At 37.6% G+C, this 144,179-nt stretch overlaps 3 protein-coding genes across 7 annotated transcripts; 1 reads left to right on the top strand and 2 right to left on the bottom strand.

Annotated features, from left to right (window-relative positions):
* Nucleotides 1-82,748: 82,748 nt before the first annotated feature.
* Nucleotides 82,749-134,514, bottom strand: LOC129237228 (endoplasmic reticulum membrane-associated RNA degradation protein-like). Of its 4 annotated transcripts, none has more exons than XM_054871808.1 (5): nucleotides 134,311-134,514; nucleotides 133,930-134,258; nucleotides 132,704-133,872; nucleotides 132,378-132,538; nucleotides 82,749-82,776 (listed from the first exon to the last, which is right to left on the bottom strand). In XM_054871808.1, the coding sequence occupies exons 1-4, from the start codon at nucleotides 134,480-134,482 to the stop codon at nucleotides 132,397-132,399; spliced, it is 1,812 nt and encodes a 603-aa protein (XP_054727783.1). In that variant the 5' UTR covers nucleotides 134,483-134,514; the 3' UTR covers nucleotides 82,749-82,776; nucleotides 132,378-132,396. The 4 variants fall into 4 exon arrangements, with proteins under 4 accessions (XP_054727783.1, XP_054727780.1, XP_054727782.1 ...); XM_054871805.1 differs by lacking the exon at nucleotides 82,749-82,776 and adding an exon at nucleotides 117,933-119,001; XM_054871807.1 differs by lacking the exon at nucleotides 82,749-82,776 and adding an exon at nucleotides 131,460-131,802.
* Nucleotides 128,063-130,456, bottom strand: LOC129237229 (uncharacterized). 2 transcript variants are annotated; one of them, XM_054871809.1, is made up of 2 exons: nucleotides 128,701-130,456; nucleotides 128,063-128,635 (listed from the first exon to the last, which is right to left on the bottom strand). In XM_054871809.1, exons 1-2 carry the CDS (start codon nucleotides 129,441-129,443, stop codon nucleotides 128,089-128,091), a joined length of 1,290 nt encoding a protein of 429 aa, XP_054727784.1. In that variant the 5' UTR covers nucleotides 129,444-130,456; the 3' UTR covers nucleotides 128,063-128,088. The 2 variants fall into 2 exon arrangements, with proteins under 2 accessions (XP_054727784.1, XP_054727785.1); XM_054871810.1 differs by having other exon boundaries at nucleotides 128,063-128,632.
* Nucleotides 134,515-138,787: 4,273 nt separating the features above from the next.
* Nucleotides 138,788-141,698, top strand: LOC129239178 (myrosinase 1-like). Its single transcript, XM_054874514.1, has 7 exons — nucleotides 138,788-138,904; nucleotides 138,972-139,251; nucleotides 139,302-139,832; nucleotides 139,900-140,234; nucleotides 140,295-140,397; nucleotides 141,301-141,404; nucleotides 141,504-141,698. Exons 1-7 carry the CDS (start codon nucleotides 138,876-138,878, stop codon nucleotides 141,631-141,633), a joined length of 1,512 nt encoding a protein of 503 aa, XP_054730489.1. The 5' UTR covers nucleotides 138,788-138,875; the 3' UTR covers nucleotides 141,634-141,698.
* The last annotated feature ends 2,481 nt before the right edge of the window (nucleotides 141,699-144,179 follow it).

Raw genomic sequence — 144,179 nt, 5'->3', positions numbered from 1 at the left:
ACAAGCGAAATAAACGCCTTTCGTCGAACGACTCTGCCATAGTATCCAACTTTACGTAAAACGTTTCTAGCCGTTCCCACCCAAAAAATATTATTAAATGTTTGGTTTACGTTTTCAATAATTTTTTATGATGCAATTCGAGGATTAACCTTAACCTTGCTACGCTCTCGGACTGATAGTGTTCGTGGGCGCCCAAACTTGGGCTTAGATTTTAAAATCCAGCTTTGTTTGTAATTGTTTAGTGCCTTGAAAAGAGGAAATCGTAATTATATTTAATTATTTTATTATTATTAATTTTTTTTTTCTGAGTTCGCTAACCGTTCAATTATAACAAAAAAGAATGAAGGTGAGCAAAAACGAGAAAAAGTCATAAAAAAATAACGGTATTATTAAAAGAAACAAAGTATGTAATATAGTATATAATTTGTTGAAACATTTTGTGGAAAAGATGGTAATCGGTAGGTGCAAGGTCCGGAGAATACGGCGGATGCTGAAGGGCCTCGCAATCGAGCTTTTGGTGTTGTCGTAAAGGTGTATGGTTTGACCATGTCGTTCAGGTCTTTTCAGTCGAATAGCCTCATTCACGCGGTGTAGCTGGGCAATGTAGAGCTCCTTGTTGACCGTTGCATTCTTTTCGAGCATTTCCCAGTGCACAATGCCCTCCCAGTCCCAGTGGCTTGACTCTCGGCTTTGGTGTATCTGCTGGAGCCATCCACTCCTTCCTTTCCTTCATATTAATGTATAGGCATCATTTCTCATCTCTCGTGACGATTCGGTACAGAAAAAGTTTATGACCGCATGTTGCTCGATGACAGGCGAGATGCTGAGAAGCAAATTGAGGGCGACTTTCTTTTTTTTTCGTTGAGCTCGTGAAGCACCCAGGCTCCCAAGTTTTCGTTAAATTCCATTGAATGAAGGTAATTGAAAATCGTTTTATGATCTTAGTTCAGTTTTTTTGCCAATTCACGACTGGTTTGGTGACCGTTCTCCTTCAAAAGTGATTTGAGACGTCCTTCATCGAATTCAGAAGGCCTTCCGCTGCAAGACGTGTCATCGACATCAAATTCGCCATTTTTAAACTTTGCAAACCATGTGCGTGCTGTAGACTCGTCTATGACAGCTTCTCCATACACGCAATGTCGCAAATGTCCCGGGCTGCTTCGGCAGCTTTTTGGCCTCGATGAAAAGTAAAGAAGAGGAGGTGTCGGAATTGTTCATCTTTTTCTGTTGGGTTTTCCATTTCTAAGTCTCAAAACTAATAAAAAATTAAATAACTCAAATATACAATTAACACAGTTTTGTAGAGTAGCAAGAGTTCTTTCCAATGAATATTTATTCTTTGCCAAATAGCAAAAAAATTGTTGTAAAATAAAAGAAAATATGAAAACGCTATAAACTTATTCGCCAACCCATGTGGGACAAACCAACCAACCAACCAACCATAATTTTTCTTCAAAAATAGCTGCATAATATTTTCTTGTATTCAAATGTGTGTACGAACTAACCTTACTTTTAAATTATTTTTCCTTTTAGGCGTTGCTGCGCGATATTTTTACACACATTTTGCAATTTAAAAGATTCCTTAAGTTAAATTAAGTAGTTTTCATTAACAAAACAATAATTTTCATGCGTGGAAAATAACTTTTTAGGACACTATGCCAAGAGGAATGCAGCTACCGAGGAGAGTAGCGCCCTTTTCTAGCTTAGGGACTGAATCGGCAGTCTCAAAATAAAAATACTATGAACAACTTTTTGAAAAATGCTGATGTATTATTTATGGAAAAAATTAAAACAACTGGTCGAAAGCCTAAGATTGACGACAGGTGTAAGAGGGAGATATTATAAGACGGTTAACTGTCAACCGAATTTGATGTGAACTTTCTCCCAATGTTTCGAAGAGAAGAATACATCAAATTTTGAGCGAATACCCAAATTTAAAATAACAATATAAGGCAGCTAAACTGAAGCGTACACCACGCCACAAAGAGCTAGACTCGAATTCGCCTATTATAATTTTAAGTTCTGGGATGACGAATGGCAATGGCAAAAATCGAACCAATGCCCGATCGGGCATACAAGCTATTAAATATTATTTTATATTGTTTTCTTAAGGTTTATAAGTTTCCTAGGCTCAATATTAGTTGTGTCCCATATATCAACTTCCTTTTACGCCCTTGAAAATGATTAAATTTTGACAATAAAAGGCCGAAATAAATCTATTCACATGTTTTATTCTTACTTTTGTTTCTTCTATTACGCCGAAGAATAAAAAGGTTCAACCTTTAATTATTTTATTATAAAAACAAAAATAGTTTGTTCCGTGTCCCATGTAAAGAAGCTATTTCGCTTAGTGTAGTTGAGGAAGTTCGTTACGAATCAAATTAAAGAAAGGCAAAACTTAAAGCGCTAAAATCAAGGCTTAGTAGTTGGCGAAACGCAAAATCCTTACTTTGAGTTAAGCAACTTAGCGACACTGATACAATTTTCAAAATTTAAATTTAAAATAATTAATTAATTATTTTAGTTAATAAATAAATATTTGAATTAATTAAAATTAATAAATAATTACTTAATTAATTAAAACATATAAAAACCTAAAATTTTCAGTGGAAGTTTTTTACAACTTGGCCGAAAAGTGTTGGCGTTCCCCAAAACTGAAAGTATTCGCTACTGCCATCATTCACAGCGCTAATATACTCACACATACATGCATGCAGTGTAGTAGTAATATTATGTTAGCTACTGCTGGACGCAACAGCACCGACGCACACATACATAATATACATACTTGTGTATAAGAACTGGGATAATCGTCAGGTTGAATCACATGAATGCAACTGAATAAATTACGGGGGCTGATCATTGTGTGCTTTTGAGCACCATTAATAGTATAAAAACAACAACAAAAATACATCTCAACAAACAATGCATTTCCTTGATGACTGTTGGTTGTAATTTTTTTTTTTATTATTTTACTGTTGATGTCGAGTGTGGATTTTTATTAATAATGTCCTCAGTGCCATTTTCTCATGGCCGTACAACATTGGCCGGCTAGCCATGCCCCTCTCCACTCTTCATGTGTTGTTGCTGTTGTTGTTGATTGTTTGCATATAATATCGCGTATGCGAGCGTAAACAAAAATACACGTGTTTGTATGAGTTTTTGTGTGCGCGCAACTTATTATAATTTGCGCATAATGAATGTTGAATGTTGTCATTGAGAAGATGACGAACCACCACCATACCGGGCTCACACGTACGGAACATCAGCGGTGGCATATTCATTATAGCTTTCGACAGTAGCACAACAACAACCCTATCCAACAGGAGCAGTGGGTGCACGTCACATCGAAAGGCGAAACGCGAAAGGGTGATTTCCGCTACTCGATCCCTTTCACACACACGCTCGTACATATGGAGCAATTATTAAATCCTTGTCGGCTTCATATTTCAAAGCTTGTTCAAGCTGCCAAGCAACAATGAGCGTAACGACAGCAACAACAATGTGCGCGGCATCGTAAAGGATTACCAGTTATGAGTTATGAAAATGAAAAACGCCGCTCAATGCGTACTTAACATCAGAATTAATAATGCCAGCGCATCACATAACGATAAACACGGACAACAACAGTAGCAACAGCAACAAAAACAAAAACAAGAACAAGAACAATATTAACGCTTAGACACAATAATACGCACGACATTTCATAGGTCTCGGCAGGGCCACATTCGCATTTATGTACATTCACATCCTCATCCACATCTCCGCCCATAACGCATGCACCGCGACGTGTCCGTTTTGTGTTCACTCTCAGGGCAAATGCAGAGAAAAGGGTGCAGTCACTGCAATCAACCCCTTTTTTGTGACAAATCCCCTGGCGTTGCACGTTGTTGTTGTTATCATTAGGTACACTTTTTTGATTTCTTGCTTTTTGTTTGGTTTTGTTTTTGCGCTCTTAACGAATATTGAAATGGGCAGAAGTATGTCATTAGCTCAGGACTTTTTGTGTTGGCTTCCTTTTTGCATTGCTAATTACCCACCATTGATTTATATGCATATAAATATGTATGTGTGTGTATGTAAGTTTATTATATAATAATATATTGTATATGTATATGCATATAAGTGCTTACATAAGTAAATGAGTATGAGTGATATACCTATGCATACGTATGTACGTATTTGCGCAGACAATTTAATCATAAAACAATTCTCAAAATTTTACATCTATTGTACATTTTATATTTTTGGAACAGAATTTGAAAAAAAGTTAACTCAAAGTGGATTTCGTGGCAATTGAAACCAAAAGTGTCGATAAGAGATTTTATGGTTAAATTCGCAAAACATATTTCAATAAAATAACCCATGCCTTGAAGTGCGAAGAAAAACTATCTAACAAAAATATTTCAATAATTTCATTTCTTATTTATCAAATAATGCAAATAATTACATAATTGACTTTAACTAAAATCAATTAACTTAAACTAGTAACAGTAACAGCAATAATTGATCACAAGTAATCATCATCATCAAGGCATCACAGTTCCATTACTTCCGTTCCAATTCGCCTCCATGTCACTCGATTTTCAGCTTTTCTTTTGACATCAGATATACCCATAGTTCTTAAGTCGTCTTCCATATCATCTCTCCATCTTTTTCTCTGCCGACCTCTTTTTTCCGTCGGCTGTTTCGAAGATCTTTTTTACACTCCTATCGTTGCTCATTCGCGCAATGTGACCGTGCTATCGAATTCCTTGGCTTTACCAGATTATTTTGCGCTCATAATGTTTGCACCTCTGATAAGTGCGTATAACTCGTCATTGTACCGAATGCAGTAGGTATCATCTTCAAATCGTACAGGGCCATGTATTTTTATGAGAATCTTCTTTCGAAACAAATTAATAGATCGGCTTCATTTGATTCCAACATCCAGACTTCGCAACCGTCTTATCAGGCCGAGGTGTCGGCTATTGGTCTCAATGCAGTAGGGTAAGGTTAAAGCTACCTATTCTTAATTTTGATTGCATAAGACTCGATAAATTGTTTTCGTCGTCTTTCCTCTACCTTCTGTGTAAGAGAGGATAAATTACCTTTTTCGTAGGCCACAAAGTGGCCTATGTTCATATAAATGAGAAGGTCGCCTCTTTCTTGGCAGATTTTTCTGTTCTGTTTTGTTCCCAATAATTCCCATAGGATATAGTATATCCCTGGTTGTTCTGGCTTAAGATATTCAGCTTATCAAGACATTCTAGCACCAGTTTTGATGTAACCAGCGTTATTATAAGGGGTTTTCCAATAAGAGGTGTTATTCCCGTAAAAGATCAATGGTTTCGTTGCTTGTGTGGCACGTAGCGCCGTCTTGTTGAAAATAAAAGTTGTCCAGATAAATACCACCCAATTCCGGCCATACAAAATCGTTAATAATCTCTTGATAGCGCAATCCATTCACCGCAACTGTTGCTCCAGCTTAATTTTCGAAAAAGTAAGGTCCAATGACTCCACCGGACCATAAACCGCACCAAACAGTCACACACAGTGAGGATAGTCAACAATAACTCTTGTAGTTTCTGAGCCCCAGATTTGACAATTTTGCTTGTTGACGAAGCCATCGAGGTGAAAATGGGCCTCATCACTCAAGATGATTTTCCGATGGAATTCCGGATCAGTTTCTTGCATTTCAATGACCCAATCAGCAAAGACACGACGTTGTTAATGATCGGCCGGCTTTAGTTCTTGTGTTAACTGGACTTTATAAGCCTTAAGACCCAGTTCGTTTGTGGAGTTCCTAATTCCAAAGAACGACGAGGAATGGACAAACCTGGGTTTTCTTCTTCAACACTTTCGGCTGCAACAGCAATATTTTCGGCTATTCTGAAGCGACGAGCACGGGTTTTATTCTTCACATCACTAACTTGTCCCAACAGCTTTTTTCACCAATTTCTGTATTGCCATTCGACAAGGTGCTTCTCGAAGACCCAAAAATGTTCGAGTTTTACGAATGTCTCTGCCAAATTTTCACGATTTTTATAGTGAATTTTAATAAATTCAATGCGTTTTTTGAGCGCTTATCGTTCCATTTTTATTAATGGCGTAATTTCTACTTGTCAAATATCAAAAAATGACAGCTTTAAAAGTGACATCTATCGAAATGGCGGGCTATTCAAAATAACACCTGTTATTGGAAAACCCTTTACTTGATGATTTGAAAATTTACAAGTTAGGAGTCATGTAGTATGATTATAAGTCGGATATACCTTAACATTAATATTCATAAACATTTTGTTTTTGGTTTTTAATTTATTGTCCACTTATGCATTCACTGTGCTGTGCCGTTTAAATAGAGTATCATATTTCTTAAAAGGTTCATTACACTTGAAAGTAAACGCAAACATAGCTAACGTAATTATTTTATGTGCGGCGCGTGAATGCTAGAATCATATTACACAAGTAAACACCGAAAAATTGTTATTGGATTGCATTGACAAAAATTACTATAAAAACGCTTGTACGTAGTATGTAAGACATAAGAAAGAAAATAATCGTGTCACAAGCTGGATGCCTAGCTTGAAATGATACTATTTCAATAAATATATTTAAAATTTAAACAATACATTTTTTTAATCATTTAAAACTTTACAGTCACTCAGACTCATTAAATCTGCAATCACATATTGATAATATTTTACTTGATGTCATAGAAATAAAGAAGTGTTTTCAAATCTTAGTAAAACTTACTTACTGGCTAATACCCGGGCATACAAATTGTTTTCGTCGTAAGCGTTAATAATTTACATGTTTTTTTTTACCTAAGGTTTTATCTCCCCATCGTATTATGTATTATATCACCGCTATATCTGAACACAAATCATTGCACAAACCAAATTAAATGTATGCATAAAAACATCACACTTTAACAGGGTAAGCCTCATTTTTCGTGTTGTTATATAACTACTGGGTTGCCCATATTCGACGGACCCATCTGACAACCAACTACAGGGTTGCCCATATATATCATATTCAAAAAGTGATGTCAACAAATCTACTTGAACCAAATAAAATTATTGTTATCGTCAACATCAAAAAAATTGTGTTTTTCTTTGATTTAAAAAAAAAACACATGTGGGTAAGACTCCGTCAGAAAATATGAGATTTGCAAGTGGTCTTTCGATTTCTTTGAAACTTTGGGAAATATTAGTTCTAGGTAAGATACATTCGAGCCTAAAAGGATTTTGAAAAATTTTCAAAATTGAGTCATCTACGCCATGTTGAAAATCGGGACCCTGTTTTTTTCAAAAATCAATATTTCTTGAACCGTTGGATGGATTTCAATGCAATTTACAGAGAATATAGAAACAAATAAGTAGTTTAAATTAGTATTATGTTAAAAAACAAATTTCGAAATTTTCACCAAAAAAAAGTCAAAAAAATTTTTTGAATCAATTTTTAGTTGGTTTGGCCTGTTTTTTAGATTTTCTGTTATACACGTAACGATTCCTTATGATTTAACCTTTATTTTGAAAAAAAAAAAATTATGGTGTCTATAATAGTTCTCGAGATATTGCGATTTTAGTGGAAGCGCGCATGCACGGTTCGCGTACGCACGCACGGTTCGCGCTGCGTTATGTGTTCCTGTATGAAGTGACTGGAGCAGACTGCTGCAGGTCTGTGCGCGTTTTTCTACTCCCGCGCTGCGTAACCGCGAACTTCACGGTGCGCGCTTCCACTAAAATCGCAATATCTCGAGAACTATTATAGACACCATAAATTTTTTTTTTCAAAATAAAGGTTAAATCATAAGGAATCGTTACGTGTATAACAGAAAATCTAAAAAACAGGCCAAAGCAACTAAAAATTGATTCAAAAAATTTTTTTGACATTTTTTTGGTCAAAATTTCGAAATTTTTTTTTTAACATAATACTAATTTAAACTACTTATTTGTTTCTATATTCTCTGTAAATTGCATTGAAATCCATCCAACGGTTCAAGAAATATTGATTTTTGAAAAAAACAGGGTCCCGATTTTCAACATGGCGTAGATGACTCAATTTTGAAATTTTTTCAAAATCCTTTTAGGCTCGAATGTATCTTACCTAGAACTAATATTTCCCAAAGTTTCAAAGAAATCGAAAGACCACTTGCAAATCTCATATTTTCTGACGGAGTCTTACCCATGTGTCTGTCGAATATGGGCAACCCACTATATGTCCGCCTATAAGAAGTTGACTCAACAGAGGTTTTCGTTTGGTTTGTTATGAACAGAAATCTTGATGTTTTTTGATAAGAGGCTCGCGTCAATTTTATGAAAAATAACTGTCGACGTTCGGCCAAAAAAGTGTCCGCTTAAGAGAGAGTTATTTGTTCCGAAATGTATACTTAAAACTTGGTATAGGAAAAAATGTCCACCCAAAGGAGAAATCCGTCGAATTGCGTGGTCCGTTAGGAAAGCTTTCACTGTACACATATTGTACCTCTAGCAGGACGATTAAAATCTATTCAGAGGTTCCAGAGGATATACATCAGGACGCAAAACACAATGTTCTTCAGGAAAATCTAGTCGATTAAAACTCAAAATCATTTAACATCATTACTGTGGGAATCAGAACAAAAACTACTCAAACCAAAATCCACAAAATAGAAAATCGTTACAGATTCAGTCCGCGTTCTCGTGTAATTACTTTTTTGAAAATCCATTTTTAAAACATTAATCGACTTTTAATTCCATTTGACCTACAAAAGGATATTTTCTGTTTTTATGCGCTTCATATGCACATTGCAATGCACATTTCTACAGGTACGTATGTACATGTGCACGTAATAATCGTTTTGATTAATGTCATCTCGTAAAGCGTAAAATGCCAGAGAAAAACATTGGCGTCAGCGGTCCTAACCTCTTTGTCTGCAGCATTGTTCGTCATTACGACAAAACTATTGTCAAGAAATAATGACAGTCATTAGAAAATTTCAATGGGCCCTTAGGCTAAAACAACAAAGATGCAACTGCTCAGAACGCATTTATGCATGTAAGTGTGAGTGTTAAATAAGAAGAAATTACAAACATCAAACATATTCGAAATCCATCAGGAAAAATCAAATTCTCCCAAAGATGTGCATAAGTGTGCATGTAGTACATACACAAGTACATATTTATGTATGTAACACCTTTGAAAATTTGACGAATGGCTTAGCAGAAAATTACAGCCTGTGATGGCTTGGGCACTTGGTAAGTAAGGAAAGCAGGGAAAACTGAGAAACGGAGCAATAGAATCGCCTACTTTCGATGCACTTGCACGGGCCTCTATCATTAGTGTGACAAACAGTCAGTAACAAAATCACAAAACGATAATTGTCTATCTCCGGTCCCCAGGCTTAAACGGCCTCTACAGTTTGCCGTGTAACCAGAAGTGCGACGTACGGCGCAAAGTCGTAATTGGTACGCGGCGCATGGGCGTGCAGCGTCCAACTTAAGAGCAATTTATCTATAATATCCTCTCTTAAGTCTATGTTTTCTTGTAATATGCTTTTTTATTAGAAGTAAACACATGAATGGTTATTCAACCGACGAAGTAATAAAAATTACCTTTCACTCTGGCAGAGTTGCTAGAATAGTTAATAAATTATATATCCAGCAGTTTAATGGCTCTTGCCCTTTCCTCGGATATCAAAATTATTTTATAGGTATCAAAGATTTAAATTCATCTGAACTTCCTCTCCTTTTAAGTCCTTACTAGGGCAAGGCAAAAATGCAAATGAATGTATTTTTATATAATATTAAACTTTCCAAGGCGTTATTAACACTACCTATATATTGGCATTTTAAGTCAAGATGAAGGAAGAAGCGTATTTCGGCATCTTTCATAAATTTATTTCTGTAGACTTCTGGCTTTATTTATGAATATTACAAACATTAAAGAATAAAAATTTCATGGATTTTAGTTTGCAAAAACGCCGATGCGTTATACGCCAATGCGCTATGCGCCGAAGCGTTATACGTCGAAGCGTTGTGCATCGCTTTAGAATTCCAATTGCAGCAAAAAACATCAGAACATTGAAAACAAGAAAATCAAAAGGCAAAAAAATGGTTTTGTTTCGACCAACTTGGAGGTCGAAGAAGAGGGGAACATTCAAAACGCTATTAGTTGTTGTATATCTAAGGGAAAATTGTGTCATTTACCGATTCGACATATGCAGCATCGATCGCTGCAGTATTGTGTCTTTCAGGCGTTTGTTGTTTTTGGCCAGTCGCACTCAAGTGTGGCTGATTGCACTTTTCGTTGGCACTGCATGATATCCTTTCAGATGCACCGCCTACGCAATCAGCAACAGCAGCTCGAAATGTGGCCAAAAGCAAAGATTAATGCACTGCATTGGGTTTGACAAACCTTTTGTTGTCATCGTTGTTGTTATTTCACTTTTTGTTTTCTTCAAGATTTGGCAGCAGGTATCACTGTTACTACTACTACTACAACGACTCCGTGCACTCTCATTTTTGTTTTCCTTATCTAGTGCTAACTTCTTGATCCTTTGCCCGCGTGCATCCACACACACGTACACTTGAGTGTGCACTCTGCCACAATCCACTAGAACCTGCTGATTGTCATTTCAATTTTGTCCTTTTATTGTTTTTTCAATTTCGTCAAGTGTTGCACGCTTGTCACATTCTGTCAATTTCATCTGCTCTTCTGTCATGTCTGTCCGTCAACCTGATTCGAGATTCCTTTGTCCCCTTAATTGGTTTTGCTGCTTTCTGTGCTCTTAAGTCGTCGCTTTGAGGCTCAAGGCGGTGCCTGACTTGTGTGACAACAAGTGTCCTATTCATCTCCACCATGCGCCTGGGCGTAGGATGTTCACATACATACATATATATATGCGAGTGTGCGCGGGTGTGTGTGTTCGACAATCTTAAGTGTCCCATTGTCAGGTCATCTAATTGTTTTCATGTTGTTTGGGTGCTCTCATCCAACACTTGCTGTGTCGACCCTTTTTCCAGAGCTGGTGCTCATTTCGTTCCTGTCGAGTTACCTTTTCTAGCAGTTTTGCACTCTTGGTGGGGTTTTGTTTTCTTATCGCAATATTCGGTTTACGCACGTACTTTTGTGGTCTCATAAATGTTGCTTAGAATATTTATTTTCTGCTTATGAATTTGTTTTGATTACTTTTGTGGCTCTTTTGTTGTGGGTGTTCGACTGGTACTGAGACTGGGACTTCTCAATTTATTCTTTCAACAACAAATACTTTTAAGTATCACACAATGAATTTTAATATCTTGCTGTTTCCAATGAAAAGGTGCTAAGTTTTAAATATTTTTATTTATTTATTGTTTACAAAGCAATTAACATTTACCGAATCAATAGAATTTCGAGAAAGAGGTAATAAATGTTTTGAATCACTTTTTATTCTCGATAAAGAAAAAGGAAATCATACTATAGGGTATAAGACCATTGCTATCACATATTTTGAAATATGAAAAAATACGCATTGTTTATTTGAAAAATTTATTTGTGTTTAATTTTAGGCAAAATGATGGGCATGAAGGTTATGAATATATTTATACATATTAACACCTTATCCGTAAATGGATGACTCGTGCCGTTTGCTCTTCTGCCGATATTTTCTATGACATTTTAGCATCGAGTCAGTCAGTTTGGGATTCGCCCATGTGTTGTTGGTATACACATTTTCTTTCAATAAATCCCAAAAGAAGACGACATTAACCCGGCGCTCGTCGCTACTGGGTAAAAAATACCACAAAGGTAATAAAACCACCTCTAACTGTTTTTCTACAAAATATCGTGACCTGCAGCTTGAACTACTTCTTTGCATAGAAACAAAAGACGCGCTCCCTACCCAAAATAAATATTTAATTAATTATAAACCTATACATTATGTGGTAATTTTTACCCGGTTGCGACCGTTTGTGTTTGTATTTGGCTAGCGACAAACCCCGGGTTAAGTGACATAAGCTTAGTGCCCAATTCACAAGGACATTTTTTCTGAGAAATCACGGGGAAAGTTTTGTTTAGTAGACTTTCATAAGTCTCTGCCAAATCGGAGTGCCGCACGACCGATGCACAAAAGGAGCGAAATAAGAAACAGCTAGATTAAATACACACATACATACACCGAAATATCAAATTATGGTATATGCTTCTAATGCCAAGTAACGTGGGAAGGACTTATGGTGTTCGCACTCGCCGACGTAATGTACGTTCCATGTCAGCTGACACGATCAAACTTGTGAGAGGGCCATGTAAATGAAAACTCACTTTCGTTCTCTTACCGTGTGTAAATGTTGAATATCCCGTAAAAACGTGTTAGCTGATTGCTCTCCAACTACACAGTGTTGCCAAACATAACATTTTGAAATTATTAACAAAATAAACTTAAACAAATTTAAATTTTTTATAATAATAATGTTTAATAATGTTAATTATAGATAAATGAACTATTTGCTTTTGTTGGTTTTTGGCTTTGGTTTATTAAACAATGAAAAATTGTAACTGATAACGTGGATGTGTGTAAAAGTAGGTATGCAAAAATATGAATGGCAACATTGTGTCGATACAACCAAACACAAACCTACACAAACCGATGTATTGAGTAAATGTAACCAAACGAAAGCAGCTGTTTTCTACAGGTGAGTGTGGGCACCATTAGAAAATGCAGTGTATAAAACATATACATACGTATTTTCTTGCCAATTTTTTATGAGCTTTTATATTAAAACCTCTTCTTGGACAAAGGGAGACTTTCGAGTACATGTTTGTCATGAAAAGCCTTTCCTCTGATCGGAGAAGACATACAACCGTAGGAACCTTTTATATAAAATAATTAGAGCCTCAATACGTATTCGAAATGATAAGTCTCCATAATACAGAGTCTGTCCAACAGAAACGTGACCACCATAACGGAGAAACTATAATACATGACCAATTCAATTCTAATAAACTGCATTGTATGGGCTTATAATATTTATTATACGCAATATTTTCTATAAAATGTATAGTCAGCACCATTACCTATAATGGTCCCACATCTTCGAGTCAAATTTTGTGTTAACTTCTGCGCAAGTTGTGGAGGTGATCGGCTCCTAATCAAACGAATTTGCCTTGACAACTGTTTGAACGTCCACATTTATTTTCCTTCAAATTTTTGCTTTACCATTTCTCAAACATTTTCAATAGGACTGGCAACAGGCGAGTGTGAAAGTTAATCAGACATTTCAATCCCATTTCGCTGTTCACTTTACACACCTTCGGCTTCGATGCTCGGGATCATTGTCTTCTCGTAAAATCCAAGGTTGGCTAGTTCTTCCACACATCCACATAGTACATTTTATTCACCAAAACTACATTCTAATTGGCGGTAAACACAAATAAACGGTCAATTCCTTTCTCCGATAAGCAACCACAAACATAAACCTTAACTGGATGCTTAACAGTTCGTTGAAGTTGTTGTGAAGTTATCAGCAGTACACCAGGGCTCATACTTTTTACCGTAGGTTTTCACGCGAGCAACTTATTTTATTTTATCTTGATTAAATTCCACTTTATTGTAATAAATTAAAAAGGCCATACATTCGGTTTGGGAAATTACTTTTATTCAATTCAAAGTAAAAATTGTGTGAAAAAATTAAAAAAAAAGAATCAATTTACTTTTGCTCGATACGACCACCTTTTGCCTTGACTATAGTCTTAAGACGGTCCAGAAACGAATCGCAAGCTGCTCGAATGTGACTTGCAGGTATTTTGGCCCACTCGCCGACAAGGACTTTTTTCAATGACTCAAATTATCGTATGAACGATCGGTCAAATAAACCCTATCGTTTTGGGAGTTTAAGAATTAATCAATTTGAAAAATGTATGCAAGAAGTGCAAATAATAAAAGTTGCTAAATGAATTCAATATATGAGTGTTATAAAAACAATTCTTTATAATTACTTTATTTTAGACTAGCAAACCCGGCCCCCTTCGCTGGGCACACTAAAATAGAATAGATATGGTTTAGAACAGAAAATATATGATTTTCATATTATTTATTTCTTTATTCTTTATTCAAGCGCTTTGGCATAAACAATATTTTTTGTTTTTCTATTTGTTTTTGAGTAAATATAAAATATAAATTGAAAATCAGGAAAAAAGAAGATTGTTTTTAAATTTCAAATCAACGCATATGAATAAACAATCGTCTTTTTTCCTGATCATCCATGAATTTTTCGTTTCAATTTATATGTTTTATTAAGCATTGGAGCTTTTTTAACCATTATCCATTTATATTTTTCAAAAAAAAAAAACGAAAAAAATTGTTTTTTCCACGAACACATAATTTCATTCGGATTCCACATTAAATTCTCAAATTTCGTAAGAAATTATTCACTGTTCCAAAATCCACTCCAAAAAAATTCACAAACAATTTTTACATGTTGCACTTACGTTTTTTCCTTATGGCATTCAAATCAGAAAGAAATATTGACACATTGTAACTCACACTGTCAATTTGACAGTTCAGTTCCGCCCCAAGTGTCAAAAAAGTAAGCGACATTATGGCTAGTTCAAAAGAACGCTGTACCCGTTGCCAGTGCTCCGAATTACAACCAAACTTTGCGAAACCCATTTTCAATACTTACTTAACGAAGTGCGTAAGTTTGGTTTAATTCGGTGCAAAGACTCGGCGGGTCCACGTTTTGGCATATATTTCGAGACCCTAGTCATCAATAGGTATGAAAATTACCCCGTATTAAAGCACTTATCAACAGCTTTCATTTGATACCCATATTGTACATACACAACCAAAGGTTACCCGGGTCCACGTTTTGACCTATATCTCGAGACCCCAGTCACGTAGCGGCATGAAAAATACTCTGTACTAAGGCATTCACCAACAGCTTCAATTTGATATCCATATTGTACAAACACCTAGAATCTCCACGTTTTGGTCTCTATCTCGAGACCCTAGTCACGGAGCGGCATGAAAAGTACTCTGTAATAAAGCATTCACCAACAGCTTTCATTTGATACCCATATTGTACATACACGTCCGAAGGTTACCCGGGTCAACGTTTTGACCTATATCTCGAGACCCCAGTCACGGAGCGGCATGAAAAGTACTTTGTAATAAAGCATTCACCAACAGCTTTCATTTGATACCCATATTGTACATACACGTCCGAAGGTTACCCGGGTCCACGTTTTCACCTATATCTCGAGACCCCAGTCACGGAGCGGCATGAAAAATACTCTGTACTAAGGCATTCACCAACAGCTTCAATTTGATATCCATATTATACAAACACCTAGAATCTCCACGTTTTAGTCTCTATCTCGAGACCCTAGTCACGTAGCGGCATGAAAAATACTCTGTAATAAAGCATTCACCAACAGCTTTCATTTGATACCCATATTGTACATACACGTCCGAAGGTTACCCGGGTCCACGTTTTGACCTATATCTCGAGACCCTATCAACCAATAGGTATTCAAACTATACGGAAATCATCTTCAATACCTACTTAACAATGTGTGTACGTTTGGTTTAATTCGGTTCAAAGACACGGCGGGTCCACGTTTTGGCATATATTTCGAGACCCTAGTCATCAATATGAAAATTACCCCGTATAAAGCACTTATCAACAGCTTTCATATGATATCCATATTGTACAAACACATTCTGGGGTCCACGTTTTGGTCTCTATCTCGAGACCCTAGTCACGGAGCGTATGGAAATACTCTGAACTAAAGCATTCACTAACAGCTTCCAGTTGATACCCATATTGTACATACACATCCGAGGGTTACCCGGGTCCACGTTTTGACCTATATCTCGAGACCCTATCTACCAATAGGTATCCAAACTATACGGAAACCATCAGAATACCTCCTTAACTATGTGTGTAAGTTTGGTTTAATTCGGTGCAAAGACACGGCGGGTCCACGTTTTGGCATATATTTCCAGACCCTAGTCATCAATAGGTATGAAAATTACCCCGTATTAAAGCACTTATTAACAGCTTTCATTTTATACCCTTATTGTACATACACAACCAAAGGTTACCCGGGTCCACGTTTTGACCTATATCTCGAGACCCCAGTCACGGAGCGGCATGAAAAATACTCTGTACTAAAGCATTCACCAACAGCTTCAATTTGATATCCATATTGTACAAACACATTCTAGGGTCCACTTTTTGGTCTCTATCTCGAGACCCTAGTCACGGAGCGGCATGAAAGATACTCAGGACTAAAGCATTCACCAACAGCTTCCATTTGATACCCATATTGTACATACACACCCGAAGGTTACCCGGGTCCACGTTTTGACCTATATCGCGAGCCCTATTTCCAAAATAAAATATGATCCATGTTACTCGTGGATGATGTAGCTTTCGAATGGTGAAGGAATTTTTAAAATCGGTCCAGTAGTTTTTGAGCCTATTCATTACAAACAAACAAACAAAGTTTTCCTCTTTATAATATTAGTATAGATGACACATGCCAGAAATGCAAACTCAATTAACTTATGAATACTAAGTGAATTATGGCCCCTATTATGAGCAACATTCGATCTTCGACTGCAGTCGAAAGTGCTGATCGAACGAATTTTCATTTGGTATTATGGTGCTCATTCGTTGAAGAATAGGACTATTGTGAATTTCGATCGCTCGACGCATTTACAATAGATAATTTTTTCTCAGCTGATACAGCAAATCAAAATAAAAGAAAAACCGATTGTGTTGGAACTCTTTGCTAACATTATTTTTAAAAGTTGAAAAAAGTATTTTTTGTGAAAATGAGTACAACGGAGTTGTGGTTCGACGATTCATCGGACGATGAAAGATTAGTGGAACTAGCTAGAAGTAGAAAACAGTTGAGGGACGCATCCAACCCCCTAGAAATGGCTTCCACTGAGTAAATTTAGAATTTTCAAAATGTGTTGACGTACTTAATATTACAGAAATTTCCTTACAGATTTTTAAAGAACTTTAGATTATCTAAAGAGGCGTTTGTGAACCTACTGTCCAGTACAGAAAACCAGTTGCAGCAGTGCACCCGAGCCAAATTGATTCCAAATATTTTAAAGCTAGACACAGTTCTGCGATTTTGTGCTCAGGGATCGTACCAATTGAGTATTGGTAATGAAGGTATGCTAGGACTTGCTCAACCCACTGTGTACGATGATGCTGAAGATATTGAAGTGGAGTCAAATAACGGAGAAGTAGAAAACATAAGAAATGAAATTTTGAGAATATTATAGAAAAATCTAAAAAGTATTAAATAGAAACCTTTACGCCACAGTCTCTGTTTTATTTTTGTAATAAATTTTCTTTATTCAATTATTCGTCATTCGAAAAAATATGTATTTCAGTTCCTCTACGTATTTCAGCCCATACCTGCCAAGGGAAAATAAAAATGTATTTCTATAAACATCACAATAAAATCCATTTTGCTGCCGTTCTCACTGGTGGTCCCAAGCAATTCAGCTCCGTTGTAAATTCCTCCCATTTTTTTGCTGCTTGAACTTTGGTGCAAATCCCTTTTGCGAATTGTGGATTCGCCTTTCTAATTGTTGTTTGGTACTCACGACTTTCGACCTGCATAAAATTAACAAAATTAGTATATATTTATTATTTGGTTACTATAAAACCATAAATAATCGCAAACAACTTACACTTTAACAAGTTTTCCCTCAATACGCTACACAATCGAAAGCAAAATTGCATTCGACTCTAAGTTCGGTAAACAACGAAAATTTCGATAGGGTTGCACCGCTCATAATACCAAATTGACATTCGATTTTCGATCTTCGACAACCAGCGAATATCGAAGATCGAATGTAACTCATAATAGGGGCCTATATTATGCTTAAGGGCTTCACTATAACATCCCCACCGTTAGTTTGAGGCTCCGATGAAATAGACAATATAGACAGTTTTTTATTTGTGTTATATATTAAATATCGTTAACATAATGATGGTAAGAACAATTTTTATGTCTATGCTTACGTTTACGAAACTAGATTTCTTTGTTTGATGTTGTATTTGTCTGACATATTTTATATGTATAATTTGTTCTAAATATAATGATTTTAGCTCTAAATTGGACAAAGTTGTACTTGAATTTTCTTTGATTTTTGTTTTAACGTGGGGTCCAATAGAATAAATTGATCGTACAATTTTAGTTTGACATTAATTTCACAAATTTCAAATTTTACTAAAAAGTTTCCTTTTATTCTCATATCGATTTGTTACAATTATGCTCGACTTTGAAATAGAAGTTTTTAATATTAGTATACCAGGTAGAATTTCGATTACGAGTTATTCGCATATCGCAGAATGCTTCCTCGTAGTTCAACATATTGTAAATACATTCGTTAGAAATTTAAATTAAATTTTTCTTAAGATTATCTTTAACGTTTACATCAAAAGTATTGGGTTTCAGAAAGCTGTGTGCCCAATGGTTGCCGCATTCGCTAACATTGGAACAAAAACACATTCGAATGCAACTTTCTCAGCAACATTTAGAGCATTTTCAGAAGGATAGAGTGGATTTTGTGCATCGATTTACCACTATAAAAGAGACTCGTGTCTATTACCATGATCATAAATCAAAACAAGAGACTAACAAATGGGGAAAATCGGTTCTTCGGTTCCAAACGAGTTCGTGTCCGCAAATCGGCCAAGAAGGTGTTAGCATCAGCTTTCCGGGATTCGAAAGGAATTTTATTGGTAGATTACTTGCAAACTGATGAAACAATAACTTCTGAATATTATTGTAAGCTTTTAGATCAGTTAAAAGAAAAAAATTCGTCAAAAACTGACCACTTTGCAAAAGAAAAAAATTCTTTTTCATCAAGACAATGCACCGTGTCACAAGAGCATTTGGATAATGACTAAAATCCATGAATTCAAGTTCGAATTGTTGGAGCGTCCTTCGTATCCTACACATTTAACCCCTTCAAACCATTCAAACCTCCCCACTGACTTACATCTATTTCCATGCCTAAGAAAATACATGCGCCGAAAGAGTTTCGCATCAAATGGTGAGGTCATAACAGTTGTTGAAGCGTATTTTGCAGCCCTTCCAGAATCTTACTTCAGAGATGGAATTCATAAAATGGAATCTCGTTAGAACAAGTGGATTGATGTTGGGGGAGACTATACTGAATAACAAAGTGTATTTGAAACCATAAACTTGTTTTTTTCTTATCGAACCGCAACACTTATTGAATAACCTAGTATTTTTTTAAAAAAGTCGGGCGCAATGACCTCTTTTTCAGATCTCACAAACTCAATTTAAGTAAATTAAGGTTTGTATACAATCCTTCCAATGTTCTAAAAAAATTAATCAGGTTCAAAAAACCAAAATTAAAAAAACAAACAACATTTCGTTGCATGAAATTAAAAAAAAACTGTTTTCTAAAATTCTTTCCACTGTGAGAATTTGGGCCTCCATAGATACATACAAAGATGTGATGCCTATTCCACTGCTTTTGGTACACCGTACTTCTTAAATTTACTCCCGCTCACTTGATTAAAGCGCAATATTTTCCATTTGTTTTTGTGTGAAACCTCGTTTCAGTGCCAATCATTTAATTATGATCACCATTCTTTAAGTTATTCAAGGTTATTAAAAGATATCGTGGACTAATCTGCTCTAATCGCATGAATTACTGAAATGTTATCTTCGAGTCGCCGTCCATTCTCATACCACGTTTTCTTGCATTCTCATTGGTTGTGATTAGGAACAGTTGCTAGAATAGCTAATAAATAATATATTCGACAGTTCAATGGCTTTGAAAATTGTTGTTGACCTTGATTGAAAGCTGGGCATTGTGTTTTAAAAATCTACATAGCAAAGGATCTTAGAAATCATAGGTATCTTCTTCTATAGTTAGCTTTAAGTTTGTCAACTTTTCTAACTACTATAAATAAATAACTATTAAATAAAATAATAAATAAAAAAATCTATGTTTTAGTTGAACCCCAAATTCCCCGCCCCCCCTTGGTTGCGGGCATAACCTCAACTGTACGATAACAATTTGGTTTAGTTTACTTTTTATAATTTTTAACTCATTTTTACATATTTTCCGAAGCAAACCCCAAATATAGATTCATCACAAACTACGGGAGTGAAATTGCGTGTTCAGAATTTTACATAGGAATAAACAACGTTTTCGTATACTTTACAAATTATGAGTTCACTTCGAAAACTACACAAAGCAAGCTAATTTCCATAAATTTTGTCCCACAATGTGTCATTGAAATCCACCCCGACAATGCTTAACATTTCCCACCGCATTTTAAATGAGTTATTTTAGTTTCATATTCCTAGTAACATTAATTTCTTTAATTTTCATAATTATCCGTCGGCGACAATCCGTTGACCGCTGCAGGTTGGCATTTAATGTGCGCGTCAACGACGCCAATCACTTTGTCTTATGCTAATTTGAATATTTCAACTTCTCTCAAGTGGAACTGGTCGTCAACGCAAACGGAACTCCACTCACCAACGCCACTTGTGGTACCATGAAGATAAGGATCGCGATACGATCAGTTGAACTCTCGCATGTAAATGCACACACATACACGCTCAGACATGTATTGGTATATGTTAGTCAGTCTGTATTGAAAGCGCAAATTGACAATGACGATCGGTGACATTCACACACGCCACACAACGAAGGATATGGGAGTGGTAATGGTGGACAACTGTTAAGAAACTATTGCTTGGCATAGGCAAATACATGCATATGTATGTGTAAGTACATAGTAACTCTAAAAATTTCTCTTCTGATGAACGAGACCATTAAATGAGCAGTGTACATATGTATATCTCTATATATCTATGTATGCATGCATAGGCAAGTAATTTTCAATTAAACAGATATTTGTGATGCAATAACTTCAAAGCGGTTACCGCTACTTCTCGCTGCCCTCGCCAAATCATTAGTCACTGCGCGGGATACGCTTTCTTAGCCCACAAGTGCTCGTAAGCATGCAAGCATATGTAAGTGTGTGTCAAACATGTACTTGTAGAGTAGGTAACAAGAGGATGATCTACCATAAAAATGAAATATGGTCCATGTGCAAGGCGTGCGTAATCGCGTATTTGTGACCCACTATAAACACCGAAGACCCTTCGCACTCGATATACATCAACATTTGAACAAACACACGCACGCATATAATCTGTGCTATGCACGCAGTTGTTGACCCACAGTTGTTGTGCACGTCCTGTATGCCGCCTGTTTGATTGTGAGACACCAAACTGACACAATTAATTTTAATTCAGTTTTGATGAATTCGTTCCAGTGTAAACGTGTGATCGAGTGTAGATCTCGAATGGCCTCACGATCATCGGCGAGCGCTGCTACGGAAATGGGCGAGCACCAAAGCAGAAGAAATGAAAGAAAGCATATCAAAAGGACTAAACGATGTGAGCAATCGAGGAGCTGATGTTTCTATACATAGGAGTTAAATGAATGTCAGCATACCTATATACATATGTGCATATGTATGTATGTGTGTGCAATGTTTCAAAGTAGTTGCCAAAAGTAGATCTTGCAATGGCACATAAGAAATGTTTCGTATTCTGCATGCGCCATCAGTGTGGCTGCCAGTGAAAGGACACTGACAGCGACAACTCAGCACTACAGTGTAAATTGCATAATAAAGCCAATGGGCAATCCTTCCGAGAATCATTCCATCCTGCGAAAAGATCATGAACTTGTTAACTGCCCAAATCATGCGCAAGCAACATGCAAACAACAGTCGGCAGCAACAAATTTTCTAAACTGTCATTGGTCCTGTGCAAACACTGGGCGGCAGACAACAACAAAGCGGATGCGAAATGTGCTCGTGCTGCAATGAGCTCTCCGGCCGCGAAATTTCGAACAACTAAAGTTGTGAATAACAATTGGAAAGCGATGGCGTCGATGGTGATGGCTCCTTTGGTGGCAGCGGAAAATGGCATGCCTCTGCCGTGGTGGTGTGTCATCCTTGCAAGTTGCCGAGAGAGTAGCCGAAATGAGAATATCCTTATCGCTCTGCTGTTCTATGCACGTATGTATGTACGCGGCGGCCTCTTTGATCTCGACTTTTTGTTGTGAAAACTACGATTTATTTACTCAACGAACACGAATACTAGACACGGTGCACATTAGTGTGTAATTGTATGTATGTATGTATGTAGATAAGAAAACAAAAATTAGAGCGATTAGGTTGTTTGGCTAACCTTGTCGCCCATTGTTTGTTACATTTCCTAGTTCGTATGCCAAATAGTGACACAGAAAAGGACATTCGCCAAACTAAACACCAAACAAATGATTTTCCAAGGAATCCACAAGATTTTCTGAGTTATGTGAACAAGAGACACTATTCACACAAACTTTGGATAAGACCTTCAATCGGCATAAAACAGAAAAATCTGAGATAACTGTGAGATATAAGCTGTAAAGTGTTATTGAGTCCAACGACCAATTGTTATCGTCTATTAAATATATCTTACAATAAAATTGATAATTCCATATGGAGGAATTCCTCCCAATAAACTTAAATTTTTTACGTCAGTAGCCTTTAGACTCTTAAGTCTTTCATTTTCATGAAGATTTGTAAATTTGTTGGGACCTATTAGGTGGCGGTGGGGTTAAAAAATGTATGAATATAGTCCAATTTTGTTCATTAACCACTTAAAAACTATTGGAGTATACTCGCTAGGGTTCGCCATGGTCGAGATATTCCAAAAAGTCGTATTTGTAGCCTAATTTGGCTCCTACTCGGACTATTTATTTTATATATTCATTTAATATATATTATATTAACTATCCAAAGGAAAACGTTTTCTTGGGGGAAATATACCTACTGCGTGGCGCTGTAGTCGAGATATTCTGAAAAATCGTATTTATTATACGATTTGAGTCATATTTGGAATATATTGTGCTTTAATTTACACAGCAAAGGCAACCAGTTTGTACACATTTGAGGTACTTGGAGCAATAATTGTCAATGGTCCGATTTATCGACACGCAGGTGGTTTGTTTATTTGTTCCCTAAAGACATCCATGAAACTATAATCTTTTGTCAATTTCTTTCTCACTAGCAGAATCAATTTGATTTGAGAAAGGATGGCTTATGAAATGTGAATAAGGGGGCATGGCAACCTCCAGCTATATTAATAACGTTTAACATACCCCAAAATTGTACAATTACGATTGCTGGACTTTCAAGATCAATGTATTATATAAAACATACACTGTCGTAGTCACAGGAATCCCAGGGCGATACCCAGTTGAGTTAAAAATATTTAATTAATCTACTTCCAAAGACTTGACAAGGTCAACTAACTAAAATGGTTCGCAAATTTGCTCCCATAATAAATGAAGTCCGTTATTCCAGAAGAAGGGTGCAGCGCAAAAAATAAATTTTATACATAGCTCTGGAATTCAAACAAATGCGTATTCAAAGAAGCACAACTCCAAATTCTTATTCTATTTATAAGTTTAGTTCCAAAAATAATAAGAAGCCTTAGGTTCAGCAAAAAAACAGGATTTCATAGGTCTGCTCCGTTTTCTTCAATCATCTTCCTCTTCGTTTCCACTCTGTCTACAACCTTAGATATTGGGGTTATTGAAGAAAACGCAGCTGACCTATGAAATCCTGATTTGAGGAAGATGAACCTCTTCGCTTCCACTCTGTCTACAACCTTAGATATTGGGGGTCGTTGCATGACTGCGAAATAAACGCAAGTTACTTTCAAAAATTTATTAAGACATTTAATTAATTAAAATAAACTGTCTTGGATAAAAAAAACAACTACCTCAAAAGCAGTGGGCAAATAACATTTCTCATTTGAATAAAGTCACAAACAGTCTAAATATAAAATATTTAGTAGTAATGTAAGTAGTCGCAAAAAAAGAATGAATCGAACAGGTTTAGGCCGAGCTTGTCCTCCAACATTTGGAGTGCGGCTCAAAATTGTGAAATCAATTAGAGAGCTCTAAGTTGTAAGCTTCGAACGGTAGATGGTTTTTGTTGCAATTGTCTGCACTTCAAAGCTCCTTCTATGGATCGTACAAACGCAAGAAGTTCAACTGTCACTGTAGGCAAATATCTTTGGTCAAAGTAATAAATACGCGACATTTCGACCAGTTTCGACTACTTTTTTAATTTAATTTTTTTCAATAATTTTGTATAGAGATATTTTACAACAAATATCATATAAAACAAAGTTGTACGAGACTTATAAAAATTTGACAAGTTTTCGTCACAGTTGCTAACTTTTTAATCAGAATTAAAAAGACGGTACACAGTTTTTGGCCATTAAATTTTAGTTCAATAAAATGAAAGTTTGAATTGGCCCACAATTCTCTATGATTTTTGATCATTTTTCCCTTGACCGTGCATTTTCTCGTGCACTCGTATTTATTATTTTTGCCATGGGTGTACATATGTACGTATGTAGGTATGTATGTGCATATTTATTATACGATTATGGTGTCGCAGCAGATACTTGGACAAAGTTCAACAAAAGATGCGTTAATATTCGTTTGCCAAAAATCCTCAAATGTCTAGCATTTTCTATTATATTTCCATTTTAATTTACAGCAAACACAGAGCGACACCAACAACAAGGCAGCAGCAGTCCGACATCAACAACAAAAAGTAGTCGTCAGAAGCAGCAAAGGCATCCAATGGAATTGAATTAACAATTTCAGCAACCGGTTATTGTTGGACATGTGGAGGTGGGCACACACACACAAACATATGTAAACATATTTTGAAAAGCTATTGTAAGTTATAAAGGGATATGAGACTTTGGCATGGTTTAGTGGGCGAAAGGGGTGCTGGGTGCTTATGTGCCAGTAAAGCAAGCAACAAAACAGTTCAGAGTTTGCGTTGTTTTTGCGCATGCAGACTTGGCTCTGGTGCGTTATTGCAACGTCTGTTGCATATGTTTTTTATCCACCGGTTACCGGGAATCGGAATCATGACTACAATGTGAACTAGTCATGGTCTGCTGGGGGCTAAGTGATTTTCCTACAGGGATTTGGCGAAGTTGCGATTGAGTCCGTGCGTGTGTGTATGTGTACATGCGAGTAGCTCATTCATCAGGTTGAACTTGGACTTTTTTGGACACTCCAGATTTACATACTTGCGCACATATGCACGTACGTGTGTAAGTCAGCAGCGCATACACCCCCAGGCAAAGAGCAAAAAATATATTTCTGTGCAAAGAATCATCCTGGCCCTAGTATAAATATACACCTACCTAAATACAATGAAGCATTCCGAAATACACATCTGAGTGGATACAAATTTTTCTGTTTTAATTCGGAAGTTAATTAAGTGTGTAAAGATTGTGTTGTTTTTGGTTTCCTCATTTCTGTTGTGCTGAATTGAGTTTCGGGATTGAAACACTCGAATGTGACTAGGAAGAAAAATTCTGAAAAATTAAGAAAATTAAATTTCACTTGAATCGAAATATTAATTTACATAAATATTCTCTATTTGAAAGCTAATTAGTTACAATAAGTTTCGGGTACTTAGCAGTTTGCGCTATTACTCCTACGGCGAAACTTCATTGACAAACTGAAAAGTCTGCGCCTTCGACAAACAATTTAAAAAGTATTGCATAATACGCTCAGTCGCCGATTGTTTCATAAGGAAAATGTTTATTCAAAAATATTAATATATTATTATATTTTTATAATAAAATAGTAAAAAATAAAACTCATTATAATTATTCCGAATTTGGAGGCCCCTAAAAACCAAGGTCCTGAATTGTAATAGCATTCCTCTTAGTTATCAATTTTAAATATGTTACTTACTTAAGGCACACGATGGCGCAAAATTAATCATCGAACTATTCGAATTCGCTCTACCCATTTTTTACTGAATTCCGAGGGAAAATCTGAGATTATTCCAAACCATTTGAAATTTAAAGATACACTTAAAAATTAGTAGTTCGTTGGAAGGCCTTTTTGTTTTAATACGGCTTTCAATCTATTCGGCATTGAGTGCATTAATTTTTTCGTAAATTCTTCGCCAATATTAAGCCATTTTTCTTTTAATGCTGCTTTCAATTCAGATTTCGTGGAAATCGCACATTTTCTGACTCTTCGTTCCAATTCCTCCCATAAGTGCTCAATAAGATTGATATCCGGAGACTGTGAGGGGTGCGACAGAACATGTGTCGTGTGGTTAGGGTCATTGTCATGCTGAAATGTGAAGGAGCTGCACTTTTTTGAGATTTTCTTTCAATATGTTTAAATGAACTGATTTGTCCATTAGACCTTCAATAAATACAAGCTCCACCACACCTGCAGCAGACATGCAACCCCAATCCATTAATTCTTCACCACCGTACTTCACACTTGGTGCTTTAATCTGAAAATAATACATTGTCCCAGTAGCTAAGAGGCTGGTTTTCAAATAGTTTTGCATATGCCACCCTTTTCTTTTGGGTGTTGGCAGATATGGAGGGCTTGCGCCTAGCCACACATGCTTTGTACCCAGCCTGATGCAGTACTCATCTAAATGTTTTGGCATAGACTTCTTTGCCAAAATCTGGCTTTAGCTCCGCCGCGATCTGGGTTGATGTAATTTGCGAATCATTTTTCACTTTTCGCACAATTTGCGATCGCTCTCGGTCTGTTAATTTACGCGGACGACCACTTCGCTGCGAACTTGTGAAATTCGTTGCCCATTGAAGCGGGTAAGAATGGTGCGAATGGGGAAACGACTTCGATCCATCATTTCTGCGATCTCCGCAAGCGACTTTCTTTTTTTGTGTAAATACATTATTTTTTTACTCAGTTTGATTAAACCTTTTGGCTTATAGAACTAATATTCTTCAAAATAGGACCCTTAAGCGTCAATACACTGCTGGTAGCGGTCCTTCCACTGCAGGAAACATTTTTTAAACTCATCCGCCGGAATCGCGTTCAGTTCGGCTGTCACAGTTTTTTGGATCGCCTCGATGGAGTCGAAACGCCTCTCCTTCAGCTTTCTTTTCAGGCGCGGGAACAAGAAGAAGTCCGGGGGGGACAGGTCTACAAGTAGACTAGCACGACAGTCAATGTTCAAAAATTCACGAACCCGGTTCACATCTTCGTTTGTTTGCGTCGGCGAAGGCCTTCCAGATCGCTGTTCGTCTTCGACGTCCTCCCGGCCTTTCTTAAACGACTTGTGCCACCGTTTTACCTGGACACTGGTCAGAGATTGGTCCCCGTAAGCCTCCTTGAGTAGCCCAATGGTTTCGGTACTCGTTTTGTTTAGCTTTGCGCAAAATTTTATCGAGTAACGTTGCTCCAACGATCGCTGCATTTTCGCCCCCGGAAAAATCCTTACACACTTTTAAAACAGCTTTCACGCGCGAAGCGATGTTGACTGCACCGGTGTTGCCAGCGAACTGGGACCAGTTTCTAGTATAAGGAGAAGGTGCAACGATAATTTTCCCCTACTAGCCGATTCGGTTGATCGCTTGGCAGACGCTCCGCGCGGGAAGGCTCACTTCTTCTCAATCAAACCCTGTACATATAATTTGAATGGAGGAAGCAATGTAATTTATTTTCGCAAGATCGCCACAGGAAGTGTCTAAAATCGGTAAGTGTAGTGTAAGTACTGGTTACTGAGCACCTGAGCCGCCAGTTGGGGCCGATCTATAAGTGAGATGATACCTTCTCAAGGTTGAGCCTAGCTTCCACTATGTTCTCAAGTGGCTCGCTTGCCCGGTATCATCTGCATGATTTCCGATCTCAAGATGACTCGGTCCTCTTGCTCTTGAAGTCGAGCTTTTATATGTCCAATTGTTGAAGCAGTGGCTGCCACACAGATTTTAACGGTGATTTAAAAATCACTCACGAATTGTTTGGCAAGCATATGCCCTTCCATATACCAAATGCCATTCCAACACAAAAGATTTCGTAATTGTCAACTATCAGAGATAAAAAGAAAACCTGTTATGTCACCCACCAAATGAAAAAGTTGTGGCATCTTCAAATAGGAATGATATTTTTTGCTCCACTTTACATGTACTTACATACATGTTTGTGTGTGACACACACAGACTAGACCATCAAAATATCAGCAAAATAGCGGTAACTCCTCGGTAGGCAATGGCAAATCATCGATTACAATTCCGCAATGGAAAATATTCTGGCAAAAAGTCGTTTGCTAACGACAAGTGTAGGTTACATTATTTGCAAAACTTCACTCAGCCGCTTACCATAAATTGGAGAAAAAAATTGAGCTAAACTATTTTCAAAGATGTTTACGGCAGCCTGTTATTATTTTAGGATAATTAATTAAAGTTACGTATTCAACTACAAGGTGGCCAAAATTAATTATTAAATTAGTCAAGTTTGTTTTTGAATAACTTTTTAAATTAATGATTAAATTGAATCTTTATTTTCTCTGTCTAGTTCAAAACTGTCGAATATGATTGCCAAAATTATAAATCTTTCGATAGGGGGATTAATTTTGCACCTCGTTGAATTTCTCAGCCTCTAAAACGACCTTTAAATGGTAGAAAAATTTACGTAGAATCATTCTGAAACGCCCGCCTTGTTGGAGAATTTTTGTTGCCTTCTCATATTGACTGAAATTTTCCTGTACTTTAATGAACTGCGGCAAATTAAAAAATCCGTCAACCACTCCGAACGGCAAATGTATGTAGGTGTGCAAAAGACTTAGAACTTCAAGTAGTTAGTTTCAATATGTATTATGAGAAATTAATAATTTTAAATTAATAATTTGTTTAAGTTCTGTGTAGAGCATTAATAAGAATTGGAAAGACATTTTCACAGATGAACAACAAATGTCGCAATGAAACGCTTATTTCGCATCATAAATCATTAAAGCTCAATTCCCGTACTTGGCCCCTTTTGATTGCGTTTTAGTTAGTAATCGCCCCTGACAGTTGGACAATCATTGTTTTTCGTTTTTCGTCACTTTCCATAATCGTACATGCATACACATATACTTCCGTTTCCTGTTGTTCCCAATATCTCCACATTCGCCCACATTGTTTCCGTAATGACGCGTCGACTGTGATTCCGTTCTAAGGCCATTGTGCTCTGTTTGTCCTCATTGCACCGGTTGTGCTTTTGTTTTTGTGTCGCTTCGTCTATTCCTTTGCGGACGTTTTCTCGTCCAGTTCAGGAGGTTTAGCTACCGCCAAACCTATTTCTTGCATGTTAATCACCAATCAATACTGGAAACCATCTCCTTGATTAAAAATGTATCCCTGCTCTGCCGTTGGGAATGCGTGACGCGTTGCCACCCCCTTCCACAACGACTGCAATGCGGGTCAATATTTGCAGTACTCGTGAAGGCAAATATATGTATGTATGTATGTACACATGTATATCGCTCCTTGCACGCAAAATCATAGCATACGGGAACGGGGTGTATACACATACATGCATATGAACACCCATACAAATGTACATGCATGTGCAGATATATAAATGAGTAGTATTTAGAAAAAATTATCATTTATTCACCACCGGATGTTGAACTACGGAATTGTGGAAGATGTTTGGAGTGGCGTAAGGAGAAATATGTCCATTAAAATATTCACTTCAAAAACATCGCAGGATACACTATCCAGCCATGCGCACATACATACATACAAAGGCACGTAAGTACATGCATATGTTAATCTCAAAAATATTTTCGCTTATCATTTACTCAAATGTAAAATATTTCAATTTTTGAGTTTTTCCATTTTTTATTGGTCTTTGCTTTTCGTATTTAGGTTGCTTGCATTTCAAGGAGTCTCTTGTAAGTAGGTTTGTCGTATGCAAGAGTAAGCCCTCTCCATGAGCATCGTACAAGTAGGTGCACAAACACACATAAATGCAAGTGCTTGTACATGCGACAACGGTATCCATTAGTGGATGACGCCGAAAAACGGCTACGACAATGACTGTGCCACAGCCACGATGGCGATGGCGTAGACGACGTAAACTGCGACATCGCATGTGATTGACAGGCAATGACAAGTGATTTTGTTATTCTTTGCACGCCGACTGCCCCAGATCCCCTCAGTGCCCGGGCGCTATGTTCACCTCACTGCTCGAGACTAATTGTGTCGTCAAAATACAATTTTGACATTATTCGCTTTTAAAAATACGTTTGTACGTATGTGCGTATATACACCAACACATCCCGCTCTCAACCAGCGGTACGGGTATGTTCGTAAGTACCTTCGCGCCTGCTGGCAATGGTGTGAAATGCGGGGAATGTTGGCGACGCTGCTGTTTGTTTTTTGTCAACGAGACTGGCGTGGCGCATTTAATTAAATAATTTAACATTTAACGCATTCGTGTTTTGTTTGTCTTTTAAGTGAATTTACTTAAAACCTTTGACAATTATGACAATTTGACACTCTGCCTTTCAAATTCATTTGCTCTTGCTTTATAAATATTTATGGAGTTTTGTCACTTGACAGCCTTCTTCTTCGAATTTTTGACACTTTTCTTTTGTTTCTTTTTTTACTTCACACTTTTTCCTTAGTCATGGTTTTACCTTCGAATGTTTTACTGTTAAAATGTAATCGTTAACATGAGCTACATAAATAGGAATTTAAATATAAGTTCAATACTGGGTTTGAGGCAAATTGAGTTCGTAGAGAAAAACTGTTATCTTGGACGAAACTTTGAGCAAATGGGTTATGATTACTTTTCGAATAGAGGAGTGCAAAACGAAGCAATCAACCTAAAATAATTTATTTAATTAAATAAAATTAATTTTATGGGAAGCAAACCACAAGGTTTATAATTTCGCGGGGTAGTCTTATAAGGTTCTCATTCAAATTTGATATTTTCAAACAAACAGGCATAAAACTGCAAACGTAAAAAATCTTTCTGGACAGCTCAGCTGTATTTGAAGTTTATATTGCTTTTTCTTGTAACTATTGGTTTATGAATTGAAAGAAAACTATGAAAACACAGGTACATATTTTTTTAAGCAACATGTCCGAATTTCGTTAAATTATCAGATGTCAAAACACTTTTTTGACAAACTGAAACTAAAATTTGCTGCAAAAAGTGATTTGACGATTTTATATTTTACAAAATGGAAGCAAAATGATATCGAATCGTTACATTCATTAGTACTATAGGGTGTTTTTTTAGAGGTTAGGTTTTCAAGATGTATTAAAACGTATATAATTTAATGTTATGGCCAAGAATTTAGCTTTATTATAAAGATAAGGGTTTGCCATTATGTTTTAAAAATGATTTCGGGCAAGTGGCCGCCGCGGCTGGCTCGAATAAATTCCAGCCGAGAGGCCCAATTTTCGACCACTTTTTGCAGCAATTGGGGCCGTATGTCAGCAATAACGCGCCGAATATTCTCTTCCAAGACGTCAAAAGACAAGCGACTTCACATAGCCTCACAAGAAATAGTCCAGCGGTGTTATATCGCACGATCTTGGAGGCCACGCCACAGGTCCACGGCGCGAGATAATGCGCTCACCAAAAGTTTCCTTCAATAAATCGATTGTTGCGTTGGCTGTATGGCATGTAGCGCCGTCTTGTTGGAACCAAAGGTCGTCCACATCAACATCGTCCAATTCAGGCACGAAAAAGTCATTAATCATGGCTCTATAGCGCTCTCCATTGACTGTAACAATATGACCGGCTTCATTTTTAAAGAAATATGGACCAATGATTCCCTCTGCCCATAGAGCACACCAAACAGTGACTTTTTGAGGATGTAACGGCGTCTCAGCAATGGCTTGTGGATTATGTTCACTCCAAATGCGACAATTTTGCTTATTGACATACCCATTCAACCAAAAGTGAGCTTCATCGCTGAACAAAATTTTCTTCGATGCGTCGCGCGAACCGAACCATTATTTTCGTAATAAATTTGCACGATTTGCATACGTTGTTCAGGTGTAAGTCTATTTATTATGAAATGGCAAACCAAACTGAGCATAAATCACGTGACAGCTGTCAAAAAGACCATCTACGAAAAAAGTAGTGCCAACTTGAAAACCTAACCTCTAAAAAAAACACCCTTTATTAGGATCAAGGTGGGTGAATAGTTGGAAAATGAGCCACAAGTGCATGCCAATTTGTGGTTTGCGTCTTCATGTTGTGCCACAAATGAGGGGATCTACAGTTTTATTTGAATACCTAATTGTTGAAAACGTCGAGGTTTCGATGTAGAAGGTTGTTCAGCAATACTTTGCGCTACAGCAGCAACATTCTCAAAAGAACGTTCAGTTTTTAGTCTGCCAATCCTTTTATTATCCTCGACAGAAGTATTTTCAACTTATTTCACCTACTTTTAAAGTGTCGTCTCATTCGGCCAATTATTTCAACCAAAAAATCACGAATTTTGCGATATGCTTTTCTTAAAGATCGACCGTTTTTATAACAAGTTGCATCCATTTTAAGGCTTTTTTTTATCGTGTAAAACTGCACATCTGTCTATGTGGCAAATGCCAAAGATGACATAGAAAAGAGTGCTGTCTAGGAACTACTCACTACTGACTTCTGGGCGTCTGCTTCGATGCTTATTTGTTTTTTTTTTTTTTTTTGTCGGGACAACTAGCAAGTGCAGCACTCAGACATTTATTCAGTCCATTGTACTACACTTGGATTCCCTTTTAATTTTCTTTAAATCTACCCGATCTGCGAAGAAATCTGAGTAGATCTTGTGGTGCCAAGGAGTCAACATGGTCGTTTTTTAACACATCAGTGCCAAAGACCTCAAACCTGATTCGAGCGAATGCGGGGCAGACGCACAGGAAGTGGTCCGCCGTCTCATCCTCCTCTTCACAAGCTGGGCAGAGTACACTGTCTGAGATGCCCAACCTTTCCATGTGCTTCGCCCACAGAAAGTGGCCCGTCATCAGTCCAACCAGCCGTCTGCACTCCCCTCTGCTTAATGACAGAAGGGATTGCGACAGTCGATCGGACATGACAAGTAACATCAGTTTAGTCCATCTGCAGCCTCTCTCAGCCAGCCAAACTCGCTTGTGAGTGGTAGTTACCCATTTGCTAACCGTGGCTGTGATGGGAGTGGCAAAACGTGCTCTGGGCTATAGACATTGGCCTCAGAGCCCATCTTACCTAAGGAGTAAGAGGTCTCGTTACCCGCGATACCTACGTGTTCCGGGACCCATGTTAGCATCAGGCCATTATGTCTACTGACATAGTTCAGCCTGGATTTACAGGACTTGACTACCCCTGATGTGGTTGGGGGGTTGTCTAAGGACATAAGCGCAGCTTGGCTGTCGCTGCAGACACATATAGATCTGCCTCTCCATCGGTTTTCCACAACAAAGTTCATCGCTTCTTGAACAGCATACACCTTCGCTTGAAACACAGTTGCATGCATTCCAAGAGCAAAGTGCAGTTTTGTCCTGCTGGATTCTACGTAGACCCCAGAGCCGGAGCCAAGCTCGGTCCTGGAGCCATCCGTAAATATGCGAAAACATTGTTTGCCGGGCTCATTTTCAGAGTTTGACCACAACTAAGCCTCTGGCAGCACTACACTCTGTCTCTTTTCAAGTACGATTCTTGATGGCATGGAGTCAAGGGAAATGGAGAGAATCGTTGGATCGACGTCCATGCCTTCTCTGTTTTCCAATGCCGGGTAGGGGCCGTACCAGTTCCCCTTGTGTTTCAACCTGCAGATGACCTTCAAGGCCTCTCCTTGGATGAAAGCATCAAGTGGTAGTAAACCAATCGGAGCATCTAATGCCGGGCCTGAAGTAGTCGGGAAAGCTCCGGTGCAGCAGATGGTCACAGTGCGTTGTAGTCTCGATGAGGTCCTCCTGACTCCCACGAGAGAGAGTCTACTCATCCAGACCACGGATGCATAGGTGATAATAGGTCTTATCATTATATAGATCCATAGGACCTTGCTAGGAGAAAGATCCCATGTCTTCCCAAAGACACATTTTCACTGCCAGAAAGCTGTCAGTGTTTGGGATGTCTTTGTTTCAAAGTGTGATTTTGCGTGTGTGAGCTTACTATCGAGGATTACTCCAAGATATTTAATTTTCTTGGATAGCTGGCTTGTGACTTTTAGCTTAGGCAGAACGAGTCCATCAAGCTTCCTCCTTCTGGTGAAGAGGACAATACCAATATTGGCGGGATTTGCCGATTCAAAAGAGGCGAAATAAGTTCTTTGTTAAGCTCGTTTGTTTTTATTTTATATTTTTGTTTATGGTATATCCGTAGTACAGAGTAAGACTTTGGTCTTGTAATAGTACTTCAACATTATTACATGCAACTAGAATGATTTTGATATGAAAATTTCTTAATTTAATTTTACAACTATACAACCATATACATAACACGGAGCATTATTAGGTGCCACTTTAAGTTTGTGGTAAGATATTGAATCCAGTTTGATGTACACCACCTCAGCGTAGGGAATGAGTGGCATAATTAGTTGGAGAACAATTCACTTGTTGCAGAGACCCTCAGCGTACGCAATGTATGATAGTATATACGTTTATATATATATGTATGTATATATAACTATATATATTTTTTTTTTTTGCAGAACTAATTTTTTTATATCTTTTGAAATTCATTATTCGATCAAATAATACATTTAGGAAAAAAATATATATGAAGTAGATTTCCCTGGAAGACATGTAGACATGTGAACGTGCGGATTCCTAATAATAAAATCGAAATTCGCTGTGAGTCATCCTTGTTTTCAAAAATCTTCTAATACGTTTTTTATAATGGCTGTTTACACAAGAGTGTACAACTTTCAGCTTTTCTCATTCCGCTTAGTAACATAAACACTACACAGTCGACACACAGGCGCGCATATGTACGTACATACTTATGGAAGAGCATTGCAACATTTTAAGAAGTCGTATTTTACTTTTACGACATTCTTTCCTGCTGCTAGTCATAGACCAAACAAAAAATAAACAAAATATGGCCAAAAAGTATCCAGAATGCGCCACCTGCACTGTGTCAATTGGCGCCTACTGCCAATGCGTGTTGGCCTTAATAACCAAACACTCATGGACACACACACACACACACACGCGCGCACAGATCGGTCATTGAGCACTCATGAGCGCCTAGTTGCTTCCAGAAACCCGCTCACTGGTGAAGATGAGTGAGAGAAAGCACAAAAACGCTTGACTTTATTTTTCAAAAATATAAAAAATATGTAAACTTTTATTTCGAATGAGTTGAACCAAAATCCCTACTAATATTATAAATGTGAATGTAAGCTTGTATTATATAAGACACTGGAAAAAAGGAGGCAAAAAGCCGTTGCGGGTGTAGCGCACTTTTTATTTTTATTTTTTCACAAAGAATGGAAAATCTATTAGTAGAAATTTTACGTTAGGGCCATTACCGCAAGATGTTAGGCGTTGCTGAGCCACACTTTATAGGACAGGTAGTTTATGGTGCACAACAACCAGCCATGTAACTGGGCTTTGTAGGAAGGCTGTGTAGTCACTCGTAGCATGCAACGTATTGCAGCCGCCGATGGCCGTGCCACCAAGCAAAAACCAACGGACTAACTGACTGACCATAGCAAAAAACAACAGCAACAACAAAAGCAACGTCGATTTGAAGCAACAATCCTATTGGTAATTATGCAAATGGGGCTCACCGCTGCCACCAAAATCCATGTTTAGCATCGTTGTAATTGGATGTGTTGTTGTGGGTTGCATGTGCCGCCGTCACATCCAGCAGTTGAGACTCAAGCACACAAACAACTACACACACATATATACACGCACAGAGCACTCATATTTAATACACAAACAGATCTGTGTGTATATATTTACATATGTGTGCGTGTTTAAGTGCACACTGTTTGGACTCCTTCGGACGAGCACTTCCATATTTAGTGGGAAATTTAATATCTTCTTAAATGGAGCCATAAAAGCATAAAGCACTTTTCGCGTATTGTTTTTGTGCAAAGCGTCGCCCGTTGAGGGCGTACAGAATTGCCCCGAACAACTCCTCCCACTTGTATGTCCTCGCCCCCACTTCGCACACCGCCGGTCATCACATTTGCTAACTCATTGCATTTTATTTTTTTCCAAACTTCAAAATTGGTTTTGTGAAAAGTTCGTGGTTCTTTTTAACTTTTTTGGCCGTTTCAAATTTTACCCAGCATTGAGCAACATGAAAGGAGTAGCACTCAACCGCTGCCATTCACAATGCACGAATTGGCCAAATAAGCGAAAAAGAAGCGGAGTAAAATGTGCGCGGAAATTATGAGATTTTTCGATCGGTAGTAGCCTCTTGGAAAATAATAAATTTCATTTTCATTAAGTATGTCGGAAATAGAACAGCAAAACACGAGTGCTTGCATACAAATGAAAACAGCATCAGATATTGTTTTGAATAGTTTTACCGGCCACTTTTGTGTGGCCTAAAACGTCGCTGAGTAACCAACTTCTTAATTAGGGGCATTCAAAAGTGGAAGAAAGTTTGTTGTGAGGACACTAGCGACTGGCACTAGGAGCGACTACTGACTACGCCAGTCAACGAACTCAAATACAGTACCCCTTCGATTTGTTCAACTAATAATAGGGGAACGTAAAGCAACAGTCTAATATATTAATTGCGAGTTGAAAAATAACAGATGGGATTACAATAAAAATATTTAATTTCATAGAAGAACCATGAAAACATATGTACAGTCAGCGACAAAAAAATGTTTTCACTATTTATTTTTTTATTTTATAATTTCAGTTATTTTTTTTTAAATTGTATGTATGAAAACTCTTATTCCTACTCCATATATAGAAACTTATGCTAAAATTAATAAATGACGCCTAGAAGCCAATAGTGAATAGTTCCTAGACGGCACCCTTTTCTATGTCATCTTTAGCATTTGTCAAGTAGACAGATGTGCAATTTTACCCGATAAAACAACTCCTTAAAAAGTATGCAACTTGTTATGAAAATAGTCGATCTTTAAGAAAAGCATATCGCAAAATTCGTGAGTTTTTGGTTGAAATAATTGGCCGAATGAGTCGACACTTCAAAAGTAGATGAAATAATTTCAAGAAAATACTTCTGTCGAGGTTAAAAAACGGACTGGTAGACCAAAAACTGTACCTTCTCTTGAGAATATTCTTCCTTCCGCATCGATATATCGACCTGCTCAACCATCAAGCATTCATGAATCGATTTTTTGGCGGATTTTACCTGTAGACGTGCTCATGGTGGGCATTTAATTTTTTTATTATGCCATTTTAAGAAGAAGAACTCGAATTTGGGTTGGCAAATTCGTCATACGATTACGCCGATATTAATACGTATTTGATGTCCGTTTAGTACGTTAGTTAATATGCCGAGCCTTTTTAGCACTGAAGCTTTTTTTAACGGACTTGCATTATAATCTATTCGACCACTTCTTAAACTCAAGGAAAGGAAATAATTAAAGTGAGTATAAAAATTTGGGGAAGTACGTTTTGTATAAATTTTTGCGACATTTTTAGTAATAGCACCAAGAGGAAAAGAGCTTTCTGATGATTTAAAAAAACTGATTATAAAATATCACAAGGAACATAAATCATTGCGAGAAATCGGTCGTTTGATAGATAGGAGTTTTGCTACAGTTCAAAAGATTGTGAATAAATATAAAAGTGCGAGAAGCACCACCAATAAAGAGCGTTGTGGGCGGCCGCCGCTCTTAAGTCCCAGAGAAAAAACCTTAGTCGTACGGAAAATCAGAACAAACCCCAAAATAAGTGCCCCCAAATTGAAATCTGAAGTTGAAAATGAGACTGGAAAACAATTTAGCACCCAAACAATTCGCCGGTTTTGCATAGTGCTGGTTATCATGGGCGCAATGTTAGGAAAAAGCCCTTCGTGAGTAGTGTCAATCGGTGTAAACGGATTTCATTCGCAAAAGATCATGAAAAATGTGACCAAACGTTTTGGAACCAAGTCATGTTTTCTGATGAGTGTAAGTTCAGTATCTGTGGATCTGATGGTCGTGAAAAAGTTTGGGGAAAAATTAACGCACAATTGGGTCTAAACAATATGACCGGCACTGTGAAGCATGGAGGGGGCTATCTGATAATTTGGGGATGTATGACTGTGAAGGGGGTTGGAAACTTGGTATTTATCGAAAATATTATGGACCGATATGGTTATTTAAATATTTTGAAAAATAATAAAAAAAGCGCTACGAAATTGGGCCTTGGAGGAACGTTTATCTTCCAGCAGGATAATGACCCCAAGTACACATCCAACATTGTACGAGAGTGGCTGTTATGCAATGTGCGAAAACAGCTGATAACTCCGCCACAGTCCCCGAATGCCAACCCAATCGAATATATATGGGAACATTTAAAGCGGCAAATACGTAAACATCTGATTAGTAATAAGGAACAACTGAAAAGCGTCCTTCAAGAGGAATAGAATAAAATACCACCAGCTGTAACTGAAAACTTGATGAAATCAATGCCATCACGACTTAAAGCGATTGTAAAGTCTAATGGACATCCTACCAAATACTAGGATTTGATTTTAATTATGTTTTTGATGTCACAAATTAATAATATGATGAACTGTATATTTACTTTTGAGACATGAATTTTTATAAAATTTAATATAAAAAGCTATAATTTTATTCCTTTTTAAAATTTTGTCATTAGTTGGATTAAATATGATTTTTGTATTTCATTCATGTAAATAAAACACAATTTTGTTATAACTTAGGTTGTTTGAAGGAATCGATTGGGGGGAAATTGAAAACGTGACCGGTGTTTACTTACTTCTGTTACTAACTGTAAGTATCCTTAATATCGATTTTTTCAATATATCCCATATATTTAAATATGTCTGTTTTTATATTGACGCTTCTTACACATTGTTTAGAAGCGTTGTAAAATTAAAAAAAAAAATAATAATTGGCGCGTACACTTCTGTTATGTGTTTGGCCGAGCTCCTCCTCCTATTTGTGGTGTGCGTCTTGATGTTGTTCCCCAAATGGAGTTTTAAGGCGACTCCGAACGGCAAATTGCTTTTATGAGGAGATTTTCATGGCAGAAATACACTCGGAGGTTTGCCATTGCCTGCCGAGGAGCGACTGCTACTCGCTCTCCATAGGGTCTGCCACCGTTGTGCGCTTTAAACGTCTTCGAGAAGAATTCAGCCGAAATAAGCTGGATGCTGCATCGTTGACATGATTTTTTAGCCGTTGTTTGTGAGCTATGGCAAATTTACTATGCTCCGCAGAATTTTGCTTTGCAAACGTTAGATAGAAACGATTTTGGCTAGCGCACCCTCAGAACTGTATATCGTAAATCCAAACCGGTCTTCGTTTTTGTTTATAAATAGGTAATTAGCTTATTTAAGTTCAAGTAAAGTTCCTCTCGTTTTTTCTTGGCATGAGCTTTCCAGCGCAGTTTGACGTATTTTGACGTATTATCGACGCATCGATGAAGATTAACTTCTAAGTAGTCTTTTTTAGAGAAAATTCTAAGTATATGTGCTGACTTCCTTTTTTTTAACTTTATTCTCCATTTGTTAGCCCTTATAGCAATAAGGTTAACAGTTTCTTGTAGCTCATTCGTTGTGTTTTCGATAATGATATCAACTGCCAATGTCAGTGGTAGTCGCAAATACTGCATTTACTTACTGATTTGCCGATGGTAGGTCATGGGTAAACAGGAGATATAGCAGACGAAATGCTTTCCTGTGGAATGCCTGCGTTTATATATTTTAGAGGGGAATATCATTGTCATGGGTTCCGAAAAAGTACCTATCATTAAGATATAAAGACCTCGCAGCGCAGTATTGTGTACTGAACACACTTTTTTTCCACAGCGCTTTCCAAAAGTATGACTTACCTCAGCATGACATCACAAAAAAATGAAAATTAAATGTCATAACCGATTTTTGAAAGTTAAGTTAAATTATGAAACTTAACACTAGTCAGACTGGGAGTTTTCACATTCATTCAATTCAAATAAGATAACAGTAAAAAAATGTTTCGTCCTTCCAACTAAATTCATATGTATGTATAAAACTGACGCTTTCTAGTACAGAAAGAGTTGCGAAATCGAGTCTCCAGTACCAAATTTTTATATGTTGCACAAATTGAGGTCGCGCTCGTAATGCGAGGTTACACTGTATTAGTTTTTGCACTACAAAAAACAACAAACAGCATAAAAGGGTGATAAAATGAAAATCTGCAAGGCAATACGCCCCGTTAGGACCAAGGGGTATTCATTAAAAGTGCTGGCACTAGACTAACAACACCATTTTGTACATTAGAATATCACGACAAATGAAAATGAAAAGGGCGAATTGTGTTGGACAGCCGACATTCAGTTGGAGTTAGAAGCATAGGACGATGGTGTGAATGCAAAGCGAATTGGATACTGAAGGTGGTGTCTTCCAAAACAGTTACTTTATTTTTCGCGATTTTGACAAGTCCGAGGTCAGATCCCTTTCCGATACAAAACAAACAAAAAATAAGAAATAACATGTTTTTAAAAACTCAGTGAATGCCTTGGTAATATTATGATTTGTGAATTTCCTGAGTGACACGGCAGTCCCCTCACAGCTTTTTTTGGCCACAGCTAAATAGCAAACCTGATAATGTAACATCCTTGTGATTGTTTATTCATGGAGCCTGACGACACGTCGAATTCGGAAAGCGCAATCTTGTGGAATGAAACGGCGTTTGCTCATGCCGGCGTGAGCTAACACCCTAATGTACACGGCGAAAGAAAACAGATCAGCTTGATTAAAAGCAAGGCGAATTTATTATTATTATTATCATTTAATCCACCCTGATTAAAATTGTTTATTTTGAAGTTAAAAAAGAAAAAAACGAAATAAAGGCTGCAGATATGGAGATTATGCCTAAAACATACCATTCGATAAAAACCTTTGGATTCAATTTGGTTGGCGCCCTGAGTCTCGTATTTCAGCTCAGGAATGGTAGAAACCGAAAGGGAATAAAATTAAAATAAGAGTTATATAAAAGTAGTTTGTTTCAAATATATAGGGCATTTTTTATGAGGTTGAGAACTTAACATTATTTATGCTACATTGCGTAAGCTGAGAGTCTCTGCAACATTCACGCCAGAGAAAACGAGGCGCAAAGTAGTTCTCCAGCTAATTGTGCCTCTCATTACCTACTCTGAGGTGGTATACAGCAAACTTGACTCCACATCTTGCCATAAACTTAATGTGGCATTTAATAACGCCACGCGGTATGTATATGGAATTGGTAGATGACCATATCTCAAGGTCACTGGGCTGTTGCCTTAACAGTTATTTGTCTGCTAGAAATTGCATATTTATGTGCAAACTTACATTATTCAAGTCGCCTCCCTAGACAACCTAACAGAGAGATTGAGGTCTCTTAGACACAACAAGTTCATCGTTCCAACATTTAATTACCTAGCATCATCTAGATTATTTTTCATTAACGCTGTTAAAGTGTGGAACTCATTACCCGACACTGTGAAGGCTGGACTTAACAGAATTAACTTCAAGACACAAGTTTATAATTACTTTAAGTATTTGCATTAAATTAGGGCAATAAATTTCTCTCAACATTCTCTAATTACTACTTTTGTTTTTTTCTTTTCTAAATCCTTCTTTTCTTTTTCTACTACTTCTTTTCTGATTATTATAGTTAAGTTAAATATACTGGATTGATTTGTTAATGAACTGGTGTAAAATTTAGATTAAGAAACTTTTATGTGAAAAATATTCCAGTTGTATATAATATTGTTGAAGTACTATTAAAAGACCTTAGTCTTACTATGTACTATTTATATAAACAAATAAATAAAATAACACACAACAGAAATATTATTGAAATTTCTATTTTGGTACATAAGAAACAGCTAAAAACCCTCTATGTATGTATAATAATCTTCTTTTTTGAATTAAAAAATAATAATATTTTATACTTGGTTTCATAAAACATTCTTTAGCTTATACTCATGAATGCTCAAAAAGATTGAAAGCAAAAAACAAATCATTATTTATGAGCGAAAAAATAATACAATAATAAAAACTAAATAAAAAAGTCAATATTAATAACCGGAACGTGTTTTTTTTTACGAAGTAAAATATTTTTTTATTTATATAAATAATCTAACCTATTCGCATTATAATTTTAAATATTTGTGTATTATGCGCTCGAACTGGTGTTAAACCAATATCTTTTGGGTAAGAAATGAAAATTTAAGCAGACTCAATACATTAACCGAATCTTCCCGAAAGCAGACAATTTTATGATAGACATAAAATTTTATAAGCCATAAATGTTCTTGTCAAAGATTCCCCGTCGCTTCGCAGGACGTTAAAGCTTGCAAAAAATGAAAAACTCTCCCTTCTGTGCACCCCACTTTGCGTATTTTCAATTTCAATGAACTGCCACGAAATAAATGCTGTAGTTGCCCAGCAGTTTCCAAAAGGCGGCTCAGTCACAAAGCAACACGGCGACAAAATATTAAAAATACAAATAAACGAGTATTTTGTTGTGCTACAAAGTAGAATAATCAGGGTTGCCATTTTAGCCGAAATGTGGCCGTCGTAGTTCGCATTTTCCGGTTTCGTTCATTGATTCATTTCTTATTGCTTAATACTACACTGAGATGGTAGGGGCCGTTGTATGTTTTTGACAGCCTGTTTGTTGGTTTATTTTGGATAGTCTGGCAAAGTATGTCGCGCAACTGCTGATTAGGAAACACGAGTGTCTTCGGTACCTCCATGTTTTCATTTCCAAATTAAATCAAATGAACAGTAAACAGCTGTGCTCATTAGGTGCTAAGACAGTCTGTGCAGAAAGGACTTGAGGCAATCTCTACTCTCACCTGATGGATACATAACAGACAATGGCCGGTAAGGACGCCTACCAAATTCGAGAACTACGGCTTTATTAGCCGCAGGAGTTCCCTCGAGCGCCCCCGATCTATACGTGACCGTTGAATTGATGCAAGGCATATCTTTCCAGCAGCAAACCACAGGTTCCTGGATGATATTTACCTCCCTTACAGTAATTGCAAAGGTAAGCAATCAATCCACAGTTTCTTTATTTGCAGCTTCCTCCGCTTGGAAAACACTACAGAGGTGCGGCGGCCTAAATTTAATAAAAGCTTTTATTTTTTGCAGCAAATAATCAATCGCATTATTGCCGAATTGCCGATATACATAGATACCACTCTCTCCTCACCCCGCTCAGAGCATGTTCAGAGCGCAGCGGCCTACTATGTTTACTTCCTTTTTTATTGATTGGGTGTTTGTGCGACCTGAATACATCCATTGTGCAGCTGCTGGACAGTCGCGTAGAATATGTTCTGCTGTTTTCTGTGCAGAGTACAAGAATCGTTTTCTATCGCACCTATCTTTTTCATATGATAATTAAGTTTACAATGTCCTGTTTGTAGTTCAGTGTAAAGTTTTATGTCCTTCCCGCTTAGGTTAAAGATTGCTTCTGCCTTTATCCGTTCTGGATTTTTGAGTCTTTCTATTGTCGCATGCCCGATTCGGCTCCCCAGTAATCGATAAGGCCTCGTTGTTCCTGCTCACGCAGAAATACACTATTGAAGCTATTATTTACCCCGCAGAAAGGTTCAGGGCCTATGAAGGGAGTGTTTGCCCCCTTTTTCTTGAAAGTGTCCGCAATTTCATTCACTTCGTGCCCCCCTCATGTACGGAACCCACATCAAGGTAACAAAATTTCTTGATGCTAGGGTGTTGAGGGTTTTAAAACATTCCCAGACCAACCTTGATTGGAATGAGAAGCTATCCAGCGATTTTAGAGCTGCTTGACTGTCAGAGAGACATTCTCTGGAATACAGCTCTAAGGCGTGGACCTTCTCCGCCTGAAAAATGGAAATGGTTTTTCCCATTGCAATTGCTTTTTTGAAAAGTGGTCCGGCAATTCCAGCCCGGCACTACCGTCTTACATTATGGGCCCATCAGTAAACCACACCTGTGCGCCCTGTTTTAAGAATATTTCATTGTTTCGTGGACTGTCAGAAACGGAGAGTTCAGGATTGAACCCAGAATCCTTGCATGTCCTGTAAGATTGCCTACTTTGAGATGGAATAGATTAGGAAGCCTTAGAGCTGTACTGATTGCCGTCGCTTAGGCTACAAAATATAGTGGAATGAGTCCAGTGACCCTTCCTAAAGCCGCTGTGGGGCAGGTTCGCAGTGCTCCCGTTACGCTCAGACAGGCTATTCTGTATACCTTACTAAGTGTTATCTAAGTCTTAGTTTGGCCTACTTTTGGCCACCGTACCAGGGAGGCAAAGGTGATAATTGGCACTATTATTGTCTTATAAGACTATGCCATCATCTTTGGCCGCAGACGCCATGTTTTACCGTAGAGCCTTAGGCATGCGTATATTGTTCTCAAGGCTTAGTTTCCTTCTTCGGGTAAATGGTACCACTCATGTTTTATTCGAATTTAACGAAAGTTCTTTTTTACTCGCTTTACTTACTTACTTACTTTACTCTCTTCGTGGAACATAGACCTGTTAGGCTCGATCTGACAAGTTTCAAAACGGAAGCTAGGAAGTAAATGATTACTATCTTTTATCGCAATTTGTAAAAATATTTAAACCATTATCTCGTTTTCTATAATTTTGTTTTTTATTCAGAAGGAACATTTTTGTAATTCTTTTTGCTTTGGCCCATAGAGCAGAGTCAAATGGCAACCGTCATCATATACAAAGGAGGAAAAAAGCGAAAAAGGATGCACGCAAACATTGCAGTGACAAGGCGTTGTTGCTGGAGTACGGCTGGGGAGGAGTATCTGACTGCTTTATGTGCAAAGTTCAGCAATTAGCCATTAGAAACGCAAGGACAGAAAAAGTAATGTACTCGCCTCTTCGAAGGGTTGGGTGAAAAAAAGAAGGAGGAATTCGGTGGATTATCCAAAAAATATGCATACTTTCGGAGCTCATCAAATGCAAACGCGCTTTATGACCGCTTAGGGATACAGGTGGTGACTAAAAGGGTTTAAACGACTTGGAGAGTTCAGAAAATTTAATTAAGTCATTAGCTGAAAAAATTCAGTCCATAAGATATGCAAAGCCACCGTTTGTTCTTATTGTTCGGAAAATGTTGTCGCACATAATTTTTATGCTTATGAGAAGCCGTTGGACAAAATACTCATAATAATGTTTTTCTTTACGTGAAAGGTGGTGAGTTTTGGAAAGCAAATGAAAGACATAGTAGGAAGTGAAACCTGTCAGAAAAAAATGTCTTTCATACTTGCAATACGAATCGAATTTACGAGCTTGTCATTGCTAGCCGAAGTTCTAACAGTACCTATTTCTCCTTCTAGTCGCAGTGCATAGGGCATTCATTTTTCTGTAGCAGCTTTTATTCCCTATCGTACCAACTTTTTCAGGCTGACCAAAATGCAACAACCTCTTGAGTGTAGAGAAATGCATATACAACATAATATCGAACGCCAGGCTAGGCAAGATTAAGAAAATGAGTTCAAGCATGACTTTTGTATCGCGCGTGGACACCAATCGTACTTTACATACTTACGTATGTGGCGCTACAACCGTGCCTGTTTTAACCGAACCCAAAATAGCGCGCCAGCTGTTTCTGTCCTGCATTCGCTGGTGCCACTTGGAAATCTCGAGTGCTGACAGGACCTGCAGCACTTCTTCTTTCGGACGGAGAGGTGGTCTTCCTCTTCCATATCTATGTACCTTTTTGGGGTACCGTGTCGTAAATTCGCCTTGCTGGCGCGTGTTCTTTGATACGGATGACATGGACAAGCCAGCATATTTTACAGTAGTCAGCTTTATTTGTACACGCTTAGCTATGTTTTTGCCCATATATAAGAACATAGCTCATGTAGCTCGCTGTTCCATCATGCACGGGTCTCTTCACTTACGAGAAGGGGGCCAAAGATCTTACGTAGAATTTTTCCCTCGAAGACTCCCCCAACTTTCTCATCTGCTGTTGACATCGTCATGTTGCAGTGTCAGTTTGGTCCTTCGAGAGTGGAGCTCTACTCAATGCTACTGGAGCTACTCTCAATTGCCTACTGAGCACAGAGTAACAACTGTTGCCAAGAGTTACTCTCCGTTTTATCTATAAGCTGACGTCATTTCTGTTGTTAATGCTGGTCCCAAGATAGACAAAGTCCTTCACAACTTTGAAGTGTTGGTTGTCAACACTGGCATATTGTCCAAGAAGACTCTTCGTGTGTTGGCAGCAGGTACTTTGTTTTGCGCACCACTGTAGCTCTGAGCACTTCTAAAAGTGAACTTTGGTCGCTTTATCTTTAACTTCTTCAGAGTGTAATTTACAAAGAAGTAGTGAAAAAATTTCATTCTTCAAATAAAGGTAATCAAATGCCCTATGGGGTATACTGCAGTCGTCAAATGAGAACAAGTCTAATCCAGAAGCATTATTTGACCTTCATCAAAAATTGCATTTTACGTAAATGTAAGCAACGTCCAAACAATCCTGTGGCTTATTTTCCCACTTAAAATGCTAATTGGTTCAAATTGAAACCGTTTTCAACCAACTGAGAGAGAGCATCTAAACGTCCGATGTGTAGCTGATTAATTTTAGGAAATAAAAATTCAATCAGCATGGCTCGATAGCGCTAGCTATTCACCGTAACAGCAGCCACTTCCTCATTTCGAAAGAAATAAGGACTGATGATGTCGCCATTACTCTAAGAACTTCGCGAAGAGATTTTTTTTTTCAAAGGAAAGTTCTACAAAGAATTTCTGAAGAATTGTTCAGGTGCTAACCGAACAAGTCGTGGTGTCTTGCCATACCTCCTTCTTCTTCTTAATTGGCGCGATAACAGCTTTCTCATGCTAACCGCTTTAGTTGGACACAACAAGTTAACTCAAGTCCTTCTCCACCTGATCCTTCCAACGCAGAGGAGACCTTTCTCCTCCTCTGCTACGACCAGCTGGTACCGCATCAAATATTTTTTAGAGCCGGAGCATTTGTATCCATTCGGACGACCTGACCCAACCAACGCTGCCCTATGTCTGTGTCGTCGTAAAGCTCATACAGCTCATCGTTCCATCTCCTGCGAAACTCGCCGTTGCTAACGTGCAAAGGTCCAAAAATCTTGTGCAGTATCTTTCTGTCAAACACTACACTTCATCGCATGCTATCATCGTCCACGCTTCTGCGTCATATGATAGGACAGGCATGAACAGAGCCTTGTAGAGTGTTAGTTTTGTTCGTCGAGAGAGGACTTTACTACTCACTTGTCTACTTAGTCCAAAGTAGCACTGTTTGTTTGATGAAAGGAGGTACTTCGTTTTGTCCTCGTTCACTACCAGACCCATTCGCTTTGCTTCTTTATCCAGTTTGGAGACGTCAGAACTAACAGTGCGGTTGTTAAGGCAGATGATGTCAATATCAGCAGGATACGACAACAATTGTACGCTCTTATAAAAAATTGTGCCTGAACGATTAAATTTTGCGGCTCGTACGATGCTCTCCAATATCAGGTTAAAGAAGTCACATGACAGCGAGTCCCCTGTCTGAAACCTCGTTTGGTATCAAACGGCTCGGAGAGTTCCTTTCCAATTCTGACGGCGCTGCTGGTGTTGAGCAACGTCATCTTGCACAGCCGTATTAGTTTTGCAAATTCAGACATCGCGGCATACAGGTAACTCCTTTTCGTTCTGTCGAATGCAGCTTTGAAATCGACGAAAAGATGGTGTGTATCGACTCTCCTTTCAAGGGTATTTTCCAAGATTTGGCGCAGCGTGGCTCTATAAGCGGTATCCTTTCTTTCTGCGGCAGCATGACATTCCTCGTCGTATCAACTGTTTCGGGCTCGCCGGAATCCGATTTCATCCTCGGCGGCGGTACGTAGAGAACGAGAAATGTTGCTCCATCGCTCATGCATGCCGATTTATTGGGCAGTACTCTCTGAGAGCAGGAATGAGAGTCGAGTAGCAAATCTTCTGGCTGTCTGTTGTGATTGCAGCTTTTCGATGTTGAACATTCATTGCGTAGGTAGATGCACGTTTTTTGCGGAACAGAGGCGTGTGCGCAGTTTGGCTGCAACAAGGTAGTGATCCGAGTCGATTTTGGGTCCATGGATCGTACGTACATCTAATACACTAAAGGCGTATCTTCTATCTATCACAACAAGATCGATCTGGTTTCGCGTTTTTCGATCAGGAGACAGCCAGGTAGCTTGGTGTATCTTTTTATGCTGGAAATTGGTGCTCCAGACTACCATGTTTCGGGCCTTGGCGAAGTCGACCAGCCTCTGTCTGTTACCGGATGTTTCGTTGTGCAGGCTGAATTTTGCGACTGTGGGTCCAAAAATTCCCGCCTTGCCCATCCTGGCGTTGAAGTCGCCAAGCAAGATTTTTATGTCGTGGTGGGAGCAGCACTCGTAGGGACGTTCCAGGCGCTCATAGAAGGAATCTTTGGTCGCATTGTCCTTCTCTTTCGTCGGGGCGTGGATGAGCGACATCAACCAGCCGGGTAGAGGCTCCTTCCCCATTAAGGGACCGGACATTCCAGGTGCATGCCCTCAAAAAGTAGTCCTTAGTCCGTTTTCAGAGGTCGTCATCAGTATAAGAAGTTCTCGTCCGAGGGTTTTTTAATATTTTCATTGGGGGGATTTTTAAGTGGCGGATCCCAAACCTAGCGCACAACCACCTATCCTGCAATGCTGCGCCTTCTCACGTTAGCTCACTCCCGAACGTGTGGTCGGAAGCTACTCAGAGGATACTTGGGCTAATCCCGGAAGTTGTGAGCTGCTTGAACCATATGCAGAAGAATTGTCTTGGCTACTCCCAAGTAAATGGCGATCAGTAACTATCCTCACTTGCGTGGACTTCTACATATGAAGCCATCCTGCCTTGTCAAACTTTACTGAACAGAAATGTCGACAGAATTTGCCATTCTCAGCTGTCAAACCAAAGTTATCGATATCGATAGTCCTCATTCAGCTAAAACCTCGCTCGATACATGTTTATGTAGCGAATTTCCTGCTCAATGCTAACCACTCAAGGCACCTTCTGATGAATGTATAGGCCACAACCTTTAGCCTTCATCCTAATGTCCACCGAAATTCACTTTATTCTTTTGTGGATACGCAATGTCCCACACGTTGCCCAATGTTGCAGAAACGTGAGTGAATGGATTCTGCATACCCGGAGGCATCACCTCACAAAACCCTATGACACTCATCTTTCCGTTTTATACACCCCTACGATGCACATTAACTCACTTCAATTAATACTTTTCTATTCAGGTGCACTTCGAAAACAAACAAAAATTATAAAATTTTAAATTTACTAGAAGAATAATCAAAATCTCCACGTTTGTAACAACAAAAAAATTTCAGATCGCTGCATTGATCATCAAACACCTTTGAGTCTATTGTAGCTTTTAGGAGAGGCCCAGCATTTTTGCACCACTATAACAGTTCCAAAACCGCCGTTACTATCAATAGCCAGATAATCTAATCGCACAGTTAGTGCATTTGCGTGCAATGTTTGGTTGAAGGACATTCCAAACTTACATAAAATGTCTATAATTTCTATTGTTTAACGAAGTCACATTGTGGTCACATCTTTCGACGACCTTTTAACGCTTTCACCAAATTTTTCGTTAATGCGAAAATTCCATTAATTCATGTATAATTAAATATCGCTTACTCTAGCCACATTAAAAAGCACATAAATCAGCGAGCCGTCGCTTTGGAGGCACGTTAAAATGCCACAAGCGAGCACACAAAGCGTTCGAGTTCTGCCGCGGTGACATAGCCGTCGATAAGGGTGAGATTTTTTTCTTGCTCCGCTCCAAATCAAATAAGATTTGGCAACACCAAAGACGCTCTGTACCTTGCGGTTGTGTGGGTTTGCGGAGGGTAGGGTGGAAAACTTTAAAGAAACCTAATTGATTGAAAAATTTATGCTCGGGGGTGTTATTTTCGTTGTTTTGCTGCTTTTCCCTTGTTGATTTTCTTTTATCCTCACAAAAAAATTCTTTTTCCTTCTTTGTTTTTTTTTTTCGTTTGCCTGACGCTTCTGGGCGTTTGACCTTTCTTGTTGTGCTTTTGAAGCTGGCCTGTAAGTAAATCTGAGGACAAAAGCGACACAGCGTTTTTTCAATGACTTTTTCGCGAGCCCGGACTGGATGGACTGCATGCAATGCTACGACGCTCGCCTATCTTGCATGAAATAGCTCATGATTTTTTCTACTACTTTAGTTTGTTTTTCTGTTTTCTCCCGATTCTATGTAATTCATGTCAGTTAGCTAATGGCTACTTGTTCTGCGTCCCCTTACCAGTCGGGGAGACAGTTGCTCGAGGGGTGGCGCACTTCAAGTAAATCTGTTAAAAACACAAATTATGTTATGCGGTTTTGTTTATTTGATTTACAAGTTGTAGTTAAATTATTTAAGCACATTTTGGCGTAAATCATTCCTTATTTAATTGAAAATGTAAGCGACAGACTTTCGAAATTTCATATTCCGTTTCATGCGCTGACTTTGGGCATTTTGCTCTTCCCCTCCCCCTTCCTCTTTTACATAAACTTTAATTTGATTAATGTTTGCACACTTCGTCGCCTGCGAAAGGGAATTAATTGTGTAGAAAAATCGAGAAAAAAGTGGATCGCAATATTCAGAACGTATTCGATAATACGTTGCAGATTTTTCTCAGTAAGTACAAGTAATTATAAGCAGCCCACCTGGTCTCCTAAAAACAATCAAAGAACTGCACCTTTAATGAACTGCTTTGTTTATTGTACGGCGTTGAATTTATATTTTAAAATTTAAATTCATATTTGTGATTTCGCGTTATTTCACTTTTAATTAAGTCTGTGTACGGTATTTGGCCCACTGTAGATCGACTTATGCATGCGCGCCACACTGAGTAGCAATCTTATTAATTAAAATTGAATTTTAAGCACTTTAACTTGCGTTGCATACTTTTAGGCACCATTTGAAATGTATTCACCACTTAATTGCTCAGGCGTGGTGTGAGAACAGTTTCAACAGGAAATGTATTTTGCTTGCACGAACAAGCCGAATGGAGCAGCGAGGTGTGGTTGGTTAAGTGCCTTTCACGGAGAAAACGTCGGCAGAAGCGGCGCTTAATTTGCGTCAACTGCTGCGGCACAGTGGCGCGCGTTTCTGTTTAATTAGACGCACACAAACCAATTAATCAATTTCGAGCCGCTGTCACCCCCCTTTTTCAACCTCGGAAGCACAATTACAATATTTTTCGATATCCTTGTATGGAGATTTCAAAAGTTCCCGCCACGAGCTGCAGCTGAAGGCAGTTTGTTCTTAAAATGCGTAAAGTGTCACTGTCAAAGGCCATTCTTTACGCTTGAAATACACCAACCAACCATAACAACAAGCCGAAAGAAATATAAATAAAATCTTGTTAACACGCCATTCATCACTTCATATACGCCCTCTGTTCTTCGTTAGCGGCCTAAACGTGTTGGCATTTATGGTGGACTGATTTTGCCACAACAAAAACACCAACTACGAATACGCACTCAGATCTATTCCATGCGATTGTATGCGGAAAAAACTTTATTTGCTGCCTCTAAAAGCGTTTCATATTTTTTTGACTTTGTTTTTCTTTGGCTCAAACGGTTATTGTTTTAGGCAACCCCAAATTGTGCTGGAGACAAATTGATGTCATTAATTAAAAGTGCAAAATTACAAGAACTTAAGTGCGGTAGATCACCATACAACCCCGGACAGTGGTAAGCGACTCGCCCTCCATATATACCCGTGCACACATACATACATATATGCTGAGGGAGTGGGTTAAAAGCACAGTTATGTAGGCTTAAGTGGGAAAGGGAGGAGATACAAATATGGAGCTTGTAAAAGTTTCAATTACAAGCCCACAACAAAAATTCACTTCATTCGTTCAGCAACTGCACTTTGTGGGGAAATTTCAATGGAGGAGTGAAAGGGTTATTAATTCTATTGGAACTTTTGTGTCAAAACCATTCAGATGTATTTCCAAGTACTCACCAGTAATTTGCTTTTGTTGGCAGAAAGTTGATATTTCTTGATTTGTTTACGTTCAATTGCTTTGTGGACAAGTATGGATAAGTGGATGCCCGTTGATGGGTTTGTCTGCTCGGATGTCTGATTGAGTGAGAATAAAAATGAGTTGAAAGCGAAGACTTTACTTTATACAACTGCTCCGAAGAAAAATAAAGCCGACAGAAGGGCGTATTGACTATAACATAGAACAGATGAGAAGTGGGTAATAAATTTCGGCCGAAAAGGAGCAGCAAACGTAATAGATCGATGTTCTGTAGAAGTGTCAATCGATAATTAGGTTACTATAAAGTTGGTAAGGGCAGGTGGTCCCCCGTGCAAATAAAGATATGAGTATATTTTACAGTGGAAACGTCACTTTGGAAATACAAGGTGCGCTCGAGAGCGAAGAAACTTTTTAAAATTGTTATTCCGAGTGAGATCCCATATTGCAAGCATCGGAAATGTATGTATATCCTCTCCTTCTATTTCATAGGAGCGTTCATGAGTAGGTACTCAGCAGTACTCAAATAATGAGGCACACCACGGCTAATCAAAATCCATTTTCCAATAAAGCTGTGAGTAAATCCATCCATCGGCCCTCGTAGCCAAATGGGTTGGTGCGTGACTACCATTCGGAATTCACAGAGAGAACGTAGGTTCGAATCTCGGTGAAACACCAAATTAAGAAAAACATTTTTCTAATAGAGGTCGCCCCTAGGCAGGCAAAGGCAAACCTCCGAGTGTATTTCTGCCATGAAAAAGCTCCTCATTAAAATTATCTGCCGTTCGGAGTCGGCTTGAAACTGTAGGTCCCTCCATTTGTGGAACAACATCAAGACGCACACCACAAATAGGAGCAGGAGCTCGGCCAAAAACCCAAAAAAAAGAGTGTACAACAAATGTGAATTAGAACTTAGCCAAATACAAAGTAACCTTCATTGGGGTTTTCGAATGCATTAAAAAGACTGATTTTGTTAATTATATATTTTTAGGTTATGGCTAAGGCTAAAAACTTAATGGAACGCCACTCTGACGTAATGCGAAAGCAGTTCAAAGCTGGGCGACGGTTCCAAACGAGGGGGAGTTTTTTAGTCTCATGATATACCACTGCTGCGATGGCAGCTCCTCCTTATCCACGAACAAAACAAAAACAAAAAAGAAAACAGGCTAAATACAGGGTGCCCCATCTTTTATTTCGGTATGAAAACATTGAATAACTTTGAAAAAAAAAGAATTGATTTGTATAAGTGAGGTATTTTTATTTGGTTTGGTTATTTACAAAACTATTTTTTGAATACAATATCAATCAAGTGGCTCCCTTTATTAGCAATCACAAACTCCGATTTTTTTTCTGCGTTTGCCATCACCTTGTCAAGCATTTCTGGTTTTATAACGTCGATTTCGATACGAGTTTTTGCCTTATGCTGGTCAATAATCTGCGGCTTGTTGGCGTAAACCTTACTTTTCAGATAACCCCTCAAAAAGAAGTCCGGGTGAGTTAAGTCTGGTGATTTGGGGGGCCAGTCGATGGCGCCTCTTTTTGACACTAGACATCCCAGGAATTTTCGGTGCAGAAATTCAATTGTTTCATTCGCCGTGTGGCATGGCGCACCATCTTGTTGAAACCAGCAACCGCCTAAACCTTTCTCACGCATTTGTGGGCAGACATAATGAGCCAACATCCTTCGATATCGGTTTCCATCGACCGTTTCGTTTTCTCGGTAAAAATATGGCCCAATGATGGTTTTGGCGCAAATGCCGGCTCAAACAGTTACTTTCCGGTCATGCAATGGCGTTTCATGGATCTCGTGTGGATTCTCTGTTCCCCAAATGCGGCAATTTTGTATATTCACGCTGCCATAACCTCTCTGAAGTTAAAATGTGCCTGGTCAGTCATTAAAATTTCCTTCCAAAAATTGGGTTCACTGTCAACCATTCGAGCGACTCTTTGGCCGTATTTCAAGCACCATGAATGGTCTGTCCACAATATTCTTTGTGTCAATTGCACTTTATACGGAAAAAATTTTAAATCGTCTTTTAAAATGCGCCGCATTGTGGTTTCACTGACGCCAAATGTTGAGCGCTACGACGATACGACACTGTTGGCTCCTGAGCAACGCTCTCCCTCACTGCTTTAACAAGTTCATTGGAACGTCTTGGTCGTTGATGAACGGTATGTTGACGATCTCCTACTGTCCCGTACTCAAAAAAATTCGACACCAAACGACGAATAGTATTGTCAGACGGTGCCAGTTTGCCGCGATCATTTTTGCGATATGCCCGTTGAGTTAGAACAATAGAACCACTATTTTCGCGTCACTATTTCAGCGCGTTGTGTCGGTGTAAAGCGATCCGTGGTTGAAATTGTACTGAATTGACGTATCTGAAACATGTATGCTGAAGTCGATCGGTTGGTAAATGACAAAGTTATTCAGCGTTAGGATCGATAGAACTTTGGAGAGGAGTGGAGCAAAATTACTTATAAGAAGCTCTTTAGTTCCTTTAAAGAAACTTGTCAGTCCATAAGTTTGTTGATTCTTTATATACTTATATATATACACCCTTTCTTCGTGTTTGGCTGATCTCCTCCTTCTATTTGTGGTGTGCGTCTTGATGTTGTTTCACAAATGGAGGGGCCTACAGTTTTAAGCCAACTCCGAACGGCAAATGGTTTTTATGAGGAGCTTTTTCATGCCAGAGCGACCGCTATTAGAAAAAAACGTTTTCTTCAATTTGGTGTTTCACAGAGATTCGAACCTACGTACCCTGAATTCCGAATGGTAATCACTAGAGATCGGATTTTTATGCAAAATATATGCAAATATGCAAAAACATGCAAAAATATGGAAATATGTAAAACATAGGATCCTATTAATTCAATTTTTATTATGATGAGTTTCTACCTAGGTGCGAACTTCATGTGATGTTAAACAAAAATATGCACTTGCATAAGAATCCGATGTCTAGTAATCACGCAAAACCCCATTCGTGTACTCGTATGTACTCGTACAAGGTGGTCCAAACCGTCTGAGGGTTCCTTGACTATCTATCTACATAACATCGATCTTTTGCAAAACTCCACAAAAATGAAACGAACAAGGTCAAATCAAGCTCTTAACCGTCCATTGTCAGCGGACAAGACCTCTGATTACACGAATACCGCACTTATTTCGCAAGAGATCGGTATTTTGATAGGCTGGTTGCCATCTTGCTGGAACGTCTAAATTAATAAGTTAGAGGCATTGCGAAGGCCGAGATGGCATTCCAGAGCACTTAAAAAAAATGGTCAATAATTAGTAATACATAGTAAATATTATCTATGTATATGGGGATGTTTTCTGTACGACATTTGCTGTTTGAATCTTCACAGCATTGAAGATGAAGCATTAACTCTAAATAACTCACATTTTCAGGAAAACGATATTTCAACTGAAAATCGGCATAATATGGCTTTGTAGGAGCTAAGCAATTTTTATTAATTTGTTGTTGTTACTTTAGTTGCTTATCAATATAAAATCAACCAATTTGCCGTAATAGTTTATGCCTCAAAGTGTATCAGAAAAATGTTCTACAAAAATCTCATCCGATCTACGAGTAAAATGTATCTGAAATAAAAGTTTTTTGATTTACTTCATATAATTTGATGTTAACTTCAAGTGAGTTACAAAAGGCTGTGCTGTTAAACTAACATCGAGAAGAACGGATCATAAGTTTGACCAGATCTCTGTGATAATCACATCGTTGTTGTTGCTTTTTTGTGCAAAATTTTATTTTATTATTATTTCTATTTTTTTATTTTATATTTTATTACATTTTATTTATTTACATATTTTTTCATGGTTTTGCATATGCAGGAACATAAGATTTATATTTTTTTGTCTGATAAATAAAATGGCATATAAATCATCTTTCAGAGGTTGCCATTAATCACTGATCATAATTTTTAAGGATGAAAATAGCGAAGTAGTTCCATTAACGTTTCTTGTACATATTTTTTATAATCATATGTAATTCCGTCCTGTATCCGTCGGGAAATTCCATTGAATATTGATTGCTCCGCCGTCTCATTCTCCTCTTCACAAACTGGGCAGTCTGAGATGCCCACCTTTTCCATGTGTTTCGCCCACAGAAAGTGGCCCTCATTTCAGAATAAATATTATAAATAAATAAAAGTATGAAGTGAAACTACCTTCTTTTTTATGCTGTTGGAAAACGTTTTCAGTTTTAAATCGTCCTTTCTGACCTTTGGTCAGTTAAAGTATTAGAAATTCAAAATTCTTAGAAAATTCTTTATCACCACTAGGTTTTTGGATCAATTTTCCATCAGATGTAGATGGTTTTTAAAATCATCTTCTGTTGAAGTTGCTGTAGATGTTGACGTTTTCGGGACTACTTCAACAATTTCTGAGCCACTTTGTAAAAAATAATTTTTTTCCGGCGGAAATTATATATGTACATTCATGCAACAAGGTTTTAAATTAATGATTGTTGCCATATATTGCCAAATACAAGTGGCATTTTGAAATTTAACGATGCAAGAAATACTTTTCAGGCTATATCCACACATCCAATGCAAAACAAAATAGAAATAGAGGTTGGCAAAAACTGAGATTGTATTGGTAATGTACGAAAAAATCAATCTGGCGCCTGAAGAACAACTGAGTGGAAGAGCGTGAGAACACGTATGCAATAAGAGGGCAAAATTGTGCTGCCAAGTCCACTATGCCCAAAAATGACATCATCCCTTGTGACGTGGTAGGCAGAGTACTCTCACAATTTTGCTTCAGATGATGAGATTTTGTATTCTGTCATTCTTGGTAAAATACGACTGGAAAATATGATATACTCCTAATGAAGAGTATAATAAAGTATTTTAAGGACCAATCACTCAACTCAAAACTGCGGAACACAAATAGCGTGAATTCATCCTAAATATGCACATCTGTTATAAAGTGACAGCCGAAATTGCTAAGCGTCAATATATCTAAATCCCACCTCCCCTCCCACACTCGCAAATAATCATATTTCACCTGCGGCGCTAACTTTCTGGAAAAAAACTCTCACGTCGAGTAACCCTTTTGCATGCATTTCTCCATGGTGACGCCCACATATGCTGAGCAAGAGCCGTCATGAAAGGCGAAGAAAAAAATTAAATGTAATGTTGCCGAAATTGACGATTTCGTTTGAGCACTTTTGGGGCTTTTTGGCCCTCGTCTGGTGCGACCGATTACACTTTATCATTTACCACGCCATTTATGGCCACTTTAAGGACATTTTGATGGTAGAATATTTCGAGTATGTAAAATATGCGCGCACACAACCACAAATTTCGGGATTTTTACGACGATGGTGGTTTAGCTGCGTGGGTGAGGCGAGGGTGGGCGCACAACATTCAACCGAACACGCTTGTTGGTGGCCAAACCAAAATTATGCTATCATATATTTATGGTATGTAAATGGGCATAATTTTGCCATCAACTGTCAATGATGCTAATATATTTATGTGTGTGATATACTTGCATACCCAAATCTGGAGTGAAGGTCTGATGGCACACATAGGTATACTCAGATTCACACACACACATATGTATGTAGATAAAAAATATTCATGCTACAAAAATGCTGAAATGGAAATGAAAGGATATTTTTGTTTATTGCGGCAAGAATATTGAAATTGTACAACTTTTTGGGCCGTTTTCAGCGATTTTATTAGGAAAACTTTTAACTTCTGTTGGATGCCAAATGAATTTTCAATAATGTGTAATTTTTTACGTAGTTAGTAACGCTTTGATGAAAAATAAAAACTAAAGAATGTGCTACGGTAAACTCACCTAAAAATGTTTTTGCTTAAAACAATGTAAATTTATTAGCTTTAGAGTGAAAGGCATCCCGCTGGGATTTTGTGTTATTATATTATTGGCTTACCATCGCCCAAGTCCAGCACGTGCTCCAGCCCCAGTTGATGTACGGAAATTTACGCAACTATAATAAAAACAAAAAGCAACAACAAAAGGCAACTGGCAACTGCCAACTCCCAAAAAACCAATAAAGCATCGGCCATAAACAACGTTGTCGCGTGCGGTTCTTGCCGACGTCAAAGGTTCCATCGCACTGTGGCGCATTATTAACTTGTCATATTGAGACATAAAATGATTCCACGCATTCCATAACTTTTCACCAAAGTTTCCAACAAAAATCCATTCAAAAGCGAAATCCGTGGTGGACGGGAAAAAAATCTGAAAAAGGGACAAGAAATGCTGAAAAATTACTTTTGTACGTTTTACCGCATGCGTATGCGCCCTCCCTTTGGAATGTCGTCGACCCCACTCCCCTCTGAACGATAAAACAAATTTGTTGTCATTAGATCTGCGATAAGCTTTTGACGACGCTCGGGAAGGATGTGGCGCTAGGCCAATGGTTGGCGCGGCAAGTCTGCTTTGTCATCAAAATGTTTTATTGAAATCTAAAATATGTCAAAAAGTTAACAGTCAAATGACTATTATGAGCAGGGCAATTTTGTAATTGGAAATGAACATTCGTTTGTGCGGAGCCGCTTTGTTCGCATTGAGTTTATTCAATAGAAGACACTTTCACCCCCACGGGCATTATGTGGTTTGGTGGCAAAGCGAAATACATAAGTAGCTGCTATTGTCCATGTGCATAACTTAACATTTCTCCTTGGCTTTCAGGGATTTGTTTAATCTAGAGATCAAATGTGAACGATTTGTAAAGATTTATTCACTAGTTAAAAAATGCATTAACAAACGAATCGGCGAGGTTGTACAAAGAGGGACGGGCAGTATGCACGATTTCGAGGCAATGAGCATAATGCCAAAATGTATTAATTGGTTGATTGTTTAATCGATATTAAGGGATCTCTTTTCCAAGCAAATAAAAACATAAATGAAGTGATAGAAAGGAATCAGAACTGACCTTACCAACAGTGGAGTCATTACTCCTTTTCACTGTGGCGAAAGTCACAATAGACACACCCATTGACCAGTCAAGTAAGTATTTATGTTCTACTAACTTTTACCCACGGCTCTGCTGGCTCGGCATTCAATTTAACGTTACGGTTTCAAATGTAACTGATGGGGAGATAACAATCCAACCAAAGTTGATTTAATTTTCTTTTGTTTTTTAGTTTTATATTCTAAAATAAAAACTCTGGCTCTCGGTACTCGCGACCAGCCAACATAGAGTTGTCCGCACAATTAAAAGGTTGCCCTAGACTCTTAATTAATATTGATCGAGAAAACAGTTAGTTGGTGCGAATTATTAGAACTCACGGAATCAATATTGATTCCCCTTTGGCCACGCCAGTGATAATGGGGACTTTAATGTATAATTTACCTTTTCAGCTCCATAATGCGTAATCAGGTTTCATCGCATAACATCGATGCAACCAAGTACGCATTAATATGACTGCCTGTCACTATTTTATTTCTAATTTAACGGACGTAGCCTCTGACAACTCCAAGGAGTTTGTGTTATGCCATAACCATACCAACATAAATCTGCTGATCGAACCAACCTATGGGCAGCACTGTAATCGATTCGAGGCAACTTGCCACAATGTCGTAGTTATAACCGTAATCGGAAAAACCAATTGAATTTTGGTTTTTCGCCATAAACTGATATTCTCAATTCAAAACGTACTCGGGCATGCTCACATAATTCGCGTGTTTACTAGAATCTGATATACAGTCTAATCTTGGTAATTCGGACACTTGATAATTCGGACAGCGCGGTAATCCGGACACCAAAAAGTTTTCTATTGAAGTCTCTGTAATCCGGACACTACGTATTCATGTACCTCTAAAATTCGGGCACTTCTTTATTTTCCAGTGAGTATGCTGAAATAAAAAGGAATTCCGTTATTTTTTATTTCATTTTATAAAGGGGACTCCCCTGCTAACTACTTTGCGTGAATAGTGCGTTTAAGTGCTCGTCAGCCTCCCAGTTCATATTCATAAGCATATTTGCGTAACGTGTAGTTCAGTAGCTAATTTCAAACATTAACTCCATAATTTCTTTAACTGTGGACTGTATAAATTTAACTATGGCACCAGCAGCTAAGAAAAAACATACGTTTCTAACGATAGACCAGAAAAAAGAAGTTCTTAAGAAACTAAGTGAAGGACAGTCAATTCGACAGCTAGCTGCGCAATACAATGTAGGTAAATCTACAATTTCGGACATAAAATCAAGTGGATTAAAGATTGATAGGTAAAAAACGAAAACATTTTGTAAGAAGAGTTTACACTCCTTTGATTACATTTTGCAGTTACATTGCTAGAACAGAATGTGGCCTTGGAAAGCGTAAAACTATGCGACCTGCGGAGTTTGAAAAGATGGAAGACCACTTGTATAAATGGTTTGTAAACGCAAGACGAAACAATGCACCGATTTCCTCGGAAATCATCAAAGAAAAGGCCAAACAATTCTGTTCCCAAATTTACGGACAAAGTGTGGAATTTGTGGCTAGTCATGGTTGGTTTAGTAATTTTCGCTCCCGATATGGAATTAAATTCTTAAAAATATCTGGCGAAAAACTTTGCAATGATTCTACTGCTGTGCAACCCTTTATTGAAAAATTGCGAAAGAAAATTGCAGAAATGGGCATTACGTATGATGAGGTTTATAATGCAGATGAGACTGCTTTGTTTTGGAGAAAACTTCCAGAAAAAACCCTTGCATTGCATAATGAAAAATCCGCAGCCGGGCGCAAAATTGGAAAAGAAAGAGTAACACTTCTAGTTTGCTGTAATGCAACCGGAGAACATAAACTTCCATTGTTCATTATAGGGAAAGCCAAAAACCCCAGAGCGTTTAAAAAAGTAAACCTTCCGCTTGGGTACTCCCATACCCAAAATGCTTGGATGACAGAGCAAATCTTTAAAAATTGGTTTGAAAACTCATTCCTTAAAGAAGTAAAGCGTTACTTAAAGGAAAAGAATTTACCAGCCAAACCCATTTTACTGCTAGACAATGCAACTTGCCATCCCCAATCACTGTCGGATGTCGATAAGGACATATATGTTATGTTTTTGCCACCAAACTGCACGGCTCTTATACAGCCAATTGACCAAAATGCTATCCGAATTTTAAAGACAAACTATCGGAAGAGTTTTTTGTCTCTACTTTTGTCCAGCCCAACGAGCAATCTCCCGGAATTTTTAAAAAACTTTACATTAAAAGATGTGGCTTTTTTATCGTCTAATGCTTGGAAAAATGTGGATGAACGCGTGCTCAGAAAATGTTTTAACAAAATTCTTTATGACGAAGAATGGGGCTCAGATGATGATTTGCCTCTTGCGATGCTACGGCCCAGCAGCTCAACTAAAATAATTGATCTTCTTGTTGAAATATCCCCTGATGTATATAATGATAACGAGATTACTGAGTGGTTGAATGACGACACTGATTTCGATATCAACGAGATTGAGGAAGAAGATAACTATAACAGCAGTCTTGACGAAAATGAAAGTCAAGATCCTAAAATTTCGCACTCTCAAGCTATTGTCGCATTTGATAGTTGTATTAAATATGCAGAAGAACAGGAGACATTTTAAAACTTGTGAGTCTCAGAGATATTGCCTTCAGGAAGAGAAATTAAACAAAATTGCGGCAAACGAATATATTGAATTATTTTACGGCCGAATAAAAACTAATATATGTACATATAACTCATTGAATATTAATCAATTTAAGATTAAATAAAAGTTTATTTCATTTAATTACTGATCTAATGATTTCTATTAAATTTTTTACCCACTCGATAATCCGGAAAATTCGATATTTCGGACAACCTCTGGTATTTAATTGTCCGAATTATCGAGATTATACTGTATAAGTTTTGGCGTAAGATGTAAACTGTATTATAATGTACGCATTATTCAAGTTCCAGGCCAAACATAAGAAAACGCCTCGGTTAAAATAAACTTCGTTACTATTCAAAATTAAAATTCAAAAACCTTTTGAAATAAAGGCATAAAATAAAATGTTATTTTCATACAATTTTCCTTGTAGTTGCTAATTTCTAGTGAGAAATAACACTGCCTACTTTTTTGCGCTTGTTTGTTGGTGCAAACTTGTAGGAAATATATTTTTGGTGCCTACTTTTTGGCGTTATATTTCCTTGGTGCCTACTGTTTGGGGCGTTTTCTGGTCCCAATTTTTTGGCGTTTTTTTGATGCCTACTTTTTGGCACTTATTTCCGTTTCCTGGCTAGTGCTTGTGCGTACTATAAAGTGCTATCCATTCCGGCGTCGGATTTATTGGTATTGCCTTGCGGTGATTTGTGCCGTTGCTGTGGTCCTGGAATCGCTGCGTTTGTGCGGGTGATAAACACTCGGAGTAGTGCGCGTTGTTGCCACGGTTTGGGTCCGGCGTTTACCTACACCGGTCGACCCTTCTCCGTTTTTGTGTAAATTTTGTTTATTTGTATTCTCTGTAAATGCTGTGAATTTACTTATATGTATATTCTTTCTCTCTCTCTCTCCCTCTTTCTTTGTCAGCTTTGAAAGTTTCCTTATGTTATGTGTACTACGCTACACGCACTTTTTTCTCTTTACTTAAATAAAAACAAACTGTGAACGGTCCAAAAAATAAATTTTACTTAATATTTGAACAGAATTAACATATTTTTTGGGCAATGCAAATATATTTCATATATGTACATGTTTATGTGTATAAATAAATATATGGCATACACAGACATTATAAGCGGAAATCGCCAGGTGTGATATAAAACGGTTTAACTTAATCCAAGTATTATATATTGTGAATTAATTTTTAAATTTAATATCGATTGCGATATCGCTAATAGAAGCTACATAATACGTTACCTAAGCTTTTGCTTTTGAATTAGTTCATATAATTATTAGTCTTATTTTGAAAAAGAAACAAATTGGGTGGATCTAAAACACAGCAATGCGATAATGTGTGAGAAGTCCTTGAAAATTTCAATTCTCGTATGGCGGCTGGTAGACGGCGGCTCATGGCTTGAATTAAGTTATCTCATGTTATCAACAAAAACAGTGAAACCTGAAAGATTCTAAATTTTTACATGTTTTACTTGACAAAAACCCTTAAAGGCATTATATAAAAGCTTGTGAAAATTACGAGATTGTCAGACAAACCTGGCTCCCGTAAGCGGATGCTGACAAAATTTAAGTCCCGTAGTGTCATAGCGGTTATGTGATTTCCCTTAGAATCGCTCACCATCACGCATGAAAAGCGAATCGCATAATCGTGAATGAACCATTGCCGGTTTCAACAAACATCGCACCCATTCATATCAAAATATTACTGTAAGAGCAACTCCAAGTCTTCCTATTTTTAATTTCAACAGTCATACAAGTGTTCTACTGTTTTTATCATTTCCTAAATCTCTTATTATTTTTATTATATAATTATAGAAATTATTTGTATTTTAAATTTAAAACCTCGTTTTTCTATAAACTTAACAATTCAACATCTTTTAGTCGCCCAATGGCAGTGGCTATAAATTTTACAATAACTTCGGCTACGGCACCAGCAAAGAAAAAATAGAAAATCGACCAAAATTTACAACTGGAATAACCACAGACCACAGCAAACAACAAACGAATACCGAAAAACAATTTCACATTCATATTTCAAACGTTATGATACCCCAGGGATGTAGTGAGTGGTCACTGCCTAACTTTTAGTGCTTTTCTTTCCTCCTTCCACCGTCACGCTTTTCGTTTTGCCATAGCATCACTACAGACCAGCCATTACAAAAGTGCAACTAACGAATATCGATGAGAAAATGCTCAATTTTCGAGTGACCAAAGCGGTCGAGGTGCCGGAAATGGCTGAATAGCTTTCACGATTGTCGAGTCGGCGAGCGAAGCGCCAACTATCGCACACAATGCCCGGGCGGCACTTAATATGCACATCGCATCTGCCACATCCACAAAGCGTCGTATCATGACAACCAGCAGAAAGGAAATGTCCAAATGTAAAAAATCGAAGCCTGCCTGCTCTATTGCTTCTGAATGTGCTGGTGGCAGCACTTTTGGCGCAATTGAGCTCTCCTTCAATACGCCAACATTTTAAATTTATTCTAAATAAATTCCGCTTTACATTTTTTATGGCAAATGAAAGAAAAAATCATTCATGGCTGATCACTTTTATTAATCATATGGCTCCCAAGTTTAAAATAAAATAACTGCACGAGATGACCGAATATTTATTGTAGCCGCTCAGCGCGAATGTACGCAAACCAAACAGCATAGCTGCTCTTGCGGCTTTCTCTCCCATCTCAAGTCTTTTCCTTCATTGCGCTTACATGCATACATACACGCACACATACATACTTGCATGGCCATACAGATGCAAACCTATTCATACGAAAATGCTATTCATGGTTGGTATGGCCAAACGTCTGTCGGCATACGCTTTTCAATGTGTACGTGTCCGACCTTTTGGTTTGCTCACTACCGCTCAGACCAATTCTGAACTCCTTAATCCTTCTCTAGTGGTCAGACAGACCTCAAAGTTATGGTTTCATATGCCATTTTTTTCGCTCATTGCTGATGCAGTTGTAGTAGTTAAATTTCCTGCGTTTTTATACTCGACTTTCAATTCAATTCTTTTACAATAAAATATAAAATTGCTTAACCTCTGAGCACATCGTGTTGACCCCCCAGCACAATATGTTTTGTTTTTGTAACTCCTTCCCTTTTTAGAGGCATTCTCTCTCATATGTTCCGTTTCAAAACGAATTGCTTGCTTTCAGTTACAAAATTTCATTTTTACCGCTTCATTGCCGTAATAAGGACAATTTATTGAATATTTCCCATTTTAGAATGCACAATAAATTTCCCAAGGTACTCGTGGCTTGTTAGTCTACAAATAGGCCAGCTGAAGCCCACCACATCCCTCCCACCTGTTTGGCCATTCGGACACTAAGCTTCTACCCATCTCCAAGTCAGTCATAATTTGCTTATTATAAGCATTGTAATAGTTACCTCCCTCGCCCCTGTTGTCATTTTATTTTCATATTTTTTACAAATTTGTTGAACGCCCACCACACGCCCCTCTGTCATTTCTTGTCATAATTTATGTCGCCTCGGGTTCTACCACGGCACTTCCTGCTTGGTATCTTGGCATCTTGGTAATCACCGCCACCTTGGGGTTGTCGATGCCGGTGGTTTATTTGCCGTGCGAATTTATTAAAAAATTCTCCTCTGCCACTCATCGACGTCTCTTCAACCGGCTGTTTCATTATTTTTCAAGGGTTGGAGTTGCGCTGCATTAGGCATTTCCCAGGGGATATCTACGCATTGGGTTTGGCAAAGAAGCAACAGTAGCAACCTGGGAAATTGTCTCATAATTTTTGCACTTTTGATATTTTAATGTGAATAATGAGATTTGTCTGCATGAACCTTTGTAGTGAAAAGCGATGAGATGGGGTAGCATACCGACTGTGAAGCTGTGGATGTGTTTTATTATGTTAAGGAATGATTTCGATCGTTTAAGGAAGTCGAGGTTAGTATGAGTATGTGTGCTCTCAACTGAATTATTTTAAATTATATTTTTTTTAAAGCTTCAAATTGATCAAACTAAAATAGTTTTACATTTCAGTATGGACACATTGGTAGCGTTACTCTCTAGTTTTAGCAGAATTTACAGTAGTTCGCAAATGAAAAATGCTCACTACTAATACTAGTCCTAGCTTTCGATTCACTAACCACAAAGCGAGTAGTAAATAAAACAAAAAAATCCCCTTTAATCCAACGCTGCATGTGATTTGACAAGATTTTAGATATTTTCGTTTTGACAAACTGTTATGTAATTCAATTGCTTTTCAGCAACCCGTCTATAATATGCAAATATAATAAAAAACATTCCTACTTATCTGTATACCCCTTTCCGACCTATGGCAAATCTAGCCAACGAATTGGTATGCACTTTGGTCAGTGTAGAAAATAGCTAAAAAGTTTATTTCGCCGAATCTTCTGTGTATCCTTTATTTCCAGGATACGCACAATTGTTGCGTTTCGGCCTGAATACAAATAAAAATCCATAAATAAATATAAATGCACGTTGCTGGAAATGTTAATTTATTTTATTTTTATTAGGCACTTTTATTATTTTTCTGAATATTTTTCAAATAAACTTTACATTTGGTTCAAAATAAACGTGTGCGGGATTTACAACCAACACGCCTGCAACATCTTGCTGATGACAAATCATGCTCCTCTGGTATATGATTGTACCTATCAAGCCTATTATCAATGCATGGCTGTTCAGATGGTCGATATTTTTTAGATACACTTGGAGTTTCTTCTTCTTCGGTATCGGAGATATACTCTTCACGTGGCCTTTTCGCAACAGCTATAAGTTGCTCAGCTAATGCTAATCTAAAACTTAGTAAGTCATGAGAATCCGCTCGAGATTTCGAATTTATTTTGCAAGGTTCTCTATACTGTAGCCAAGAGTTGCAGCATGCAAGTTTTGAAAAACGAACGGTATGCCTACATTAATTGATCACATATATCTACCCCTCCCATAGACTTGTTGTATTCTCGCACTATCCTTGGAGCCGGTACTTCAGCATACCTTTTTTCCTTTTTTCACCAGCGTTTTACATTGGAAACGGACCTGCAACGGAAGTGTTTCAACCAAACGTAAAACGAAGGCTGGACCTACGCCTAAGTTCGTATTGGAAAGTGGTGTCGTCTTTCCTTGGTAGATTTCAAAATCGAGTACCAGCCCTTCAGATGTCGTTAATACTTCGTTCTTTAATCCCACACATCTAGGTTTGTTAGGAAGGCTTTGTCTCACGGGGCAACGACCATCTATGGAATAATTATCTCTTGGCTTTCTAGGAATGCTCCGACATGCCGATCTTACAGCTTCAATTAATGGATTAATCCTCCAAAAAACATTTGATTGTTTCCCTGCTTCTGTCACTTCATTTTCGTCCATAACATGGAGGCACATTCGCAAAAGATAAAAGCAATCACGGGACATTGTATCAGCAACAATTGGAAGCCTCGTTTTAGTCTCCCAGTACATGCGGAATCTTGGATAACGTATGCAGCCCATCGCAATATTTATCTCAAAGAAATTCTTTATTTCACCAATTGTAGCCCCCAGTGGTTTTCCTTTCGAAAACATATGGTATCTGTTTGTGTATTCCGCAACGCGTTTGAAAAAGTCGTCATTAAAATATTTATAAAAATAGTATTTAGAGGACTCCTAATCTATGCTAACTTCCACAGGAAGCACTCTCTTCCGGATTTATTTGAAATGGTATTTTCCTCCAAATTTCGCGGCGATTGCTGTTTTCATTTGGTGGTTCCTTAGTACCTTCGCCATTCCCTTCGTCACTGTCATCACTTTCATCATTTGCAGATTCACTGTGTGCGCCAGGTAACTCCCAAGTAGCATCTCGAAGATCATCATCGCTACTAAAGTCCTCCAAATCCGAGTCTAATAGTGCACCCAATATTTCGTCTTCAGTCAATTGCTCTGATTGAAGAAAAAAAAAAACAAATATTTCGTTAAACAAGTCCTAACACGCACAATTGTGTCACTTCAAACTAAACTGGCTCTACATTAATTAACGTCAAAAAAATACACTTAATTTCACTTTTTAATTAAAACTTCTTTTGTTATTATTATGATAACACATTTTTTAAATATAAATTTCTCGGTTTCTTTCGATTCATTTTTGCAAATGATTGAAATGCAACATCAAAATAGCGAAATTCGCGAAAAATAACGGACACCAATGACTGTTCGTTGTGTTTTTATTAAGAAAATAGCTCGCACAATTGTGTATATCAGGTTAAATTGCACTAGCGCAGATATTTTCGGAAATATTAGGATTTAAATTTACACGCACAATTGTGCGTACACGGTCGGAAAGGGATACAGGGTGCGTACGGTATTTGAGGACAACTTGAGAGTAAAACTAATTAGCTTTTATTTTGAACAAAATTTAATGAAACTTCACGAACCTTTTACACAACATGAACTTATTATATATCTCTAAAATAATTCAATGGAATTTCCATTCGCTGCAATAACCTGCTCAATCCGAGCCCGATCGGGAACAATTACATGCATACGCGACCATAACATCGGTTTTATATGGCAACGGTCGCCATCACTTTGTATTGCTGGAAGACATATGGGGTGTCAATGGGTGCGTACACTATCAACGCAGGATTTCACTACTGCTTCTAGAACCTCGATATATGCAGCAGAATTCACTCCAAATCCTTGAGTAAAAAAGTGTGTGGGCATGACATGTGCTCTGTTACTTACAACACCTAAAACCATAACAGTGGCTGGAAACTTCGTCTGCATGACTACATTTGGTCTTTTAGTGTTTGTCAAAATGTTCCTCGTCAGAAAGCAACCATAACATCTCAGGCGCTTCAATGCGTTTAATTTTGTTTAGAAGGTGTTTTGATCAGATAACTCGCTCTTCTCGTGTTTGCCCCCACATAAACTGTCTTCTGTGTGTAACATAGGATTTATACCGGAGATCTTCATGGACAACTTAACGGATAATATGCTCAGAAACATTAAGCTTCCTCGCAAAGGCCCTCATTGATTTTGAATGGGCCGTGTCAATGATTTCTTACACTTGTTGAATAAACTCTGAAGATCGAACAGCGTATAACCGTTCTAATTTTAATCCACTCAGTTGCACGATGGTATGCATTTAGAGTTGCTAAGCCCTGTAGCAAACGAACACATATATGTGTTTTAATAGACAAGGAAAACATAGCATTACTGACAATTCTGAACAAAAAAGACCATGGAAGCACAGCCCTAAAATGGATTTCGAGCATCCTTATTTTTAATTTTGGATACCAATCCTTATTTTTTTGTTTAATTTTGTTATTTTTTATAATAAATTAAATCATTAAAACCCTCCACTATAGAGCATAGCATGATAAAGTTTACGCAATTTGACTATTTTTAAAAGACAAATCTAATTTCTTCGCTTATGCATATTTTGCATTTCACATGTAAGAACATTCTACTCACGAACGTTAGAGAAAAATGATAAAACAAAGAGCAAGAAAAAGAATCCACAATTTACCACTGTTTGATTGGTACTATAAATATTACAAAACTGTTATTTAATTAATTTTCTTTTAAATATTTTGTACTTCCTTCGAGGCTTTTCGTTTGTACACCTCGCAAGCTACGGTCATAATACCCTCTGCAGTAAAGCACTTTTGTAGACTTCAGTTAGCAATTGAACCAGGTGCTTCTTGCCATGTGGTATAGAATTCTAGGATCAAGTAGTGGGGAGTATTTCTTGTGAAAGGCGCCTCAAACAATAGTGTATTGTCATTTCGATCTAGATATCATAGGTAGTCATTATATTTGAAGTTTATCTTCGGCTTCTTATATGATACTTCGAAGCTCTTTGAATTGTTGTGAATTACTTTTCTATCTTCAATTAACGTACTCGCATTTTATATTTTGTATGAAAGGCTTTATAATTTGCACCAAATCATCATTCAAAAATCGTGCTCAACGTATGAATTTCAAAAGCACCACACCACCAAAAATTATTGAATTGCGGTACTTTGTGTTAAAGTACCTTCAAATACAACGGGCGGTTAAGTTTCAAGGGCCGGTGTTGATTTAAAATAAAATACAATTTTTTTAAGAAATTATTGTTATTTCTCCTTATTATGATAATATTGGTATGGCTCAATTACGCATGGAACAAAATATTGGCCAAATGGCCGCCGCAACTCGGCGGCACACCTCCATCCAATGGTCCAAATTTTCGATGACGCTGAGGCATAATTGAGGTTCTAGACCGTTAATGTGCCAAATTATCTCATCCTTTAGATCATGAATTGTTGTGATATCGATATCATCGGCATACGCCAACAATTGTACGCTCTTATAAAATATTGTGCCTGAGCGATTAAGTTCTGCGGCTCGTACGATGCTCTCCAACATCAGGTTAAAGATTAAAGGTAATTTTATTGGCGAGTGGAAATTGAGTTTTATTACACCAATTTTTAAAAGCGCAAACAAGAGTGATGTAAGCAATTATGGACCTATTTCCAAGTTATCGATTTCCTTTGAATTGTTTGAATGCATTGTAAGAGATAAGATTCGGTAATCGAAAATTGTACTTCAATAAATAATTAATATTAATATATTTAAATACTCATGGATACGCCCATATATGAGCATGCATACATATGCACATATAGACAAGTCCTGTAAAATACTTAAAGTATACATTCGCAAAGCTGTTACTGAGCTGCCGTTACCGAATTCTTAAGCTTCATAAACGGAATGCCTTGAGGTGGTGCGGAAATCACTTAAGAAATGATAATCGCTTTGTACATACAAACATACATACACATGTATTTCCCCAGCGCCTCACACGAAAATTGACAGAAGAAAAGGGGCTTTGTTCAGCTATTCCACCCACCGAACGCAAGTCGTGTCCACAAACAGTAGATTAGCCCGAAATGGGGCGAATAATTCACCTGAGTCGTAGACAGCAGCAGCGCAAAAGGAGGCAATTTCACAAATATCGTAACGGGGTCAAAAGAAATGTGTGCACGTAAATACATAAATGCCTATCTAAACATATAAGTACATACATACATGAACAAACACAGATGTCGAGCAACTTACCCAATCATGCTTATCTCCGCCAACAAACGTGAGAACAGCAACAAAAATAACATTGAAAATCTAGTCGACCTGAGGAGGCTCAATAAGCGAGTGAATAAGTTGGAGGTAAGACTGCGTGTGTATATGTAGGTAGGAATGTATGTGTGTATGTATTCAAGCATGTGTGTACGCGTTTACGTACGCGAAATGAGTAGTTAAGTTACTTACCGATGAGCGCAAAGGCAACTTCTACTGCGGGAGGAAGCAACCGGCAAGGATTAGCAAATAAATCCACACACCGACACGCACATACCCGATGTGCCGCAAGCTGAAGCAGGAGTACCAGGGAAAGCGAGCTCATATTGGTGATAAGTATGCATGAGAATAACCGTTACGATGCAGGAAACCATATGTCTTTTATTGCGAACGTATAGACTCCAGGCCTTTGTGAGTGGTAAGACGAGTGCTCGTACACCTACACACACGAAAACGCGTGTGCTACACCCACCAGCAAAAATGTGTACTTTTATTGCCAAACATTTCGCACACTTTGCGTTTACAAAAAAATGCCAATATAAAAATAAAAACAACAAATATCCAACAATACTCAAGCATATCGAAGTGTTTGGCCTCATAACCATTTTCGATACACTTAACGATTTCCTCTGGCATAGCTTCCTTTTGCAATTTGAACAACAGCAACGGAAGCACTCGAAAGGGATACAACAACAAGGCAGGCACTCACTTTGTTGATAAATATAACCGCAATTGACTTTTAGCCCGCCAATTCATTTCAAGTTGTAGGATAACAAAGTGTTTTTCTTTATGATGCCAACCACTCGGACGGAACTTTCGCACAGGAGCTACATATATATGGTATTTCTGTTACGCGCGCATATGTGTGTGTGAACACGCATGGGTCGGTATATTTTTCCCACATACAGCCACACGCTTACTGATATCGCATCCAGTAGTGTGGGCATTTTTTTGAAGGTCTCACACCAAGAAAGCATTTCTTATTAAAAGTTTAGAACTACAGTTGCTGAATTTCATACAGACCAAATAAAGTTCAAAGTGTGAATTCAGTGTAGTATCTGGCAATAAGTTTTACAAAGATTAACAGAAGCTCATGTCAATTTCGTCCATCACAAGTGTTGCTTTCAACAGCAGTAATTTAATAAAAACAAAAAAATACAAAAACCTTCCCCCAAAACAGAACAAAAAAAAAACAACTTTCAAACGCTTAATTTGACATTGAGAAAACATTTGGTGAATGTTGGTTAGCAGATAATGTCATGTTGTTCGACATTGGTCCGGTGACCTTGCCAATATCTTGTATGTATCTATGTATGCAGTCGTATGTTGTTTGATGAACCCTGGCGAACTCCTCAAATAGCGGTCAATCATTTGTCAGAAAAAAAATGAAAAATTACCTAAACACCATAAAATAAGTAAATGTTATTTGTGTAACAATAAAAAACAGGTTTGGAATGAGTTCGAGAAATGTATGGCCAAGATATTGGCGAAATGATTGTCAGGAAGAGCAGAAAGTCAACTCCAATGCACCTTATCAGAGAACAGCTGCTCGCTTTTCATTATTATGTCAAACCCTAACTAGCAGGACAAAATTTTTATGATAATAATATAATAAGTACAGGGTAGTCCATCTAGCGTTCAAAATTTGAGCTATCGGTTTTTTAACTTCGACAACTAAAACAACATCCGTCTTGTGGCAGAGATTTAATTTTTAGATATATACAAAATGAGTTGTTTTCCCCTTAAAAAATATTAAAAGCATTTGAAATTACTTCATAAATAGCACGCCAAACATCAAGACAAAATTCAAAAGTTAAAACATGACATTGAAGTTGATTTTGGTGTGATTAGGATGTATGGAAAAATTGGTTTGACAGAAAGGGCTACTGTCAAGTGAATAAAATTTAATGGCAGGATTTACTCTCATGAAATATTTATCCTAACCTAAACAAAACGTAACATAATAAAGTAAAATGAAACAACATAAAATGCAATGAAATAAAAATTAAATTAGATGAAATAATAATACAAAGTTAAATTAAATAAAAACAATTAAAAAATGTTGGTCAAAAAATAAAATAAAATAAAGGAATATATGTAGAATAATACACTACAAAATAGACTGAAATAAGATGCTATAATAAATTTAAAAAAAATTAAAATATTATATTAATATAAAAAAATGAAATGAAATAAAAGTAATATAAAAAATTTAAATAAAAGTAAAATCTTCTTTACATATAAAAATGAATGTTTGTCTGTATGGCATCGATTAACTCAAAAACTACTGGACCGATTATTATTAATATTGGTATATACTCGTATATGTATTTTTCCACGAAGAAAGTTTGTAGAATATGCTCTTTGATGCCACTCGCCGCCAGGTGGCGCTGCAGAGTAGCAACTTCTGCCCCGTTCAACCGATTGTCATAAAAATTAGTATGACCATGTATTTTTACACAGAGGAAACGAATATGACATATGTTTGACAATCGCTAACAAGGCACTGATGCAACTGGGAATGCCTGCTTCAAACCGACCTGCAAACAACCTTTTCGATCGTGATTTGCAACAAGAAACACACTATGATTCTGACGAACTGAGGACATTCGTTAGAACAAATCTTCCGCAGTTGATTCCAGAACAACGCATTGCGTTTGACAGAATTATGCGTGCAATCACAAAACATAGATGCGCCCGGTGGTACAGACAAGACTTTTCTTCTTTCACTAATTTTGGCAACCATACGATCACAAAATAATATTGCACTGGCTTTTGCATCATCTTGAATTGCGGCAACTCTTTTGGGTGGTGGCCGAACAGCGTATTCAGCATTGAAACTGCCGTTAAATTTGCAAAACACTGAGGCACCAACATGCAACATCAGCAAAAACTCTGGAATGGGAAAAGTACTCCAAAAGTGTCAAATTATCATATGGGACGAATGTACAATGTACAAGAAAGCATTGAAAGCAAGATTTGAGAGGAAACAGACCGATCTTCGGCAGCGCACTCATTTTATTGTCTGGTGATTTTCGATACCGCCCATTATACTATGTTCAACACCCGCTGATGAACTTAATGCATGTCTTAAATCATCAGTTCTATGGCGTCACTTACAGAAATTGCCTTTGAAAACTAACATGCGTGTACAACTACTACAAAAACCATCAGTGGCTCAGTACGCGTGCTATATTAGTAGCCAAAAACATCGATGTCAATACCATCAACTTCACCATTCAGCATGGAATACCCAGTGAAACGACAACATATAAGTCCTTCGATACCGTGGAGAATCAAGACGACGTTGTCAACTATTGAACTGAACTCTTGAATTCGCTTGATTTGCCAGGCATGCCGCCGCACGTTCTTACACTGAAAATTGGCGTACCCATCATTCTTTTTCGAAACATAAATCCTCCACGACTTTGTTACGGAACCAGACTCTCAGTCAAGAAAATGATGAACAATGTTATCGAGGCAACAATTTTGACTGGAAAATTCAAAGGTGAAGACGTACTGTTGCCGCGTAGCCCAATGATACCGACAGATATGCCATTCGAATTCAAACGTTTACAGTACCCGGTGCGACTGGCTTTCGCAATGACTATTAACAAAGCACAAGGACAATCGTTACAAGTGCGTGGATTAAATTTGGAGAATCCATGCTTCTCACATGGACAGCTCTATGTTGCTTGCTCACGTGTCGGAAAACCCTCTGATTTATTCGTCTACGCACCAGATGTTAAAACAAGAAATATTGTGTATCCCACAGCACTTCAATAAACATCGAATTGAAACTAAAGTTTGTTATGTTACAATTTTTTCGAAATAAACAAAATCAATAAAATGGTTTAGAATGAATTGAATATTTGTGTACTGATTTTTATTTAAAATTATTTTTCTTAAATTTATTTTAGGTTTGGGGTAGCAACGCGCGCCAGGTACAGCTACATAAAAATAAAATAAAATTAAATTAAATTAAATTAAATAAAAAAACTAAATAAAATTTGATAAAAAATAAAATAACATGAAATTGTTAAATATAAATAAAGTAAAGTAAAAAAGAATAATATATAACAAAAGATATACTGAAATAAAATGCTAAAAAATAAAATAAAAATATTATACAATATTAAAATATAAAATAGTTAAGTGAAACAAAATAAATTTAAATAAAAATATATTAATAAGTAAAATATGACAAAATTAAATTAAATGTTTTGATAAAAAATAAAATGAGATGTAAAATTAATATATAAATAAAATAACATTAAGTAAATAGAAAACTGAAATAAAATGATAAAAAATAAAAATAAAATAAAATAATATATAATATAGTATTTTCCTACTCTCAGAAGATCTATGCTAATCCTTGAACAAATTTTGGTATTGCCTGTGTCATATTAACCCAAGCCCAATGAACTGTTTCTCACTTTTTAATCTACCCCCTCAGATACTATATATTTTCATTTATTTTTCCAGGTGAAACACACGACAATCAGTATATGAACTAAATCAAAATTCTTTTGAATAAAATTATGCTTTTTAAATAAAAAAGGATTTACTCTATTTGCAGAGGACCGTCAACCAAATGATGGGCCATCTCGGGCTCATTCCAACAATGCAAGATTTCGAGAGGCATCGGAAGAGCATCGCTAGACGAATTTATTCATTCAATCATGCACATACAGAAGCACCAAAGCTACAAAATGATTCAATCATTTAAAAAATGTGATTGTTTGTATATAAATATAAAATCCATTTTCAAGAGAATTGAATAATTTCAATTCGAAAATCTTTGCTGCGTTACTGAAGAGAAGAAATTCAGTCGGTATTGATTAAGACTGATAAGAATGAATGCACGTTCGCAAAAATTTTCTTCATCCCTTCCCATTGCTCATTCAGTGTTAAATATGTATGTTTAAGTGCTAAAACCTCAATTTCTTATTCCCAGATTGATGCAATTGTCGCTCGTTTAATAAGTTCTCTATTTTGCACTGATAACTTGGACTGAAATCCAAACAGCCAGTACAGATTCCTTTCGATTTTTCTTTGTTCGTGCAGATTAATTTTGTGTCGATCGTAATGCCCAGATAATTTGCTTTGGTGTCGACAGGCACGTCCGCATTGCCAACCCTTATTCGTCCTTCAGTTTTTGTAGTTTACTTACATTGTTTACCTCCGTTAATTTCGATGTTTAATTTTTTCAACCAGCTTCATGTCACATTCAACTCGTTTTGCGAGTTTTATATATAGTATTTATAAGATTGTTATGTTATTGCTTTGGAAAGGTTTTTGGTCTTCTGAAATTACATTCCCGTTAGACTAACAACCTCTCCTCTTACTTGTTTTTATAGTTCAATGTACGAAGTACCTCCTGCAAATAAACAAAGAGTAGTTCCATTAGAGACTAGATTCCCGTTTCTTAAGAAGAAATGTAACAACAACCTTGACAATAAGGGAACCCTAAACGCCTCTTATGGCGAAGAAAGGTTATACTCAATATTTGCTGTACTCTCGGTTTGAACCGCAGACGGTTCAGCTAATGTAATTCAGCTAATTAAGCTCCAGCGCGTCTGTTGAGTAGGTAATTTTGCTTGAATAAATCCAAGTGATCCATTCATTTCGCCAGAATATAGAATTTATTTATTTTAATTTCGCGTTTAAGTTTTGTGTGTCTTGGTCAACTCCTTTTCTAAATCAAAATTACTCATTCTAAGAGCGTTCCATGTGTCATTGCGACGTGACATATTGCACTTATGTATGCGCGTATGGGCAAGTAGAATTTAATTGACTGTCAAGCAAAAACAAAGTTCTAATGAACAATGCCTCATTAAGCGACAACGAAGTAAGCTTCGCTGAACAAAAAGACGATTCAGGGAAATCAGTTAAACCGGCGACCGGATATTGAGCGAAAACTTCCTGCCAAATAAATGTCTAAGCGGGAGTAAACTCACCGAAAATACAAATAAAAGTACAATCGGCACAAAATCACAAACATCCAATATTCACAAAGGACAACATCAAACACTTTTACGTACATAACGCAAGTAGCAAAAACTGTCGAGGGAATGAATGAATATATCGAAAAGCAATTAAGCAGATGAAAGCGGCTTAAGTGCAAACAGCGTCATGTGACATGAAATGCTTATCAGTTGCCGAACACCTTCTCAAGGCAACCCCCTCAACCGCATACCCTCCATCCAATCGCTCCCTTCACCTTTGATTTAACCACACTTACTACAAATATTTATCGGCTCTGACGCGCCCACGCAATTCACCGATAATGATGTGTTTGTCTCGATTAGGTGGCGCTGAATATCCTTTCAATGAAGTGTCGACCGCCTCGTATCGTCGCATGTCTAATGGCATTTCCATTCTTGAGGAGTTAGCCGGAAGCTGGGAAGTGCGTGCCCAACGACTACGCCAACTAAAGATGTCATTTCACGCACACATGTGCAATGAGCGAACACAGTAAATGAACCGTAAGTGGCGTGAGTGAGCCTATGAGTGCGTGTCGCCTGTCTCATATCACTTCAAGAACTGCTTCCAAAGGCTTTTAGCATTCCTTGACCACTTTGCCTGGGAACGTCAACATCTTCGGTGTGAATTATTGGCCCATTTCAAATGGACATTAATTAGATGTGGTGAGCTGCTTGCGACTTGAGTAGAATGTCCACTGCCTCTGTGTGCACACACATGCGTACATCATGAAACACAAATGCGCACACATACATTGAAGTACTCGTAATACACATTTCTGCACATTCTATACGTTGAAAAATGGTTCGTGTGGAACGACTTGCGCATTTTAATGAAGATTTTTATTTCAGTCGCAAAATACTCCCATTATTTATAGGCTATAGCTTTTAATTGTGCAATGTGTGAATGGCCACATGGCGGACTTAATGAAATATTTTATTTACCTCCTTGGTAGTGTTAGCATTGAGTTTGTTGAAACACGTTCATTCAGTTTTCAAATATGTTGGCAAACTGCTGGCAAAATTTTATTTCTCAACCTTCAGTTTCATACTTCCCCGATGAGTCTTTAACTTGATCTATGTTGCTTGCTTCGTCTTAGCTTAACTTAAGGTGATAAGTTGATCATTACATTCATATTGATGGGTATTTTGAGAGTCTCTTTCGGTTGTTGGTTTTGTATTAAATTCTGCTTTAAACTTGAGAAAACTTATATCGAACCAACTGAACTTAGTTGTTTCCACGGTTTCCACCAGAGCTATGCACGAATTTATGAAATATCACACAAAATCGGATTGAAATTCAAAAAATTAAAATTGAGCATTTCAAAAATATGAATTTATCGCATTTTAAGTGAGTATTTTGGTAAACATCGAAAGGTATAATATGGTATTTTCAACACTCAAGACTCCAGCTGCCAAAGTGTCACTTGGAAAATGCAACATAAGGCTATTAATATCATTTTGAGAAATCAAAAGGGGCCCAATGTTTCACTTTTACAAATTTATATGCTAAACAGAATTTCAGGGAACATCGCATGAGAATTGCACAGAATTGCGGAGGTGACGGTTTCCTCGCCGTCGGTTATTTTTACGGCGGGAAAATATTTCAATTCATTTCCTTTTTCTCCGCTGGGTTTAAGACTCAGGGTTGCTTTCCGATCACTTGGTGACAATTTGCTGGTTTATAAGCAAATAATATTATATTTGCACAAAAAAACCTGCCAAACATCAATTATTTAGAAATATTTTTTCGAAAAGGTTTCAAACGGATTTTAATACTAAAATAATTTCACTACAAAATTAATTAAGATTTCACTACAAAATAGTTTTAGTGTAAAAATGTCAGCTGAAAACTGTCCCGTCGCAATTGTTTAAACGACCGAATTTTCGACGGGAGTAGATCAGCTGTTCTCTACCCATCAGCCGTTACCCGTTGTACGCGGACATTAAGTGCAGTGCTCACAAAAGGGTTCGCTCTAAGAGTTCAAACCGTTAATGCAAGTACTCTATCCTGTCGACGAACGAGCCGGCTGACAATAATTTTCGACTGCACAAATCCAAGTATGAATTCGAAGGAAAACCATTATAAATAAAATACAATGTATATATATTTGATCTTTTTTCCTGTAAAGAACATAGGGACTCAACAACTTGTTTCCAGTGGTCCCGATTTTGAGCTAGTATTTTAACTTCACTTCATGCTTTGATCGTCTTTTCCATCTTCGCCGCAATAACCCTTATCCAAGTGTTAGACTGCCTTCCTCTGCGGCGGCTGCCCTGCGGGTTCCACTCAACTGCAGTTCTGGTGATGTTATTAGGTCGGCATAGTGTGTGGCCAAGCCAGTTCCATTTCCGTTTGGTAATTTACTCAACAATAAAGTCCTTTCTCGACAAACAAAACTAACACTCTATAAGGCTCTCGTCATGCCCCTCCTAGCGTATAGCACAGAAGCTTGGACGATGACAACATTTGATGAGGCGTCCTTTGGAGTGTTTGAGAAAAAGGTTCTGCGGAAGCCTTTTGGACCTTTGCACGTTGGCGACGGCGAGTATTGCAGACGATGGAATGATGGAGCTTTACATAGTTCAGCGAATAAAGATTCAGCGGCTTCGTTGGCCGATTCATGTCGTCCGAATAGATGCAAACTCTCCAGTTCTGAAAGTATTCGATGCGGTACCAGCTGGTGGTAGCAGAGGAACAGGAAGGTCCTCTCTACGTTGGAAATATCATGTGGAGAAAAACTTGGCTTCACTTAGTGTGTTCAACTGGCGCCGTTTAACACGACTGGCACGACACGACTGGCGCGCTTGGTTAAACTCGGCCAAAATTGCGTAATCGGTTATAGCGCCAATCAAGAAGAAAAGGAAGAATTCCCTTAACAATAAGGGTCTGCCTTTTGGCTTGTCTAAGCAGAGTGTTTTGAATGGTATTAACAAAAGTCTGAAGTTCTACGCATCTTTTTGCGACGGATCCACGTTTCACAGGCGTAAAAAAAATAACTGATTTTTGCGAAATTAATTTTTTCTACTCCTAATTTTTAAAAGTCCATCGACTTACCTTGTGTATATTACTGATAAGTAAGCGGAAAGTTTCAAATTCCGTTCCAGCGATATTCTTTTCTTCATCCAGTCAAACTACGCAGCTTAGCTACAATATTTCGACATCTAGCCGTTTCTTAATAGAGGCCCCCCAAGAACCTTTATGCCTCGACTAATTAAAGAAATAATAGGTGGCGCTTTTGAGGGAACTTTTATTTAGCCTCCACCAGTCCAGTACTCCACTCTCTTCTATTTGATATTTCATAAACCCTCACCGGATGATACACGACACTCCAGAGACCACATTTACACATATGGACATACGAGTATGTATGCATGTATGTATGGACAAAAAGCAGGTGTGTGCAAACAAAGTTAACTAAAATGGTTTTGATTTACTTATGTATTTTCCATTTGCCTATCACTCAATATCAAATCAAACTAAACGACTTTTTTGCATTTTTATGCCCACCAGAATGGAAGAATATTTTCACTTTTGGCGTAGTGTTCACTACCATACATGCATGCATACATACATAACATTTCATTTTTGGGCATAATAAAAATATTTATGTATATGAATATGTATTGCATATGTACGCATAGATTTTGCCACAGAGGAAGGGGGGCGAAATGAGCAATCATAAAGTCAAGTGGTGGTCATAAATATAACGAGCGACACATGTCGCCCAGGCCGGCGGAGGACAACTCAGATGGACGTAAATAAGAAGTTTGTTATTTTTATCGAATGAAATATATGTGCGTATGTACAGTTGCCCACAAAATAATAGAAGTGCCGACATGAAAATTATGCAATATTAAATTTTCAATAATAATAAATAAAGGTTTTATTTCAAAATTTGTTGGCACAAAATAAGTTACATGAGTTGAATTTATCTTTCCGCAGTTATGTAGCACATTTCAATCAAGCGTAAACAAAAACTTTAATTTAAATTTAAGTAAAACAAATTGAAAATTAGTTCCACATAAAAATTAGAGTAGTTTATACAACATAAGATTATTTTAAACAATTAGCATAAAATGCCTTCACATCTTAATAATGATATTTCGTTGAATGCCCTCGGTTTTGCACTGCAGCACACCTTCGTGGCATAGAGTCTTTGAGATCCTGACAACGTTTTAATGGTATCCATTTCTATGCTGTTTTTACTACCATCCATAAATTTCTAGTAGGTTTCCGTTCACCAACACTTTTTTTGATGCCATACTACAAGATTTCTTTGAGCAGGCCAACGCATAACCTCAACCCCGTTGATCCTAAACCATTATTTTGCAGTCTGGTTGGTATGTTTGCGAACATTATCCTGCTCATGTACCCATTGCGGTGGCATATTCCATGCGGCATTACTCGTCACATTACCTCATCTAATATTTTCACATATGCACCTTGTTGCATCCAGAATCTTGAATCAAATAAATTGAGCCATACCATGAATTTAGCGCCGCTACGTTTCGAATGAATCGCTGACTATATTCCGCGTTGGGAGGGTGCCAAACATTTTTTCTGGAACCCCTTATACCAAACAATTGGATTGTGTTTTCATCTGCCCGCAATATCTTTTGCCATTTACTCACAGGCCATGACAGATGCTCTGTATACGGGCTTTCATGTGTTTCTTTGTCAGTAGCGATAGCTTTCGTGGACTTCTTGCGCATAATTTGTATTGCACCAAATGTCAACGCGCATGTTTCGGCACTAACTGGCGAACTAAGGTCGTCGGGGATGACTCTGGTTGATGCAAATGAATTCGTCTTCCAGTAACGTATCATATTAAGACTGTCTTGAGCAGATATTTTGTCCACGAGTTCCATGCTTATTTTTATGATGTAGGGCATTTGCTAGCATCTGAACCTTGGATTTCCTAGTAAATTTTCCCCTGCTTTCTTAGCCTTTTGATCGTTGCTCGCTCTTTCTCTGTACAGTACTTGGCTCTATCCACTGAGAGAATAAATTATGCTCCTCTCAATTAACTACCGCAGCAATGAAATTTTCCCTCAAATTTTACTACTAACGTCCCGCTAAGTGCACCGCTATAGTGCAGGGTCTCTTACGAGTGGGACTAAACAGTTATGTATTCATATAAATTTTCCATGCCTTCCCACTTCTATTATTTTGTGGACAACTGTATGTATGAGTATTTGTAAGTATGTAAGCAAGTGGTAAAGATAACGGCAAAGCTGGTTGCCATGCCGAGCCATTGGGGGAGTAGTTGGTTAGTTAGTTGGTAGCGATGGCCAACTCCCAAGCGTACGCCGCTGGTCCTTTGCGCTAGTCGTGAAAGTCATAAATCTTTATTGAACTTGTCATTATTGATTTGGATTTTTGGTTAGTGCCATGTATGATGTACCGTTAGACGGAAGGCAAAGGGACGGCAGCGGAAGGATCCGCCAGACTTAAATAATGTCATGTGTCATAATGTTCCAACAGCGGAGGCACTGTGCTTCAGTGTGTTTCTTAATGTGCATGTGTATGTGTGTATCATATAATTGGGAGTGTCTGCATTAACTCAAGCTGGAGTGTTAGACCACTTGCCCCTCTAACCAGAATATCCCACATACAAATATGTATGCATATTTACTTATACCTATTTATATAAATTTGTGTGAGTACACACGTACGTCTAATACGCCTGTTAGAACTCCCCCCGCGTCTCTTATCAGTTTACCATGCGAAATGAATTGAGAAATTACTCTTGTCGACTGGTTGTATTTTTTTCTAGCATGTCCAGATTGTTTTGCTTTTCATAAATCACTGATGAATTACATCTACATACTGGATAGCCCAACTAAACTGAATCCAGTTGTACGATGCATGCCACAAGTCCTTACGTGCCCATGCCATGACCAACCCTGTTGGAAATCCAAAACACGTGTTTGTTATGAACTATACTTTTTTTTTGCTGCAAACACCATTCTGGAAGTTTGATGGATGTCCCTTGCAATGTTTGTACGGCCAAGCTCTTTCTCCTATTTGTGGAGCGCCTCATCATGTTGTTCTAAAGTTTTAGACTGCCTCCGACCGGCTGGTGAATTTTTATGAGCAGCTTTTTCATGGCAAGAACAACTGTTAGTGAGAAATTAAAGAAGACACATTATTGGAAGAATGGAAGAAAAAACGAAACACCACAAAAATGTCGCGAGCATTGGATTTTGAATTTAAGAATTCCAAAATTAGTTCTGCCCTAACGAGCAAACAAATGTTGAGCGAGAAAAATTGAAATGGTGTCGCATCCGCTAGAAATATACTAATTCAGAACCATGGAATTTCCTGCAGGGTATATATCATACCTATGTGTACATGTGTGCATGTGTGAGTGGATAGAGATTGTATGCACAGTACAGTAGTCATAAATATTAAACGAACTTATCGCTCACACTACCTTTTGCTTTTGTTATTGACTTCTGTTTTGGCTGCCCGTATTTTGGTGCTGTGAAATTTATCATTCATTTCGGGCCAAGTTTGTTAATTATTTATGTCCTCATTTTTGTACTGAAACTTCATTGTGTATCAAACACATAATTCGGCTCGTAAGCTTGTTATGTTCTTAGTAAAGTTTCGTGATATATGGCCGCAAACAGAAGTTCGGTTATCTTCAATTTAATTTTGTGACACATTTGCCATTTGCCTTTGTTGTCAAGAGATGTATAGAATGAATTGAGCGAATGCAGCTACTTTAAAAACATTCCATAAAAGAACTATCACACTTTTTTTGACAGTCCCTGGAAGTAATATTCAAGTGCACATTTTTGTATTTTCAAGAGCTTTCAAATAATATACAATGAATGGTAGGTACGACTGTTTTGATAGAAGCTGGTTGGTATTTGGACAATGCAAACGTGAAAAGAGCCACACCTCCCTCCTATGCAATCCATAGTTTGCGAAATAATAGAAAAAACTCTTGTGAAATAAAATCGATATAGTAGCCGTAGATTCAAGATGCACATACAAACCGACATGATGAAATCGACTGTACGAAGTTCGAATAGCTCATGCTGACCACGAACAAAGCTTTACTGCTTGTTTCCTTGTTTGGTTAGAAGATATTTGACGCTCGCTTTTTTTACCTTTAATATATTTTTAAACATCGCTCTACTATTCCGAAAAGCCCGCTCATATTATTTAACCATTTCCCCCACTCATCAGTAATGATGACAACAATTACTGGACCTAATTGCACTCACACAGACGCACATACTTACACACATATGTAGATGCATTCTACTCATTCCGTTGGTTTTTTTTTTTACTTTCCATCCATAGACAACGGTGGACAAGGCCATAAATGTCAAGCGCTGTTATTTAATGCCCTGGTAGTAACACCCACTTTCGTGCATTGTTGCTTTATTGTGTCTTCTATAATGGGCATCGCCCTAGTCGCAGTTGGTTGTTCCTTTAACCTTATGAGTAGGAAACTTCAATTTGAGCAAAAAGAAATAAATCTTGAAAGGTTCGTTGAGTCGCCTCGTTATTTCCGCATTGTTTCGCTATTTACGACAACACCTCAACACATTGTTACCCTGCCTGCTTTCTTACCACTCCGCTTGCCGTGTGTCACAAGCTCGCTAGATCCATTGATTCTCATTAACGAGCAGACCACGCCAACTAAATTTCAACTTTGCGTGTTTTGTGCATTGGGCCTCCTCTCATATCCATCGCAATTGTACCCACTCGTTTTTGCTAAATGTGTTCATGGCATGGAGAAATGTCCCAGAAGGCTCTTCTGCTCCGGAAATTTGTCAAATTACGAATGAAAAAAATCTAAAGCAACAGTAATTAGAACTTTCGGCAGAACAATGTTTATCACTCGGTTCAATTTAAGACTTGAGGTACGATGGTCGTAACTGAGTTATTGTGTTTTTGTTTTTTTTTTTTTGGAATGTACGTTGGTTGGATGGAAAGCAAAGTAACTGGCAAAACATCGATTAGGTGTTACCACATCGCTCCAATAAGTGTTGATGAAATTTGCCTTTGCAGCAAAGTAATGCAATGCAATTCCAATCATTTTGCACATCTTTTATTTCACTTCACAATTTTTACAGTTAAACAATTTAAGATATGTCAACGAAAAAACAGTTAAAAATGCCCAAATGGCTGGCTATGTAATTCCTACTTGTGCTTCCAGAAGAGCACCATTCTATCGGTGGCGTGAAGCCGAACGACTGCGAGCTTGTAAACATCTATAGCCGTCTGCTGATCGTCTACGGTGGGAGCCGTGGCAGTCGCTGCCGCACTTATATTCATTAGCATAATCGTCCTCATCATCTTCGTCTGCGCTGTAGATCGCAGGGGATTTTTCATAACTGCGCTGATCGCGCTTATTTACCTGTTTGAATTCCGACGGATGCCGCGATGGCACACGCCCATCTGACCTAACTTTCTTCGAGTTAGTTCGAGGCAGTATTTCCCCGCTGTCGACATCTTCCAAACTTTCCGCACTCTCAACTTCGTCGTCCTCCACATCCTCGTCGGACCTCTCGTCTATAGCATCAATCGCGTCACAAACTCGGAAATAAAACTGATTGTGCTTCTCTACAAATCCATAACGCACGCCTCCATCTAAAGCATCCTGTACTAGTTTTATCACTTTTTCCTCCGGCTCTGAGTATGTTTTGACCATATGTCCAACGATTTGATCCAAAGTTACGGGCTCTTTAAACACCGAAAGCGTCTCCAAGACTTCTTTTCCGTTAATTGGTTTTGGCATCTTTGATTTATATGCGTTTGCTATTAATTTAAACTTTTTCCTAAATTATTTTTATTACAAGAATTTTTTTGTCTTCTCAAGAGAAAAGATTTTTAAATAGTTCTAAAAAATATTGACAAAAAACTACACGCAAATAGGTTGATTTTCATTTTATATCATCTGTTTGTCTGGTGCAATGACTCAAAGTAGAAAGTGCATACCTGGCAACTCTTATATGTACTTGAGAAAGTGAGTGGAGAAAAGCAGTGCAATTCGGGCGCAAATTCAGTAATGGGACAAAGTTTACGCACTTTGACAATGATTAGCTGCCGGACGCATACTTCAGCTGCAGCTTCATCAACAATACCGCAAAACGCCGCAAAAGCAGATGAAACTATAAAACGAAACATTATCGCCAAGGTCGACGTCCTTATGGGGTGCGCGCAACACACAAATACCTCATTACAATTAGAAGCAAGAATTTGCAAGTGGGGGAGGTTCCAGCAAGATTTACAAGTAAAAAGCTTTTACGTCATTAATCTCATAGCTCGCCATAAAACAAAAGCAATTATTCGCAACGTACCCTCATATTGAGCACAGAGGACCTCGGAAGGTGCCACAGTTTCGCATACCAGCAGGGCATTTGGATATGTGACGTCGTATGTGCGGGAATTTTACTACTCAGTTGCTTACATACATATATACTAATACTAAATAGGATGTGTATTGGTGTGTGTGTGTGTGCTACGACAACTAATTTTTTATTTCAGATTCGTCGGCGCTATTAATTCTGCTCTGTTTTTATTAGGTAGGAAAGTACTTGAAGAATAATGTGAGCGAAATGTGCACCTTTTCAGAGCTTGTCGATTTTAATTGTTCCCTTTCGTCCGCTTAACACATTCACAGGCCTCGTAAAGAGTCAAGAGCTTTAATTACATAGGTAATATATGTATGTGCATTTGTTTAAGAATAATGACAATAGCAAACCTGCGTTCGATCTCTTCTTCGACATAATAATTTTCAAAACGTTAACACAAAAAAGCAAGGACAAAGGAAGGTACATGCATACATACATATATCTACTGTATAGTACTACGTTAAGTATTAGGAAAGTTTTAATTAAAGCACAAAGATTTAAGTAATTTGGCATTTCATTTATTCAACAGAGGAGTTGCTTTGCTTTCTTCGACCAACAGACAAGTTCACCCCAGCTGTATTTAATATTTAAAATGCAACATTTTCATAATTTTTAAATACACATCCATTATTTTTTTACCTATGTGTGCATGTCTACCCTTTCCAGTTGTTGAGCGTAAAATTATGTTATTTGCATTAATTTAATATTAGCCTTTGGGGTAAAAAAAATCCCCATTGAACTCTTGAAACAACGTGCGTATGAGACTTTCAACGCCGCTGCCGATGAAAGAGTTTGAAAGTCGACAACAACAGCAACACGGAAAATTGAATGTGCTGCATAATTAGGCAGCAACAACTCTTTCGCTTGACATATTAATTTGGCAACGTTTTTGAACTTTCGCCCTCAAGGGAAATCTTTCCAAAAGTAAACACGAAAAGCAGCTAAGAAAACATATCCAAATGAAAAGGAAAGTGTGTCTCGTGCAACGAAGACCCTTTTAAATATGCAGGTTCTCACTTTTGAACTTCCAATATACAAGTACACCTGAAACGTTTTGTTAATTATTTTTTATTACTTCAACCTCTGCTTGGCGGTTGGCTTGGGCGAAAACAAATATGCAGAAATAATTAAAATTTGCATATTTTTATAAAACGAATTTTTCTTTATTTTGTGGACATGCGATACATTATCCTTTATGGGTACATAAATAAGCAAATGTTACACGCTCTAAAAACAATTAACAAAAAAAATGTTCCACAAAAAGGAAGGCAATAGGACAAAATTTAATTAATTAACTAATCGTAAGAAACAGTTTTCCTACCAAAATGGCTTTTAAATCAATGGCATACAATTTTGTACAGCCTAATTAACTATTTAATATAACTTTGTAGGTGAAATAATACCAAATACTATTAAAAAATTTAAAGAATACATATACACTTGTACACAGGTGACCTTGATCAAAAAGTTCCCGAAACAACCGCCAGGCGACGCTCGAAGTCAAAATTGTATAGCCATTGCTTGATATTTGTAATTTGGTACGTGTGTTCGATGTTTTGATATTTTACAGTTTTAAAAATGGATTTGGATTCGAATCAACGGGTTTGTATTAAATTTTGCATTAAAAATGGATTCAATGGTGCGGAAACCTTAGAAATTTTGGGAAACTGTCTCGGTAATGAGACTCTTAAGAAAACAGCTGATTACAAACGCTTACATGAACTCATCAGAAGATATCCATGGAGGATGACGAACGTAGTGGCAGGGCATCCACATCGCAAGCTGAAGAAAACATCAATAAATTGAAAGACAAGTTGATCAATAACCTTAAATTAACCATCAGAGAGCTGGCAGAGGACTTGAACATTGCTTATGGATCCGTGCAGGACATTGTAGATAATGATTTCGGTTTGCGTTGTGTTGTTGGTCCCAAAGGTCGCAATCCAAGGGACGAATGATCCAAGACCAAAATAACACGTCATTTTCAGTCAAAAAAGAAAGTGCTAAAAATAAAATACTCACTGTTTTTATGGATTACAACGGTATTATATACCACGAATTTATGCCAAAAGGTCAGACAGTTAATATATACACATATTTATTTAATAGAGACCATTGTTTTGGCGTTGTAAGGCGTTGAATGGATGCAAACTCTCCAGTAAGGTTTCAGCAGCCATAGCCAAATGGGTTGGTGCGTAACTATCATTCGGAAAACACAGAGAACGTAAGCTCGAATCTCGGTGCATGAACATCAAATAATAGAACAAGTTTTTTCTAATAGCGGTCGCCCCTCTACAGGCAATGGCAAACATCCGAGTGTATTTCTGCCATGAAAAAGCTCTTCATAAAAATATCTTCCGTTCAGAGTGGGCTTAAAGCTGTAGGTCCCTCCATTTGTGGAACAACATCAAGACGCACACCACAAATAGGAGGAGGAGCCTGGCCAAACACCCAAAAAAAGGGTGTAAGCACCAATTATACTCGTAGTATATAATATAATATAAGGTTTGGTAAGTCATTATGAATCAACACTTCCAAATTCTGGATGCACTGGCGGCATCGTCGGTCCTTATTTTTTCCAAATGAGAAAGGAGCTGCTGTTACAGTAAATGACGAGCGTTATAGAGCATTGCTGACGGACAACATTTGCTTCCAACAAGACGGTGCAACGTGCCATACAGCGCCCTTAACAATCGATTTATTGCAATATTCAAGCCATCGACCAGATTTATTGGAAAAAGAAGTCAAAAATTTGACTGATCCAGTGGACCATGTAACTCGTAACCGTGGTGGGCATATGCCGGATATCATATTCAAAAAATAAATTACATTAAATTATCTAAGAAATTATAATAAAAACAAAATTCATTCTAACAATATTTCTCTTTTGTATTATCATTTGAAGTTCTCAAGCTCTTAAAAATAGCCCTATAAAATGATATTTGATACTTATTATTAAATTTGATAATTACTGAAATTTACTAAAATGAGTGGGGGTATATTAAATTTTCATCGAACCACCGTTATTTGGTTCTAGCGGCGGCCGCCGTAATCGAATGGTTTAGTGCGTGACAACCATTCGGAAATACCCGGGTACGAATCTTCAGGCATGAAACACTAAACGACATAAAAACTTTTATCATATAGCAATCGCCCCTCAGCAGGCAATGAAAAAGCTCCTCATAAAAATCCTCTGCCGTTCGGAGTGCTTCAGATAACGAGCATTTCCAGATCCCATAGACATAATGTTGTGGCTTGTTCCAGGTATAACCATGAATGTACCAAATAAATTAAACAACGCTGTTTATGCCATCCCTTAGTCATTGAATTAGAGTTCTCACGCCTAAGATCGCTTATCAGCCACCCCTCGTATGTGCATTCCAATGCAAGTATATAAAGAAAAAAACGACGGTTTTCAATAATAAATGTCGAAATAATATTTTATTTACGTTTCTGCTCAAAAGTGTGGTAAGTATTTATATCAACTGAATTTAAGAAAATTGTGGCGTACATATCCCAATTTTATTCTGCAGCTGGAGCTCATCACACATAAATACGCATGCACTAATAAAATATTGTTGCTGGTAAAGTAATTGTTGTAAAACACTTAGGAACAATGAATTGCTTCGCTTTCGGGCATAACCTCAAAATTATCTTAATTAGTCAAAAATTAACCATAAATAGTTTTCATGCCATACAAAATCACCAAGCCCTAATGGCAATTGCCAACATTATAATTGCTCGGCACACAAGAAGCTATGCCCGACTGCCTACTTTGAAAAACGTTCACCAATTTCCCAGCGGCTTTAAATATGTGTGTACGTATCTATGTATGTATCTTCATCTCATAAAAGTTTAAAGCCACTCACTAACCGCATACCTCGTCTTTTATTGGAACCACAAATGGCAAACTGGCATTCGAACGACAGACGCCTGGAGGCCATTAAATCTTTCACTGAAATTTTACCCACAACCCCATCGCCTCCCATTGCTCGCACATGAAACTAGCAATCCTTCTTCGATTTAAAATTTCAAACTGTGTGGCCAGTCGCATAAAGCAAACAGCTGAATCACACACGCGAAAAGGTTGAAAATCATGCGAGGCAATGCGCTTTTGATGCCTTTCAGGATTGGAGAAAGACGTTTCTAAATCTTTAGGTAAACCTCTCGAACACTTACACGTATGCACTAGCACGTACACATGTGCGGCCGAGCACATTGTCATATGTGAGTTGGAATTCAAAAGCGTGTGGTGAGTGAGAATTTCACGTGCTTGCACCCTCACCGCGAAGGAGGTGATGGGGATGCAGAATCAAATTGGCTCAAACACGCATGAAAAGCCGCCTTGAATGTGCGCTGATTTTTCGTTAAAGGTTGTTGGTGCAGAGAAGTGTGGCTGCAAGTGGGATTCTTTAATGTTTTCTTTGGGGCGAAAAGGCAAAGGTAAAAAAAAATTTTTTAAGTGAATTTAATCTTGTAAGGATACGTCAAAGGAAACACTAATACACTTGTACAAATGAATGGCTGAAAAGCGAAGAGGTGCGTTTGTTCAACTGCCGGTGTATGTGTATGAGTTTCAGGTTACGTGGAAGGTGAAAAGAATTTTTCCACTCACTTTAACAAAACAAACACGTAGCATTGGAAACGCGTTTTCCTTCACAAAGCACGTGAAGGTGTATATGTATAAATATCCGCATATATACATTCATACGTTTGCGTGCGTTGAATAGAATGAGTAGAAGCAATACTTTTAAACAATATCTTTAACTATTTAAATCAGGTCAATCGTGTTTCTGGGAATATTTAACAGCTATAGTTTCACTTTCTTGTGATAAAAAAAATTGAGAATAAAAGTGTTTGCCACGCAAATGGCTTAAGTAGCAACAAACATATCGCAACATATGGCAAAAAAAAAAATTTTCTCTTGAGGACAATTAAGAATCAAGTGTCACCGTGTTGGCTGGTTAGCCAAACAACACTCGCATCCAAAGGTGAAACCTACGCTGAGGAAGGAAACGGCACAACAAAAACAAAAGTGGTTTTGCCATAAATGCAAAAACGTCAGTTTAATGACGGTGAACATCTATTCGTACATTTACTTTTTTGTTAGAGGAACATAGTAAATTAAAAACGTTTAGGCCTTTTTCATCGACATTTCGGCAGGAATACAAAAAATATTAATAAACCATCGAATATATCGCATGAGAGAAATAAGTCCGAACATCAGCCCGGAAACAGTCTGATAATAAGATCATGCACATTTTTAGCTTCCAAAAACCGCTTCCCCGAAAATTATATAACTCCGATTTTTTACTATATAAATACTTCTTGTCAAAATCTTTTTTTTTATATAAAATTCTTAACGCATATTGGTAGTGTGATGCGAAATATGAATACATTGAGAATTACTTTTGAGGCGATAAAAATAAAAGCGATTAGAGAAGGTTTCAGTTCCAGTTCGATGGGGAATTTTCGATCGTTGACAAATTGTGGATAGAAAAAAATCACAATTAAAAGTCGATACGCTAAAGGCAATCTTCATAGGGAAATGCAATTTGATATATTCGTCCCTAAAGTTCTACGACTTTTTGAAAACAAAACAAAAATATTTTATCAGAGATTATGTCATGTGTGACGAAGAAATCAATGAAGATGGTTAAATATTAGCTGATTAGTTTAGCAGAGTTCAGCATGCGCGTGTAAGTTCATTGAAAGAATAAAATATACTAGGTTGTTCAATAAGTTTTGCGTTCCATAAGAAAAACATAATTTTGATTTGAAATACACTTTATTATCCAGTATAGTCTCCCTGAACATCTTACACTTGTTCCAACGAGATTCCAATTTATGAATTCCATCTCTGAAGCGAGAATCTGGAAGGACTGCAAAATACGTATCCACAGCTGTTATGGACTCATCATTTGATGAAAAACTCTCTCCACGAATGAATTTTTTTAGGTATAGAAGCAGATGGAAGTTGGAGGTGACAAATCTGGTGAATACGGTGGCTGCTCCAACAATTCGAACTTTAATTCATGGATTTTAGCCATTGTCGAAATGCTCTTGTGACACGGTGCATTAACCTGATGAAAAAGAATTTTTTTCTTTTGCAAACTGAGTCTATTTTTTACGCATTTCAGCCTTCAGCTAGTATAAATGGTTACAATAATATTCACAATTCATTGTTTTACCAGTTTCCAAATAATGCAGAAACAAAATTTCTTTCACATACCAAAAACTCATGTTAACACCTTTTTTAGCTAGTATAAATGGTTACAATAATATTCACAATTCATTGTTTTACCAGTTTCCAAATAATGCAGAAACAAAATTTCTTTCACATACCAAAAACTCATGTTAACACCTTTTGGGTCGATTTCTGAACACGAACTCGTTTCGGAGGCGAAGAACCAGGTTACAACACGCTTTAGCTTCTTGTTTTGATTTAGGGATGATAGACCCAAGTCTCGTCCATAGCGATGAGTCGACGCTCAAAATCCATCCTTATCCTTTCGAAAAGGCTCTAAATATTGCTGTCACTGTTTCAGTCACTCGACTATTTCAGTCACTCGACAATTTTCCAATACCATATCCTGTAGGTTTGCTGCGATTTCTGGTGTTGTTGATGTCTATGGACGTCTTTGGGGTGGATCGTCTTCAAAGTTTGTGCGACCACGTTTAAATTCAGCACCCATCTTTCTGCTGTAATAATTGATGGCAAAAAGTCGTTATACACTTGCAACATTCGTCCTAAACTTCTTTTGCTTTTAAACCTAACAAAAATAAAAATTCAATCACTTGATTTTTTCTGTTGTAGAAAATACTGTGACACGTCGATGCTAAATGGCTTGTAAACAAAGAATTAGCTGACAGATTGAAATAAAACTTCGCGCACAGTCATATAAAGGGTGTAGCAACATGAACAGTATGCTAGTAGCTCATATCGAACCGCAAAACTTATTGAACATCCTAATATTTATATAAATCTCAGAAATTCCCAACTTTGATATGCTTTTATGGTATTATGCCTTACTAGCTTTAACCCGCGGCCCCGCTCGCGGAGGAGTAGTTTTGAGGGATTTAGGATATGTATATAAAAGAATTACAAAAAATTATTTCATAGAAAATAATTTTTTATTAATAACCATAATATTACAATACCCGGCATCCGTTGCTATGCCTCGTTGAATAAAATCAAAACAACCAATCAGAAAAATATCAAGCAAAATTATTTTAATTAATTTTCTATCTCAAACCGTTTTTGAACTTTGCATTTGGGTCATAGTTGAACAGCTTATGCGGATTATGAAGTCTAGAGTGTGTTATAAATACTGGGAAATAGGAAAAACTAAGATTTTTTAGATAAAATTTAAGCAAATATTCGATTATTAGTGACGAATGAGAGTGGTGGCGCGGCCTGGGGGCTGTGGGAAGGGAGTTCCATCATAAAAACATGCCTATAACCTTCTTTGGGTGAAAATATGAATGTATAAAAATTTGTACGTCATTTGGTGTTGTCGTTTCGTAGTGATGCGCGGACAACGTACAGACATTCACTTTTATAGTAGATATAGATTTTCACTGCGATATCACACGAAATTGTTGACCATAACGTGTTTTCCTATTTTCTGTGAAAAATGATGGCAAGCGGGCATTTTCTCAGGCTCAAGTTTTAAACAGAAAGGTCATTTTGCCTGTAAAAATTTCCAAGTCTTAGATTTCAGTTCCAGTTACATTTACATGTGCTGCCTTTGTGGCTCAAAATAACACACAAATCATGAAGGAAGAAAACTAATTTAGAAACTAAGCAAAAAATTATACAGTTTCAAAATTCACAGAAAATTAGGAGGTGCCCTGCTTTTAGAAATTAGTTAATACCCAGGCTTCAACAAAAAGTTTCAGTAATAAGTTAAACAACATTTTGGGTGAAACCAAAGCACATTGAACCGGTAGTGTCAGCAGAACAGCTTATTTGATTTCCTTCTAATTTTGTTTAAATTAAAAAAAAGAAATACATTGCTCTCGTAGTTTTGCGCTATTGTTTTTCCTACTACTTGTTCAATGTGCCTTATGCGCATTGTAAAAAGAATTGAGAAGCTGTGCTAAATAACACACCGTTATTCGGTTTTGAGCGAATTTGACAGAATCAGCTGATGGGCTGACGTAACAAGGGATGTGTTTACAAAAGAACTGAGATTGTTTTGGTGATGTACGAAAAAAATCACTTCGTTGCCATCGGAACAAGGACTGATTGAACGAGTGTCTGAATACACATGAAATGTTTGTTTAGAATTCGACTGCCGAATACTCTGTGACGTGATAGCGAAATTCCTTACAATTTTCTTTTTCATCATAGCTAATAACCAAACCTTAGAAATCTATCATTCTTGCCTTCCGTGAAACTGATTTTTATATTTCTTTGTTATAAAAACGGAAAAATTATATTTCTTTGTACTCATTTCTTTGTTATAATTTTTTTATTATTACATTTATCTATTTTGATTTCATATATAAAAAAAGGAACAATTACTTTATTCAATTAAAATTAAAGTTAAATTTTCAGTATTCTTCCATTTAAACTATGTAAGCTAAAATCAATCATAAAACTGTTTTTAAGCAAATATCATTAAATCTGATTGACACGGTTGGTTCTTTCTTGCATCTGGAGAGTCAAATTTGGTTTGTTATTAGCCATAGAGAGCGCCAAAATATTTCATAAATATATTTAGCGAATTTTCAAAACTATCGCCTAAACCTCACTAGTCTAGCTTCTATTTTTGTGACATTTTGTCATCTCTTTACCAATAAGATGACTGTCATCTCTACGTCAACGGCAAACTAGTTTGACTCCTTCCCCAACACAGTTAATTAAATGTCAGCCCCAAAGGGATCATCGCTGCTTTTCTTATAAATCACTGTCCAATTTTCGTAACGACAACAATGACTGAACCGAAAATTTGCTATGTCATGTGGCCCTCACTGACTTACGTTACGCCACACCCAAGCACTTTGCGCTGTGGCAATGCAACGAAATCATATAAAAAGCGCATAGGAGAGAAAATTAAGGCACATTTGCTTTTCAAGTTTAATTTTTCTTCTACTGCCAAGCAGAAAAATTATTTCAATGATGAAGTTAGGCATTATAATTTATATTCTTACGTCTTTAAAAGTCCAGCATGTTCAAGAGCACAAGGCTGAATGGATAAACTTTCAAGTTTTTAAATCGCTTAGACCCACTGTGTCTGCACACCAGTCAAACTAAAGAAGCGGAAGCAGCAGGACAATGATTCAACCAAAGACTGATACGTCAGCTAATACTTCACACTTATTACGCTTCGTCGAATCGAAAATTGCAAAGTCACATAGCTGAACACCCTCCCCATTCGGGCAACAGAGTTTGGTGTGTCTTACTATAAGAAAAATCGGAAATGAACAATCATGGCAGTCAGACTGCTAGAATGAAAATGTAGATACATTTAAAAATGTATTTGAAGCATTTCGCTGAATTTCATCGATTATTTTGTTTGAAGGATCGAACGGAAACTTTCTAAAACAGGAGGACTTTTGATGTCTAAGTGCTTAAGAATAAAAATACGGTAGTGATTACGTGAAGAACGCACTTAGTTGCGGGGAAGGAAGGAATATTTCAAAATATTTAATGTTCCTGCAGAATCCACATGATAAACATAAAACGACGGGAAGGTAGTCATAACTAGCTTTTGGTCTGCCGTGGAACAAGCATTCAAAATGGGCATCCCTCACAACACACACTGTTACAGTTGTAAACAACCAGAAAAAAGGAAACGATTCTCCATTTCCTCTGCGAACGCCCTGCCCTATGGAAGGACAGAATGTTAACCCTGGGCCAACCGCTGTTCGAGCGTCTCGATCAACTGTCTGGTTTAGACACCAACAGCCTAATAAGGTTCTTAAACCGCACAGTCTACATATAGTCGTGCTGTAAATAACCGTTAAACAAGTTAGTAGCGAGAAGTAGCAGCAAAATGGTGCGGAAAGGCTAGTTGAATTCTGGATGAATCACCACTTCAACCAACCAACCAACTACTGCTGGATTCGCGATTTTCGCTTTTCTTCTTGATTTTTTGTCGGGGGAAATAGAACTCCGAAGTCGATTTACGATACAGAGTTTTAGCTCAAACGTCCGATGAGATGAGCTAAAAAACGTCTATGAAGGTAACCGATTTGATTTATTTTTAATTCCACAAACTAATATTTATATGTTCAGTGCATCGGTTATTGCAATTCCAGCTCTTTACTTAGCAGTTATGAGAATCTAGAGATGTTTACTTGAACATTAGAGTATTATCTGAATTAATAAAAGTCTGTTGGGGAAAATTTTTGATCGCCATCGTTTATGGAACAGCAGTTTTATGTTATTGCTCGATAGCAATAAATTTAATTAATAAAAAGCTGGAGCATATCAAAATGGGAAAGTGATAAAAGGCTCCAAACATGTACATATGTATTTGTTTTAATCTATGTGGCTGTATGGATGTATTTGGCTGCATAATATGCCTACTGTGAAAGATAAAAAGACTCATACATGGGTAAAGAGGCCCTTGCATGGAGTCTCACCAATTGGAAAATCTCGATTGACATGTGTGCACACATATCAAATAGAAGACTTTGGCAAGAAATATCCATCGCATGCATTTCAATTCAAATCGAAAGGGCAACCATTAGCCAATGTCCTCCATGGTGAACTGGAATATACTATTATTTACTTTGAATGGAAGCAAAAAAAAACAGGGATAAGTAAATTTTATTACGAGAATTGCATTGCAATGGACTTTGCATCAAAAGATTGGATGCATTGAGAGACATGAGCTGGGCTGGTAAGCTGCTGAGCTAGTCGAGAGTTGAAAGGCATTCACAGATTCAATGCAGCAAACGAAATGCAGCCTTCACAGTAGAATTCATGCCTCTTATTTTATAAAAGGGAATTAAATTGTATATTTATTTGAAAGCATTTCTGCTTTGCACTGTTGGTAGAGGCTGGTTGTTACATCAAGCTAAAGTCGGGTCGGGTCGAGTCGGGCTCTACTTCAAATGTTCAAGTTGCGCAACGCGGCGCAATAAGGACTCTCGGCAGAAGTTTACATTTGCAAATTGATTTCCCCATCTTAAGCGGCTATAGAATTGGCATCTGGTTGCCATTGTAAGGGCTGAATTATCAAAGCACTTCATGCACACATACACACACACATTCCGGACTCACTCACTTACAAAGTCACAGCACACAAAGTCACCAGACGGCTACTAGAAAAGGCAATAAAACACAGAATTGAAAAGGAAAAAGTCAAGCAATTTGCAATTATTCAAAGCAAAAAACCTCCACCCAACTCCACATCTTCTTCGCATCTCAGCTCACACCTCGCATAGAATGACACCATGTGTGTATGTGTGGGTAAAACGTTTGTGTGGCTGAATTTTTAATATACTTTAATATTCGCAATTTCATATTTTCTCTGCTTCTTTTGGCACTGCTGATTGTTATTCGCAAATTTTACAAGCTCATAAAAGTAATAAAACCGACGCTCGTGACACTCATAAATGTTAATGTGACAAGTAAACATATTCACGCCATTCGCCGTTCGCCAGATGTCTCGGCATTCAATTGTCATTTGAATTCGTGTTCACACTCAGCCCGAATTTGAGTCGAAAACGCGCCTCCTGCATTTGAGGGGTTGCCGTCTACCGTTTGGCATAGGTGAGTATGCGGGCAAATTGATTTTTTGTTTTCTTCCGCCATGCGAATCCACACACCTCGCTGCACGTAGCGATATTTAAATACACAGGTTGCAGCCATAAATGCCAGGCATTTGTATAATTTTCCAATTTTCATAAAATGTGATTCACACATTTCGGCGTTTCTGGATAATAAAATAATCATTTAAATAATTTATACTCGCAAGCGTTTAAAAGCACTTACATACTTACATACATACATACGTATGTACATATGTATGTGCATGCCTACATACCATAATAGATATATTTGTTTAAAAATAAATGTATGTGGCTCCGTAAGCGTGTATGTAAGCACATAAGTGAGCGCCCATCCGATTGCTATAAAAATTTGTGATTTTTTGTGCGTATGCTCGCGAGGCTTTGTAAGATTATAAGACACCAGCTGGGTGGCGCTTAAGTCGAGATATATTATATTTAAAAATTATATTTACGGCCCGATTTGACTGAAACCTGAACTTTTATGTGCATAATGTACTTACGTATGACGCAGGTGAGGATAAATAAAAAAATGGTACTCTAGATGTCAAGGTACTTATGAAAAAGACTCGTACTCAGACAAGAAAAAATATGCCACTGAACAATCTGTTCAGGGTCTTAGGCAGAAGCACAATAAATTTCCAGATGAAAAAGTATAAAAAAACCGATGCCCAACACGATATGTAGAAGCGACCATTCCTACGGGTAAACCGAAAGTAGAAAATATTTTGATTCCGAAGACCAATCAGGCCTACAACTCCGTATAAATAGATTAAATCTGGGTAACCCTGTTTTTTGTATGGTCAGTTATGTTGCTTGCTCTCGAGAGGGGCAAAGACACAAACAATGAATTATAATATTTTTACACAGGATAGTAAAATACCGCAGTGGCAGCACAGCAAAGCGGACCGACGTATTAATTTTTGGAAATGTCATAAAAATTTCTTAGAGAATCCACAAACTAAAATTTATATCTATTATTTTTTTAATGAAATCACACACATTTAGCATTTGATGCTGTATGTCTGCACAGACTTCAATTTGGAACTAAGTAAATTCATTCAGAATTATATCTCTGTACTTTAAACATTCACTAATGAATTTATAAAGAACAAAATAGTTATTTCCTATTCCTCAGCTACCAACAGCTGGAGCGTTTGTATCCATTCGGACGATATGTCCCAGCCAACGGAGCCGCTGAATCTTTATTCGCTGCGCTATGTCTATGTCGTCGTAAAGCTCATACATGGCCTCATTGTTCCATGGCCTGTGATACTCGCCGTCGCTAAGGTGCAAGGTAAAGCCTCTCTCATTAAGCTTTGGTAAGCCGCCTCTAGCTCAAAAATCGAGCTTATAGCATACGAAGGGAGCTCATCATTAAAATAAATTGATTCTAACGACGCCAAATGTGGAAAAAGATAAAGTGTTAATGTCCTTTGGCCACATTCAGCAAAAGCTAGCAGCTTCTTCTGAGTCAATTTACATATAAGGTTGGCAAAAAAGGCTTGGGGTATTTCCGCAAGCTTGTCTTTGCAAGCGCGTAGTTCTAGTTGTATTCGTCGCATCGGTTCACGCTAGAGCTTTTTGGAAAGCTCTTTTCACGTGCTAACACGTGTTTGATTAATTGTTGTTTGCTTTTAGTTGTTCGTGAGTTATAGCGTCAGCCTTGAAATCCAACGTAGAATCTCTCTTGCCAACAAGTGCTACTTTGGACTAAGTAGGCAACTGAGCAGTAAAGTCCTCTCTCGACGAACAAAACTAACACTCTACAAGACTCTCATCATGCCCGTCCTGACGTATGGCGCAGAAGCTTGGACGATGACAACATCCGATGACGCGACGCTTGGAGTGTTCGAGAGAAAGATTCTGCGTAAGATTTTTGGACCTTTGCACGGCGAATATCGCAGACGATGGAACGATGAGCTGTATGAGCTTTACGACGACATAGACATAGCGCAGCGAATAAAGATCCAGCGGCTACGTTGGCTGGGTCATGTCGTCCGAATGGATACAAACGCTCCGGCTTTGAAAGTATTCGATGCGGTACCAGCTGGTGGTAGCAGAGGAAGAGGAAGGCCTCCTCTGCGTTGGAAAGATCAGGTGGAGAAAGACTTGGCTTCACTTGGTGTGTCCAATTGGCGCCGGTTAGCACGAGAAAGAAACGACTGGCGCGCTTTATTAAGCTCGGCCAAAATCGCGTAAGCGGTTATCGCGCCAATTAAGAAGAAGAGAAGAAGAGTTATAGCGTCGCAAACATGGAGCAAAATAAAGAGAAAATACGGCATATTTTACAGTACTACTACGATAAAGTTTGCCTTTCATCTCATGCTGCCAATAAAATTTGTGCAGTTTATGGACCCGATACAGTTTCCATTTCCACCGCACAACGATGGTTTCAACCTTTTCGTTCTGGTGCAGAGGTGATCGAAGATGCGCCGGAAGGCCTGTCGTCGAAAATTGCGATAAAATCGCTGAATTGATCGAAAGAGACCGGCATAGTAGCAGCCGTAGCATTGGCCAAGAGCTGGGCATGAGTCATCAAACCATTATAAACCATTTGAAGAAGCTTGGATTTAAAAAGAAGATGTATGGGTGCCACACGACTTGACGCAAAAAAACATTTTTGCCCGTATGGATGCATGCGAATCGCTTCTGAATCGCAACAAAATCGACCCGTTTTTGAAGCGGATGGTGACTGGCGATGAAAAGTGGGTCACTTACGAATACGTGAAGCGCAAACGGTCGTGGTCGAAAAGCGGTGAAGCTGCCCAGACGGTGGCCAAGCCTGGATTGACGGCCAGGAAGGTTCTTCTGTGTGTTTGGTGGGATTGGCAGGGAATCATCCACTATGAGCTGCTCTCCTATGGCCAAACGCTCAATTCGGACCTGTACTGCCAACAACTGGACCGCTTGAATACAGCAATCTTGCATAAGAGGCCATCTTTGATCAACAGAGGCCGAATTGTCTTCCATCAGGACAACGCCAGGCCACACACATCTTTGGTGACGCGCCAGAAGCTCCGGGAGCTCGGATGGGAGGTTCTTTTGCATCCACCGTATAGTCCGGATCTCGCACCAAGTGATTACCACCTATTTCTGTCCATGGCGAACGAGCTTGGTAGTCGGAAGTTGTCCTCAAGAGAGTCCTGTGAAAATTGGCTCTCCGAGTTTTTTGACAATAGGGAAGCGAGCTTCTATAAGAGGGGCATTATGAAGTTGGCATCTCGTTGGGAACTCGTCATCGAACAAAACGGCGCATATTTGACTTAAATCGCATTATTATAACCAATTTTATGAACAATTGAAAATTCAATAAAAATACCGCAAGACTTTTTTGACAACCTTATATTAATAAGGACAAGCTAATCCTAATAAGCGAGAGACAATGGGGGTACCCATATCTACACTATATAAGAAGTATATTTTAGTTCACTTCTTAAACCCATGCGATCCCTGCGTTATTGCCTCGTCAGCCAAGATGCGAGGGGGTCTGTGTGCCAGATTAAGGTCACGTACAATAAATTGTATGGGATACTATAGATAGTATCGAAATATTGCGGTAACAATCCTGATTCTAGGTGAAGCATATAGTTTGGGGTGTTTAAAGGTAGTAAGTTTAACTTCTTTAGAAAGAATCGGAGAAGTTTCTTCACTGGCTCATATCTATCAACACCGCGTATCTGAGCACATTACCGACCTGAACGCAGTGTAGAAAATTTTCAGTTGTTCAATGGGCATTTATGTTATTGCAAGTTTTACCACAGAAAGTGGTTTATCTAAATGTTTTATGTAACTTTATAGCTTAACATAATACCAAGATACTCATATTCATTGACAATTTCAATGGGAACACTACCGTACGTCCAAAATTTTTATATATACTTAGCTTTAGTACATCCTTCTTTAGGTGTTTCCCCTAGCTCCTTTTTGATGTTGTCCTACATATGAAGTGACCTCCAGTTTAAAGTTGTCTCCAAAGGCAGACAGTTCTTCACGAGAATTTTTCCATAGCAGAAATACCAACGAAGGTAATCCATTACCGCCCGCGAGGCGACCGCAATTAGAAAAAGTATTTATTTATTCTTTAAGCTTTGAATATTTATAATGAAGAAGGTCGGCATAAACACCGTTTAGCTTTCGAGAAGGTCGAAAGCTGTAGAAGCTCAGCGTAGACACCTATCTAGGATGTATTATTATTATCATGATTTCACTAAGTTAAGACAGGGAGCAACCGTGGTGGGCGAGACAGGAACTCTTTACGCAGTGGGTGATAATTTTTCCAGGTATTTAATATGTTGAGCTAATTTGGTCATCATATCACTGCTATTTCAATTAGTTTTAGTTTCCAGGATATTTACTTGAAGTTCTACAGTCCGTCTAACGGAACAAAAAATTTGAATGCCACTAAATACATAGGCGTTATGCAATTTGTTAGTTTTGTGAGAAATTTAGAAAGCGTAGGCTGTTTTTAAAAAATGAGTTCCGGCTATGAAAAACGTTTTGAAACAGTGTTCTTATGTACACACATTAATGGTCCAAAAATCTCATGCTCATCTGCAGCGAGATGTTTGGAGAAGTCGACGACGTACATAAATAAATGGGTGCAGTGGTATACCGAAGTTAAAAGCATTAACGTTACATTCATGTTTTATGGAAAAGGGGTATTAATGTATCCAAAGACACGATTCGAGGATGTTTATGTACAGAAGGCCTCAAATTCCAGAGCACATTGAAAAAACCGCTACGCTCATTATCACACATTGAAAAAAGGCTTGAATGAAGACAGAAGGGAATTGGCCAAATGTAATATTATTGAGTGAATTTTTTTTTTTTTGCACGAATAGTTGCTTACTGATCTTGGTGTACTGCTGATATTCGACAACTTCAACAGTTCGTTGAGCCTCCAGCTAAGGTTCATATTTGGGGCTGCTTTTCCGAAAAATGATTTGGCCGTTTATTTGTGTTTATTGCCAATTTCAATGTAGTTTTGATGAATAAAATTTACCAAAAAGCCAAGCTTGAATTTTACAAAAAGGCAACTATCCCAAGCATCGAGTCTGAAGGTGTGCGAAGTGGAAACAGCGAAATGGGAATGAAATGTTAGATTGGCCTTCACAGCCGCCCGACGCCAACTCCATTGAAAATGTTAGGGAAATAGTTAAGCAAAAACTCAAAGAAAAACAAATACGAACGCTCAAACAGTTATCAAGGCGAATGCGGCTGATTTGGTGGAGCCGATTTCCTTCACAACTTGCCTATAAACTAACACAAGGTATGACTCGAAGATATGGTAGCCATATTAAAAGCCCATACAATACAGTTTGAGGGAATCGAATCGGTCAAACAGTTTCTAATGTATGACGGTCATGCTTCTATTATCATCATCATAAATTCCTACATAGAGTTCCAGTGTGGAACGTGGGGCCACAACGAATTTTTACCATTCGGGTCTGTTTTGCGCCAATCTCTTAACCTCATTCCAGCTAAGCCGGCGCCGGGTTTCGACTCCAGTAGTCGTCTCCGGGTATTCGCTGGTCTTCCATGTCTGCGTCTTTCTTGGGTCCACATTAAACTCGGAAAATATTGCGTAAAAAATTCCCACTTTAAGTAAGCAAGAATTTGGGTGGTTGCTTATGCAATAACTTTCTTCATTTTAACAGAATTTTTGCAAAACACTTTACTCACAATGTCTGAGCTTCGTGCGTATCTGTTTTTTAATGCCTGATGTACAAAGGGAAATGTTTTCAATATATTCACTTAATGAAGCCACATAACAACTATTTAGTGTAATTTAAACAGCAATTAGGCCACAGAACGTACAAACATACATGCATACATAATTGCTGATGGAGATATATTTATCATGGACCTAACTTCATGAAATTCTTATCCCAGTTTGTGCTTCTATGCTTGGATGTATTTACAATCAGTTTTTGTATGTATGAGTGTATGTATGTACATAGTTGTAGTGCGGTTATAAGCCAAAGAAAGACAAACAAACCGTTGTTGTGTCCGGTGTGCATTCTTTGTCCATTGTAAGCCATAGCAGCATTGACGAAACTACAAGCAAAGTTCTTTAGAGTTTTCCGTCGCTTAATAGTGCACAACAATTCCTTCACACTTTGCATCTTCTATAAGTACATACGAAGCTATTGGATCGGATTTGAGGGGGAGGAAATTAATGCGCTACAATGGATGGCATGTAATATGCATAGCAGCTCATTAGACGAACAGAATGGCTTAAGGATATTTTGCAATGTTTTGGTCAATCTACAAGTGAATAAGTAGCAGCAGAGCAAACAAAGCAAGGCGAGTGGGCAGCTGGGGGCTTTGAACACGCTAGCAAACTAAAGTACCGTGCCCCGACACTAAATGCAAGGAGTGAATAAGAAAAATTGCGATGTGTCTCGGCACTTAATCTTGATCTGCTCCAAAATTCAGTTGTATCAATGATTATGAATATACAAAAATATATATAGGAATAGCATATTTTTTATTCGCCACAGTTGAACTACCCTCAAATGGCATCGTCAGGCAGCGGACAGCGAACACCTCGCGGTGGCCAAATGTCACTAAGCTGTCACATGAAACAAATAACGACGATGTATAACCGTTAAGCCCCTTGCGCTAACCGAAAATGCCAAATTGTTATTGCGATACTTTGACGCTAAGTACCGTTATAATGGCCTCTAATATACCTCAAAACTGCTTAAAAACGAACATAAACAAACAACTAAACAAAAATATGAGGAAGAAAAAATCCAAAAGCAGCTAAGAAAGCGGCGACTCATCATGCAATTAAGCCGACTATTATGGCGTGTTGCATATCCTGTAAAAAACCTGTTACAAGAACAACAATAATAATAACGGCAATAACAGCCACAGCACCAAATGAATTGTAAATTAAGTGCGGTGTCATGTTTCACGAATTTCACACCGCGTCGACCAACCGATTAGCCACCACCCCCACCACAACCCCCATCCAAATATTTTCTGACGCTGCGGTGGAACTTTCAAGCATTCAGTATTTCACTTTTTCCGCATCAAAACACCCCAAAATAAGCTCGAGCAATTTTTTTTTTATTCCAGCATATGCGTTGGCTGTTTGTTCTCTTTTCACGGCGCAGAATTTAAACGCAAATTTGTGGCTTTGGCACCACATGTCAACCGTAATTAGTAATTGAAATCTGCTCCAAGATGCGCGCACTGCACTTGGCGGATGATTAATGGCTGTCGCTGGAGGCGGCACACGACGGTGTACGGCGACAGAGGGGTGGCAGTCTGCCCAGAATGCTGCCGTCCATTAAACGGACAAAACGGATTAAATGCCTCTTTGTGTCGTATTGTTGTCCAACTCGGAGGCCGCCAGTTGGTTGTGAGTTCACTAATCACCTCCTTGGAATTATTTTTTCCTGCTATTTCGATGTTTACAAGAATAAAGAAAGATAAAGTGTCGTAATTACTTTTAATAAGTTTGGAAGAGAAAAAAATTTAACTGTAGGTGTAATTGACCGAGGTTTGGGGTCTTAAGAGTAAAACTGCGGTAGCTAAATGCCTTAGAGTGGTCGGCTTTAAAATTCGAGAAACGAATTGAAGCAAATTTCTCACTCTCCCTTTATTTTTTAAGAATGCACATAAATTGAACTGATTCTTTGTTTTTTCTTTAGGTACACTGATTTTTACAAGCCTTTCCAGGGGATGATTTACAAAATCTAACAGTTCAGAATTACTTTAATAAGAAAGAAAAAGTGTTTATAGTCTAAGATCCGGCCATAGAATGACCTTCACCCATCACGTTACGGGATGAAGCATATTTTTTTATAACATTTAATATGTCACAAAATATATTTCGCAAAGGTTGCCTAAAAATTCCTGTGCAAAGTATAATTAATTAATAATTAAAAAATTAATTTTTTTTAAACTTTGCACCTATTCCGTTACGTATTAAAATGTATACTAGTCGTAAGTATGTAACTTGTGTAACATGCAGCCACCGGGTTGCCTTATTTTTTCTTGTGCAGGTATAAGCTAGCCAGGTGTATACAGGTAAGTCGCAGTAGTAATTTGCACCCATCGAGTTACGCAATGAAATTTATGTCAAATTAAAGTTAATTTTATTTCAAATTTCATGGTATAGGGTTGACTGCGGAAAACTTGTGCAAAGTTCCGGTTGTCGATTTTTAAAAATCTAAATTTTCGTGTGACTGTATATGCGATAAATTCGCGTGTTTCGAATTAGAACGAGTGCACATGCTCTTTTTACGTGAATTTGAGAAAGATAGCGACAAGCTATAGTATATGCATTATTTCAGAGCAACTGACAATGTTTTATTCAACACTATGCAACATGATTTTTAGGTTTTGTCTTAAAATTTAATTTATTAAAAGTACAAAATTATTTGAATTTAAAAACTTTACATTGCATATAAATTATTCAAAATCCGATTCATCGGAAGAAAAGTGTTGATCTTCAAATTCAGATGATTTGTCATCATTTTCTTCCTCTGTCATTTCCATAATATCTTGTACTGTTAAAGGTGTTTGGTCTCCAATGAAACCTGTTGGTTTTAGATATTTGTCAACATACCAGCCGCATGTTTCGGGCTGCATTTTTAGGCATTGAGGGTCCGTTGCATGAAGCCACATGGAATTAACAAATATCGTTCGCAAAATTTTTTGTTGCAGTGATAACCAGCAAAAGGGTATAGTATTTGAGTCGAAACTTTTTAATTTTTTTAAAAACATTTCGTTTCATCCACTCTACTGCAGTTTTTTATGCCATACATGCTAGCCGTGAATTCTTGAACAGTGTCCATTTTTTCATTAATGAAAATATCAGCTTCATCTGTTAATGACGCAAAAACCATTTGGTACTTCTCGTTTTTTGAAAATAATTTAAATGGTTTTACTTTTCCTCTATTATAAAATGCTGCCGTGTAATCGCATCCTGTAAACGCATGAAAAGCCGGAAGACTTTGACATAATTTTGATCCCAACTTCTCTGCTAATGCGGTGCAATTAATGCATTCTAGGTGTGGATGTTTATTTTTTGTCATTGCATTAGCTAGCCAAATTTCCGATTGTTGAATTTTGTGTATATTTCCCAGTAAAATAATCAAAACATCAGTATCAGAGGCCTTTATCAAAATTTTCGAGCCTGGTGCCACTTTATAAGCATGGTATATCATCCTCGTATCCGCTTCTTCGTGATGACATACATAATCGACTTCTTCAGTTTTTTTAATGGAGATATGCTGAACTTCATAAGAGTAGCACTGATGGTCAACTGTTAAAAAATTTTTTTTATTTCCAATGATCGTTACCACATTAATGTTTACCCAATACTCAGCTAAAAAATGTACCAATACTTCTTTGAAGCGATAGTTCTTGAGGCTGTGTAAAAAATCTTTGGGTCTGCTCTGTTGAGGTCCAGAAATTTTATACGAGATGATTCTTGTGGCGATGGACTAGAATTCATACAATTTGGAGCTGCACCAGCAACAGAAGTACCGACACGCATCTGAAAAATAAATTTTATGATAACATATTTTAGACATAACTTTTATATATTATTTTAATGATGTAGCTTAACAAAAAAAACTTTCATAAATAGTGATACGAATGAACGTATAAATAAAAAAAAAAACTTTTGTATGCGGATTTTTGAGATTTATTTTTTCAAGCCATATTAAAAAGCAAATATATGAAGAAAAATCGTTAAACCATAAGCGCTAATTATTCCAGAATTTTCTCTACATTCTATTTCATTGCATAAAAATTTAAAATATTTATATACAAAATCCACATGCTGTATTGCCATTACTCCAATAGAAACGTATAGAAAATTTCTTTACTATGATAAATAAAAAAATAATATTTATACTTACTGTATTCTCTGCAGCAAACTGATTTAATTCATCTTTATATTTATTACTTAATGCAGTTACTTTTTTATAGCACGTGGTGTGGTAACCAACAAAATCTAGGGACGCGTTGATTATATCAATGTCTTTGTATTTAAAGCTTTTTATTTTACGAAAAGCTAATTTTAATGAACAGTTTTTCAAACTGTCATCGTTAAAATCTAACACAGTGTCGGCTGAGTCCCCTAAATCACACAAAAAGCACTTTTTTCCATTTTTTTTTAACAATATATTGTCACAAAGCGATAACGATATGTAGTAGTACCACGTTTTTTTTTTCAAAAGTAAATAAATTGCGCCTAACGCATGGCGCAGAAGCTTGGACGATGACAACATCCGATGAAGCGACACTTGGAGTGTTCGAGAGAAAGATTCTGCGTAAGATTCTTGGACCTTTGCACGTTGGCAACAGCGAATATCGCAGACGATGGAACGATGAGCTGTATGAGCTTTACGACGACATAGACATAGCGCAGCGAATAAAGATCCAGCGGCTACGTTGGCTGGGTCATGTCGTCCGAATGGATACAAACGCTCCGGCTTTGAAAGTATTCGATGCGGTACCAGCTGGTGGTAGCAGAGGAAGAGGGCGGCCTCCACTGCGTTGGAAAGATCAGGTGGAGAAGGACTTAGCTTCCCTTGGTGTGTCCAACTGGCGCCGGTTAGCACGAGAAAGAAACGACAGTTGCGCTTTGTTAAACTCGGCCAAAATCGCGTAAGCGGTTATAGCGCCAATTAAGAAGAAGAAGAAATAAATTGTGAAGTTAATTGCACTACTTAGCATATACTATAGCTCGTCGCTATCTTTCTCAAATTCACGTAAAAAGAGCATGTGCACTCGATCTAATTCGAAACACGCGAATTTATCGCATATACAGTCACACAAAAATTTAGATTTTTAAAAATCGACAACCGGAACTTTGCACAAGTTTTCCGCAGTCAACCCTATACCATAAAATTTGAAATAAAATTAACTTTAATTTGACATAAATTTCATTGCGTAACTCGATGGGTGCAAATTACTACTGCGACTTACCTGTATACACCTGGCTAGCTTATACCTGCACAAGAAAAAATAAGGCAACCCGGTGGCTGCATGTTACACAAGTTACATACTTACGACTAGTATACATTTTAATACGTAACGGAATAGGTGCAAAGTTTAAAAAAAATTAATTTTTTAATTATTAATTAATTATACTTTGCACAGGAATTTCTAGGCAACCTTTGCGAAATATATTTTGTGACATATTAAATGTTATAAAAAAATATGCTTCATCCCGTAACGTGATGGGTGAAGGTCATTCTATGGCCGGATCTTCTACTATTAAGGGAGAATTGAAAATCAATTATATTACTCGAAAAATTTTTAACCGATTAAAGTTCATACGGCATCCTCTGGTCCTATAGTGAAGTTCACTAACGAATTTTAACGATATTCGCATGGTTATCTTTCCATAACCACAATTTTAACGATTTTGCTATACGGTAGCCGGTTTTATAGCAAAAATTGGTAAGTCAGTATCAGCTGTTTCGGCCAGCAAGCCGATTATTGCAAACTAGATGGCAACAATTTTAGTGCGGTTAGCTCGAATGAGAAAATAAGTGGTGTTAATTAAAACGTATTTCTGCTATGAAAAGGCTTCTCATAAAAAATATCTGCCGTTCGGAGTCGCCTTAAAACTGTAGGTCCCCCATTTGTGGAACAACAACAAGAAGCACACCACAAATAGGAGGAAGAGCTCGGCCAAACACCTAGCAGAAGTGTACGTACCAATTATTTATGACTATATTTTACATGAAGATAAACTTGTTTTTGTTTTTGTACTTTTTTACACAGTGCAGACGCTTTTAAATGCTCAGTAATTTACCTACTGACTAATTTTATTAGAAAAGAATGTGAGCACAACTAATTCCATTCGTTCCCGACTGCATTATGTTGGCTACCGGCTCAGTCACAGAATAATGCTTGGAAATAATCAGAAAAATTGTATTGTAGAAGGCGCTGTGCAACTGATACCATTGTTTTCTAGTGGAAGCTTTTCCTCTTAGGTTAGGTTAGGTAATGAACGACCAACTCACTTTGACCTTACAGGTCCGTTGTGATACCACTGTGCTACACGGGAACCTCATTTATCTTCCTTCGTGGAACCATTTTCTGGCTCTTATGAAACGTAATATGGATCCCAATCCCACGCCAGACAACTCTGTAAGAGAATTAAAAAAGTATTTACCTAGAAAACCTGCTCTGATTTTATCTAGGGCTGGACAATTGCAAAGGAAGTACTCGACTGTTTCCTCCTCCTCCTCATCTCTGCAATATTCATGGGAGAAAACTCCTAGTCTCGAGGAATGCCCGCCAAATAGCCAGTGACCGGTTAAACAAGCCACGATCTTCGAGATATTGTCTCTTGAGAGACTAAGCAATTCCTTTTTTTCTTTTCTTGTTTATTTGCGGCCATAGTAGCCTAGCTGTTAGACACGTATCTTCATTTCTCCATGGCCTATTGACCTCTTGGATAATGTGGTTTTTTACTATTAATTTACTCGTGGCCATGGGTATTCCAATGGTACTTTTATCACTGAGCAGTTCAAGAGCAGTACCTTTTCTGGCTAGCTCATCAGCTTTACAGTTTCCCTCAATATCTCTATGCCCCGGAACCCAAATAAGGCTGACCTTGAATACGTCACTAATATCATTTAGGGCCGCCCGGCATTCTTGTGCAACCTTCGATCTTAGTAAAGCCGCATTCATTGATTTGATGGCCGCCTGGCTATCCGAGAATATATTTATACTCGTTTTTGTTACGGCGTGCGTATTTAGATATGTAGCCACTTCTTTTACAGCTCGAACGGATAGTTCCAGTCCTAATTCCTTCGAGAAAACTCCATAGCCAACCTTATCATCTAGCTCGGAACCATCTGTATAAAAATTTAATTCACCCCTTCTCCATGGCCTTGGCGTCTGCCACTTCAAAGGTGAGTCTAGGGGTAGAATAGTACATTTCTTGTTTGTGGCTATTCAGAGAGTGCAAAATAGAAGCGTGGCCAAACCGCCGGTCTTTCCATATTTATGATTTTAGCGTAAGTCGCCTTTTGGGCAGATGGCCACCATACAAGTATTCCATACATTAAGATTGGCCTAACTACAGAAAGATAGAGCCAGTGCGTAACACGAGGTGTTAGTCCCCATTTGATACCGACCGCTTTTTTGCAAGTATATAATGCAACGTTGGCCTTCTTTACTCTTTCCTAACTACAGAAGTTTAGAACCAGTGCGTAACACGAGGTGTTAGTCCCCATTTGATACCGACCGCTTTTTTGCAAGTATATAATGCAACGTTGGCCTTCTTTACTCTTTCCTCAATATTAGATTTCCACGAGAGTTTCCTGTCTAATATGAGTCCTAGGTACTTGACATTCTCTTCAAAGGATTCAAAGCATTTCCTCTTACACTTGCCAGAAATATTTCAATAAAGTTTTTTAATCCTTTATGCTCACCGTCAATGAGCACCTCTCCTACTTGACTACGCTCCTGTATTTATATGTACTATGACAATATTTCACAAATGAGTGGAACACCATGTTTTTTATGTTGATCAATTCTGAGTGTTTCTATTGAATTTACTCAATCTCACTATTTACCGACTTTAGAAAGGTAAGTAGAAGCTTGTAATTTACAGTTCCTTTCAAATCCCACCAAACAGACAGCAGCATTTTCTTTGGCTTAATGTCAAATCAGCAGAGTTTCGCGAATGGAAATACGAGTGATTTTTTTAATTTTCACACTTGTTCAAATGCAAATAACTTTTATTCAATTCTACAGAAGATCGTTTTTTGGACGTGCTATAGTCTTACGAGATATGACGCTATTTATACTTGGGTACATATGAACGCCTGCACATTCATATTTCGTGTTTATGTCAACAAGAAAGGCGTTGCGTATCTAAGGTATTCAAATCAAATGATACATGCATATGTGTATGTATCCATGCACGTAAAAATGTCCGCTATCGCGCCACATTTGTCTAAGAACTACATTTTAAATATTATATTAGTCCAGCCAACCCACCAACCATATTAAACTTTTTTCGTATCATTTACAATTTGTTAAGATGCATACTAACGTTAATTTTCTCTTCTAAAAGGTATTTTTTGCTAGTTTGCGTTTTAAATGAAAGTCCAAAAAATTATAAATGCAAAGCACCACACTCATTTCACACTCAAGTCATCTCACTTCGCTCTTAAGAAAATATTCCAGTGCACATACTCGGGAAATTCACAAGAAAATAAAGAGTAAAGTAATTTGAAGAAGAGAATAAAACGCAGGTTCCATAAAGGCAATTTCGCTCTCGTTTGAAAGCAAACCGACTTCTCAGGAATGCTAAGTTTTTTTCGTTGTAAAAAATAAACAGCAACTGCAAACCTTCGTTTTTTACATGGGCTTTTATATAAGTTCATATGTATGTATGTACATGTCGCCTTTGTCAACTACATATGCCAATATGTACATATTTCTTTTTACTCCAAACAATATTTCAACCCCAAAGTGGAGGACAATTTGCTCTCAGCGCAAATAGCATTGCGAACTCTGGTGACACTCCTACTTGCAAGCAATAACAACAATAACAATCGTCGTTATCGCTGCATAAGTTGCTGCCGCTGCCACCGCCGCAGTTTCTGTGACAAACCAATTGTGTCCTTTGCGAGCAGCCAACTTGGGTCATTGTCGCTCCAAATAAATTCCAACCAATAAAATCGAAGACAATTTCTCTGCTGCTCTACTCTCGAGTTACGCCTGCCCCTCACACCATGTCAGTTGATGCTGCCCGCATGAGCACTCCCCACCACCTCCAACATTTACAAGGAGTTGTAGGAATTTTCACGGAGGGTTTGTTAACCGTCTTTATGTGCTTCGGACGTAGGGAGCATTTTTACATCCTGCTTTTTATACTCTTCGTTGGATGTTCGGCTAGTAATAGGTATATAAAATATGCACATGTATTTGTATGTGAGTGAATAGGTTACCCCAATGGTGAGTGCGAGTGCAATGTAAATGCAGTGTCCTTTTATTTAGTAAATATAAATAAAAATGATATTCCAGCATACATTTACTTTTCTTTGTTCAAACTGAATTTGGAAATGGCTTACAGCGGTTTGTTGGAATGGTACTCGCCACAGTTGGGATGTGAGGTACATACGTATGTATGTGTATGTATGTTCTTGTGCAATATATAAAAGAACGTGGACTAATACATACATGCATACATATGTAGGGTGAAGGAATTTTAGTAGATAAGCGAAATGGCTGCAACTGAGCGTACTGGATGCTATTTATCGGTGTGCGTGCAATAAGGAATGCACTGCAATGCCCTTCTACAAGGTTCATCAGGCTGGAGGAGTGTGCATATCCCGAATTATCGATTTTCTGGAATTGTCTAGGGAATAGCACTCACATACATACTTATATGTATATCTACATATGTACAGGCTTACGTTTGCTATTTAAGGCAAAATTTGGCAATTTATACTCGTAAACCCTAGAAAAGAGTAAATGGATAACAAGTCGGTGTGGGCAGTCGGTGTGGGCAGGCAGTGTTGCCATCAAGGCCGACGAGATTAATGTGCTGCTTGATGACCCACTCATTACGCAGGCAAATGTTGTAAGCGTTCGTGCAACGTGTGAAAGTGTAACTGGGCATCAGCTGCTGCTGTACCCCGTATTACACATCTGGTATATATGTGTATGTACATATATTTGTTTGTAGTCATTTGCGGTTTTGGAAGCCCGAACAACAACTCGGAAGCTTGTACAGAAGGAGAGACTGCGGCGAACTGAGAATAATTAACAAAAAGACAATTTGAATTTGACACGCAAAATGCGAAAATGTGTACGAAAAAATTTGAAATTGATTAAGTTGAATGTGGTAACGCGTTGACAGCTGGACGATGGACGATGGACAAGCCAAACTAGAAGGACACTCACTTGTGTCACGGAAATGTATTTGCTACGCCTCGCCCAAGCGCAAACGAAAGGGGATGGAAAAGCGCTCCAGTTAAGTGACACTGTTGCAATATTTCATTAAAGCTACGTTCTGATGGTCAAATTCCGAAGATCATTCGTCAATTGGTTCTTCCCAATGGAATTGTAGAAAGTCCAGGCCGGAACAAATTCAACGCAAATGTAATACAATTCCAACAATTTTGAAATAGTAACTGGGAGCATTTTAATGAATTTTATGAGTGGGGTGGATGCAGGCACTTCGATCGCCCTTGTGTGTACAACATTCAAAACATTATTCAGTAATAAATTTGAGACGGAACACACACCGGTTAAGAAATAAAGGGTACTTTTATAAGTACAAGTAGAAACAAGCAGGGTTTATTTAGGACACATATTTTTCAGTTATCAATACACTCGTCTTTATCTTTGAAACACACTTTTTCCCTTTTTCCAAATGAGTTATCTATGTCCTTCTTAGAAACGTGATTTAGGATGGTGGTCACAGCTGCCAAAATGGCTTCAATCGATTTGATACGCTTTCTTTTCATAAACAAATAAAGTTTGCGGGATAGCTAATAAGTAGACCGCAGGTGCCAAATCAGGTAATTATAGTGAGAAATAATAAGGAATAATTTCGGCTTTTGTCAGAAACTCGCAACTTTTGGCCGATGGGATGGACATTATCGATGTGTTGGTCCTATGTCACCTTGTGTGCCACAAATCATGAATTGATCTTACGAAAGCAGAATGAAAATAAATTATTTTCACAAACGATGTTTTCTTATTTTCAATAAAATTACACACATTTCCGCTGTTCTCTGTGGACAATCCACCCTGATGATAACTTGGTCTTTCACCGTTTCTCTGCCTAACCGTTTCTGTGCCCTGCAAATTTGGATACGGGATGAATAACAAATAGCGCTGCTCTAACATTTCAATTACCACTTTTGTAGAAAGGTTTATCCTTTGCCTCGATCGAGCGAAATTTCTTACCGGCGAGCATTTTTTAAGGTCTACGAACAGGCAGAATACGGTAGATGTGAGAGAAATTCGAAGTTCTATTAATGTAGTTTTGCCTTTCGTCAGAATCGTCAACTTGTTTTTAGTCAACAGTGAGCAAACGCACCCACTTTGAGCAGAGCTTTCTCATAATGAAATTCTCATGCAATATAAAAAACAACACGTTCTTTTGATGACTTTACGATGTCAGCTAACGCACTCAACTTCACTTTTCGATCATTCAAAACGATTCTGTGGATTTTGTTGATGTTTTATGGTGTTACTGCCTCATTTAGACGCCCACTGAGTTGTGCATCATCAGCGTCTCTACGGCCACATTTGAAGCCAACGAACCATGGTTTTATTTTTCTTTCTGATAGAGCGGAGTCCCCATAACACTTTTCAAGCTATTGCTTCGCTTGAACGGAATTTCTCCCCATCAAGCAGTAGTGTAAAATTAAAACACGAAATTCTTTTTGATCCACTGTTTTGAAAATAACAAAAGGAGCATCACTCTTAGCGCAACAACTCAGGAACTAATGAATAGAATATCATAAAATTTTAACAGCTGTCTTTTTAAGGTTAGTACTAACTGAAAAAGAAGTAAATGCAATAAAACTAGTGCCATCTATGTGTTAGGCCCGGGAATTTTCAGCCCATGTGTTACGTGTTTATTATTTCCGCCTTTTCTCTTAATATTAATAACTATTTAATCGATGTTTGCAAGATCCAACATTATCAGGTTAGTCCATAAGTTCGTGCGTATTTTATCCATAATTTCACTTTTGTACGATTTTTGCATACAAAAAATTATTCGCGGAATATAACGGAACTATTTATATTTTCTTTGATATAATATATTGGGCATTCAACAAGTGATTTTAATCGCGGATGGATGCACGTGTTGTTAAAAAATAAAATGGAATCTTCGAACGGGTATAAAAGGCATATTTTGTATTTTTTTTTGTAGAAGTGGTAAAAATGCAACAACTGCTGCTGCAGAAATACCAAACACTGTTCACGGAGAGGATACCGTGAGTGTAAGGACTGCGCAAAAGTGGTTTTCAAAATTCCAAAGTGGTAACTGCGACGTGGAGGATGCCCCGACCGCTGGTCGTCCTGAAGTCTTTGACTCCGACGCCTTGCTTGAACTCGTGGGAGCTGAGCCAAATTTGACAGTCGATATAAAAGCTCAGAGGTTAAATTCATCGCATGGAACAGTTTACAGGCACCTGGTTCAGTTGGGAAAGGTTTCAAAGCTGGGAAAATGGGTTCCGCATAGACTTTTCGTCGCCAACCTTCACCAGAGAGTGAATGTGTGTTCTCAGCTGCTGCAAAGGCTTGAAAATGAAAGTTTTTTTAACCGTATCGTTACTGGTGATGAAGAATGGGTCCTTTACAATAATCCTGTTCGCAAATGCCAATGGTTAGATAAAGATGAAACACCAGAACCGACCTCTAGAGATGGCCTTCACCCCAAGAAGATTCTCCTGTCTATTTGGTGGGATATGGCCGGTGTTGTTTATTATGAACTTCTGGAACCAAACCAGACAATATTTGCTGATTATTATTCCCATCAGCTATCAAACCTGAATGAGGCACTTAAAAAAAATCTACCGTCTTTGGTGAATAGACGCAAAGTGTTGTTTCACCACGACAACGCAAGACCTCATACCGCAAGGCAAACATTAGGCAAGCTGAACTAGTTTGGATGGGAGTTAACGCCGCATCCACCATACTCTCCGGATACTGCACCTTGTGATTATCACCTTTTCCGGGGACTTCAATCCCATATGAGTAACAAGAACTACTCCCCAAAAGAAGTTATAAAAAGGGATATCGAGGCGTATTTTGGCTCAAAGGACAACAAATTTTTTGAGCAAGGAATTAAAAATTTACCTAAACGTTGGGAAGACATTGTAAATAATGAAGGAAAATATATTTTTCATTAATAAATACTTTAAAAATCTTTTTTATTAATTTTAAAACCACCTTTATAAAACACACGAACTAATGGACTGACCTGATACAAGGCATTGTTCTTGTAAAATATTTCGAACACTTACCTATAAACTGAAGCAAAAAGAATTGAGCAAATTCATAAAAAAAGAAAGAAAAATATCGTTAAAATGTTGAAAGACACCCAAACCAGAGTAAAATCTTTTCTGATAAAAAACAAATAAAAATAATTTTCCAGCTTATTAGAGTTTCGCATGACAGATTTTTTGTATGTTCGGGCACATTTATGAGAAAGCTCGTGTATGGGATAGTATTTTCTATGGAAAAAAGGAAAAAAATAGAGAAATTGTTCGCTTCCAAGAATGAGTATGCTTCTTGAAGATTTCCGCATGTGGGAGCTTTCACTGGGTGTATATAATTGACTAAAGTTGGAAGTATGCTGTTATTACCAGACTTGTCAATATTTTCAATTAAACAAATAGTGAATTGTTGCTGTATCGAAGCGGTATGGGACATAATAATCCTTGACCTCCAGCTCCAAAGGCGTGTAGTGCTCCTTTATATATTCGTTTTCCTGCTCGCGATTACATCATCTAAAATTGTAAAATCTTGCAGTATTCTTTGATTGCGAAAAATATTGTTTACTTTTAGCCTAGTTTCTACAGATTATTTCTAATACTGATGATTTTCGGTTACTCGTCAACGTCAACCTAAAACACTTGCTTAAAATTGTTATATTGCGTTCTCCTCACTCTAAATAAAAAATCTAATGTTGCGGGAAGAACCAATAATGTTGCAGTAATGAAATTGATTCGGGAAGAATCCTGTATGCGGCTATAAATCTGCTGCGGGAAGAGTCTTGTATCCTTGTATCCACAATTCCAATTTTTCTGACAATTTATTTTACAAATTATTCCCTATATATACACATTTCATTTCAAACAAAGCCTACTTATTTGCACAGAAAATTATAACAAATACCAAGAGTTGAAAAACATTAAAGTTTTTATAATGAAAACATATTTCACAAAAGCGGTAGGTTCTATGCATGTATGTAGGAGAAGAAAGGAACTTATTTTAATCGAATACTAAGTTGGACTCATCAAAATCCCTTGTAGTGATAAAACCTATTTTAAGTTGACTATAGCAGTTATAAAAACTGTTTTTTTATTATTATTATTTTTTAATTCATTCTACACGAAACAGTGTAACATTAAATTATTTACTTTTGCAATTTAAAATTCTTTCAATATCTGAAACGCACATACAAGTATATACATACATACATACATGCATACATAAATATGTATGTGAGGCAAACTTAGTTGCCTTCTGAATATCGAGCTTTGAACTGTCAACTGAGTATACGCATACGCATGCAAATTCGACGCCTTAAGCCACTTCCTGCCATCGCGGAAATTGCATTTGTTTTATTTATTTGAGTTTCCTTATTTGCCGCTAGCATTCTTGGCTCTGTTAATGCCACTGTCCCACCACCAGCTGTGTTGATGTATCAATTTGCAGCTAATGCGCGTAGAATGTCGCGCGAGAGAAAATAAATTCCCTGCCAAAAATATTACCTCCCACGACGCGCCGGAGCTGGTGTGTATGACTGCCGAAAAGCGCAAGTACCGTTCGTTGAGCAGCATTGTTGATTTTGTGTGCCACAAGGCATATCATAACATTTTTATTTAGGCACGCTTCACGTCATTTACATCGAAGCTTGTATGTGTATATGCATGTACATACATATGTATGTATGTGTGGAAAGTTGTTTATACGTCCTTCAGCTTCCTTGATCTTATGCCGGCATCGCCACTTTGCCGTTTTGTCGGCACTTTGCGTTCACATTTAAGTTGCCATTTATCTTCCAGTCGACTGACTCACCTAATCCTGCACTGGCGGGCACATTTTAACTTCCCTGCAGAGGACTTTGCTTTACAGCGCTTCCGCTGCTGTCGTCATTTGCCTTCGAGCTAACACATAGAAGTTGTGCTTTTCAGCACCGAGAAAGTATTGTCTTTGCGACAAAATACCGCACGTAATAATAAAACGTCTAGCACTTCCTGTCCTCCTCCTCTATTGTCTCTGCACTTGGCGAGTTATGAATATCTGTAATAACTGTCGTTGCAGAAGTATGGCTATATGTACATATGTATGTATGTGTAAATCATTTCATTTGACTGCATTAAAGACGAGAGCTCCGTGCATTATTAAAGAACTTGGCGGTTTCTGCATAGGTTGATTTTCCTAGTCAAATTTCGGCAGTTTCGAGTTTCGTTGGAATGATTTTGATTTTCAGAAAGCTAGCTACGCAAAACTGTGCTCATCGGATCTAAAAGTATGGAATAAACAAAATATGCTTTTAAAATTTAATAAATAAATTTCAATGTCACATCAGATATTAAGCCCACATACCTCGCATGAGAAAGTAATTAATTATTAACTAGAAAATCGCACTCAAAATCGCACATTCACTTCAGCTCAATTTCCTGCCTGTCGAGGGAGCACAAATGTCTCGTACCACTCGAGCCACCACCAAACTGAGTTCCTGTGCATGTTTCGCATCTGAATTAAATTATCACACAATGTTTGTAAACAAAGCAAACTCCAGTTCTGCTGCAATTTACACACACACATATGAAGGAAAACCTACTTTTCATTCAGACATATAAATTTGCATATCGATATGTAGATATTTGCATGCACACATACCCACCTACATACATATGTACTCGTACATACATATCTATACGCAGCAGACTCAGAGCGACCAAATATGTTAGCGTTGCGTATACGCCTCTCAAATCAAATGGCTCGTATTTATTTATTCCCCCTTAGTAGGTAATTGATAATGGCAAAATTTATCCCTGAATGCAGCCAGTATTTAACAACAGCAACGATGCACACATGAGTATGCACATTAGGGTGCCCTACGCACCGGCCAAAAAGAGGATGCTTTTACGCAAAAAAGAAATCCCGTTGAACAAGTCTTCGGAATGTTCGCTTATTTCTTAGCTTTTGTGAAGACCTATACGCAAAACTTTTTATGAAAATTAAAACAAATGAAAACAACAAAATCATTAAGACCAGATTCTTCGTTAATTTTAAGGCCAATTTAGAGGTGCAATAACCATAACCACATAAATATGGAGATCGAACAAAGTTATGGGCAACACTGCAATCGATTAGAGGTGGCTTGCCTTAAGTTCGTAGTTGTAGTCATAACCGTAACCGTACAGACTAATTGGATTTCGGTTTTTCGCCGTAGCCATAAACAGTTGCTGATTTGCTGCATTGTGGTATTCGAATGTTGTCATCTTTTCTTTAGTTTCTGCACTTTCGAAATTAACAAATAAATTATTATACGTGTAAATATCCGCTGCTTAGGGCTATGGCATCAATAATAGATAAACAGCTAGATATTTCGTTTTCCATGGTAATGAGCTATTATGGATTTTAGCATTAGTAAACTCCATTAGGTTTCCAATGTTATTTTGAAACAGAGCTTCTCTCCCGATCCGTAATCAAAAAACGAGATTACCCATGGAACATTTCTCTCCCGAAATCCGAGATTATAAAATAATCTTAGATTATAAAGATACTTCTTTCAGTATAACCCTGTGTTATTATTACTACGAATGTAAGTAGAAACGTCAAAATAAAAACTAAATAAAATGAGGGCATAATTCCAATAAAATTTGTATTAAAAATTGTTATGGGCAAAAACCGATTCGGAAAAAGCTGAGTTATTTGCACATCACCTCCAAAAAATTTTTAAGCCATTTGAAACGATAAATTACACTTTGTTTCCCCATACTGTGCAAGAATCTGTTGAAATTACAAGTTTTACCACTGATGAGGTAGCAAATGAAATCTCCAAACTAAAACAAAAGAAAAGTCCAGGATTTGACTTAATCACAGCCGAAGTACTAAAGAACTTATCTTACAAAGCGCTAATCAAACTCACTTTAATAATGAATGCATGCATTGAATTTAAATACATGCCAATGCACTGGAAAATTTCTGAAATTAAAATGATCCCAAAGCCAGGGAAAAATCCCAACGAAGTCACATCTTACCGCCCAATAGCATTACTCCCAGCCATCGGAAAGCTATTTGAAAAACTATTTTCCAAACGATTAAAGGATATAATTTCTAATAAACAATTAATACCATCTCACCAATTTGGATTTCGAGAAAAACATTCAACGATAGATCAGATACATCGTATAGTACACATCATAGAAGAGGCCATAGAAAACAATCAAGTGTGTTCAGCAATATTCCTTGATATCGCACAGGCGTTTGATAAAGTGTGGCACGAAGGTCTAATCCGTAAGCTCAGAGCGATGCTCCCATATCAATATACTTTGCTATTGGAATCATATCTCACAGACAGATATTTTAGAGTGAAACAAAGACAAGCATACTCAAACATTAAAAAAATTGAAGCTGGTGTACCACAAGGCAGCATTCTTGGGCCAGTACTGTATTTGCTATATACTGCAGATCTACCTGTTTCAAATACAAGTAAGATAGCCACTTTTGCTGATGACACGTGTATCTTAGCCTATGGAAATAACGCAAATGAATCAACTAGAAAGTTACAGGCATCGATAGACGAAGTTGTCGCATGGACTGAAAACTGGAGAATCAAACTAAATGAAAGCAAGTCTGTTCACGTAGACTTTACAAACAAGAAAATAGCCTATAACCCAGTGAAAATATCATCTGCTACTGTTCCATATAGTAATACAGCAAAATACTTGGGTATGACTTTGGATGCAAAGCTCAAATGGAAAGAACATGTCAAAATTAAAGCAACTGAAATCAACTTAAAAATTAAAAAAATGAAATGGTTAATTGGCAGAAAGTCTACATTGTCAATACAGAATAAATTATTAATATACAACCAAGTAGTTAAGCCGGTATGGACATACGGCATTCAATTATGGGGATGTACCACTAAAACAAACATTGAAGCTATACAACGCCTGCAGAATAAGATTCTCAGAGACATGGGCAACGCACCTTGGTATGTGCGAAATCACGACCTGCACAAGGATCTGTCGGTGAAAAAAGTCGCTGATATAATCCAAATTCTTGCAAGTAACCATGAAACCAGGCTGAAAGAGCACATAAACCCGGAGGCCGCAGAGCTTACCAAAACAGTCTGCACAAGAAGACTTCGAAGAACTAAGCCACGAGATTTAGTCGCCAACGCTGAATAATTGTTTTTAAAATATTTATAATTGTTTTTAAATTTCAATGTTAAGGATAGAATAATGTTACTTGTTAGCTTATGCTAGGCGTAATACCATGAAATGTATACAAATTTTATAACGTTTCAATAAAAAAAAAAAAAAAAAAAAAAAAAAAAAAAAAAAAATTGTTAATTATAAATTATCTATAGTATTATTTTAAAACATGGCGCTTATTCTGACTAAACTAAAATATGTACAGATATGAAATATATATCAAAAGAAAGGTTTTGATGAGCATATTTCCGGAAAATTATAAAAATTAAAATTGGTTAATTTGTTCATGAAATATTTGCGTGTAAAGTTATCAAAATTTTCATATTGATAACAGCGATGTCTATGCAAAGCGGGATGACACACAAATATACGCATATATGTAAATATATGAGTACGTTTGCCTTGTTCAGCTCTCTTTCAGCATTGTATGGGCAAAGATCTTTAATCTTTTGCGCGATATTCACCAAAATGAGACGCCTTTTGGTGGGAAAATTATTATTCTGGGTGGAGACTTTAGGCAAGTTTTGCCTGTGGTACCGAGAAGTACGCGAACTGGCATAGTTGGTAATTGTTTAAAGCGTTGCTCTTTGTGAAAATTTTTTAAATCATTTAAGCTCACAATCAATATGCGTAGTCAAGAACCCGACTATTGTAATTTTCTTTTGCGCATAGGACACGGCGAAGGGCAAGACAATGCATCAAGAGTAAAAATTCCTGATCAAATTCTTTAAAAAAAACGGAAACCTCATTGACTGGATTTTCCAACCAAATAATGGCATAATAATATAGAAATCGATAATTTAAAAGACCGAGCCATATTATGTCCTAAAAATGATCAATGTGCCATCATAAACTCGAGTATAGTCAATATGCTACCTGGTCAAGAGCGCACATATCTCAGCGCTGATACGATTGTTTCACAAGATTCACAAGATCAGGTAAGATTCCCTGTGGAATTTTTACACTCCCTCAATTTTTGTGGAACTCGGCCGCATAAGCTTCAATTGAAAATTGGAACAGTGATAATGTTGATTCGCAATTTAAGCCCAGCAGAAGGATTGGTGAATGGCACACGACTTATCATAAAACAAATGCATCCGAATTTTTTACACGCGGAAGTGTTATGCGGAGAGGCTCAGGGAAGGCGATTTCTATTGCTTCGTATAAATTTGCAGCCGAGCGAAACCACACTCCCTTTTACGTCGCCAATTTCCCATTATAATAGTCTTCGCCATAACAATAAATAAGGCAAAGGGGCAAACGTTATCAAGGGTGGGGCTTCATTTAAAGGAGGATTGCTTTGCTCACGGCCAACTTTATGTTGTGTTAAGCCGGGTTAGATCCTGGGAAAATATACGAGTTAAAATGGGCAATCACGAAAACTTGACGTTGAATGTAGTTTATAATGAAGTAGTTTAAAAAAAATTACTGATTTAACTGAAAAAAATTTTAAAAATGTTATATGCATAACTTCTTACATATTACATATGAATAAAAATATACACTTTTCTAATCATCATAACTTTAAATATATAAAAGTGTCACATATACTGTTTTCTTTCCGTGGGAAAAAAGCCCACCCGATTTTCGGGGCTTACATACTAGTTTAATTAATTATAATTATATATTTGAGAAAAACGCATGTGTCTATAGTCGCTTTGCCCTGTTGTTGCTTATTATGAAATTTAAAATGTAATATCGAATTTCACATGCGCATTGCTGCCATAATTTTTGCAATCTCAGTAGACGTGTATTACTAGCAGCAAATTGCTAAATTAATTAATTAGCTTCTCTTTGCCTTTTCTGCAAATCGTAGATAATAATTAAACAAACCGAAAAGTCTAAAATATTCCACCAAACCAATTCCTATGAAGAAAAATCTTTCAAAACGGTCTTGACACCAGATTGTCAATTTTGCAGCTAATCTGTCCTATCGGGCAGATAATTTTTGTGGATTTATTGCTAATCACTGTATATGTGAACGTACTTTCATATTATGCGCACATGTGTTAGATTACCGGCATTTTTCACCTTATTTGATTTACTGGTTACTGTGTTTTCGACTATTTTGTTAGTCTTGAGACGCAGAGGAGAAACGTTAAAAGAAAAACGAAAATGGAAGCTGACCAAAAAAAAAGTTATAAGTGCACAAAAGGCAATCGCAATCACGTACAGAATACAGAAGGTGGAAAACCGGTCATTCTCGGCTCATTCTAAAGCTTTTTCTAAAAAAGTGGTCATCGTCTAAGATATTTCAAACTCCCAAAACGTTCTGTGCCTTTCAGCAATATACGTTCACACCGTATTTAATTTAGTTGCTTCCGTGCGTATTGCCGCAATACTCCTTTGCTACCTTAGTAGTTTCATTTTCTGATTTTTGCTAATTCTCTCCTACTGGCAGTCGATTGTGCCCTTAAATAAATTGATGCATTGTTTCTCTTCCTTCTCTGTCTTTAATAATATTTATTCAAACTTAATATGGACTGATCGGCATGAATCTCCAGCAAGAAAAAAAAACACACATACGCTGATTACACTAATTTAATTAATCTGAAGTCTGATTACACAGACGAGTAGATTAATTTCTGCAATCTCATTCGATAATCTCGCATATACGAACATAACTTTAGGCTTTCAACTGTACTCTTCGAACATTAGGGTCAACCATTTCTTCCGACATCAAACATGTTTTTCTGTGATTTGTGCACTTGATTTTAATGGAATCGAAACAGATATATTTATATTATATAGTATGTACTTCTATACAGGGTGGTTCATATAGTGGGTTTTTTAATCAAATGGTATTTTGAGAGAAAGTCAGTGTCATATCCGCACGGAACGAAATGAAACGCTTTACACTACAAAAAAATTGGGAAATATTGCTAACTCATTTCCAAAGTCAATGATGTATAGCCCAAACAGCGAGTTTATTGAAAAGAAGTCAAAATTATATTTTCTGATGAAGCGCATTTTCGTCTCGGCGGCTATGTTAACAAGTAAAACTGCCGCAAATGGGGATCGGAAAACCGGCACGTGATTGTAGAGAATCCAATCCATCTTCAAAGAGTGACGAGTTGTTGCGGATTTGCGATCGGTGGCATTATTGGCCCATTTTTCTTTGAAAATTCTGCTGGAGATGCCTTTTCGGTCAACGTTGAGCGCTACAGGGATAGGATAAACGATCTTTTGTGGCCGGAAATTGAATACATGGACTTGGACGATTTTTGGTCTCAGCAGTATGGTGCGTCAGTCCATGCTTAAAGCGGATTTTCGCCCGCCAAGTTCGGTTATTGTGTTGTCAGCCGTCTCGACGATGTCAATTGGGCATCTCAGAGCTGTAATTTGACGCCGCTAGACATGTTTTTATGAGGTACAAGTGCGGATGATATGCAAACAATTTAGGTCCTTAAAGCGAATATTCGTGAGATATATTCAAAAATAGTCACCAAGGTCTTGGAAAGCTGAGTTAAAAAGCGAAGCCAGCCGAAATTGTGTTCCATAAATTATGAAATCAGCGAATACCGAAAAAAATATATATGTATGTATATCAATATTTTGGAATTTTTAAAAATAAATCAGCATAAAAGGATCGAATAAAAAATATATTTATATATATAAATACAATTGGAGCTTACACTCTTTTTGGGTGTTTGGCGTCTTGTGCGACGTTGGGTGCGTCTTGTTGTTGTTCCACAAATGAGGGGCCTACAGTTTTAGGTCGACTCCAAACGGCAGATATTTTTTATGAGGGGCTTTTTCATGGCAGAATTGCACTCGGAGGTGTGTAATTGGTGTGCATTGTCAAGCAGTTGAACCATATTTTTTTGAAAATTGTGGAGGGCAAGTAATTTCTGTAGACTGTGTCTCTTAACGATTATTTTCTGCCAATAATTAGAGAACATCTTTCTTTCAGTGGATTTTCAGTAAGATGGTGCCACCCCGCGCACGTTCAGAGAGACCATAGCGATACTGGCCTTAACAAACTGATAAGCTGTTTCGGCGACATATCCTGGCCACCCAGGTCGCCCGATCTTACCCCTATAAACTTTCGTCTGTGGGGGTACCTCAAAAGTAAAGCCTATAAAACAAACACAGCGAACATCTTAGCACTAAAATATCATCCGCAACAATCACGGAATACCAAGATTGTATACGACGTAATGGTCAACATTTAGAGAAAATAATTTTTAAACAAATAATCTATACTTGCCTTATTTCTAATAATTATTGAAATAAATTTTTATCATTCGTAATTGGTTTTTAATGTAACTTGTAAATCTTATTTCTGCTTCCGGACACCCTGATTAACTATGATTATGACTGAGGACATGTATCGGACATTGAAAGTTCGATTTCACCTGAGCTTCAACGCTTCTTTACTTGGTTTTAACTATGTGGGCCAGTGAATTTATATTTTAAGTTTATTGAAAGAAAGCACGATTCTTTAAAAGCGTCCCTCGTACGCAGCCTCTTACTGCCGAGTGTTCTAAAACCACAAAAATGGAGTTGTTGTAAATATATGTAAGAAAATTAAAAAAAAAATGTGTGTGCATTTAAGATGTGATGCTCCCAACTTAGGACAGAAGACGCTCCCTAAGCCAAGCAAAGTGTACCAACACAAAAGTGAGACAGTTTTCTGCTCCGAACAACAAAGTGAAACTTCTTAAGCAACGAAAGTTTTTTCATTTTGTTTCTCAAACAGCTCGTCAAGGAACTTTCAAACGAAACTTCGGAGCTAAGGGGGTAGCCAAAGGTAGCTAAAAAGAGCTGCAAATACTGACAGTGGACAACACAGTCTACCAGCCGCTGAAAGCTGTTGCATACATTTGCAATAAATTTAATTAAGAATTCTACAAATTCTTTCAATACCAACCCACAAAGGCGGCGAAACAAAGTCAACTGTCAGCACTCTCACTGTGGCAGTTCGAATAAACTTGCAACCACAGCCGGTATTGGCTGAAGCCAACATTAACTTTGTTCAAATTCACAAACAGAGCTATCTTCCACACCCGCGCCTCACCGCGCCCTGCGTCGCAAAGGGTGGAGTGCTGTACTGGTTTGTTTGTTTGCGCAGCCCAGCGGCGATGTTTGCGCGAGCGCTTTTGTCCATCGATAGAACATTTCAACAGTGTAAATTCACAAATATATACATATGTAAGCATTACATACACACATGCATGCACATAAGCATAAACAATATTTAATGAATTTAAAATGGTTCACAATGCCCCTCGTCCCTCAAACCAAATGCGTTACTTCAAGCCGCAACATAAAATAAGTATTTTTATTTCGAAATTCCATTGGGTGGCTAGCACGCACGTGCACACTGACACACACATACGTACATGCAAATGCATACACACAACAAAAACGAATGCTGGTGAACGCGTCATCGTTTTATTAACGCGAGATTAAACATATTTCCGGTGGGCAGTCGGAAGTGACGCTGCCAGTCATTGTTGTTATGGTTGTGCTGGCTCAAAAGAGAATGTAAATTTGTGGCCGGAGCACACTGCCAACCACTAGTGGCAGCGCAAGCATTGGACCGTTTCGGATGTCGCCGGTGATGGTGAAAGGCGCTGCCACGTTGCGTTCAAATTGACCGGAATATTTATTAAATGCGATTCTTTGTTTGCCTTCCCAATTTCAGCAGCCCGCCTGAGTCATTGAAGAGTGACATCGCAGTTCGTCTGCCACTCCTACGTAAACTTACACACTCATCGCGCTAACTAGGATTATTTGTAATTAAATTGTTGGCCCATGATGCCTGTCCTTTGGTATGCCAAGCCATTCTGAAATTGACTTGCAAATTAAAATTTTTGTTTTCTTTTGATTACTTAAGTGTAAAGTACCCGAACGGCAAGTGATTTTGAAGCATGTATTACAGCCTTCCATACTACCAGAGATTTGCTCTGTAGTGCTCTGCACATTCACCCACAAACAACTTTTTATAAATCATAGGTTTTTATTGAAACATTTACTTTAAGTATGAAGTAATTAATATACATGAATGCAATATTATAGATTCGGATAATTATGACATTTGTATGTATGTAAAATATTAACTACAAGCTATGTAACTTTATTTTCCTTTGAAAATTTTCGGTTTTTGTCTGTGCTCTGTTTGCTCGGACAGTTTGTAGCTTTGAGCTGCGCATCACTTACTGTCTGCCACTAACGCTAACCTTACTGGGCTTTGGCGTTGCCCGATCCTTCTTGTCGCGCTTCATGTAGGCGTAGGAGTCTGTGTTTGCGACGGTACCGCTCAAAGAGCTTCCACTACCAGACGCCTGTTTGTCGTATTTATACGCTCCGGTGATGGCTTTATTTGCCTTCATTAGGTCGTCATAGCGGTCGTATCTGTTGGCATAGTCGTAAGGTGTGCGCACAATTTCCGGTAAATGTGCATAATAGACTATGCGGCGTTGATTCCGCGAATATTCTGGATACTTGGCCGACGTGTAGCCGTCAACGGGGGGATAATTAGCTGCCGGATAAGATGCCTTATCGTAGATTTCATTATTGTAAAGTGGAATATAGTCCCTGGGCTCTGGTATGTCGTAGCGGCGATCGGGATAATTGTAGTAGAGTTCGGGATATTGTGGAACACGTGGACTATAGCTATCGTAAGGGTCGTAGCGCCGACGATATAAGTAATGGTCTTCATAGTTGTAGGGATCGTAACGCGAATACGGCTCATCAAAGCTGCTGAAGAAAAATTACATTAATATTAAAAACTGCTCAACCAACTTAGCAGCAGCGTGACATTTTACCGATCGTAGCGTCGTAAATATGGCGCGTAAGAGCGGGACGGATACATTTCATAGTTATAGGCTGGTGCAATAGACGGGTATTTTGCATCATAATGAACTTTGGGAATTGGCAGTTTGGATACAATTGGTTCCGTCAATTCCTTCGCAGCGTCATTAGAATCCTTTGTGGGTTGTGTGATAAAATTGACGCGCGCTTGACGTCCTCTCGATACATAACTATTACTGGCATCAGCCATGACATCCTCGACACCAGCGGGTGCACGTGACGCACTGCTCGACGCGGACGATCCATAAGCACCATTCCACGAGGAAATGTGCCGCTGTGAATAGTAGTCATAATCGGGGTCCATTATTTGTTTTTCCGCCCGTGGCATATCGGCTCCTAACTCATCACCCTCACTCTTTTCCTCCTTTTCGTGCACCTTAATATGCTGACTACCAATATTTTGTGTAAATTCCTGAAGGTTATTTGATTGCGAACCGCCTGCCACCGCCAAGCCTTTAGCCTGGTCGTATTCTAATGTTGAACGTTTATTGCGAATGGCTTTTTTAAAACCAGATAGCAGGCTTCTTGCCTCATAGTAATTTGAATCAGTCGAGTAGTATTCGGGTGATTCGTCAAACTGGTATCCTTCAAGTATTTCAACGTCCTGAGGTATTTGCATGGCACGCACCAGCAGAATAGAGTAACTAGCAAGCGTAAGGAATGCCAGCACCCATTGCTGAGGTCGGTGGGCATACATTTCTGGCTAAAAGTGTTGGCCCTTTTGAATGAGAGCAGACAAGTAGATCTAAGCAAACGAATGCAAAATATTTAATGATACACCGTTAGCCCTGCCCTCAAACGGAATATTGTGTTGCAACAGGCTATCAAATACAAATATTCAAAACTAGTAAACGTGTGTATGCACTTGAATCCACTTAAATTATCCTCATTTTTAATACTCGGTTGTGGTAATATATATTATTACTTTTCGACAAAACAAATATCGACCGTTCGATGCAGATTCTAAAAAGCAACTGTAGTGAACAGCGTTAAATGGCCTTATGGCATCCCGAAAAGAATTTGTAGCAACGGTGTTTATGTATTATGGCCAATGTGTGTATGTTGCCTTTAAAATAGTTCCGATTATCATGGAACGATCAGCAAAAACTAAACAACCACATCCACACACTCAACCACCTCTTCATGTCACCAGCAAAAGCAACAGTTAAAATAAAATACAGAAAAAAATAATGTTAAAAACAGCAAACTACCTCAGGCAACGAACCCGCCACCAACGCTAAAAAACTGGGTTGCGCTCCCGGATCAACAAAAAAGTAATAACAATCATACGACAGTTCAGCTCAACAGATCCGCTCTTTCTATTCGAAATCACTCAAGCGCAAGATGAACCATATACGCGCATAAATACACACATACATACAATGATTTAATACCATAACGCGGAATCGCAGCTAAAAATTTATGTAAATACCCGGTAGTAAAACTTGGAACAGTTTAAAGCAAAGTTTAGTTCTTTAATACGCGGAATGCAGTGCATCACTGCTTGTTGCGCTAGTCTACCTTCTGTTTCATAAATAGAAGTTAAATCAACTGTAATTTATAACAACACGGTGCAGAAAAATAAAAAAAAGCATGTCATGCTTCTAAGATTTTTCCCCCATAAAATATTATGCATATCTATAGACAATAAATAATTCAATTTACATACTTAGGGCCGTGACTGATGGAACTTGGTACATACCTAAGGCAGATATCGATACTATTGAAGTGGCAATACAAAGCGCTAGCAGAAAACACATAAACAGAGGCACACAAATCCCTTTTATGAGATGGCTCCCAAATAAAGAAAAATCTACCCAAAGACGGCTTAACCGCCAAACGTCAACAGATCTTGCAAAATCTCTGTGTTAAATGTCAAATATTCGCATTTGTCATTATTTTAAATGCTCTACATATTTCTTCTAAACGGGCTTAAGCGCGTTGGCCCTTCAATATCATTCTCATTCCTACGCTTTGTACTTTTCTTAGACTGTACGCGTTGCAGTATACTTAGATTACTTTTTGCAGCAGTGCCCCAAATCTCAATCCTATATTTCCAGATCGGTGCAATTGGCGTTCGTTAAATAAGTTCTTTATTTAGCAATGATAATTTGGACTGACGTCAACCAGCCAGTATAGATTTCGAAAGCGATTTTTGATTTCCTTCCGCTTTTTCTTTATTGTATATTTTATATGATCCTGCCAGTTTATTTTTGAGTCGATCGTAATGCCCAGATATTTTGCTTGGGTGTGAATATGCACGTCGGAATTGCCATCCCTAATTGGTTCGGTGGTTGTCCTTCGGTTTTTGTAGTTTATTTTTATTGTTTTATTTGCATTTCTCTCGGTGTTCCATTTTTTTAACCACTTTATTGTCATATTCAGCTCGTTTTGCGAGTTTTGCATCTTTGAGATACCATTGGAACTGGGTCATCCGCACATATTGCAATCATGCTGTTTTCTAACTTTAGTACCGGAAGATCAGCTGTATATAAGAAATATAACGTTGGTTTTAAGACACTGCTTTGGAGAATGTCCGCGTCATAGGATTTTATAATATGCAGCAAAGGGTTAAATCGCTCAAAAATGAACGAAGTTATAAACCAGATCTATAATGTCTACTATGCCAACTTAAAAAAACCAATTGGATCTAGCACGTGACGGAAACTGTTACACAAGAACGAAGTGTGAGTGCAGCTACCCATCCTAAATGGAATAGTTCTGAACTAATTTGGCTAAGTCGGAAGTACCTCAGGGTATGTCCATACATATATATATGTAGTGGCACCAAATTCGTTCACATAACGTCGGCATCTGCATAACAAATGAAGATATATGCACGTATGCTTCGCGGTACATTGACGCTGTGAGTTTTAAATGCCTAAAAACCATCAACATTGTAATACGAATGTTCTGCCCATATTTTTCACTGGCATGAATAACATCGATTTACCGGTGGAAATTTGAATAACGCCGCTCTTCGCCCGCACATTACCGTTCCCTCTTGAACTCGTACTAACCTTTCATTCACTATTTATGTTATGGCCAAGGGAAACCTTTAATAAGAAAAAAAAGCCATGCATGTGATTTACTGAAACCCATTTGTATGTATGTTAATCACATAAACTTATTTTAGAAACAAATAAAATGGTTAGCAAGTCTAAAATGGCAATGGATCACATCCGACTGGTTGCCATGGAATACAGACAATAATACATTTGTACCACTTTTCTGAAAAAATGTACGTATACACTTTCGGATTGAATGGTTTCTTTTTGTTGTTGTAGCAGGTAAAATGTTAAGTATTTCTGTTCTATCCACAGCTTCAACTAAATCAAATTAATGTAAAGCACTCATTGATAATTTCTTTTACACCCTTTTTGACAAACCAGTAGAGCATAAACGCAGACCCCGGCACAGCTGCAAAGACAAATAAAAAATGCTCTTCGCGTAGCCAGAAGTTGTTTAACAATAGAAAATGATTTAACATTAAAAATACTTTTATCAAAATAAAATTTATAGCAAAGTTTTTGAAGCTAAGAAAAATTTCACATTTCGTTCATTTATGCCCAACTATGACGAATCCTATGGTTGCCTTAATCGATTGAAAAGAGAAATGCAAAATACTTACATTCCAGGGAAATGCGCGGTCATAAGTGTTGTTCTGAATAATGTTGCATTTTTACTTCATGAAACTTTTCACATAATTGCACCGCTTTTAACCATTCGTTGTTGCTTTTGTCAGAATATTTAACCAAATTCTCATTCAACTTTAAAGTATGTTTTAAGAACCTATAAAAATTCACTTATGCATATAACCTACATATTTTTGTTAATTGTGAGAAATGGCATTGTTTTCAGACTGAGATCCAGTGAATATTGGTCATTCGTTATGTTGACTATGCGAATCTTAGCACTTCCAGAAATCAGTCTGAAACGTAAATAAAGAACTTTTACCTCAGCAGCTTTCCCAGCGAGTCCTCACATTTGTAGATTTCGTCGTCATCCTGCAGCTTTGTAAATATTTGAAATAAACAATTTAAAATGTCGCATAAAACAGTGCAAATCATCGGCAATGTAGATAACATTCGTTCCAAAGTACGCCGCCTCTTTGAATGCAATTCTCTTTGTGCCAAAAGCTCTAACTTCGTTTCAATAGAATGTCCATAATTTACGCAGGATGCCTGAACTAAATTTGAATTTCTCAGCACCAAAAGCACAAGTTCCGACTCTTTTTTGGGCCGCAGGAATATTTTGATTCTAGGAGGTGTTTTCAATTCGCTGATGTTTTTTAAAATATCTGCAGATTCTTCCGTCAAATGTTTTTTTACGAGCTGCTCCAATTGCTTGGTTGCACCACACAAAGCTTCCCTTGCTCGGCAATTCAAGTGAAAAATACTTTCGTATTCTTGAAACGGCAATTCAAAACTTAGCAAGCCCAATGACAGGTACAACAGAATATCGCATAATTCCACATTGTCTATTTCCGTAATATCAACTTCACCGTGGCTGATTTTATCGCGCAGGCGTGGCCCATTTGGCGCAATAAACAAATCGTAGACAAATTTCAGCAACTCCTCATTTACTACACGCTCATTTAGCAAGTTATTATTAATGTTTGTTCTCTTGCAGGGCACATCACTTTCAAATATAGAATCCATTGTAATGTAGTACTCGCTCAACTTGGCAGTAACATCAAAATTATTTACTTGTGCATATATCAAGCGCAATAGCAATTCTATTTGTGGTAAAATCAAAATCACCAATTTCCAAAACTGTTGTTGTTTATAGTATTGCAAGAGTCGATACCAATAAATTTTGTAGTGTTCATTGAGCCATACATGAGTTTTTAATTGATGAACGTAGCTATTCTCATTAAACCAATTTGAAGGCAATAGAAGCTGATTTGATACCTTTCCGCAAAGCTTCCGAAAGTCTATAGATTTCGGACGTTGAGTTAAACAGATTTTAGTTTTCATAAGCTCGTAGCCCAGGCTGTGTATTAAAAGCACCAGTATTGTGTTGTAATAGTCTGGTATTTCCTGAGGCTCTGGGAAGCCATGCCAAACAATGTTCCTTAAATTTATAGAATCGGGTGTGCCCATTATAATTTTCAATAAGGAAATCTAAAATATAATCATTTTCTTAAGTTCTGGATATTTCACTACAATAAATGGACATACTATTTCCAATCCGAATATATTGTACAGCTCGTCAGTGCGTAGCAGGTCTCGCAACAAATGCGGTGGTGTGCATTTGTTGCTTGTGGTAAAATACAAATTTGCTAACGCGTTCTCCAACAGTGAGGTCATTAGAAGAATTCTTTCTACAGATAGAGTTGCGGCGGTTTCCTCCACTTGTAATGAAATCAGCAAATATTTACAGTTGCTACCTAGCCATTCCAATTGCAAGTGGTTTAAATCTAACTTCTCACTGCAATACAAATGATGGATTCCCTCGAAAATAGGAAGCAATTTGTGGAAACAGGCCAGATGCACATCATATCGACAGGCTAAAAATATTTCGTATTTATTCAAATTTCTCGTATTGCAGTTAGATTTTACCTCTATCATTTGACTCCAAATAGCTCGCGAATAGTCCATACAATTCTTTGAAATTTAAACACCAATTGGAAAATAGATATTTTCCAGTTTTTTCAACTGCAAATGTATCAAATTTCACAAAATATTTGGAAATTTGTTCGCTTATCAAACTACATTTTTCTATTTGTTGCATTGTTTTTGATTCACAGCTGTTTAGCGCGGATAATAACAAAAGGTATGTTCAGTTAAAGAACGAACAGTGGTGCCTCTTTTAAGAACCGGAATAGATAGCATGAAAGGCGACAGCGCCCTGAACTAACCTTTAAGGGGTTAGGTGGGTTTCAGAGGTTGAAAAAAAGAAGATTTTGACTATTTTTTTTTAGTATATAAAATCATATATTTTATTTAAGCAATTCACTGTATCTAAGATACATATATAAACAGTATTTTGTGAAATTTTTATTTAAAACTTTAGAAAACTCAGCCGTTGGTACCTCATCTTCCTTGACGTCTCAAAAAAAAAATGCTCTTGCCGTGGACAGCATAGCTCATTATTGGTTCATCTAAAATCAGAAAACCAAACGGATTTCGTTAGTACATGGATAAATCTCGTTGTTGTACGAAGGAAAAAAAAATCAAAATTTGAATTTATGACAGGCTTTGAACCAAAAAACTCATTTTTTAGTGAAATTTTCGACATACATTGATTGGCTAAAAAAAAATTGTTGTAATTAACAAAAAAAAATCCTTCGTTCAATAACTAGATAATGTTATTTCAAAGATTTGTACAAAATTTGAACTAAATCGCTTCATAACTTTTCGAGATATCGTGTCCACCGACTTAAAAAATGGAGTTTTGAGATAAACACGTATACGAGTGAAGCGCTCAACTGACGTGGCCTAATGGGCGGAACTTCTGAAGGGTCTATCTCTTAGAATTTATATTAAACATACTGTACTATTTAATGAGACAAAAAAACAAAATTCGATTTTTTGAAATTTTCAAACCCACCTAACCCCTTAACATAAAGTAAGTATGAAAAGTGCCAAGGTTGAGCTTGGTTCTGGTTCAATAACAGAAAAAAATATCAAAATAGAAAATATGACTTGAAGTCAATTTTATGGTAACATTTTTTAACAGAAACTGTTATGAAAAAATATATACCTTAATATAAAAAAAACATAGTCCTTTAGGTATGTATGGAAAAACGCACTTTTTTCAACCTTTGATGCTCTTGGAAATTCAAGTTGACAATAAAGTTAGTATATAAACCCTGATTTGGAATAAGAACTCCCGAAAGATTTTTCTCTACTCACTATCCTCATTTCATGAATAAAACTTCTTAGAGCATTTTTTCTACTTTCTTTTTTTTTATCACTCACAAACTTCGAAAAAAGGAAATTGAGTAGGGATTTGGAAGGGTTAGGAAATTGAGAAAAAATAGGCATCACAAATGCATGGTGAAAAGATTTTAAAGGTGAGTTCTTTAGCAGTCCGTTATTCGCCTCTGAGCGAATTTGACAAAATCAGCTGATGATATACGAAAATTATCAACCAATGACACCTCGTTGCCGTCTGAAAAACGACTGATTGGACGAGAGTGTAAATGCATGTGAAATGACATGGTAGCCAAAGTTCTCTCACAATTTTCTTTTTCCCCATAGTTAAAGAGCCAACCTGGTAAATCTATCATCCTTGTCGCAAATGTAAAAAATATGTATTTTCCAACAAATTTTCCTCCAACAAAGTGTGAGTTCTAGTAATACAATAACATTTATTTTGTTCTGGAAAAGTTGTATTTATTTTATGCAAAAATAAGAGAAGGAGCTCCACCAAACACACAAAAAGGGTACATATACAACATATACATTCTAAGCCTCTCTGGAAACTTTAATAAAAGACATTTTTCGAGCCCACGAGGAATGCGAGAATTCCAGAAGGTTTGCTTTATCGCGAAAATGCTTTCTTAAAGCTTTCTGCGCCTGTGTCTGACGCTCTAACGCAGTAATTTCTACTTTGGAAATCTATATTATGCTTTGTTTAATATTTTTATCTACTTTTTGAAGTGAAACTTCTTAGGTGTAGATGGACGAGCGAGGATGGAGAGTAAAATTTCAAGGCTTACGATTTTAAGTAGGTATGAATTGCTCGGATCTGTCAAAAATGCAGAATTCAGTTGTTTCGAAATTGAAATTTTCTACCCAAAAATTTTGGGAAAAGCGTTCCTTCGGGGTTTAGAATTGGAAAACTTTTTTCTCTAGAAAAAAAAATTTCGCGAGAATACAACTCCCCGGGAATATTTGTGATTGGGCTGATGAAGATTTCTTTCATGTAAGCAGAGAATGTCAATGAAATAAGAGGTCGCAAATGTATAATCTCTATTAAGGGATTTTGGAACACCCAAAATATAGACACCATACTAAAAATGAAAGCACCTCACATCTTTTACCCAAAGATTTCACCTATCAAATATTTTTACTATTTCTTTATTTTTTAAAATTTGGCACCGCATATTTCTCAAAGCAAATCCCGTTCATTCATAAAACGAGCCCGCTACGTCTCGCCTCACGCACTTGCCATGAATTAATTTTTCTTAACGAATGCAAAAATTGTAAATTTAACATTGAAGAAATCACTGAAGACCATTTGAAAATAGTCAACATTGCATCTTTTTTTGTTATTTAGAATTGGTTGCCCATTTGCGAATATTTGGTAAATCGTGATATTTTTGTCATGGCGAGTGCGCGAAGCTTCGTATATATATATTCACCCATATATGGGTGCCTTTTTATACATTTTTTATGTTAGGGCTAATTTTCCGTCTCTCCTTCTAATGCAAGCTAAAATTCTCTTTGTTTATGGGTTTTTTTAATTTCAAAAAATGAACGTCCAACTCCAATATAATTTTCCGAAAATGTGCGCGGGTATATTAAGTCTGACCTGGCTCCATTTTAGCTTCCGTTGCTTGTTTTTTAATTTTGCGCCTTAATGTATGCAACATGTTTGCCCAACTTTAGGCAAAGACGTTAAAGCATCGCAGCTATAGAACCAAATGTGCGGATATGTAACGAATATTAAAATGAAAACAAATCAGCTGTTTGTTAAATGCAAAAAATTTGTCGTCGCCCAGGTGCATTAGAATGTTTATAAATGCGCATTAACCCTGCCATATATCTGCGCTATAATGTTTTGAGTTGATTGAAAACAGAAGATTTAAGCAACAAACACGAATCGTGAATTCAAGTTGTTACATGTTACAACCAACGAAATGTAACGGGCGTCAATTAATGATATACCCATAATTAATGCAATTTGATATAAAAAAATTGGAATTAGTTACCTGCGTGGGCCGAGCAGAATGGTAAGTACAGTTCAAAATTTCTTACAGTCTCGACATTACCCACCGATAGCGGCTAAGGAATACACCATTGCGGTTTTTGCATTTGCATTTTTCTACTCAAATGTTTTTTAGTAGCTTTTTCTAGAGTAAACTGAGGCCAAAAGGTAGAGCTGATAAAACTTGGTATAAGGTAAATCTACGAAAGCGCCACTAAATATAAAACTGACCTTGGTTCAGTTGCTCCATTGAATGTGTACTTCACCAATCTGAAAATGTGTAACTGCACATTACGCTCGATAGATTTAGATGAAATTATCATCCTCATAAAACCCGAAGTAAAGTTACTACAACCAGAACTTGAAACTATTAAAGCAGTTTGGTGGTTAAAAACAACATAAACTTAAGTGTTGGCCTACGTCTCGATCACAGGACCACCATAAACTTATTCAACTGGGACAGAGGAGTCTCCTCAGATGAGCTCCTCTTCATGATTTTAGCATACAGCCTCTTAAAAGCTTCCATCGGATAACTTAACAGGACTTCTTCTGACAGGAAGTCTCGAACAAGCATTACAGGGTTGAAAAGGTGAAAGATTTCTAACATCTACCATATAACTCGGGAAACATGCCTTGGCAGGAAGTTAAATTCTTGATCAAGAAGTTTGAATAAACGAGTTTGCAAATATGCGCACTGGTATACGGCTGAAGAAAGGGGCTAAAGTTTTTATTAAGTCAACTTTGAATTGACAAATACTTAGGTGTGAAGTCCTAGTTTCAGTTTCGACTTTAGATCCACCACCACGTTTGACTTTTCTCAGAATACTTCAGAAAACTATATCTGCAACCGATATGGTGCATGATGTCCGTGGTGAGCGTAAGATGCTACGGTAGTATAAGGCTGCAGTGGTACAGGCTATAGTTAATGTATATGGAATGAAAGGTAAGAAACTTTGAATATTTTTTTTATTTTTATTACCCGTTAAATACTATTAGAATCGAATGCAAAGCATTGGTGGTAATGACAGAAACAATTTCGAAATAGCCCCAACACGCGTTCGCGCAAACCCTTAGTTTGCTTAAGTCGGTTATAGTGTGTTTGCAACTTAAATAAAATCATTCGACAACAATAAATTTCCAAACAAATTCTTATCAATTGCTGCTCTTAAGTTGAACAGTCCAATCAGTCACGCCAAGCCAACCGCACAGCTCTCTATCGCTTCTGCTCGCATTGCTAATTATAGCTAAGATGTGGGATCAACTACCGCTTATCCTATGGTATTTTCTAAGGAAATTAGATCGCTTGTACGTGGGCTCTTATTTCTATTCCATCCATATATTTTAGCTTAACCATTTCCTGCGTATGTTTCGCTGATGCGGATGTGAAATGTGAACTACAGCATAACGGGAACAATGAGCAATTTCCAAAAGAATTCTCATTTGGCGTATCAACAGCCGCCTACCAGATAGAAGGCGCATGGAACGAGGATGGAAAGGGCCCCTCTATTTGGGACAATTACACCCATATGCATCCGGAAAGGATTGCCGATCACTCAAACGGAGACAACGCTGCAGAATCGTATCATCGTTTCGCTCAAGATTTGGTCGCACTAAAAGAGCTAAAGGTCGATTGAATTTATATAAATTGTATGTGTATCTCACATATCTTTTCTAGGTCGGCTTCTACCGTTTTTCTATTTCATGGTCCAGGCTACTTCCAAAGGCAGACACTACTGTGAAAAATCAAAAAGCCATTGACTACTATAATATGGTGATCGACAAACTATTAGAAAACAATATTGAGCCGATGGTAACAATGTTTCACTATGACATGCCGGACGGTTTGATGAAATTCGGAGGCTTTACCAACGACATTGTTATTAAATACTTCCGCTTCTATGCGGATATTCTATTTGAAACTTTTGGTGATCGCGTCAAGAAGTGGATTACATTTAACGAACCTTTCGACTACTGTTTGCCTGGCTATGGCAGTGCGTATTTTCCGCCTATGATTCATGCACCTGGTGTAGCAGATTACATCTGTATGGACAATCTTTTAAAAGCGCATGCATCTGCTTACCGCCTTTACAAAGCAAAGTATTTCCACTCACAACGCGGCAAAGTGGGTATTACTATCAGCAGCCGTTTTTATTACCCAAAAAATAATGATGCAGAAGAAGTTGTGGATCGAGGGCTGCAATATTCGGTGAATACATATTTGAACATACCGTTATTTGCACTATTTAGATTTCATAATGCGATTTATATTGCAGCTAGGTTGGTTGGCGCATCCCATTTTTGGCAAATCGGGAAACTATCCTTATAAAGTTATTGAGGACATCACGAGCAACAGCATGAGAGAAGGACTTGCGTGGTCTCGTTTGCGTCCCTTCAACTTCTACTGGTCGAAAATAATAAAGGGATCAGGGGACTTTCTGGGCCTTAATTATTACACCTCGCGTTACGTTGAGATAGCGGATCCCCCATTAGGTGAAAATCCATCTTGGGAACGTGATTCACGCCTTAAATATTCGGTAGATAAGAACTGGAAACGTGCCAAATCTAATTGGCTTTTTTGTGCACCAAAAGGTTTGGAGGACCTTTTAAAGTGAGTTTCAAAAACAGACTCAAAAAGTCCATTGAATAGTTTCGTTAATCTACAATTTAGATGGATTCGGGATAACTATAACAACGTAGAAGTTTACATTACGGAAAACGGTTGGTCGGATAATGGCGAATTGAATGACGCAGATCGAATTGATTATCTTAAGGTATTGCAAAAATAAATTCAAAACATCCACCTAATGTGTACACACAAGTGTGTGTGCATATAGACCCAGACAGATACTCGGAGCACTCGTGGTAAATGAGTCTCGCTTATGGAAGATGTGTATCTAAGTCTCAAGAAAAAGCAATATTAAGAAAAGGCGCGGCTCATATATAAATCCTGTACAATGCAATTTGTGGCAGGACATTAAGGTTGAAACGGCACCTTACCAAAGCGGACAATAACAAAAAACGAATACAACTTAGGAATTCGTATGTGATTGCTTGGTTTTTGTAAATGAATTATACGAAGCATTGTGAATGCAAAAAAATGGTTCCAAGGCGCACTGGACTATGCAAAATATAACGCTTAGCAAACCGCCGTGGACGACTGAGTTGGTGCGTGACTACCATTCGATAGCGCCCGTGCTCAAAACGCATTCTGGACACGATGCACAAGAATTATAGAACAATTTTTGCTTGTAGGCAATCGTAAATCTTCGCGTGCATTTCTGTCATGAAAAACGCCACATAAAATACCATCTGCCGTTCGGAGGCGGCGCAAAATTGTAGGTAGTTTGCGGGAAAACATCAAGGCGCACTTCATAAATGTCACGAGAAGCTCGGCCATATACCCAATAAAGAGTGTAAGCGCCAGATATATATGTAAATACATAAATGCCTATATGTAAAAAGCAAAACTATTATTATTATATCAATACACCCATGCAGGCATTTTCTTCCAGGATATTTAATGATGAAATTATTGGTAAATTAAAGACCAAAGAGCCTCTAAAATTTGTCTTATTGGGGTAAACGCTCCGAGCTAAAGCTCAACAATGACTCTAAATATTCGCTAAGGATATGCATTTACTTGTGTGTAATAATTATATTTATATTATTTCCAGGCACATTTACAGGCCGTCCTGAATGCAGTCAACGATGGGTGTAAAGTTACATACTACTCGCATTGGAGTTTAATCGATAATTTTGAGTGGAATAGGGGTTTTACGTAAGTAAATGCTTCATTCAAGTTCCCTCCTCTTGGTTGCTTTGCGATTGCGTGCTAGCGACACCTTAAACCAACAATAAACGTTCATTTCCATTGCAGCGAAAAGTTTGGTCTCTATTATGTGAACATGACAAGCAAGAATAAAGAACGTGTTGCCAAAAATTCGGCACATTATTACAGGAGTGTCATTGAAAGTCGGAAAATATCATCAAGTGACAATTTCGTGTGAAAAGTGGCGCTACATACATATTTATGTAATGAACTAATAAATTTGAATACGAGCATTGAAAGGAAGGTACCACTTTATGATTTGATTATAAGCACATGCACACCCCCACTGCATGCGATTATTCGTGCAAGTAAGTGAATAAAGTCGAACTTAATTTCGTCGGTGTGCTTGAAGTAAATGGCTGAATTGGAAAAATAAATAAAATTTATTTTATACTTAGATAAGAAATATATGCACGTATACGCGTATATATTGTGAAGTGCAATGTGTTGCAATCGTAAAGCTGCAGACGGAGGTCACTGCGCTTACTCAGCCTTTGAACTGTACCCAAAGCAAGGGAATACGGAGCTGAATTCAAAACATATTCCCCAAGGCATTTCAAAATAGATAATCGTGTTGCAGGGAGTGTACAAGTGTTGGTTCTGAACGTAGCCTTTTCTTCCACATTACGGGAATATGTAAGGGACCATATGTGAGCTACTAAATACTAAATATTCTTGGTGGTGAAGTTGGAATACCTCTTTTTGGAAATGTGTCAATTTGCACATAGTAAATTCATCCAGAACACATATTTTTCTTACTTGTAACGATTATTGGGCGTTATTGTTGTATTTTCTGCGCCAAGCTCTCTAATACACAGTGGACGTGCCGATGGATCATAATGCCTCTGAATTCCCACCAAGCGGTGCAATGCCTTTGGTGTTGCAATATTAAATTAACAATACAAAGGTGACAGAGAAATCTTAAAATAATAACGCAAAGGTTAAAGATGGAAGTGGGACTGTGATATACACCGAAGATCCTTGTGATCTGATAAAATCGTGGGAAAAGTATTTTTACCTTTATTTATATTAAATTTTTTGGATATTTGGCCAAGCTTCACCTCCTATTTGTGGTGTGCGTCTTGATGTTGCTCCACAAATGAAGGGACCTACAGTTTTAAGCCGACTCCGAACGGCAGATATATTTATTAGAAGCTTTTTCATGGCAGAAATACACTCGGGGATTTGCTAGTGCCTGCCGAGGGGCGGCCGCTATTAGAAAAAACTTCTTCTCGAACCTACGTCTTCCATATGGTAGTCACGCTCTAATCCAATCTATTACGTTCATCAATATATGATACGAGGTGAGCTCAAAAAGTTAGGCGACCCTTTTCTTCTCGAAAAATATTCATTTATTCATCAATACCTATCTACCTTAAAAGTAATACACTCAAACCTAATACACTTGTGCCAACACCTTTTCACTCCTTGAACCACCTCTGACCGAAAAGTTCTTTGGTAGGGTCTGAGCTCTTCCCAACGATGCGGACTTTGTCTTCACAATTGTGGCAAATCTCTGTCCTTTCATAGGTATTTTCTGTTTTGGGATAAAAAAAATGCCGTAAGTTATTTTTGGGCTTAAGGGATATATAAATAGGTGGTTAGTGTCATGCGGTGTACCTGGCTCAGCCTCCAGCAAATGCATACAGGAGTAATTCCTGAGCATTCCGAGAGCATAGTATCCTCGCTGTTCCTTAACTGTCTTGATTGCAGTCTTCTGACAAGTCTCAACCTTTCTCTAGTGCGATTATCTAATATAAGGCGCCCAATTTAGCGCTGTATTATTCAAAACTGGCCGGCATATTGCATTAAATGGCGCCAGCAACGTTTCTTTATTCTTGCACCAACTGCTACCGGTTAGCGGTAGAACCCAGGATCTTGTTGCGGTTTTGGGCCGTAGTGGCGTCAACATATGAGATGAGTCAAACTTCCTCTGGTGGTTGAGAAAGCTTCGAGATGTAGAAGTTGAAAAGCAAAAGTTAAAGGTCACCATCCTGCGGCACGCCTTATTTTATCCTCCTCTGTTTGAGTTTTGGTCTCGAAATATTACTGCCAAGTATCAACCACTTACATAGGTAGTTTACAGACCGCTTATTCAGTCCCGGCAGGAGGGTTGACTGTGGAATGTCATCTAGTAGCGTGGAATGGCTATTTCGAAAGCCTTCAATAGGACGAATCCTACTAGAACAGGCCTCTCGCACGGGCTGTTTTGCTTAAGACCGCGATTTATCTGTGCATTTATGGCGTTAAGTGGTGGTAATTTGCACTTTACCGAAACCATACTGATATTTAGTAGGAGTCAAGTGTTTCGTAAACAACAGAAGTAGGAAGGCCTCCAGTGTCTTCCCTATTAGCGAAATTAGTGTTATCGATAGCTAAGACTACCCTTTGTTGGTGGGTTTCGCAACCTTCAGTCGGGAAAACCCACCAACCCCGAGTCACTCCAGTACCATAGATAACTAGATGTGAAACTCTTTAATTTTGAGAGAGAGCGCGCCCATGAACTTGTTTCACAACATGGCAGCACTCACACATTATGGGATTTTGAACAGCTGATAGGCGAAATGGCAGACTGCCAGAAGAAACGCGCCAAAAATAACAGACGAAAACAGTTCGTTTTTGCTTAATGGAGAAATGACGTGTTGAAATGTTTATAATTATTTGTCTTAAAATTAATTCAATTGAAATGTAATAATTTGAATTTAAGTGAGTTTGTAGGATCCA

The sequence above is a fragment of the Anastrepha obliqua genome, chromosome 2 (assembly GCF_027943255.1).
Source record: "Anastrepha obliqua isolate idAnaObli1 chromosome 2, idAnaObli1_1.0, whole genome shotgun sequence".
Taxonomy (NCBI): Eukaryota; Metazoa; Arthropoda; class Insecta; order Diptera; family Tephritidae; genus Anastrepha; species Anastrepha obliqua.
The sequence above is the reverse complement of the archived record's forward strand: the minus strand, read 5'-3'. Positions and strand labels throughout refer to the sequence as shown.

Excerpts from the sequence above, each read along its gene's own strand:
- LOC129237229 (XM_054871809.1), bottom strand. The coding sequence starts at position 129,443 with ATGTATGCCCACCGACCTCAGCAATGGGTGCTGGCATTCCTTACGCTT. Across the intron at positions 128,636-128,700 it reads TATTTACGACGCTACGATCG|CAGCTTTGATGAGCCGTATT; the intron begins GTAAAATGTCAC and ends ATTTTTCTTCAG.
- LOC129239178 (XM_054874514.1), top strand. The coding sequence starts at position 138,876 with ATGTGGGATCAACTACCGCTTATCCTATG. Across the intron at positions 139,252-139,301 it reads TCGCACTAAAAGAGCTAAAG|GTCGGCTTCTACCGTTTTTC; the intron begins GTCGATTGAATT and ends TATCTTTTCTAG. Across the intron at positions 139,833-139,899 it reads ATCGAGGGCTGCAATATTCG|CTAGGTTGGTTGGCGCATCC; the intron begins GTGAATACATAT and ends TTTATATTGCAG.
- LOC129237228 (XM_054871808.1), bottom strand. The coding sequence starts at position 134,482 with ATGCAACAAATAGAAAAATGTAGTTTGATAAGCGAACAAATTTCCAAA. Across the intron at positions 133,873-133,929 it reads ATATATTCGGATTGGAAATA|ATTTCCTTATTGAAAATTAT; the intron begins GTATGTCCATTT and ends ATTATATTTTAG. Across the intron at positions 132,539-132,703 it reads TCGCTGGGAAAGCTGCTGAG|GTTCTTAAAACATACTTTAA; the intron begins GTAAAAGTTCTT and ends GAATTTTTATAG.